This window comes from Acinonyx jubatus, chromosome A1 (genome assembly GCF_027475565.1).
Source record: "Acinonyx jubatus isolate Ajub_Pintada_27869175 chromosome A1, VMU_Ajub_asm_v1.0, whole genome shotgun sequence".
Classification (NCBI taxonomy): domain Eukaryota; kingdom Metazoa; phylum Chordata; class Mammalia; order Carnivora; family Felidae; genus Acinonyx; species Acinonyx jubatus.
Genome location: NC_069380.1, coordinates 120,162,497 through 120,306,675, shown reverse-complemented (window position 1 = coordinate 120,306,675; position 144,179 = coordinate 120,162,497). Strand labels below are relative to the sequence as shown.

General features: G+C 40.4%; 2 protein-coding genes across 5 annotated transcripts; both read right to left on the bottom strand.

Annotated features, from left to right (window-relative positions):
• Positions 1–18,996: 18,996 nt before the first annotated feature.
• POU4F3 (POU class 4 homeobox 3) lies at positions 18,997–21,723 on the bottom strand. Its single transcript, XM_027073139.2, has 2 exons — positions 21,468–21,723; positions 18,997–21,150 (listed from the first exon to the last, which is right to left on the bottom strand). Exons 1-2 carry the CDS (start codon positions 21,585–21,587, stop codon positions 20,254–20,256), a joined length of 1,017 nt encoding a protein of 338 aa, XP_026928940.1. The 5' UTR covers positions 21,588–21,723; the 3' UTR covers positions 18,997–20,253.
• Positions 21,724–68,391: 46,668 nt separating this feature from the next.
• RBM27 (RNA binding motif protein 27) lies at positions 68,392–143,446 on the bottom strand. 4 transcript variants are annotated; one of them, XM_027042327.2, is made up of 21 exons: positions 143,190–143,446; positions 128,559–128,677; positions 124,134–124,258; positions 119,193–119,284; positions 118,332–118,525; positions 117,337–117,600; positions 114,933–115,220; positions 112,229–112,363; positions 104,122–104,286; positions 102,137–102,286; positions 98,566–98,710; positions 97,812–97,965; positions 94,213–94,509; positions 92,742–92,882; positions 87,685–87,804; positions 86,686–86,760; positions 86,381–86,545; positions 84,229–84,333; positions 83,954–84,145; positions 73,080–73,190; positions 68,392–71,653 (listed from the first exon to the last, which is right to left on the bottom strand). In XM_027042327.2, exons 1-21 carry the CDS (start codon positions 143,246–143,248, stop codon positions 71,570–71,572), a joined length of 3,180 nt encoding a protein of 1,059 aa, XP_026898128.1. In that variant the 5' UTR covers positions 143,249–143,446; the 3' UTR covers positions 68,392–71,569. The 4 variants fall into 4 exon arrangements, with proteins under 4 accessions (XP_026898128.1, XP_026898135.1, XP_026898136.1 ...); XM_027042334.2 differs by having other exon boundaries at positions 117,337–117,597; XM_027042335.2 differs by lacking the exon at positions 104,122–104,286.
• Between the last annotated feature and the right edge of the window lie 733 nt (positions 143,447–144,179).

Below are 144,179 nucleotides of genomic sequence, written 5' to 3'. Positions count from 1 at the left end.
TGAGGCTGTGAAGCCCTGAAGTCAGAGGAAGCGAGCATGAGGCACAGATTTCAGGTATCATTTGAGGGTGACTTAACCTGCCTTATTCTAAGCACTTACTATATGCCAGGCATTATACACATCAAGTAGTTTATTCCCTCCTATTGGCTTTAGATATTTTTGGCTCCATTTTACAGATGAGGAAACTGAAGCTCAAGAGGTTAAGTGACTTGCCAGAATCATACAAATAGAGCAGATGGTAGAACCAGGATTCAAAGCCCTGCCCCCATGCCATTCTGGGGGCTTTGTAGCACCACAGTGAGTGGCCAGATCTGGGGGCAACTTGCTGTGAATAGAAAAAGGGAGGCATCTCAAAGGATGGCCACCTTTTGGCATCTCTAAAAGATTTCTGGAGCCCCTGTGGCCAAGGACAACTCAGGAAAAGAACTAGGCATGTATGCTCATCTGTGGGCTGGAAATCAGGGTGATCCTTGAGGGGCAGATGGTCCCAATGTCCTGAGACTGACTCTGGACTTTGAGAGAAGCCCAGACCTCATGAGGACCCACTGAAGCCAGAGGCTCCATGAGACACAACACTCCTGGTGCCCTCCGCGGGGACTCAGCTTAAGGCTCCTGGGGCCAGCTAGGCCAAGATATGCCCATCCCTCTCCAGCAGGAAGTGCTAGGAAGGGGTTCCCCGGGGGGGCCATTTAGCTGGAACAGCCTCCATATTTTCCTCTCCCATCTCCCTGCGGTATCAAGTGTGTGACTATTGATTTCCTCCCTGCATTTGTTTTTGTTATCCATTATTTATGGGATCATTTTTCCATCCTCCGTGCATGAAGGCAAATTTTGTGTAAAAATCAATTGAGTGAGTGCCGCCGATGGCTTGTTGCATTTTCTTGGCTTTCATCTCTGAGGCACCAGTCCTGGGAGATGCAGAGTGAGATATCAGGGAGCACACCAGACTGGGAAAGAGAGCCGGAGGACGGTGCAGGGTTCAGAAACCCACTTTGAGAGACCTAGCCCCTCAGTTGCTTTGGGTCTTTGGAACAATACACTCTGTTGAGCTCACCTGGACGTCTTAGGTAGGGATTAAAGTCTTCCTGACCTGACCTGATCTCTAGTCCCCTTGCCCATTCACTGGGTTGAAGACAAGAAAGGGGTAGAGTCCCAGCTGCAGAACATCTTCCATTTCACATAGATTTATTTCCATGTAGAAACCCACAGGACTCTCCAGGAAGAAGGCTTGGGGGGCCCCCAGCCTCTACTGGCTTAACCTGAAGATTCCAGGAAAGTCACCCTGAAGGACTGAACATGGAGGAGTGGGAGTAAGGGCAGGGCTGACATTTAAAAAGCATCCATTCTATGTCAGGCTGAGCACTTCACATATATTCTTATTTGAGCTTCAGCGTATGTTGTAAGGTGAGTAGGGCATAAAGGAAGGAGCAGGAGATTTGATGTCACAAAGTCCTAAAGTCCCTACTTGGCCCCTTCCTAGCTGTGTGCTTTTAGGGAAGATATTTAACCTCTCTGTGCTACAGTTTTCACACTTGTAAAATGGGGATGACAGATGGCTAACCGACACATGAAAAAATGCTCAACTTCACTCATCATCAGGGAAATACAAATCAAAACCACCATGAGATACCACCTTACACCTGTCAGAATGGCTAAGATTAACAACTCAGGCAACAACAGTTGTTGGCATGGATGCAGAGAAAGAGGATCTCTTTTGCACTGCTGGTGGGAATGCAAACTGGTGCAGCCACTCTGGAAAACAGTATGGAGGTTCCTCAAAAAACTAAAAATAGAACTACCCTACAACCCAGCAATTGCACTACTAGGCATTTATCCAAGGAATACAGGTGTGCTGTTTCGAAGGGACACATGCACCCCCATGTTTATAGCAGCACTATCAACAATGGCCAAAGTATGGAAAGAGCCCATATGTCCATCAATGGATGAATGGATAAAGAAGATGTGGTATAGATATACAATGGAGTATTACTCGGCAATCAAAAAGAAGGAAATTTTGCCATTTGCAACTATGTGGATGGACCTGGAGGGTATTATGCTAGGTGAAATTAGTCAGAGAAAGACAAAAATCGTATGGCTTCACTCATATGAAGACTTTAAGAGACAAACAAATGAACATAAGGGAAGGGAAACAAAAATAATATAAAAACAGGGAGGGGGACAAAACAGAAGAGACTCATAAATATGGAAAACAAACTGAGGGTTACAGGAGGGATTGTGGGAGGGGGGATGGGCTAAAGGGGTAAGGGGCACTAAGGGATCTACTCCTGAAATCATTGTTGCACTATATGCTAACTAATTTGGATGTAAATTTTAAAAAAAAATTTAAATTAAATTAAAATTTTAAAAAATGGGGATGAGAGTGCTTATCTCAAAGCAGATCCTACATTTAAAAGAAGGTGACTGGTTCATGGTAAGAAATCAATCAATAAAAATGTCTTCAGGTTAAGTCTTATTCCCACATTTTACCCCAAGTAACTTGATACATCAAACCGTAGCAGTTACTGTCAGTCATACTCTTCGGTCTCCATGAGGGCAGGCACCTCACCTGTCTTTACCCAGAGCCCGGTAGGGTACCTGGCTGGCACATCGTGGATGCTCAATAAATGTTAGTTGCTAGTACCATCACTCTCGTTTTTCAGACAGGGCTGAAGGGCCAAGTCATGGGACCCGCCCAAGTCAAGTTCAAGTTAATGGTTGGCAAAACAAGAAACTGGCAAGGTGTCTCCTGCAATGCCACTTCCTCTATCCAGCCCACTGCCTGTTGTTGCTTTTTTTTTTTAATATTTATTTACTTTGGTGAGAGCACAAGCAGGGGAGGGGCAAAGAGAGGGTAACAGAGGATCTGAAGTGGGCTGACAGGCTGACAGCAGTGAGCCTGAGGTGGGGCTCGAACTCATGAACCATGAGATCATGACCTGAGCCCAAGTCAGAGGCTCAATCAACTGAGCCACCCAGGTGCCCCTGGCTGCCTGTTTTTATAAACAAAGGTGTCTAAGAACACAGCCTTGCCCATTTGTTTATGTATTATCTAGGGCTGCCACTGCCCTATAATGGCAGAGTTAAATAGGGGCAACAGAGACAGTATGACCACAAAACCTAAATTATTTACTTTCTGACCCATCGAGAAAAACTACACCACATCATTTCCAAACTAGGTTCTAAGGAACACTAGCATCCCTTAAAACATGGAGGTCCATGAGAAAAAAAAAAAAATGGACAGCCGACATTCCCTGGTCAATTATGTGTGAGAAATGCTACATTCTGGATTTCTGTCTTGGAGATTCACGTTCATTCCAACTTATAATAGACTCTGAAAAGTTCTGCAGCTCAGCAGCAATAACAATAACAACAAAACTCTTTGAAAATTTCCCAAACTTATTTAACTTGTCCATGGGATACTTCTGACGGTGACACGATGTGAGTGACCAGTGGTGTGTAGTCCACAATTCAGTAAATACCTATAAATCTCATTGATTGCCAAATTTCAGTCATTTGTATGACCTTTATAACTGCCATATATACTTTGTAAATGCTATTTATTAGATATGTTTACTAAAAATGACTCCTAAACATTTTTCTTAAATTCGCTCCCTTTTTAAACTCCGTCTCAGTCAGGTAACAGTAGCCATGAAATCATGGGCTGAATGTGTGTGTGTGTGTGTGTGTGTGTGTGTGTGTGTGTGTGTGTGTAGGGGGTGGGTGTAGCTACAAAGACATGGTTTTCTGTCTTAATTATTCACATGCAACCCATGAAGGAAGACATAATGCATGGTGGGATATAATGATCCAACTGGCACTGCCCCGTTCAGTAGCCAGGAGTCCTTTTGGATTTAAATTAAATGAAGAATTCACTTCTTCGGTTGCATTAGCCTCATTTCAAGTGCTTAGCAGCCACGTGTGGCTACTGGCTACCGTATTGGACAGTGCAGATATAGAAAACATTTTCATAATTATAAAAAGTTTTATTGGACAGCATTGGACATTTCTAAAATATCTTAAAAGTACTCAGCAGTGTTGCCTACCCAACCCTCATTTCCCCCCAGTTTTGTACAACTTTTTAATCAAACTCTGAGAAGTATAGCTATTGGAGCCTAAGCCAACACTGTCTCTTCATCTTATCTCTTCACCAGAATCTTCCCTTCCTTCCCCATATACTCTGCCTCCCTTTCTCTCTCTCTCTCTCTCTCTCTCTCTCTCTCTCTCTCTCTCTCTCATATGCACTCCAATGCCACCAATTTCCACCCTTTTATACAGGAAGGACTCACAGCCGCCCTGTGAGATCCAAAACCCAATCTCTTGGGCCCTTCTCTTGGGCAACACTGACATGGAAGCATCCTCATTCTGGGCCATGGGCTCCAAGAATGCAGAAGAACACTGGAGCAAATGAGGTATCACAAATTGGTGGTCTGTGAGTTCAATCTGGCCTACATATGTGTGTAGTTTAGCCTACTTGGTTGTTGTTGTTGTTGCTTTAACTTTTATTTTAAGGAAGGAAAGGCAAATAGGTATCACATGGTAGAAATTTAGATTTCCAGGGTCTCTTGAAAAAAAATCACAAGATTTGCTTACCTTGGTTTCATTTCTCCACACAGCAGTCACGGATTGATGCTGGGTAACTTCTGCCTCTTTTAGGGCGGCGACAGACCCTCCGGTTCCCCGCAATTCTGCAACCACTCTGCCACCGACATGTGGCTCACTGTTCTCATCTACTTGCCCTTCTGGCATTTGGATCTGTTGGTCTGCAAGGATCGTCTCAAAGGTTTCATCACTTACTTTCCACCTGTAATTTCAAACACGTGAGTGCTCTCTCCTCAGGCCTGCTGCATGGTTCTTGGGCCCCAGACAAGAAAGATGTGGCACAATGAATAGGAATGAACTGGTCTTCAAGGGCTGTTCAGTCCCAGTGATTGAACCTTCATCTATTAGCAGGGCTGGAAAGTTTGGGCTGTTCTGCTATTTCCCAAATTTGAGGATCTTTAAGCTTATGCCACTTTCTTCACAATGTAACATAAACTTGGCCTCTGGAGAGACAATACTGAGATTTTGAGGACAGATCACTTTGAGAATTTGATAAAACCTATAGACTTAATAATGGTGGGAATATACATAGAAAGACACTTAATTTTGCATAAAGTTTCAGGGGGGTTATACAAAGACGACCTTCAAAGTACATCCATGACTCTTCCAGGAATTCCTCAGGCCTTCGTTCAGAATCCCCGCTCTGGAGACTTCCAGTTAGAGTAGGAGACCGAACACATACATCAGCTCCCTTTCTCCCAGAACCTAATTGTAAAATGATAATCAAAGGATATTTAAAGCCTAAGCCTACAGGAACAAAGAGAATTAAAAAAAAAAAAAGACAATTACCAAAAAATGTTTTTTTGGAAACTGGACAGCAAGTAAGAGGTAAATGATAGTAGACACACGAAAGCTGAATGCTAAGTCAGCAGGGGGGAATGCTGAAAAGCAACCCCAAAGGCATAGCAAATTCCTGAGACTTGCAAAGTGACAGTACCTCCTATCTCTGGAGGTTGGAGTTAAGAGGCGGCTGCAAACAGGTGACTTGGCCGAGAGCGTGTTTACAAAGCGGTTAGACCTTCAGATGAGGACTCAGACCTACCTCAACCACTTGGTGCAGGTGGGCAACTGTCTGACCCAAACTTGGCAAAACGCTGGCAGTTTATTCACTAGAAAAGTGTACGTGGGGTTTTTGGGGACACCGACCACAGTTAAGGGTGGGAAACTACATTGAAAACAGAGGAATTATATACAATTTTACATTCTAAATGTTGAAAATCACATTCCTTTTCTGTCACTCAGAACCATGAACGTGAACTGCCAGACATACATGCTTAAAACAGGAAACAGAGATTTTTCTCTGGGAATTAACCAATCCAAAGAGGAAAAGCAAAAAAAGTAGCATTAGAGAATCTTCAAGGAAGCCGCCCCTTCAATTTAGCCACCTTGCTAAATTATTTGAACTTTGAAATTATGGACACATACAGCTTTTTTTTTTAAGTTTACTTATTTATTTTGAGACACAGTGAGCAAGCAAGGGAGGGGCAGAGAGAGAGAGAGAGGGAGACAGAGAATCCCAACCAGGCTCCACACTGTCAGCGCAGAGCCCAGTGCAGGGCTGGATCCCACGAACCATGACAACAGCACTGCGCCAAAGTCAAGAGTCTGATGCTCAACCAACTGAGCCACACAGGTGCCCCACATACAACTTTCATTTTAAAAAGAAGTTTGAAAGAAAAGGAATCTTGCTCTGATTCCTGGGAGTAACACAAGCATTACCTAATTTCTAACCAACCTAGTTTCTGACTATCCTAGAATGTAATCAGTGTTGCCTTGTTGCCATCAAACCTCTCCTCTCTCAGAAAAAAAAAAAAAAAAAAAAAAAGCAGCTCTTCTTATGCTCCCCCCACCCTGTGTAATCATTTTAACTGGGCTTAAACTGTGAAGAGTCCAGCTGCATAGAAATCGGTAGTTGGTCTGTTCTGGAGAAGATGTGTCCATCTCAGTGCATCACGGACATAGAGGAAGGCTATATGAAATGTGAATCCATGCAATCAGTGGCCCAGAGGGAGACAAAGGAAGCGGCTCCAACAGTGTAGTGGCCAACTGTGATTGCCAGGAACACACACCATCCTCTCCAGCCGATTGTTACTTCCTCTTGTCATTTTTTGAAAAAAAAAAAAAAATCATGGTTGAGTTCCATAACTTGGTGCCAACTGATGTTAAGTCACTAGGCTTTGGGGGTTATTGTTTATCTCTTCGTTTCAATTTCTGTGACTTTTCTCTCCAGACAGGGGTGAGAAAGGAGGAGAACAGTATTCATATATTATATACTATGTGAACAGAGATACTCAGAAAGGTTGGGACCGGCTCCCAAACACTACAGACAGGTAAAGGTCGGGTTAACTTGGTTAATACTTAACAGTTTGGTCCAGAGTCCCAGGAATGAGATATCACTAGTCTCCAATGTGCGTGTAAGCTCCATGAGCACAGGGAGAGAGTCCCAAGTTCCCTGCTCAGTCCCCGGCACCTTAAGCAGGACCTGTCACATAGTGATAACATAACACATATCTGTTCAATGAATCCATTATATTTTTAGACCTCAGCTATTTCTCATGAAGCCAGGCATACACACAGAAATTAGAAGACACTCTACTTTTCTTCAGTTTTTTGGTCAAACTGTGCTAGGGAATGAAAAAAAAAAGTCACAGTTCAGGGTATTCATAATTAGTCTTATAATTGTATTTATTTTATGTTGGGTCAAAGGAAGATCTTGAGAAGCTTTAAACACTTAATGCTTTGCTACCCTTTCCCTGTATGAAGTTAAAATCACTACCTCAGGAAGTCTAACACAATTCTGAACTTGACTGTAAGGATGTTTTTTTAAAATATCAAAAGTTGAAGTCTTCCAAAACATTCTTTCTTATTTTGGTATGTCTTCCCTTCACATGTTCTTTTAAAATTTTTAAATGTTTACTTATTTTTGAGAGAGAGGGAGAGACAGAGACAGAACATGAGAGGTGGAGGGGCAGAGAGAGAAGGAGACACAGAATCCAAAGCAGGCTCCAGGCTCTAAGCTGTCAGCACAGAGCCTGACATAGGGCTCAGACTCACAGAGTGCAAGATCATGAACTGAGCCAAAGTCAGAGGCTTAAGTGACTGAGCCACCCAGGCGCCCCTTCCCTTCATATGTTTAGTCTGCCTTTTGGCAATTGAGCCCTGGCTTGGGGCATATTTAGCCTCGTAGCCTGCTGCCTCTGGAACACTCAAGGGTCCAAATGATAAACTTAAAAACAGTAACCAGTCCTCCCAAGCACTTTGACACTGTGATAGGGAAAAGAAAAGGAGACAGGGAAAGAACTGAAGGAACAAAAGAAGCTTTTTTTTTTTTTTTTTTTTAAGAAGGAAAATACGTAGGGCACCTGGGTGGCTCACTCAGTTAAGCATACAACTCTAGACTTCAGCTCAGGTCATGATCTCATGGTTCATGAGTTCAAGCCCCTCATCAGGCTCCATGCTGGCAGTGTGAAGCCTACTTGGGATTCTCTCTCTTTTTCTCTCTCTCTCTGCCTCTCCCCAGCTTGCTCTCTCTCTGTCTCTCTCTCCTTCTCTCTCTCTGTCTCAAAACAAATTAAAAAAAAAAAGAAGGAAAAGATGAGAGAGAAGATAAAGTGATAGCAGTGGAAAAAGGCACTCAAGGCCCCCAATCTAGTCCCTACTCTACAAAAATATTTTTCAGTGACAGCTCCCATTTTCCTCAAAGACTCTAGTGAGCCTCAATAACCTGAGTTCTTCTTTTTTTTTAAGTTGATTTATTTATTTTGAGAGAGAGAGAGCACACATGAAGAAGGGGCAGAGAGACAGATTACAAAAAGAGAATCCCAAGCCGAGCTTCAACTCACAAACCATGAGATCATGAGATCATGACCTGAGCTGAAATCAAAAGTCGAATGCTTAACCAACTGAGTTACCCAGGCACCCAGACCCTAAGTTCCTCTAATATGGTAAGTTGGTCAAGGAGCCAAATGTAATGTTTTTATTATTATTGGCTTCAAGTATATATTTTAGTATTCTAAAAGGCAAATTCAAGAATAAAAATATTAAGATAATATTTATTTTCCAAGCCTCTTTAAGGAAGTTGTACATTTTTTAGAGGAGATAGTCCTTTATATTTTTCACAGGAGGTATCTAAGACTGAACAAACATCCAGAGCAACAGTAGCTCTCAGCTTGGAAGAGGACATGACCTCATTCAACCGAACAGCTGATGCTGAAACCCACCATCTACACCACTCCCCAGCATTACTCACTAACATCTCTGCTTGAATGCTCCAGAGCAGGGACTCACAGCACAGCCCACTCCTTCGGCCATATTGACTACCAGAGCCCTCTTCTTACAAGAAACTAAATTTTTCTTACTGTGATTTTCATTTCTTATCTAATTACACCCCTTTGGGGCCCATAGAACAAGCTTCTTTCACATAAAAGTCCCTCAGATATCATCTCTAAAAATGTAAGTCCACAGGAGCAAGCATGGCATAGTGGGAAGAGTACAGCCCTAGAGGCAGACAACTCTGGATTGAACTCCTAGGTTCTATGATTTATAGTTGTATGACTTTGGACAAGTTGTTTTACCTTTCAGACACCTCATTTTTAAAATATGCGTTATGATATATGTACTTCACCTAGGTTTGTAGAACATCTTAGAGCAGTACTTTTAAGATAGGAACACTCTGTACCTTTAAATTTCCTGCTTTCCTCCCTTCACCTTTGGGGGAGGGGTATGGTTGGGAGGATAATAATAAAGAATAGCTCATTCATAGACTTAATTTCAAAATGTGTTAAATCTTCCTGTTCTAAAGTGATCATCGAAGCTGTCGCTTGTTTTACTGTTATTTTACTATATATCTACTGCTTTGCTTTTAGGTCTCGTTTTTGCCCTATAATAAAAGACGTTGCACTAGAATTTACTGGCAATCTAAGCTACTTGTTCTTATGAACGACATGTAAGTGTGCAGGGTGTGGTTGTACCACAGGTTCTGGTGCTGCCCCAACTTATTCCTTAAGTAAAGTAACATTGCGATGGTGGGGAGGGCAAAATAGTCACAGATGTGTTGTGAAATGGATGGTAAATTTTATACTGTCTGTAACGAAAAATGTATTGAAAGCAATTTTGTGATTAAGGCTATATACCCAAACTCCAGGGGTGGGGCACCTTGGCAGGGAGAAAAAGGTGTATGAAACATCTTCCTATATCTGTGTAAGTAGGCAGAGGCAGAGTCCCACGGAGAGATTGTGAAAAATATAGATAGAAGAGCCCCTAGAAATACAACACGATGTTCTCCAGCCAGAGGATCTCTATGAACTCTCTTTGCTTCACATTCTAGGATTTCATGTGTCTAACATAGATAATCTAAAGCATGTGAATAGATAATGTTAAAACTCTTCTCGTGATGGAAAAACCCTACTGTGACAGTCAAGAAATACAGACCCTCCCCCTGAATGACCTAATAGCACTAGAAATCATAGGGCCATCCTATCCAAAGCCATGACCAATATTACAATACCATCAGAGAAAAACTCAAGAACTAAAAACTATAGAATGTAGGAATTAGGCGAAGGTTGTCAAAAGTTTCAAAGTTCCAGATATAAAATAAATAAGTGTTGAGAACGTAATGTCCAACTTGATGACTATAGTTAACAAAACTATATTATATATTGAAAGTTGATTAGAGAGTAGACCTTAAAAGTTCTCACCATGAGGGAAAAAAATGGCAACTATGTAAAGTGATGGGTGCTAACTAATCTTACTACAGTGATCATTTTCAGTATCTACATATAACAAATCACTTAGTTGCACACCTTAAGGTTATGCAATGTTATTTGTCAATTATCTCTCAATAAAACTGGGGCAAAACAAACTATAGGACAGGAGACACCTCATGAAGCTGGAGACAGAAGAGTGGAAGGTGGCCAATGCTCTAATCATTTTACCTGAACCATGTTACCAGTAAAACAGACCCTCAAAGGCTGAGTGAGCTCACAGCAGCAAGCATTGACCCAAGTCACGGGGGTGGGGAGAAAAAAATGAAGAGCTGAGAGCTGAGAACAGGAGCTCTAGTCAGCATTCTCTTATCTGTGGATTCCAGCCAGAGCTGGAATGGGCTTGGGGACCAGGTACTACCCTGCCCAGCCCATAACAACCCCTAGTCCTTCTACTATCTCCTGGGCTGGAACTCCCCAGACCTGCTGTTGAACTGGCTTGGCTGAGCCAGGACTCTTTAGTCTAACAAAATGTTTTCATTTCATCCTGCCTCCTACAACCCCCCCAATCTGCCTTTAATTTTTAAACTTACAAACTGTTGGTGTTTTTATTTTTTCATTAGGAGGTGGGGTTGTGTTTCTGCCACACAGTTTTAGAAGCCTCAATGCTGGGAACCCAGCAGCCATCACACTTGGTAGCCTCTCCTTCCAGTTCTACTTTGATTGTACAACTATCATTGTGAAAACAAATTAGAAAATTAAAATAAGCCAAAACAAATGTTAAATGTAAGACACGCCCATGCAAGGGACACCTGGGTGGCTCAGTCAGTTAAGCCTCTGACTTCGACTTCGGCTCAGGTCATGATCTCACAGTTCATGAGTTCGAGCCCCATGTTGGGCTCTGTGCCGACAGCTCAGAGCTTGGAGCCTGCTTCTGACTCTGTCTCTCTCTCTCTGTATCCCTCCCCCGCTCACATTCTCTCTCTCTCTCTCTCTCTCTCTCTCAAAAATAAATAAACATTAAAAAAATTTTTTTAATGTAAGACATGCCAATGTCTACACACATGGAAGCTCATATAACGTCACAACTGGAAGCTTCAGAAATTATCTGGCCAGACTCTCTCATTTCACCCGTAAGAAAAGAGGGGGTCAGAGCAGGGAAGTCCCCAGCTCAAAATCTCAATTCTACGTGCTGGCAAACTGATTTTAAAAAACAACAACACTAGATTTTGACCCCTAATGTGGTGCTTTTTTTTTTCACTCCACTACATTGTCTCTTGGGAGACTGACTATTGATCTGAAAAATAATTTTGCTGAAGCCATTTGGAGTCTTTATTGACAATTGGCTCATACTCTAATTGACACTTTATTTTTACCTTCAGTAAAGTTCTTCCCAGTTTGCTAAGCTGGTTTCAGTGCCTATGGGTATTTGAGCATACACTCAAATGGTCATATGAAGAGGAGTCTTTAGATGACCTCCTCGAGGGGGTCTTAACCTGGAACTCATAAACTCATGGGGTGCTAGCAGATACATGGTTGATCTTCAAGAAGTTAGCAAAAATTTTGAGTGTACAGATGTACCTTTTTCTGACTTAAGGAAATAGACTTCCTCAGATTCTTAAAGGAGTCCATGAATCCTCTCCAGAATTGAACTATTATCTAATTCAATTCTCTACATTAGAGTTGGAGAAACTGAGGCACTGAAAAGTGAATAGAGTAGCCAAGATCACAAAGAACAGAGTAAGGCCTGGAACTCAGACCTTTCTGTGTACATTTCAGGTTCTTTTCCACTGCACCATGTGGCCTGTATGCTGACAGAGGTGACTCTGATTCTCCTAGTTAACTCTTTCAACCCATGCTTTTCACTACAAGAGGAATTTATTGAGAAAGTATGCAGGACTCAGTACAAATCAATCCCGCCCCCAGAACAATGTCTCCTGTATATCATCCATCAATCAGGATCATCCCCTTGAATTTCTGTCAGAGACAGAATTTATGCTTTGAGGTTTGCAATTCCCTCACATACAGGAGCTCAGCTGCAATTTCTCCAGTCTGGTGTTCAATTCCCAACCCTAGGCAGATTATTCAGTGATGTCACCAAGGTCTTTCCCAGTTCCATCACTGCTGTGTCCACCAAAGAAAAATTCTTCTTGATGCAAAAATGAGCTCCGATTCCATAGAAATGCCAAAAATGACTACTGATTCCATTGTAATTACAGATAGGCTGCTTTAAATTCTATTTGGAAGGAGGTGTGGTAGAATGTAAACCAATCTATAAACACTCTTTATGTTTGCGAGTAGACAGTTTTTACACGTGATGGAGTCTGCATCTCCAAATTAATTTTTGGTCAAAAAAAAATCAGAATTTTCAACTGCCCATTCAGTTCATATTTTTTAAATATTGATTTTGTATATTTCCTAGGTTTCTTGGTATGAAAAGATTATTCAAGATTATTATCATTTCTAGTTCTCTGATACCATAGCAAGAAATTAATGCACCATGATCAAAAACGACAAGCCAAAATATGATGGCTAATAAAACGTCTCTAGAGTGTACACAAGAAATTGATAATGTTATTTGACTTCAACAAAGGAAATTGGGTAACTTGTGTCAAGGATGGGAAAAAGACTTTTCACTGCAAATCTTCTAGTTCTTTTGAATTGGAATTGTGTATTCTTTAATCAAAACATGAAGACATAAACTCTGAATTTTAAAAAGAGAAAAATAGTATCAAAATGATACTATTTAGGCACGTAACTGGCTTCCAAAAGAAATCTCTAAACATGGCTGAGGTTGGGGATTGGTCAAATTGTCATACTGTGTTCAATTTTAAACTAAATGCATGAATTACTCTCACAAAATATAAAAATAATTTTAAAAAGAATCACCCCAACCTACTCATTGTACAGGTAAAGAAACTAAGGCCCTGAGGGTGGAAAAGATTAGTTTCTGGGGAGTGGGGGGTGGGGGGGGGGGTACAGAGCATAGATATATACTCAGGTTACTGTGTCTCAGGCCAGACCTTTCCTTAACATGGACAGACTCTTGGAGTGGCTCGTGTCTAAATGCCTTCAATTGTTGTTGTGTTGTTGTTGTTGTTGTTGTTGTTGTTGTTGTTAGATTAAGACATTTTTAGAATATTTCAATAAAATTGACGTCTCCTTATTCTGATCCTCTGTGCTAATAATTGTACCCTTTTTTATTCATTCAATTACAAGCAAATTGACAGGAGACATTTATATGAGGCAGCTTAAACCCCAGCTAATGGAGTGCCTAATGACTAATTGATCAGATCCCAACCCAGAGAGCAGCCCTGAGTGGCCTAAAGGAATTTATGCAATTAGTTTAGGTTTGGTAGAAATTGAGTGCATATGAAAGTAAGCTTTTTATGGTCTTGATTTATGAGGGCTGGACATTAACTATATCTGCCAAGAGGTGAGCTGCCTAGCAAGGCCCCAGGCACTGGGAGGCTCTGCCACAGGAAGAAATGGTGAGGTTTTGGAGCTGGGCTGGTGTGTGTGTGTGTGTGTGTGTGTGTGTGTGTGTGCGCGCGCGCGCGCGCGCGCGCGCGCGCGCACTCAGGATAAGTAGAGGGCCTGTGAGTAGAGGAAAAGGAGATATGGTAATGGAGGTGGGATTCGTCCAGAGACCTCTTGAAACTACCGTGATGCTCCCTCCCTAGATAATTCACAGTAAAAACAGTATCAATCCTAAAAATGTACAAAGAAGTCCAGCAAAATTTGATTATCCCAAAGTGAACACTAGGATTTTGTGTGTGTGTGAAATCCTAAAACTCAAACTCAGAGAAAGACAGTGCTGTTTCGGTACCAGTTTGCTTCCAGTGCCAGGCTGGGCAGTGCTGGGCTGAATGAAGAGGCAGAGAACCGACGTCTCACGGAAACAAGTCCTCCACGCGCTGGAGACAGAAAACAACGGGTGGGGAGGACTCCCCAGGAGGCGCCTGGGCCTGGCCGCCCTCCCGTCTCTTTGCAACGCCCCTCTCGCACGCCGGGGGGCTCCCCAGGCCGGAAAGCCGCGTAGAGGAAGCCCCCTCCGGAGGCGAGGGGAGGAGCGGGGCGAACCCTGACCCCGCCGGGGAGTCCTGGGAGCGGAGCGAGTGCGGAAGCGCCGTCGGGGGGTGGAGGGAAACCTGACCTGCTCGGAAAAGAGCGATCGAAGAGGCGAGGCTAAATCGTCTGCCGGTGTCCTCGCTGGCTCCTTCCGCACGCCGGGACGGGGTTACCGCAGGAGGCTCCCGCAGCTCGGCGGAAGAGACGAAAGAGGGGAAAGGGGCTTTATACGCGCCGAGAGGACGCAGCCAAGTCGCTCCCGCGCTTTGGGGTCAGGCTTTGGCGCCCGCGAGGGTGAAGGGAAGCTAAGAGCGGGTTGCGGGGGAGACGGGCAAACACACGGACACCGATAGTGACCGAGACATGGGAGGCGGCGCAAAATCGCGAGGGAGAGACCCGCAGACGGAGCGCGAGTGGAGGTCTCCAAAACCCGGCGAGGACGGCGGGCTTCGTCGGCTTATGCCACGGCCCCGCCTGCTCCCTCCGCACCTTCGGCCAAACCTGACGCGCCTGCTCCACCTCTAATCCAGGCGGCCGCCCCTTCCCTGCCCCCTGACGCGGCTGAGTCTCACTAGGGGACCAGTGAAGCTAAGAAGCAGGTGTTTGGCCAGATCTCTCCACCGAATTGCCATATAACGACTTTTCCCCGGCAGGTTACATAAACACTCTGTGCCTCCAAGTTCTCATCTGTAAAATGGGGTTTAAAATGGTACCTGCTTGTGTTGTTTAAGGATTAATGCGTTAATGCTCATTACGAGCTTGGAACACTACCTGACATACAGGAAGCCCTTAATACATGTTAGATATTATTATTCACTTTTCCAACAAACGTTAGTGAAGCGCGCACTCTTTGGGTGGCTCTGCGCAGGGTTCCAGGAGGCGGGTTATGGAGGTGGTACTTGCCCCAAAACTCATTTACTGTTAAATAAATAAACAGGGTGCTAACAGGGAATGATAAGGACTAAGAAAGAAATACAACAGGGTAGTAAGATAGGGTGACTGGGGAAAAGAACAAACTAAGGTAGAAGGAGCCTCCTACCCAGTCTGGGCCTCAGTCTCTCCTTCGGTAAAAAAAAAAAAGAGGGCGCCCTAAGGCTGACGCACTCTGACGCCTAACCCAGAGGTGGGAGCTGGGCCCGGGAGAACGAGTCAGAGACCCCACGACCCCCCCCCCCCTCCGACCCCCGCCTCCTCTGCCTACTGGAGCCCGCCCCTTGGGAGGGAGGGCTGTGCTGAGTTTCCCAACAATCAAAAGGTTGATGCATGCCAGGTTTCTGCAAAGGAGTTCAAGGATTCTGCTCGAGTTCAAGCAGCCAAAGTTGGGAGTTCAAGCAGCTGAAATTGGGGTCAAGTTTCTCAGTGGGAACTCGGATTCTCAGGGTGGACTCCAGGAGAGCGAATTACATCGTGCCTTCTGCGCCTGGGACACACCGTTTGCAAAGAGATTACTTCTACCCTTTCTGGTTTACCACAAACAACCACATCGGGAGCTGGTAGTCCCTGTTACTGCTCTCGTTGTATAGATGAACACTGTGGCGCAGCGAGGGAAAACGTTTATCCCGGCTGAGGCCAAGCCCCTATTTTGTCCCTGGAACGCCAACTCTCACTTGTCTAAGTTATGTTTGAAAAAGATTAAATATCCGTTAATGCCTATTATGTGTCGGGCCCTGGCCTTGTGTGATACTCATCACAGCAATCTGAAAGATAGCCTTTTTTCCTATTTTATGTATGAGGGCACTGGGGCTCAGGAAGTTAAAGGGTCTAAGAGATGGAGTAGGTGTCCCACCCCAAGTCCGTCCACCCCAGCGCCACAGTTGTTACCATCTCAGCAGGAAAGTAAAATAAACCAGGCTGAAGGGCCAAGAGAGTGTCAGGCACATTCAGCAGGGCAGAGGTCACCTCCTGATCCTCCTCCCTGAGTCCCCCTCTAGGTTCTGAGGGCCCATGTCACAGAGGACCCCTTCTGTACCCATGATAAACACAGAGTGAGGCAAAGCTTCTTTCTCCTAATTTAAGTAGGAAGGAAACTGGCCACCTTTGAATGGACTCTGGAGATGCAGATCACCACCTTGACCCTGACCTCACTCCCTTGTCTCTACCTGATGGTCTCTGTTTTCCCCTACAGTCCGCAGAATCTAGAAAGGATTGGGCTGGAAAGGATCCTTTCAGTTTACAAAACCAAAGCCTCATTCATTCATTCATTCATCCATTCATTTGACAGATACCTATCGTCTGCCACTCTGGGCCAGATCCTGAGCTGGGCAGTGGGTATAAAACAGTGAATAAAACTGGTAAATATTAGGCACAGAGAAAGGAAGCTCCTGGCCAGAGATCACACAGCCCAGACCCAGGAGCCCAGGATTCCCACATGCATGTTCTGCCCATCAAGGCTTCACCTATGTGGGCCTTTGTATGCATGGTTCATTCAGGGGTCACATCCTAATTCCAGACAGCCACGTGCCTAGAAGCCTTTCCCTAGTCCACAGATGACTCTCAAAATCCCACCTTGAAAGGCCCAGTGCACCTTTCCATACAAACAGTCCTGAACGTTGGCCTTCCTTTCTCTTGGCCCAGTTTAAAGAAACTCCCAGCTGGGCGGGGACAGTGAATGTTGCAAATTGGCAGTATTTTGCAAAGGAAAATCTGCTCCGGAGTGTTTTTCAGTTACTCTTCAAAAATTATGTTTGTGGTTTTGCAGCCATGGAGAGAGGCTTCCAGGGGTGATGTGACTTGCCCAAGGTCACACAGTTAGGAAATGGCACACCAGGATGCAAACCAGGCCTATGTGAACCCCAAACCGGCTGGTACCTACCCACCCTCCACTCTTGAGAGGACTATGCCTCCGCCCCGGAGGAGGGGCAGAGGCGACTGCACAATTCCGGAGAAACCACAGCTCCCGTTGCTTCCTGAGAGAGCCCAAGGAGAGAGGCAGCGGCGCCGACCCGGCGCACTCAGTGGGTGGGAGAGGGTGGGGCGCGTCGTGGACCTGGCCGCAGCTCCCGCCGGTAGGTGCAAATTGGTCGAAATACCGGTACGCTTGGACAGTCCCGGCGCCTGAAGCGGACCAGGCGCAGAGGTGAGCGTGCGACTCACAACCCCGCCCGTCCAGTAATAGCGCAGATCTTATTTTCGGGCTGCTCATTCCGCCCTCTCCAAAAAAAAAAAAAAAAAAAGTCTTCCAAACTTTTGAGGTTATATATATATATATATATATATATATAATCTCAGCAGGGAACTTTTCAGAAAGGAGATGGAGGCGGCGGATATCGGGTTCTTTCCCGGACCAGAAAAGCTGAAGGCTCTTACCTGCAGGAAATCTCGCAGCCCGCAAAGGCGCGTCTGTCTGGAGCGCTTCACTTCGGCGCGGGACGCTCACGGCCGCCTCCTCTGCAGCCCGGCTGGGCTCCGGCCCTGTGTTTTATATCACTATAGGCAATTAATATTGCATCAGCCGTATTTTAAATTTTCAAAACCCACAATATAATGTAATGGCATAAGGGCATTTATTATTAAAGGACACCCGATGGAGAAGGAGGTGGAGGCATCGCTGGGGTTGTTGCGCTCGGTTGGGGCGAGGGATTGAGGCCCAGGGGCTGGGGGCGATCCCTAGGTTTGTTTTTGCCGCAGAGGGAGTGCACCGCGCGGAGGGGAGACCCGCTCTGCTCCGAATTTCGGCCGGGAGTTGATAACCCAGACCTCTTTGAAGACACAGAGGGGAAGTGTGCAGACGACTCCCTGACTTGGAACATTAATTTTTAAATCATGAAGGTGTTCCTGTGGCTCACAAATAAAAAGGTTTCTTCCCCCTTTTAGAGGGAGTGAAAGAAAAGGGAATGGCCATCTTTTGAGCACCTACTGTGCGCAGGGCACTAGGCTAGGATCTTGACAGCAGATGTACCATTTAGCACCCCCTTCCTCATAGAGAAGATGAGATAGACCATGAATTGAGTAAGCTCTTGGGTGACAATTTTAAATGAATTTCTGAAATGACCCCGAAGGGGCCCCAACGGACTCTGTCCCAGGAAAGAGCACTTTCCTCCCTCTTTGCTTCTATCCACCCACTTCCTGCCAGGCCACTTGAATCTTTTAAAATAATGTTTCATCTTGAGCACCAAGCGCTACCAAATGCCTCAAATAAACAATCTTATTTAATCTTGACAATAACTTTGTGAGGTAAATATTAACATCTTAATCCTGCAGGCGAGCAGAGCAATCCGAGCCTTAGAGAAGGTAAGAAACTGGCTTCAGGATCATTCAGCCAATGAGTGCAAGTACTAGCCGCTCCTACTCTCATCAGTCAGGCTTCAAAGTTTGCAGTGGATCTGAGTCTAGTTGACCAAACAGAGGCTGATAGATTCACATGCAGGGAAGTGTGGAGGGAAGTGCCTTGTAACCCCGAGGTCCAGAGAAGAACGGCAAGCTCTCCCTAGAGGAGATCTGAGTGAGAAGGTGCAGCTGCGTGGAAGAGGGGAGAGATGGCCAGACACTGGCCTGCCAGAAGCAAGAACCCAGCCCTTATGGGTCCTCACTTTTAAATCCTTTCCAAGACTAGTACTCCTTAGCCTCTGAGAAAGAAAAGCACTGTGATTCGGGTTGAAAAATAAAGCATTTATTTTAGGAGTTAATTCAAGGGGTAAATAGAGAAGAAAACTTAATATTTTATTTGTATCTATTTGGAGGACAAAACCAAGGTCACACAGCAACACGCGAATTACATGAAGCAACGAAAGATAAAACGTGGTGGGGCCAGAGGAGGGGAGGTGAGAAGGGTCCAGGCCAGCAGTCTGGCTCCTCTTTCCGCTCCAAATCACAAGTGAACCTCCACCAGGAGACACCCATGTAAGGGGGATGGAAAGAAGCAGAGTTAAATAAATAATAGCCAATAACAATGCTAACAACAACAACAATAATAAAATTGCAGTGAGGTTAGATGTGTTAGAAGGACTTGCATATGATTCAGAGAAGTTACAATTACTTTCGAAAAGCCGCCTCTATGCTGCGCTGGAAATCTGGCTGCAGGAGCGAGCTGGGGGCAGAGAGTCCTCAGTCCGACCGGAACACTACCAATCCCACCCCTCCAGCAGGCAGTAATCACCCCCTCAAACACCATCAGATCTTGGAGGATGCGCTAGAGCAGTTGGGGACAGTTGCTTGCAACCAGCTTTGAGGTCCCGGCATTTTCAGTCGCCAAAATTGAGCCCATCTTTTAGGGAGCCCGACTTACCGCAGAGAACAGCTGGGACCTCGCAACTTCACGCACACTTTCCCTGAACCTAGTCCGTGCTACCTTAGAGAACTTACAGCAAACCAAAGGATGAGATGGATAGAATTTAGAAGAGGAAAGGAGTATAAGGCTATCCTTTGGAAACATACATGTATTTTATATACTCTAAATAAATCTCCAGTACATGTTTGTGCCCCAGTTAGACTTTGTATTAGTGTTTATCACTGCCTTCCCATCCCTTCACCTTTGTCTAATCACGCTTAGCAAAGTGGCGCCTTCACCCCGGAGTAGTGTGGTCGGCGCCAGTTCACTGTCCCCTGCATTGGGGCTCCTGCCCTGTGGTTTCGCAGTCCAGCGCGCGAGGGAGATTTTTCAGCACCACGGACAGCGCCTGCCACTCCGGGCCTGCCCTTCAGGAATTTTTTTCTTAGCGCCATAACTTTTCAGGTGGCAATGGAAAGGAAAGAAGAGAAAGAGAAGTCTGGGAGGCAACCAGGTAGGATAAAGGGGAAAGTCTGTGGCATCGGGGGAGACAGCCTGACCTGCCAGGAAACGTCTTGGAGTTCCCCATAACCGTTCCCCCCACACACACACTCTGGGGGGTGGCATACACTCCGCTCTCCCGGCCCCGGCCCCGGACGCCGCGCCCCGCCGCAGTCAGTGGACCGCCGAGTACTTCATTCGTTTCTGTTTCTGTCTCTGGTTGCAAAACCAGACCCTCACCACGTTCTTTTTAAGGTCCAGTTTCTCAGCAATGGCCGCGATCTTCTCGGATGAGGGCCGCGGCTGGATAGCGAAGTAGGCCTCGAGCGAGCGCTTCTCCGGCGCTGCGATGGACGTGCGTTTGCGCTTCCGCTCACTGCCGTTGAAGAGCTCTGGCTTGCTGTTTTTTTCTCGATAGGCGGCCTCGGCTTCCTCCAGCCAGGCCTGGAGCACCGGCTTGAGCGCGATCATGTTGTTGTGGGAGAGAGTGAGAGACTCGAACCTGCAAATGGTGCTCTGGCTGAGCGAGCCTACGCCGGGGATCTTGAGGTTGGCTAGAGCCGCACCCACGTCCGCCTGGGTCACTCCCAGCTTGATGCGCCGTTGCTTGAAGCGCTCGGCGAAGGCCTCGAGCTCTCGCGGGTCCGACTCCACGTCGCTGAGGCACGCGGGCATGGCGGTGTGAGGCGCCACGGCGTGTGGGTGACTCATGCCCATGGCCTGGTGCAGGTGGCCCATGGCGCCCAGGTGATGCGGGTGGATCTGTGCCGGCATCACCGAGTGCTCGGGGGCGCCCAAACCGCTCACGCTCAGCGTGGGAGAGATGTGCTCTAGTAGGTCGCCCTCGAGGCCCTGGTGCACGGCGTGGTGTGGGTGTGAGGTGAGAGCGGCCGGGTGGGATATGGGCACGGTGGACGAAGTGGACGTGCAGGGCACGCTGCTCATGGTATGATAGGTGGCGTCGGGCTTGAACGGATGGTTCTTGCCGTGGGAGACGATATCCACCGCCGCCAGAGCTTCGGCGCGTGCCAGCAGGCTCTCATCAAAGCTTCCAAATATATTACCCTGCAGCTGCAAGCGAGAAGGCGCACAGCACGGTCAGTGGGGAATACTGTCAACTCAGGATTAAAACACATTTTCAAGCAACCGAGATGCCTCTCCTCAAAGCCCAGGTCATAAAAATTAATACGGAGACAGAGGCTTTGCTGGAACAGACGTGTGGATCAGAGAGACATGAATGAGAGAGAGAGCGCGCCGGGAGAGAGCGCGGGGGAGACAAGGAGAGGGGTTCAGACAGCGGCGATTGTTCTGGGCGACATGAAAAAAACATGAAGCTAGTGCCTGTCAAAAAATGTGCCTTAGAGCGGTAATTATGCTCCAGTACGTACCTGCGGGGCTGGGAGACAGACTCGGCGCATGGCCTCGGAACCGGAGTGCAGGCTGGAGAATTTGGGTTCTTGAAGCACCGGATGCATGCCGAAAGGCTGCTTGGCGTTCATGGCCATCATCTTCGCGCGCCTGGCAGGGAGGCAGCGAGGGACATGGATCAGGCTCGTCTCGCTCGCTCGCCGCGCTCCAAGTGAGCGCCGCTCAGCGCCCGCGCTCCCCTCGCCCTCTCGCTCGCTGCCTCCCCTCTCCCCCACCTGCTTCTTCACTCATCTTACAAGCAGCCTGCCAGGAAGGGCCCGGGCGCGCGCAGGCGTGCTCACGCGCCCGGGACTCGCAGGGGCGGCCCGGGAGGCGAGGCCAGGCAGCAGCTCTAGGCGCGCGTCTGTGCGCCCGCCACAGCCGCCCCCGCCACAGCATTTATACCCCGGTCAGGCCTGGCTTCTCCGGGCCTGCCCCGCCCCGCCTGGCTCCAGGCCGGCAGACCTTCCGGATTGTTTCTTCTTGGTGGACTAGTTTCCCCCAAAGTCTCAAACCTCTCCGTCCTGTCCCAACTCGCACTGCCCAGATCGAAGGGCAGCCACGGCCTGAGTGGGTCCAGGAAGCTGACCCTTCTATACACACACACACACACACACACACACACACACACTCCTTGTCGGCCTCGCTGCCGCCAAACTGCCCATTTCCAGGGCGCTCCTGGCCCCACGCCCGAGCCGTCCACCAGAGTCCGGCCCCGCGGCTCAGCGAAGAGGCGCCTCCATGCGCCCAGACGGGCTCCAGGGAGGGTGAGGGGCTGCCAGAATGAGCCCCAGGTGACCCCAATCGCCCGGCGCGGTGGAAATGGGGGAAATAAATGTCTGCCGGGTCCTGGAGACCAGCGGCTTCCTCCCAACGCTGGCAGTTCTGGCCTTCGCTAGAGAAAGACGACTTGGCCCCCTCTCCCTTTCCCCAACCCGTCAGTGGAAGGAAGCTTAATGAGTTCTGTTTAGAATAGTAACAGTTCAGAACTGCCCACCGGCCTTGTGAGTCAGTCAGTGCACTTCCACTCGGCTGCCAAACCTCACAAGCCCCATTCGCCAGAACAATAGCTACCATTTTTGAGCTCCTAATACGTGGTAGGCTATTTAGAGACTTAGTTTATGGTATCCGCACACCCTGCGGAGTAGATACTGTTATTCTGCTTTCCAGGTGAGGAAAACGAGGGGGTTAAGTGACTCCCCGAGACAACAGAGCTAGTTGGGAAGAGAGCCCTTGGCTCACTCGTTCCGTTATCCATTCCACGAATATTTACGGATGGCCTATTGTGTGCCGGGCGCCACATCTGACTTCCCAGCTCTTCATCATTTCGCACTTTTCCTTCCGAAGTTTTGGGACCCGAAGTGCCCCAGGGTTAGTATTGCTCCGCCCCCGCCTCGCTCTGATCCCCTCTCCTTCCCCCTGGTGTCCTCTCCTTTGCCCGCGCTAGTAAACATCGTGAATAATGGATAGGGAATCCTGGGACCGCGCCGCAGCGCCGCCCTCCGGGCTTCGGAGCCGAGACCTGCGCGCCCAGCTGAGCCCACCTCACCTCGGACGCCGCCACCGCCGGGGAGCGACCTTCGAGTTTCAGAAGTCTTCCCAGCCGGAGGGCTGGGCCTTGCGCGCCCGCGCATGGGGGCCGGGTCTCTCAGAATGTGAACACGGCGGTTGGGTGTGGAGAGGTCACCTTTGGCCTAAGAGCAAATCCTGCCTAGATCTGGGCTCCCCACCCTCGGATCCTGCCAATCCCTCTTCTCCTCATTGCAGCCAGCCCCCTTGCATGGGTCCTGTGCGTCCTGTAACCGTCCTGTAACCTGTAACCGGGGAGGAGGACTGAGCTCAGGGGCCTGAGGCCAAGGGCTGCCCTCCCACTAAACCTCTCTTGAGCCTTGGTTTCCTCGTCTGTAAAACGGCAACTGCACTCCTGTTTGCCTTCTTGGGTTCTGGTGAAGGTGTTTTCAAACTAGAATAGAAAGGAAAGCATTGAGCACCATATCTAGTGCTCGGCAAACCTCACAACCTAATGTTTGGGCGCAGCCTTGCCCTCAGATTCAACATGCATCTCTGCCTCTTGCTGACTTAGAGGCCATGAGCCACCTCAAACATTATTGGACTGAACTTTCATCATATATGAAATAGCTTCCCCTCCACTAACTGTTGCGAGCAGTGCACTGAGATAAGCTTTCAGCATGCTGCCTGGCACAGTGAAATCATGAAATAAATGTTTGTTGCTCTCTTCTTCTTCCCTCAACACTTAAAGCTAAAGCATTTGGGAGCCGGGGTGGCTTAAATAATCTCCCTGCAGAATGACTGATCTAAAGGTGCAATCTGGTTCCCTGCTGTCCTTCCTTCGTTCAACACCTGCTTTGTGCCAGACTCCACACAGAGGGCTGGGCCACAGATGTGAATCAGACTCCATCCCTGCCCTCACGGAGTCACCAGTCTAAAATCCACTGCAGGAAATTGACTTAAATGAAACTTGCACTGCAGTGGAGAAGATGTAGACTCACGCACAAGACCCAGAGCAAGGCTGGTGGAATTCTTGAAATACGGAATACACACCAGAACTGTGGGCCTTAGGACGGCTGGCTTTTAGACAGCATTCTAATATTGGGCTTTGTGTGACCCTGGCCAGGCCTCAGTTTACCCACAAGAAGAGGGCTGGACTAGATGGTAGGAACTTCCAGCTCCAGCCAAAGAGTACCATTCTGGTTAACTTAAATGAAACACATTTTAAATGAGTCAAGCGCTTCTTTCCTAGGACCTTAACTTCCCAGAAGCTGAATGCAGCATTATTTCATCACTTCACCAGCGTTTAGAACCACTCATTCTCATTTTCTGCCCAATGCAGGAAGGCAAATGGAAAGCGGGGAAGGAAAAGAAGGGAGGCTGGATCCTCTAGGGAGAAGATTTTGGAACTTGCCTGACCCCATGATGCCCTGAAACCCACAATCACCTAATCATACCCTAATTGTCTAAGAAGCTGAACCCCTAGAAACAGAAGGAAAGGCCCATCCACATCCATCCTTCTCTGCTTTGTCCCCTCGGGGGTTGGGAGACACTTGCCAGGGTCGGTCGAGGTCAGGCAAGGGTCAGAGCCAGAGCAAGAGTAACTGACCTCCTTAGGCCTCCGTGCTGGCCTTCAGTTCACCAGCCCCCGTCCTAGCATCCCCAGGCATTAAGACCACAAATCAAAAGCCACTCTTGCATCAGACAACCTGTGTTCTTTGGATTTTTCTCATCCTTCCCTTCAGTGAAGGTCCACTGACAGGTCTATGCAGCCAGCAGTAAGGTGACACCCATCCTTAGGGAGCAGTCTTTCTGAGAAGGCCCTGGAGAGAGAGGAGATGAGGTAAAGACCACAGAGAAAAGAATGAGAAGAACTATGAACACTGTATACTTTATAGGATTTTCAAGCTTCAGTTCTGTCAGGAGCAAGTCCAGTAAAGCAGATCAGTTGGGTATATAACAGGGAAGACTGGGACTGACGTAAAGTGGAGACCAAATGCCCCATCCTCACCCCTGTGGCATTAAATTACAATTAAAAAGCACATGCACATCCCTCCCCCCTCTCCATGCACACACCCCACATAAAGGCCACACGAAATCTGTCTGAGGGTCCAAGTAGGGACCACATGGGCATTTATGTGAGTGACACTAATGGGGGCACTTTCTTCATTCCACGGTCATTTCAGGATACCTACTGATGGCTGGATCTTGTGATACGTTCTGTAGGCATAGAGCACACTGCTTGGAGAGCTCAGACTCTAGTGGGGACATAAAATTGCCACATGTAACTCTAAATCAGAACACAAAGCACTCTGTCCCTCCGGAAGGACTAGCCCTGTAGGGAAGCTAGGGCAGAGGGGCAGGGGCATTTTCCTGTGGGCCAGTGGTTTTCAACTTTAGCATGAGCAGGAATCATGCAGGAATCTGCAGCCTCTTAAAACACAACATCCTATGATGACGACATGCAGAGATGCTACCCATGGGAGTGAAGTGCCTCTTTTGGGGGGGGGGGAGGGGCAGAGGAAGAAAGAGAGAAGGAAAATCCCAAGCAGGTTCTCTGTACTGTCAGTGCAGAGTCCCTCGGTGGGGGGGGGGCGGGGAGCAGGAGACTGCAGGGGAGAGGGGAGAGCAGTGCGCAGTTTTGAACCCACAAAACATAATATCATGACCTGAGCCAAAATCAAGAGTCAGACACTTAGCTGACTGAGCCACCCAGGTGCCCCTGAGGTGCTTCTTAATAGACATTTATGATTTGCCAGCAGGTGACCTGGGACTCTCAACTTGAAAACCTTGATGTGAAAACTTGTTACTTGACATTATTTTTTTCAGACCCTAAAATAATTAAAGTTTAAGTTTCACTAAGACTCCAAGAGATAAATTTTTCTTCTTTGAGTCTTTTGTGTCCTCCTCTATTATGTCTTGGTAAGAACACAATGTTTCATTGTCTCAGCTCCTTGAAGGACCCTGGGACTTCTTTGAGGATGGGTCTTATTTGTCTCTGTGTCTCCACTGCCTATGTCTACAGGCCAGGTACCACATAGGAGCTTAATATAACAATGTGCATTGAATGAATGAATGCATGAATAATATCTCCCCTACGATTTTGGCAGTAGGATGATGGTAATAACAAGAAAAACCAGTTATGGACTGCCAGCCTCTGGGTTATGTGCTTTAGAAAAGAATTATAACTGAATCTCCACATCAAGACTTTGACATTATATTATTATCTCCATTTCCCAGATGAGAAAACTGAGGCACAGAGAGACTGATTTTTTTTCCCCAAGCCACGCATTGAAGCATGGTAGGGTGGGCATTAGAACCCAGGTTTTTCTAACTTCTGAACCTGCTTTTAATGAAGGTCTTGGGCTGGCACCAGAATCTCCACCCCACCCCACCCCCCAAGCCCAGAGGCTGAGACTGGGAGGAAGAGCAGGCTTTACTTCTCTCCCAGAAGGCGAGGTGGCCTCTATTCCAGAGGCTCAGAGGCTGGCCCTGCTCCAGGCTTGCTTCCGGCAGAGGCCGCTTCCAGAAGCCAGTGGCTACCAGTTCCCACCTCCATCCCTGGCCAAGCTCCACTTCGGAGAGAAGGGGAGGACAGGGAGGAGGGGTGGAATGGGAGATAGCCCGATAGGACTGCCCGAACTCGAGATGCCATCGCGGGCAGGCAGCTGGCGGGGCTGCCCGGCCAGGTGTTCGCAGCCGCCCGCCTTCCTCTCCCTTTCTCTCAGCTCCTCTCACAAACTTCTCACATGTACCTGCCGCCTGCACAGCTGCTGTGGCCGCTCGCCTCACATTGTCTGGGCCACTCGCCTCACATTGTCTGCGCGGGGCTCTGAAGATCCGAGATGCCCAGAGGGACTCAGGAACCCCAGGCCCAGCACCCCTGAGGGGTCATCGCCACGCGCCAGCCCTCCCCTGCCCTGGCGTCCCCTGATGACTGAGTTCTGACACTCTGGCAGTACCGCTGACAGGTCTCTGACTCCTTATGGCCTCAGTTTCCTCATCTGAAAAATGAGGGGACCAAGTGAGGGATGTCCTAGAGCCCTTGTCCATCATGCATTCTTTCACCGAATACATTTATTGAGCATCTACTCTGTGGCCCTCATGATGTTAGCAGATAAGGATTCAGCTACAAACAAGGCAGACCCCACCCTCCCCAGGGCCCCTCCGCCCATGGAGCTGATACTTCAGCAGCAAGTGAGCATCAAACAAGACAGCCTGGAGTCTGGATAACTGCTGCAGAGGAGATAAAGCAGAGAAAATACAGGAATAGAGACTGCCTGGACAGAAAGCAAAAGAGTCACCTTTGAGTGAGGCTTAAAGCATAAAACGGAAGATGAGAAACAGCAAGTGTGAACACCTGATGTGGGAGTAAGAATGGCGTGTTCAGGAACAAGCAGACGTCGAGGGTAGTTGGAGTGTAGTAAGGAGATCGCAAAGGTAGGAAAGGACAGAATCAAAGGCAGGCACCAGATGTTGCAGGGGAATTGGGTTTTGAACCATGGGGGGGGGGCACTGGAGTTTTAAGCAGGGTGGTGATAGGATTGGAGGTCTACTTCCTGCAGCCGTATAGGAATGGGGTTGCAGTGGTCCAGAATGGATGAGAGAGACCCCACATTTTCTGGTTTTAGTCTACTGCTTCAAGGAAAATCAGTCAGTAGTTTGGATTTGACACGCCATTCCCCAGGAGACTCTTCCTAACAACCTCCTATGTCAGTGCGTGACTTTTTCATACTCTACCCCCCACCCGCACTGCCACCAAATAGGTCCTGCTGTGTCATCATCTTTGAGCTCAAGACTTTAGAATATCTGTGCCATCAGTAGCATGGCCATCTCTCTGCTTGTTCTCAAGAATTTGGACTCAATCATCACGTGGTCCTATTCCTGGTCCACGAAGACTTGTTTTGACTTTCTCTTCCCCGGTTCATAGGCATCCTAGAGTTCAAAGTCATAAAGTCAATCCCCATGTCACTCAGTTGGTTGTTAGCTCTTCTGTGGCCAAAGGATTAGGCCATTTCTCTTACCCAGTCAGCTTGATTGTGAAGAAGCGGCAAGGGGAAAGGTCTGGATTCAAACATGGATACATAGCTAACCTGCTGTGTCACCCCGGACAAGTTAGTCATGGGCTCTGGGCCTCTGGTTACTCAAGACTAGATCCACAGGCCCTTTCAATGTGGATATGTCAAGGTTCTAAGCAGGAATCTTGGAAAGAGGGTAGAGGTCAAACCATAGAGGGTAGAGGTCCATCACCATAAATGGAAACCAAGTTCAAAGCAGAAAACGCTGTTGTTTCGTGTAGCCATCACATGCTTGCCAAACGCTTCTTCTGAGCTGGGCACTTGCTAGGTCTAGGGATGCAATGATGAACAAGGTTTATGTGGTCACTGGCTCAAGAAGCTTAGAATCTGGCTTTTGTCTTTTTCATTCCTTATAATAACTCCCTCAAAGTGAATTATCTTTCCACCTTTCTTTATAGATGAGGAAACTGAGGTTCAGAAAGGTGAAGTAACTTGTCTGCCAATGTACAGCTCATTGTCTTCCTGAGCTCCTACTCTGTCCGCCTGGCTGTGTGCATCATGTCAGTTCATCCTAACATTTACCCTGTCGGTGTAGGTGCTATTGTTACCTATGTTTCGCCTACAGGACTGCTGAGGCTCAGAGAAGCTGTGTTCCTGGTAGCACCACCGGGAGCAAGTGGCAGGGATAGGATCTGAACTCAGGTCTGCTGAGCTTTCCCACAGACCCCAGGCAGCCTCCATCCAGGAAAGGGGGTGAAACTTCCCGCAACTTGTTCCCTTCCCCCACCCCCCACCCCACACAGCAAAGAGAAGCAGAGCCACTAACCAACCTCTGTAAATCAAAAGGGAGAAGAAGGGGAAGGAGGAGGAGGAGGAGAAGAAGAAAAGTAGCAAAGAAAAAGAAAAAGGGAAAACAAGCAAAGGCTCTGCTCCCATCAGGGGGGAAATCGGCGTCTTGTCGCCTAGCTCCATGCCCTGATTTATGATAAAAAATTTAGAGGAAATCATTTATATTTTAAAGGATCTAAATAGCTGCATGAAAGTTTTATCTAAAGTGCCACTGTATTTATAGGCAGTTCTTCCAGGCTGGAGGTAATTAATAGATGTATAAATCGCAGGGCTCCGGGCTCCCCTGCCCGCCAGGCTGGATGGCGGCGCGGGCCTGGGCATGTGGGGCGGGCACGGGGAAGGGGGCCGCAGAGAGACCGGCTCCAGACCCTCCCCACCCTCGCGCCCCACCGTCTGTGAAGCTTCTGCTGGGGCCCGAGCTCATTCATGTTGGACTAGGGTACACGCAGCCCCGAAGTCTGCAGACTGCACTTCCCTGCTGCCCCACTTCCAGTCCCCTACAAGAGTTGTCAAAGGGAGCTCAAGAGGCGAGCCTCTTTCCCTTTTCTGGTCCCAGGTCCCCAGGCCAGCGCCAGGGAATTTACTCCAGTGTCCTGGCGGGTTTATAACTCTGGGAAGTCTTGGTCTGTGAAATCCCGGGCTCCCTCCCTCCCTCACCCAGCTCTAGCCAAAGTCCCCTTTCTGTGTCTGCGGCCCCTGTTCAAGATGCCAGGCGGTTGTTTTGTTTTGGAAAAGGAAGCCAGTTGCAAGAGGCTGACAGCTCTCGGCTTACTTTAATTAAGGCTGTGAAATATTGATGGTTTTGGCACTCTCTGTGGCTGCCACACCTTACAAGCTGGGAGAGAAGCCCAGGGATGAACAAGCTAAGGTAGGCCAGATGGTTTCCCTTCAGAAACACCATTCAGACCTACAGAGGTGTCACTGCCTGAGATCATCACGGAGCCCTACATAATTGATGGGTCTCCTGAATTCGAAAAAGAAAAAATCCACCAAACTGGAAATAACAGTGATGACTCGTTCAGAGTTGAGGAGAGGGTGTGTCTACCTCCTGGGCTGAGGGTGGACAGGCTGAAGGACAAAGGGCAACCACCTTGGCCCTTTTCTTTCATTGGGTTCCTTCCTGCAGGGCCATATTTCTGTCGGGATGTGGGACAGACAGAACCTTCCCTACCTGAACACCCTCCTTTTTCTTCCTTGGAGGACTGAGAGCAGGCACTCCTCAGTGAGGAGAAACTATCCATCTCCCTTTTTAAAATCCTGTAGTTCCCTGTGCTGTGATAAAGTACCACCAAAAGTGGGTTTAAAAGAAAAGTACACAAGTCACCTATTTACTCTACCATTAGATTTGAGCTGGATGATAAATGCGTGTCTGTGGTTTTTTGCTGGCCAGTGATTCCAAACGGCTCTACAAGAGAGCTGCCATCTTGAGACATCAAGATATTTTGACCCAGTAGATTCTTTCATTTATGAGTTTTGAAAGGGGAGTGTATTGGTGTTGTTTGTGGTGTGGAGACGCCATCTTCCAAGACCCACGTCTTCTGTGTGAACAGGGGTAAAACATTATTTTTGACATGAGATGACCTTGTCACTGACATATTTCTTTTTAATGTTTATTTATTTATTTTTGAGAGAAAGAGAACAGGAGAGGGGCAGAGACAGACAGAGAGAGAAAGAGAGAGAGAGAGAGAGAGAGAGAGAGAGAGGATCTGAAGCAGGCTGTGAAATGCCAGCACAGAGCCCGACACGGGGCTCGAACTCACCAACCGTGAGATCATGACCTGAGCCGAAGTCGGACGCTTAACCGACTGATCCACCCAGGCGCCCCAGCCATTGACATATTTTAATACGTCAGTCCAGAAAGGTTTTATAGACAGTTGCTTTCTCTTTACTAAAATTCATCACTTTGTAAACAAAACACTATAAATATATGCTATCCCATTCCATTTCTTCCCATGAATATCCATAATTTATTATCTTTCTCAAACAATTCTTTTAGTATAACAAAAAAGACAATGAAAGCCTGGCTCCATCACGGGGTTCAGCATCCAAGTTCTAGTGGGTTAGAAATATAGAGAAGCTGGAAGCTCTTGTCTCCTGTATCCCCAGACATTTTACTTTCTGTGAAAACGGCAGTTCATCCATTTCTTTTGCTCTTGCATTCTCTTCCCTGAACAGGGGATAAATTTTTGCATGCATTTGTAACTGAACCTTTCAGAATTCGAAGGAAATCCGGTCTGGCGGTAAATACAAGGTTGTGGAAGTGAATGTCATATTCCCAAGGGCTGTAAGCATCACAGTATGGTCACTGGTACTCTGTTACATTTCACTTCACATTTATAACCTCCTTTTTCTCCAAAGAACATATTACACACGAAGGGCCAGTTTGGGGGCAGTAGGAAATGACCACATCCTTTGTGAATAAGTGGTAAGCCTTTGATAAATTCTCTCATTGTGAGGAGTGGCTGGTCAGAGGATTAGGACAGTCAGGGAAGCTTTCTCTAAGTTACTAAGACCTGAGTGAGGAGAAGGAACCAGTCATATGACAATCTCTGAGAAGAGGTTGTAGGCAAAGGACAAGGATGTCCCGCATTCCAAACTGGGAAAGGGTTTGCATGTTTATAGACCAGGAAGAAGGATGCTCTGCTGGGGCCAATGAACAAGGGAGAAGAAAGAGAGATGAGTTTGGAGGGGTGAAGGATTAAATAGGACGTTATAAGCCATGGTAAGAAACTCGTGCTTTGTTCCAAGGGCAGTGGAAAGTTTTAAGCAGGAGAGTGATAAGCATTTTGATACAAGTCTCCTAAGAGGGAACGCAGCCCAGGCCAGAGGCAGGCATGCGGAAGGGAGGTTTTCTGGAAAAAAAGTGGTACTCTTGCTGTTCCCTCTGTCTGGAAGGCTCTTCCTGCAGACAGTCACACGGCGCACTTTCACACCACCTTCAAGCATCAGCTCAAATGTCATCTTCTCAGTGAAGCCTTCCCAGATGACTCCATTTACAATTTCAACTATCTCATCCCTCCTACTTTTATGCCCTTCTCTGCTTTGTCTCCATAGCACTCATTATCTTATACACTTTATAGCTGTATTTGACTTTTTTTTATTAGTTTATTGCCTATTTCGCTAATACAGTGTAAGTTTGACAAAGGCAGGAACTTGGCTTTAGTCACTTCTATGTCACAAACACTGCCTAGAGCTCAATACATTTGTGTGGAATCAATGAATTAACCTGAGCTGAGTTTTGACAACATCTGGGTTTTTTTTTTTATTTTTATACAAAGAATGACACTACCTGTACCGTTGGTGAGGCCTATATTTGGGCCCCTTCCTTCAGGCCCCCATGGCTAAGGGGAGGCTACACAGTTTTTTTGTCATCTTGGATGGTATGCAAGGTGAGCTGCCTATGTGGGCATCCACCTTGCCTCATACTGTGCTGCCTGTCAATCTGCTCATCACGCTAAGCGCATTCCCATCTCAGAACTTTTGTCTTCATGTGCCTCTATCTTATCCCCACATTTCTTCACCTGGCCAGCTCCTCCACGTCTGTCATTGAGTTCACATGTCACCTCATCAAAGACAACTTCCCTGGCCGTCCCAGACCACCCAATCAAAATTATCTCCATATACCTCCTCCCCCCTTGGTCACTCTCTGCCCCATTATCCCATTTTTGATTTTCAACCTGGCACTTAGCACGATCTGAAAACTACTTGTCCTCTTCCTTGTTTATGTGCTTATCACCCATGTGTTTTCACTAGAACATAAGCTCCATGAAAGCAGACAAGGCCAACCTTGTTTTTCACAGAATCACCAGTGCCTGGCACACAGGAGGGGCTCCAAACGTGTGTTGAAGGAATGCATAAATGAATACATAAGTCAGACGAGCTAAGGTTGGCCTGGAGCTGCAGAGTGACTGATTGGCATTGCCCAGGAAACCCAATTCTCAGTTCCCTCCTCCCCTTTAGACCACATTGCCTTCCCGATGTATGTGGGAAAAGATAGCTGAAAAGATACACAAGCAGAGCTGAAAACTTTTCTAAGCCCAGACTGAAGGGGAAATGCTGAGCTCTTGTGGAGGAAAGAGGAAGCATGTCCCAGCTTTGGGAGGATCATTGCTTCCATTGTTCATTTGAGCCTTTGGGTCAATAAAGCAGATTTCTGACATCATAAAACCAATTAAGACCAAAAAAAAAAAAAAAAACGCACACACAAAACTCGACACTGGCTATGACATGACTGTTCCATTGTACAATCTGATCGAGGAAATGTATCTAGGATTACCCAGACAGTCAATTATTCATGAGCTAAACGTCCAGGCATCAATTACCTGGCTTGATGCTCTTATTCATTAAGGAGATTGAACAGCCCAACTTAACAAAGCAGGAGAAGGTTGCTAAGTAACAGAAGTTACCTGACCAGCCCGCAACATGGCAACTTACACAACATGAGGCTTTTCATGGCAAGAGAGGCCCAAGGATCACCAGCACCAAAGATCAAGTGGTAAACCCCCATGGGGCTACTTTCAGCCTTGACAAAGGGACGGGGGCTAAGAGGAGATGGGTTTGATTTAGACCTCGGAAGGAATGTACAAGATACAAGCTAAGTTCCCTTTATCAAACGAGGTGGATATTTACCAGGAGAATAAGAATATTTCACAACACATTACTTAACATTTTAGCGGAAAGCCAAAGATGCCTATCTAGCATATAATCGAACAAAAGTAGACTACAAGTATAACCAAAATTCCCCCTGGTGCTGCAGATTCTTAGAATATCTCTCCAGGCATCCATCTGAGAGTGAGTCTAAAAAAATCATCCTAAGGATAAAAATATTTATATATAAGATACAAAAGTTTACATAGAGGACACAGAGCTTTATATACTCAACATAATTAACCTTCTTCTTATAAAAAGTTATTCCACTACAGATAAAACTGTAGTTCCCTTGACTACTACTTCTAGTACTTGTCTGTATTACTTTTATAACCAGAAAGAAACACTCACGTATTTTCAGATTTGAACATACAGATCTTGAGGGAAGAAGCCCCTGTTTGGGGCTTCAGTGCATATAGGAGTCTCTGTTTAGGGCTTCAGGGACAAAGAGGTTTCCAAAAACGGGGGTGCGTACCACATCCAATGTATTGTTATGAGAGATGGTGTGGTGTCGGCAGGACAAATTACATAGTTTGCAGGGCCCAGTGCAAAATGAAAATGTGGATCCCCTTGTTCAAAAACGTATTAAGAATTTCAAGATGGCAACAACACACCATTAAACCAAGCACGGGGCCCTTCTAAGCGTGGATCCCTGTGCCACTGAATCGGCTCCACACCCATGAAACTGGCTCTGGGTTGCAGAGTTAAGAGCCCAGGCTTCCAAGCGAGACAGACTCCAGCATGAACCCTGACTTCACCTTTACTAGCTGTAAGGTCTTTTATATTTTGTTTAAGTTTATTTATTTTGAGAGAGAGACCACAAGTGGGGAAGGGGCAGAGAGAGAGAGGGAGAGGGAGAAAGAGAGAGAGAGAGAGAGAGAGAATCCCAAGCAGGCTCCACACCACCAGTACGAGCCTGAGGTGGAGTGGGGCTCGAACTCACAAACTGTGAGATCACAACCTGAGCCAAAGTCAGACGCTTAACCAACTGAGCCACCCAGGTGCCCCTACCAGCTACAAGGTCTTGATGAGTCTCCATCCTCTGAGAGATAATAATAGGAGCAAAATGAAGACGACGTGAGACCATGCCTGGTGCATGCTGACCTCCCCGTAGGGAATAATTATCTTTAATGCCGTAGAAATATTAATGACAAGTTAGTGACAATGAGTAGGGCTGCTCCTGGCCCTGGTGGTATGTGTCTGCATGGGCTGACTTTACTCAAGCAAGCAAACTCTAAAACAGGGCAAACCCTGACTGACTGATATTCTGTCTGCCCTTGGGTATCACCAGCTCGGGTTCGGTGGAATTCTTTTCTTCCCACAGCTATTAGCACCTGAGGAGGGCCTGATTTGGGTTGACGTGAATATTTCATGCGAGGTGAGGCTGTTGCAAGTTTGATAACTGAAGTTCCTTCTGAGCCAACATAATCTGGCTCATTCATTCATTCATGAAATACTTTGATGGTCATTTGCTGGCACTGGGGAATCAGTTCCTATTCTGGAAAATACTGCCACAGCCTTTTGTGTGACTGACTTGCTTTCCTCTTTTTAGGCCTCAGCTCAAACATCAGCTCCTCAGACAGGCCTTCCTCCCTACCCTCCCTAAAGAAGACTGCCAGTGACTGTCTTGTCACCCCATTTAGTGCCTTCATAGATCCTGTTGACCTAGTTGTAAACAACAGAGACCATATCTTGTCTATTCTGTATTTCTAGAACACAGAGAAATCCTGGTTTGTAGTAGGAACACAGTAAATATTTTTCTTTTTTTAAGCTTTGTTTATTTATTCTGAGACAGAGAGAGGCAAAGAAAGAGAGGGAGAGAGAGAGGGATCCTGACAGTGCAGAGCCCGATGTGGGGCTCGATCCCATGAACCGTGAAATCATGACCCGAGCTGAAATCAAGAGTCAGACGCCTAACTGACTGAGCCCCCAGGTGCCCCAGTAAATATTATTCAATAAATTAACAAATAAAGGAGTAGAGAAATTTGATGGTGCTGTGGAAACACAGAGGAGAAGCCCTGCATTCTGCCTGAAATTGTTGCTGACAGCTTCCCAGAGGAGGTGCCGTTTCAGATGAGTTTTAAGGGATGAAAAGGAGTTTGACAGGCAAACAAAGGTGGGTAGATGTTCTAGACTGACAGGACAGCATGTGCCAAAGCAAGCAGCCCAAGAGAACTCAGGACTGCAAAGGTTTTAGGGGAGAAAAAGTAGGGTGCAGGTCATACAAGGGCAGTTATGAGGCTCAGAAGTTGAGGTGGAAACCAGATCACTAAAAACATCACACAGAATTCTAAGGAAGCTGGGTTTTATACTGGAGGCAGTCAAACAAACTCCATTTATCTGCCTGCTCAATGGCTGGCCCCAAGCTAAGTGTAACAGGCACAGCAGTGAATAAGATATACATAGTCCCTGACCTTAGGGAGCTTACCTTCTGGCAGGGAAGACAGACATGACATAAATACGTAGTATTTATCATTTCATCATTAAACAAAACTACGAGAAGCACTATGATTAAATATTACAGAGAAGAGCAGGGTGTGATGAGAGTCCATAACAAGGATATCTAACCTCAGTTAGGGATTGGAGAAGGCTCTCCTTTTTGACTCTCAAACCAGTCCCGGAAAAATCCATTGCTTGATATTAAAAGTTAACTTAAACTACATGTACTAATAGGAAAAAAAAAAAAAAACCTCACATACATACTGAGGAGTTCAGTAAGTACATTCCCAGAAATAGACATTTGGTTTGATGCCATTTGCATAATATTTCTTAAAAGTTTATTTATTTTGGGGAGGGAGAGAAAAGGGGGAGGGGGAAGGGAAGGCAGGGGGTGGGGTGGGGACAGAGGATCCAAAGCAGGCCCTGTGCTGACAGCAGCAACCCCAGTGCTCAAACTCATGAACCCACAAGATCATGACCTGAGCCAAAGTCAGACACTCAACTGACTGAGCCACCCATGTGACCCTATATAATATTCTGAAGCATGCCAAATATTATTATCTATCACTACAAACAAACAGCATGAAGACAGGCCTGGGAATGAGAGACACCAGAAGCAGTGTAATGTCTCCCTTGGGAGTAGGAGTAAAGGTTGGAGTAAAAAATGTTGCTGGAGAGGTTGAAATGCATTTTTAATGGAGTATATCTCAGCTGGGTTTATTTTATTCTCTTTTCATATTTTTGAATTATTCCACTTAGAAAAAATAAAGTCAGGGGTGCTTAGTTGGCTCAGTCACTTTTGTCCGACTCTTGATTTTGGCTTAGGTCATGATCTCACAGTCTGGTTCGTGGGATCGAGCTCCAGGTCAGGCTCGGTGCTGACTGTGGAGAGACTGCTTGGGATTCTCTGTCTCTCTCCTTCTCTCTCTGCCCTTCCCCCTCAAAATAAATAAATCAACTTAAAAAAATAAAGTCAACTGAAATCTATACTATTTTTTATTAGTCATCATTGCCATAAAAAGGATTGTAACATCCATTCTCTAAGACAGTACAGGAAATGGAAGTGCATAAGGCAGTACCAATTCTACCCCGTATTGCAAAGTAAATAAACAAAGACCACAAAAGTTTTCATTAGGTCAAAAACCTTCCTCAGTCCTGTAATTTCTTCCCAGAGATTCTGTATATAAAACAAGAAGTAAGTAAAGGAAAGAGCTGCCTTTTTTCTTTTTACATCTGTCCTTGTAAAAGCAGCTTTTCTTACAAGCTAAGACTCTTTAGTGACTGGCTGGACTTCTTGCAAATTCAGTTGATCTTTATTTGGGAAAAAGGCAACTAAAATGAAAAGCAATCCAGAGAAGGCAGAAGGATCTGGAACCTCAAATTCTCACCAACGGTGCCAAAGTCCAGGCGCCAGTGGAACAGCATCCTGATCGATGGCTAAGTGCACGGGAATGGCTGGTCGCCTGTCCTACTGCAGATGGTTTTCTGTGATACCCTCTGAAAGGACTCCTGGACTTGCATGCATCTCTGGGCTCTGTGACCAAGGTCAAAGTTGGTATAGGGAGGAAGAGTGGGCTTCCTTGTTTCAGAATATTTTTTTTCATGAGTCCATGGTGGGTCTCTGCTGGCAGTTCTTAAAATAGCCAGTGAGGAGTAATGGGACTGGCAGCCAGTTATTGATCATTCAGCAGAGTGCTAGCAGCTGTCATCAGGCCAGAGTAATAGAGAGACCATGTACCTTCCCTCCCCTGGCAGAACACATTTCCCCAAATCCTTATCACCGACGCAGAACAAAAAGCTCTACCTAATGTGCTACCTCAGCAGCACAGTGATAATATCCTCTGATAAATGGAGATAGATAGTGTTTGGAAGCTGGACAGTGCTTTCTAGATTGATGGCCCACTGCTAGGAGACACGAAGGCGTGAAGTCATCATCCGAAGTGAAAGTCTATAAAACCATTGGTTGCGGAGGCTCTTTTCTACCCTAGACATGTTTCTATGGGCCTATTCAATCGCTAAGTCCATTCATCCATCCATCAAAACGTGGTTCAATGTCTCTCTCTGTCAGGCTCCATTTCAGGTTATGGGATATGAAAATGACCAAGGATCTAGACTGGAGGAGCACGCAATCAATGTTGACCACATACCTGCTGAAAATAGGGCCTGGCAACAGATTTCTAAGGAAAAAATTCTCCCTCCAGCTTTGATATGCCAAGTGAATTAGTTGATGAGATCAGTGGTGAAGGCCGCTGTCCAGGAATGGCCAATATGTTTGTTATATTCTCGTGTCATTTATACTCAACTGGTGATGGCTATCTGGAACACGTGGTAAGAATGGCTCTGAGTCTAAGTTCAGGTGGTGGGAAAGAATACTGTGGTTGATTAGCAATGTCTGTTGCAAGTGATGAATGGGGGAGTGGCTGCACATATTTGCTTTCTCTGGAGCAGTGGAAAGATAATGGGCTAGAAGCCTATACACAGACACCCGGATTTTATTTCTACCAACAGCTGTGTAGCTCAGGCAAGTTCACTGCTTTCTCTCTGTTCCCTTATCTATAGAGCAAGGATGATAATGTATTCTTTGCTCTATTTTCCTCCCAAGTTGGCGAGTAATAAGTGGATGTGATAAAATATGAGAAGGTCTCATCACCATGTAATTATATTATAGGTTAATATTGTACTGAAAGAATTGGGCTTTAATCTGGGTGGGGTGGGTATCGGGTAGAATCAACCAGTTTGTTTCCTTTCTTTATGAATTTGATTTTGTTTTTCTATGTGGTCCATACTTGGGTAAGGTTGGTCTTTTTGATGTTAAAGAACATTCAAGATAGGAGAAGGGTAACATAAGAATTCCATTAAAATGAGGAAAAGAGTTTTCACAAGAACTCAGGATAGTGGGGGCTCACTGGTTCCCAGTTCAAGATAAGGAGGATGGCTTATGACCAAAAGTAGCCCTATGGACTTATCACTGTCCCAGCACCTGCAGTCTGATGCCTCACATCATGCTCACTCCTCTATGTGATGTTGGTGATGAAAATCATGATGAAAAAGATAGTCATTATGGATGCTGTGTCAGGCATTTAACCCAAGGCTTTGCTAAGGTATCCTCATTTAATCCTTTCAACAATCCCGTGAGGTATTCTTATTTTAGAGATGAGATGGATGACCTCTTAAGAGGCTAAGCAACATCAAGGTCACAGAGCTCGCGAAGACCATCTGAAAGCAAAATCTGGGAAGAGTTAAGATGGCAGAGTAGTAGGGGGACCCTAATCTTGCCTTGTCTCCCAGACACAGCTTGATAAGTATGAAAGCAAAAGCTGTTGAGGTCTTACCCACTGCACTCCACTCCCACCCATCCCACAAGTCTCTGACTGAGATGATTTGACCAGCCAACAAAGAGTAATTCATGCCCCACACTGGGAGTTGGATTAGAATCCTGAGTTCCTCAACAGCTTGGAGTTCTGGGATTCTAGCCCCATGAACAGCGGTGGAAAGGACTATTGTTTTAAGTACAAGGGTTATTTTTCAGCAACAGGCAGCCTGATAGAGTCAAAGTGAGCATAATTAACCCAGGGGTGTTGTAGTTCTACTATTCATTTTTTTTTTCAGTACTTTAGATTAAGTTCTAGCAAAGCAGCAAAAATTAGAATTTTCTCCCATTTCACTCCCATCAACTGTTTCTGTTCCCAGAACTCGTAAAATTTCCATTTTCTAATATCACATTTTACAAAGCCCTTGTCCATAATGTAGACCACATCCTTTTAGCATTTACATCCTAGCAGGTAAATAACATTAATTTTAAGAAGTTCCCATCACATGCTTCTTAAGAACTAGCTAAAGTCTATATATAGTGCAAGTACTTGGGCCTGTCTAGACCACCAAAAGGAACTATTCCTCCATAGAACATCGGCTAACGTTTGTTCAGTCAACAGCCCCCTTATATTCACTGGTTTCACAATATCTTGCTGAAACCTCACATCTTACATTGGGTCCATTTTGCCCACGAAGTGATTCCAGGAACTTATGGATGGACAGTGTAGCCAGATGGAGCTTGGCTGTTTAGTCCCAAATTCAGTTCAAGCTTATGGGCCAGAAAGTCCCACGCTTAGGCAGAAGATGTACAAAGAGCAATTTATCTGCATTCAGAGTGTAATATTTGGTATCTAATCATAGGGTTGTTTTAAGAGGAAAAAATAAATTAATGTGTCCAAAGCGTTGAGTGCCTGAAACATTTACACTCTCATTCATGGTAGCTCTAGCCATTGTTGTGGTGATGGCTGTGGTTATAACACTCATCTTGCCACATCCAAACATAAAGCTCTACCTTAGCCTTTTCATGATCACATAGCATTCCATTACGAGGACATTTCATTACTTACTAATTCGTCTGTATTTTCTGAATTTCTTAGAATGATTAAAATGTATCACATAATTAATACAAAATTTTAAAGACTGGTACTTGTAGTCACTTGGTGTTGCGACTAGGTAGATGATCATCAGGTATTGAAAGAGCTCATTAAAGACACACATTTGTGGGTGCATGAGTGGCTCAGTAAGTTAAGTGTCTGACTCTTGGTTTCAGTTCAAGTCATGATCTCACAGTTCATGATTTTTAGCCCCACATCGGGTTCTGCACTGACAGTGTGGAGCCTGCTTGGGATTCTCTTTCTTTCTGCCCCTCCTGTGTACATTCTCTCCCTCTCTCTCTTTCTCTCTCTGTCTCTCTCAAAATAAATAAATAAACTTTAAAAAAAGACACACATTTGGGTGCCTGGGTGGCTCAGTCAGTTGAGTGTCTGACTCTTGATTTTGGCTTAGGTCATGATTCCAGGGTCATGGGATCCAGCCCCATGTCAGGCTCTGCACTAAGTGTGCAGCCTGCTTAAGTTTCTTTTTCTCTCACTCTCCCTTTGCCTCTCTCCCCCACTCATGCTCTCTGTCTCTCTTTAAAATAAAATTTAAACATTTAAAGACACACTTGTGGGACGGTTAGAAAGTCTCCCCTGGCTGATCTTTAAATAACAGAGAATTTCCCTGTATTATTACTAATGAAGCATCCCGCAGAGACCTAGCACAAGTAACAAATCTCTAAACTGAGAAAATTAGATCTCTTCGCTTATTGTTTGCAATGTTAAGTCGTATTCAGACTGCAGACTGTTATGTTTGGCTATTAACCAATGTCATTAACAGCTTGAGTGTGAATTTTAGTTCCAACCCTTGTATAAGAGTGATGCCATCAACAGTCCTTTTACAGTGGAGTGTGCATGTGGGCTGTGTTAAAATCCACACATAGGAAGGATAACTGTGTGCCATCTTGATTTTGGGAGTTGTGGGGGCACTGAAGGGAAGTTCCTTACGAAAAGGCAAACTTTTAAAAAATTTTTTTCAAGTTTATTTATTTTTGAGAGACAGAGTGTGAGTGGGGGAGGGGCAGAGAGAGAGAGGAAGACACAGAATCCAAAGCAGGCTCCAGGCTCTGAGCTGTCAGCACAGAGCCCGACGCAAGGCTCAAACTCACAACCTGTGAGACCATGACCTGAACCAAAGTCGGATGCTTTACTGACTGAGCCACCCAGGAGCCCCTGAAAATACAAACATTTAAAATACCACATAAACTTTTTTAAGGTGTATAAGAATTTCAAACCTATTATAATAGGTCTCTCCTCTCTTTCAAGTATTTATACGTAATAGATAGAATGTCTTGCACAGCTGGTTCTGAAATGAAGCAGAAACCTTTATTTTTCCCTGGAGCATTTAAGGCTTTCTCCAAAATCACTGTAATGGGAGCAAGGATGCCTGTGTTTCCCTTCCAACCGTGTGAATAAGTTACAGCTTTGCCCTACATTTTGTCCTGTCTTCCCCATACTTACGGTGTGGTGTTTGTGTTGTTCTAATGACGTGGTTACCCCGTGGTTACCCCAAGGCTTCTGGAAGGCAGGAGTGCGGGAGAAAGAAGATTTTTCAGGAAGCCTAAGCTACTCTTTGCAAAACACCGTTTCAGTCCGCTGAAGGGACCACGGGACCAGGGGAAGTGCTTGTGCACGGCGTTCCTCAGGGATCCCTCCCACTCTTGCGGATGAAAACCTAAGTGTTGTCCACTTCACCTGTGGCATTCTGACTTGCGAACGTGTGAGCATGTCACGAAGCAGCAGTTACGGGTACTCGCAGCATAACGATGGCCTCCAGTGTGTTCCTTGAAGCAGAACGGCATGAGAGAGGACTGATGTCTCCAACTTCCGGAAAAGGGCTTGTAATATGCTAACAACCTCCAAAAAGGCTTTAAATTCTCAGGTTTGGAACACAGAATGTTTGGATGAAACCCTCTCAGCAGTTACAGAGCTGGTCCCCCAGGGCCCCACCCCTGCTTAGCCCACAGTAGTGGCTGGTGCTGAAAACTGGAGGCGCATAGGAGACGGTGAACCTTCCGTCACACTGGCTAACAGTCTCGCGGCTGGGTGTGTTTGCAACGATCCGAGTGGCAAGTGGGTAACAGGCAACATGCTGTCCTAAACAGGGGCCTGTGGGTATACAGAACCCCACAGAGTCAAGACAAAGCACTGCACCAGCTCCCTGGAGAGAATAACTGAAGAGTGTCCGTTTTAGTATTGGACACATAGGAGTTGGAATCCAAGCTTTGCCTCTTCCCAGCTGTGTGACTTGGGGCAAATTAATTAACCACTCTGAGCTTCAGTTTCCATGTTAAAAAGTTCTATTCGCACCTACCTCCCAGGGTTAGGTGTGGGCATTCATTACGATTGGTACAGACAAAAAAGTGAGTCCTTACACGTGGAGGATCTTCTGTCACTAGTCGTGCTCCCCCAAATCACAGATGATAAAGCCAACAATGGCACTACTAGTAACCAGCATCTACCAAGCATGCACTCTGGACAGGTATCGAACTGAGCGTTTATGGGCACTGCCGACTTTGGTCCCCACGACGGCGGGTGCCAGGTACTATTCGGATCCCTCTGTACCAGCGTGAAAACAAAGTCGTAGATTGTCAAGTAACTACGGTAACGGAGACCAGGAGTGTCACAACGTGGACTTCCACCCGTGTCTGAGTGAGTGACTTCAGAGACATAATGTTGTTATAACAGGAAGAAAAAAAATATGCATAGTTGGTAGGCTCAAATGTGGGCTATGCTTAAGCAATGTGTACTTAAAAGTTCACCTTTGCCCTCCCCCTCAAAAACTATTCCTGTACCTAACACTTTCTCCCTTCCATTTCTTCTTTATTAAGCCATAGTGATCATTCCCTAGGGCAACCTCAGAGAGAATGTGTGCATTTTCAAAGGTTGCAGCACTGGTGAGGGCTGCCGGAGAACTTTGCTGGGCTTCCACAATCCCCAAGTTATAAATGGAAAACACAACTTATCTCTGTAAAAAAATTTTTTTTTATTGTGTGCTTAGTATAAAAACATTAGATGGTATAAAGAAGCACAAAGAAGGCAATAAAATCTCCAACATTTTAGTATATTATCCTCCTACTCTTTCTTTCCCCCAGAGCGCTCAGAGGCATTTATACAACTGTTGATTTATCCCACATTCACCCCAGGTCTCAGTCATCTCATATCACAAAGAATAGCTCCTCTTTCACAATACTTTCTATCTTACATCAGTGGGGACGGGATGTGGTCCCTGCCCCGGTCGCCCTCACTCAGCAAAGAAGACGGACTGAATCTTTACCCCGGGACAGTTGCAAGACCAATGCAGGGAGGAAAGATTAGAGCATATTGGACTGTTCCATGCAGGCTTCTACAAGGAATTGATACATGTCGTTTCTGTGTCCTTTTCATGAACCAAAGCTAGTCAGGTGGCTACACTTAACTCCATGGAGACAAGGGAAGCATGACCAATGATGTGCCCAGACAGAGGGGGACCGCAGTACAGGGCGTCCACAAAGTCTGAAAACATAAGAGAATACATAGTGAATAGTTTGTTGATATTATAATTCATGAAGGAATTATATTTTGTCTCCAGACTTTTGGATACTCTGTATTTGGTCAACAGCACTGATGACTTCCACAGTGCTATGCAGAAAATGTCTTTCTCATCTCTGGGGATCCTGAGAACTTATACTGGGGATCTGACCCCTATTTGTGGAAAGCGATGTTTGCTGAAGGATGAGTTGCTCCCAGGGAGAAGGAAGATCTTGCAGGGAAAGCGAACTTCTTGGGCGATGTGTGTGGTAGGGGGGAATCACTGAAAGACTCAAGGGGGAGAATAGCTCGCGATGGACAAAGAGAGGCTGGCAGGACCAGGACTCTGTGTGCGTTTGTATGAGGGTAAGGGTATGTATGCATGTAGTGTTTTTACAAAATGGGCATCAAACTCATTGTTTCATCGCCTGTTGTTTGTAACTTAACATTATATCATAAACAACTTCCCTTGTCATTTATAAGCATTAATACAGCTTATTTTTAATGACAGCACAGAGCCATTATATAACCAAATCATCATTCATCTAACCAATCTCCTATTCAGTTTTGAAATGGCTTCAATTTTTTCACCACTGTAAACGATGCTACAGAGAAGATCCTTGTAATTTAGACTTTGTCTCTTCCACCATTATTCGCTTTGGATGAATTACGCAAAGCACAATTGCTGGGTAAATGAGCACACGCATTTTTTAAGTTTTTCTTAACAAAATTTTTTAAATGTTTTTATTTTAGTTTTTGAGAGACAGAGGGAGACAAAGCATGAGCAGGAGAGGGGCAGAGAGAGAGGGAGACACAGAACCTGAAGCCAGCTCCAGGCTCCAAGCCGTCAGCACAGAGCCCAACATGGGGCTCGAGCCCACAGACGCGGGATCATGACCTGATCCAAGTTGGATGCTCAACCGACTGAGCCACCCAGGCACCCCTAAGCTTTTCTAAATAAACTGAAAATTCATCCTCTGGACAGCTTCTGCCCCTCTCTACTCACACAAGTGTGACTTTCCTTTAAATGTTAAGACATTTGTAAATTATCTTATTTCACTATTTTCTAGCCCCACAGGTTACACCAGAGCTGAAGGAAGGAGTAGTGAGGAGGGAGATCTCCAAGTGTGCAGAGATACTTCATTGAGACAAAACAGCAAAACTCATACATCAGGCAATAGTTTCCAGTAAGTACCATCATCTCATCCACGGTATAGATCTCTCCGGCAGCAAACATTTAGGGGCCCTATTATTCAGGAGTCGTTGTTGAAACAGATCAATGGGTCCTGCACACGATAACAAGCTTTCACCCGCAATTGAGAGCTGGGGAGTTTGCATCTCTCCTGACAGAGCAACCTGGCCTGTGAATGGCAAATCACCATTCAGCCCTCCCAGGGAGGCAGCCCTTTCCTTTCCAAGCCCAGCCCTGAAGCAGCGGAAAGGGAAGCAGTGTGGCTTTGTGGTTTGATTACAGGGCTGGGCCATTAGAACTTCTCTTTTGGGCTCTGCCACTGACTTCTCCCGTGGCCTCAAAACTGTCTCCTTTTTCCTAGTGGTAAAATAGACAGCAGTGCTCGCCAGCTTCTTCCACATGAAGACTATATCCAAGCGCTTAAGGACTTTTAACACCTCTGCACGTCCATAAAGGAAATTTGGTCGCCCAGGGCAATTAATTTTTTTTTTTTAACCACCATGGTGTCAACAGATTGTGTTGTAGTACTTCAGAAAAATCTAGGTTTCAGGGCACCTGGGTGGCTCAGTGGGTTGAGCGTCTGACTTCGGCTCAGGTCATGATTTCACACTCTGTGAGCTCAAACCCCATGTTGGGCCCTGTGCTGGCAGCTCAGAGCCTGGAGCCTGCTTTGGATTCTCTCTCTCTGCCCACCCCCACACCCTGCTTGCACTCTGTTTCTGTCTCTCTCTCTCTCTCAAAAATAAATAAACATTAAAAAAAGAAAAATCTAGGTTTCATAGTCTCATAAAGAAGGCAAATCAAAATGAAGGCACCAATAAGTAAGAAACGTGGCAAATTGTCTTGTCCTTGTCTGTGCAATGAACCAGTAAGCTAACATGATACTAATATATGAAGCTTGTTGGAAATATGAAAACAATGTAGAGGAAATACTTTTATAATTATGAAAAGGTAGTAACTTATTATTGAATGAAAAAGATCATGAAAGCAATGTAATCAACATGATTCCATGTTTTGAAAATTGTGAGCCTTGAGTGAAAGAAGTCAGTCAGAGGAAGACAGGTATCATGTGTTTTCACTCATATGTGGATCTTGAGAAACTTAACAGAAGACTATGGGGGAAGGGAAGGGGAAAAAATAGTTACAAACACAGAGGGAGGGAGGCAAACCATAAGAGACTTTAAACACAGAGAAAAAAGTGAGAGTTGACGTGGGGTTGGGGAGAGGGGAAAATGGGTGATGGGCATTGAGGAGGGCACTTGTTTGGATGAGCACTGAGTGTTGTATGGAAGCAATGAATCATGGGAAGCTACTCCCCAAACCAAGAGCACACTGTATACACTGTATGTTAGCCAATTTGACAATAAATTATATTAAAAAATAATAATAAAATAAAAGCTTTATAAATTTTTTTGAGCATAAATATATGTAAATACATCATCACAGACAAAAAAGTCTAGGGGTGTACACACAAAAATGTATCTAGTGGTTGTCTGTGGGTTTTCATTTTTCTTCCTTTGGCCAGTCTCTATTTTCTGATTTTTCTACAATGAACATAAATTACTTGAGCGCTAAAAATTACTTTAAAGTAAGTAATGAATATTTTAGAGGACAATGATCTTTGTGAATCTAAATAGAGAATAAACCGGGAAGCTTTCATATCATACATATGGACATGATCCAAAACTGAGTAATATGAAATATTTGTTTTCAGTGGAAAGAAGTAAGTAAATCAAGGGGAGAGAGCATTTTCTGAATTGAAGTAAACATATTTGGGGACCTGATTAGGAATACTTATTGACTTTTGTGTCACCATTTAGAAAATTATGTCTCTGAATGTTGTTACAGATCAGATTCTCCTTCTCTGCACATGATGTAGATTTTAGTTCCATAGAACCTATTATCTCTTCAAATTACACTAACAGTCACCAGCCTAACACCCAGCACCGTGCAGTCTCATGTAAGTCTGGAGGGATCTCATGGCACATCACCCGTGTCCAGATGTACCAAGTAACAGAGCTAAGTGGGGTCTATCCATGACTGTGATGGTAACAAGCCTATCTATATATGGCAGCTCTTCTTAGAGACTCCTTGCTCATATCACCCCACCCTTGGGGAGGGATCAGACGAAATGTTGAAAGTATATAATGTTACTCTGACCATCATCCCTTCCCCCTTCTACTAGTATACACTCCAATTTTGCCTTGGGGAACGAGCCCTTCTTGAATGGCTACCATCTTGGTGGGACTGGCAATCAACAGTCCTACCGTCCTGTGGCTGATGGTTTGGTATATGACTCAGGGTTGGCCAGGCAACCTCATCATGGACACTGTTCATGATGAGTGTTCTCATCATGGACACTGAATGCTGAGTGGGCTGACAAGGGTTGTGGGAGCTCATACAACACCTGAAAGTTGGGTCCTTTCAATTCTGCTGCCTCAGAACTGCCTGGCTCCAGCCATTCCCTGAGCTCTTCAGTCTTTTCTTCAATTCTGTGTGTTACTCTATATTTTCAGTAAGTTTCTTTTTTACATGAGCTAGATTATTTTTTGTTGCTCACAACCAAGGAACTCAAAAAGAGACAAAGACCCTTTATCATGGAAGGGACCTCCACAAAGTCACAGGATGATGCTGGATATTTATACATGTGTGCCTGGAGTCTGGTGACAAGAGGTCAGAAAATCTCTATTATTTCCTGGAAATGAAATGAAATGAAATTAGACACACACACACACACACACATACATATATACATATATGTGTATGTATATGACATAAATATATCATAGAATGTATAATGTTCATGTATATAAATATATAAAAATATATATATTTAGTAATACGAGACTCTGAAAATAGCACACTTTTGAGATTAAATGAATCCCCACCACCACTGCCATAAGAAGAAAAATATTCTGAAGTATAACTAGTGCAAAATAAACTAAACTTCTGGAAAACATAACCCAAAGTGGTGATGATGTAGCGGCAGAAGTTTTAACAGTCTCTGTTTACAGAGTTCTGAGAAGGGAGAGCAGGATAAAAGAAGCAAAGTTGGGACAACATAAGACAGACTGCTGTAGGCTGGGACTCAAAAGGGCTGGTCTTTAGGATGTAATTAGGAAGCTGATGACTCCAGGCATTTCTTTCTTTTTTTTTTTTTTTAATGTGTATTCATTTTTGAGAGAGAAATACAGAGACAGAGCATGAGAGGGGGAGGGGCAGAGAGAGGGAGACACAGAATCTGAAGCAGGCTCCAGGCTCTGAGCTGTCAGCACAGAGCCGAACGTGGGGCTCGACCTCAGGAACCACGAGATCATGACCGGAGCCGAAGTCAGATGCTTAACCCACTGAGCCACCCAGGCACCCAGACTTCAGGCATTTCTAAACAACATCACTCAGATCTAGGAAGGAGACAGCATTATTTCTCGACCCTCTCTTTCTTTGCCCAAATTCCCAGGGGACAGTCTGGCTGATTCTGTCCACCAATGACTGCTTTCCCCTAGGTCAGGTGTCCATCTAGAGTTTAATCTCCTGAGGTCACAGAAGGGCAAGGTCATGTCATAGAAAAAAAGAATGCGGGAGCCCAGCCCTGGGGGAGTTCAGGATAGTTATAAAAGTCAGGCGCAAGAGCTGGCAAAGGCGTGTCTGCTAGAGCAGGACAATTTTAGAATAAGATGAGGATTAGAAAACAGGTCCCCAGTGCCCAGACTGATGTTCCAGCTACCAGACCACATTATTACCTGGAATACAAGCTTTCTGAGAGAGAGGGTCACATTAGATAATTTCCAAAGCCCTGCCAGCAACAGAGCCCTGTGGTAAAGTTTCAGTGGTTTGAGGATGGCTCTGTGAGTAAATAAAGAACATTTCTTTGCGTATTTGTGTCAGTGGGGGTAGGTATATTGCATGGCGATCCAGTGGAAGTTTTGGAGTCAGACTCCCTGGGCTCAATCCTGGCTCTCCAGTGTACCTCCCACTTCACACAAGCTCTCCAAGCCACCTCGTGTGTTTTTTTATGACAGACACACACAACAGCCGACGCAGACAACTCATTGCGATTCCTGGCATTTTCCTTTTATGAGATATACAAATACCACTGTTGTTATAGCAGAAAAGGATGGATGAAGAAAAGCTTTTCTCTCTCCAAGCCTGATGCCAGTTTTTAGTCCGTAACACATTTATAATCTGGTATCAACCTTTTGTGATATCCACCTGATCTCAGAAATAATTCTTTATCAGGATGACCTTTTAGGATACAGTCAGACGAATACAACACAAATCACTATTTCATCCTATGAGCATTGATAATTGATTTTTTTAAGTGGTGAGGGAAAAGGCACTTCTCAGTAAACCCCAGTTCACGCAGCGAATATTAACATAGCCTCCCCCCTCCCCCCTCCTCCCAGCCTTCCCCCACCCCAACTTTCTCCCTTCATCCTTCCTGTGAGCATCTCCCTCACATTGTCCTAGCTCCTGTGATGTACCCTCCCAGGACTATCTTCAATAGCAGGAAAAAATACACTTTTTATTGATTTCATTTCATATCCATTTATGCTGTTGGTTGCCTGCTTTTATGTTACATCCAACCTTCAGAATTCAGGTTGAATACGTCATGCCATGATGTACAGGAGACCTGCAGAGAGAGCGCCCCTGGACTTTAATGGGAGCCGAGTACATTCAAAGGAAGAATTTTGCTTTCAGTGTATTTAACACTGTTTGCCTAGAGTTCTATCTCCACAGGGGCTAACATCTGTGTAAAACAGCAGGGAGGAGAGCTCCTGGCCTAGGCCCTGCTGAGAACAAAGCCAGGACACCTGAGAATTAAAAGGCTCCCATCCTTCAAAGCTTTCCAGAGACTTCTCATCCCCCTGCATATCTTGACACTTTCACTACCTACATGTGCACCGCGAAACAATGAGTACACAGCATCTCTGTGCAAGTTGATAAACTTGAGGTAAATGGCAACCCATCGTATACATCCTATTGCCACTCGCTCTTGTGGACCAGAATTATGTTTCTGAGATTTAACCACCTCGCTCTAGTTCATTCATTTTAATAGCTGTATTGCATTTTATTGTTCAGAATGTTTTATTTCTTAAGCTGAGCGGTGGGTACTCTTGGTGTTTGTCATATTCTTTTCTAAACTTTGCAGGAAGGCTGAAATATTTCACGATTTAAAAAATGAAGTGAGCGCTGCCTTTCGAGTCTCCCCTGACACAGAATGCTTCTTGTGGCAACGTGTGGCTGTCCCACTAGGTTGCAGGCTGCAGCTCCCCATTCATCTGCGTGCCTGGTTCTGTAGACTTGAGCCCAGCATCTAACAGTCTTACAGTGATGCTAGTTGTGTTTCCTGAACATCGATGCTGTGCCCGGCACCATGCCACGTGCTTTGAGAGGGTGATCCCATCGAGTCCTCGTAACAATACTACAGGGTGGGGGTGTCATGATTATCCTGCATTTATAGCTGAGAGAGATGAGGCTCGGAAGTTTGGTGTCATGGCCAAGGCCTGATGGCTGGGAAGGTGAGAGCCAGTGTTTGTAAGCAGGCCTCTCTGACTGCCAGATTCATGTTGATCCATATTCTCACCACCCTACCATATTTCTCCATAGCTGGGGAGGGAGGGATGCCTTTGGCTCGGTCTGGATGCTGTCGGTTTGCCTGTCCCCTCCTCAGAACACGCTCATCCAGATATCCATGGTAGGATGGAAAGACGAAAGCAGCATTAGGATTGGGACGTCCACTCAACTCCTTCTTCACACATTCAGATGGTTTCACCTGCAGGCTAAAATGGTTCAAAGGACTAGAAACTACCCCACACCCACTGCCACACTGCACACAGGCATTTGCCCAGTGGTTGTCTTCCCACACTAAGGCTTGGATTTACCCCACAGGTTGGCCAAGGGGCTCTTTTGGGAAAGGGCTTATTCAGACCTTTGAAATTTTTCTCCAAACGAGGGTAAGCTTGAAGTCTGTAATTTTTCTTCTCTATTTTTTTATCCTTTCTTCCCTTTCCTTCTTCCTCTTCCTTGAATACGAAAAGCATTTACATTATTTAATGTGGAGGATTTTAAACATGCCAATTTCATATTCTCATTTGTTTAAGTACAACAGGAACCTTTAAAACATGGCAGTGGCTGGACTGCCGAGAAGCTCTCTGGGGCTCTGTTGGGGGGGACCGGGGGGGGGTCAGGGTCTTGCAGATCAAACCCCCCACCCCACCCTGTGTGCCGGGAATGCCCTCTGCTACCCTGGAGAACTCTCGGAGTTGCAATAGTCATGCAAAATGAAGCCTCTTATATGGGTCTGCATTCACTCTCAGGAGAAGACCTAAAAAAAAGTAACATGAAAGATATCAGGAGTTGTTTTTTGCTTGTTTTTACCATATTTTCCATCCAAATTGGCACTGGCTGTGGATGAATAACTTTTGAAGATGAGGGGTGGCAGGACCGTGCTGACAGGTGGTAGCTCTCGACCACAAACTTCCCCCCAAGCCTTCTCCAACAGCCCCCCAGCAGCGGTGAATTCTATTCTGCGGCTGTGCCACCAAAATCCAAACCAACAGGTGAAAAACAAGAAATCAACTGCGTGCCTCTGAAAGAATCAGCACTTTATTCATCAATGCTAGCCAGGAAGCCGCTCCACTGTTTTAATAATTCCAACCGCTTCCAAGGGGGACAGCTGCTCCCAGGAAAAGACTGCCATAACTTCAGGCACTTGTGACAAAACCTAGGTGAATTACTAGACAACTTCATGCTGGTTCGCAGAGTGATGAAAACAAGTGGCCTTGAATGATAGCACATGTTATAAAGAAATGGAGCCTTTCAGTTATAAAAGATGTATCAATCGGGGGAAAGCAAATACAAATTAAAGTTTGATGAGCAATTGGATATTAATTGGTACTAACTCTGCTTTTTATGTCACTTTGATGTGGAGTGGATCATAAACATGGTGAGCGATACTAATAATGTACATTCACTTCAATACAACTTTATGGCGCCATTTATAAAAGAAACCAATATTGAGATTGAGTGGTTCGTTCACTGGCGTGCACTTTTCCTACTGTGTACCTTCACCTCACTCTTGTCACGCAGGCTCTCAGCCCCAGGCTGCGGGGGGCACCATGCAGTTGGTTAGACACGGAAGAAGCATTGCCTGGTTTTTGCTTTATGCACCAATTCTAAATTATAGTGGAAACAGATTTAACAGCAACCTAGGGCCTTATCCTTTTTTCCAGAGTTTTTTTGTTTTGTCTTGTTTTACAAGTTGCCTGCTCTTTTCTGAATTTAGACAGCAAGTTCAAGAAAAGGAATGTCATCTTATGTTTATTAAGTAAACACTAAATAGACATCGTAGCCTACTTCTGTAATTAGCCATCATGTTTTACGTCAAGTATAATCCAACATACTTTATTTCAAATATAAAAGAAATTTTTCCAAGTCACAAAATGCAAAAGTGATGCATGATTACTAAGAAAAGAAGAAAATAAAAATTGTCTTCTTAAAAATTAAAATGGGAGGAAAGTGGATAAGTTTCATCATGTCCTTTGTCCCTTTAATAATCAATTTGCACAATGTTTCAATTTTATTTTACCTGGATTCATAGCCCAGTTTTGCCATGTCTTCACTGTATGACCCAGGGCAAGTAACTTAATCTCTCTGTGCTTTCTCATCTGAAAAATGGAAATAATCATATACACCTTAAGCAGTATTGTAAAGGTGCAGGGTGCCTGGGTGGTTCAGTCAGTCAAGTGTCCGACTTCAGCTCAGGTCATGATCTCGCAGTTTGTGAGTTTGAGTCCCGTGTCAGGCTCTGTGCTGACAGCTCGGAGCCTGGAGCCTGCCTCAGATTCTGTGTCTCCCTCTCTCTCTAAAAAAATAAAGATTTTTAAAAAAATAAAAAAAAGTAAAGGTGAATGAGACATTTTTAAACACATCCTTTAAAACTATTATTTAGCACTTAGCACTATGCCTAGCATGTTTCAAAAGTTAGCTATTTTGGGGGCACATGGGTGGCTTGGTTGAGCTTCTGACTTCGGCTCAGGTCATGATCTCGCAGTTTGTGAGTTCGAGCCCCTCATAGGGCTGTCTGCTGTCAGCACAGAGCCTGCTTCGGATCCTCTATCCTCCACTCCCTCCCCCACTCCCCTGCTCACACTCTCCCTCTCAAAAATAAATAAAACATTTTTTAAAAAGTTAGCTATTTTTATTATGGCAATATTGCTTATAACGGATGGGGTCTAATCAGCAGCATTGCCAAATGCAATCAACGGATAATGCTGGTCTTCAGGCTGACACCAACATTTCATTAATACCTGGAATTATTACCTTGGAATAAATATTCAGGAGCCCACATGGCTAAGAAAACAGCTAAGAAATATGGCCTCCCTTTGCTGCAGTGGTTGCCATTACTTAGAATTTTAGCACAGCATATAGGCACAGCATGATATTTTATGATTACTTTTGAAGCACTTCTGTATTACAAAGTTACTCTACTAATTCTGTTGGGTTTATTTATTTATTTATTTATTTTTTTAGTTTATTTATTTATTTTGAGAGGGGTGAGGGGTAGTCCACGTCAGTTTAGAGCCCCATGCGGGGCTTGAACCCATGAACCCTGAGATCATGACCTGAGCCGAAATCAAGAGTCTGACACTGGGGGCGCCTGGGTGGCTCATTTGGTTGAGCATTGACTTCAGCTCAGGTCACGATCTCACGGTTAGTGAGTTCAAGCCCCGCATTGGGCTCTATGCTGACAGCTTGGAGCCTGAAGCCTGCTTCAGATTCTGTGTCTCCCTCTCTCTCTGCTCCTCCCCCTCTCACGCTCTGTCTCACAAAAAATGAGTAAATGTTAAAAAAAAAAAACTGACACTGAACCAACTGAGCCATCCAGGGACCCCTGTTGTTTTGTTTTTAAATCAACCACAATTTCCCTTTGGTTGGGTGAAGGGCAGGCCAGCTTAGAGCTAGGCTGAATAATTGTTTGAGATCTTTAGGAAGTCTAAGAAGTTATTTTGTTGATATTTGGGGTGATAAGCTTTGCCTACTCTGGGGGTCAGAAGCAGGCAAACACTGACGTGCATTTGATTTTTTCATAGGAGGAAATCTAACTTTTAATTAGGCTAACGCTCTGAGGGAAGTGTTTTACTGAGCTATATTTTTATTTTCTGCCTATTAATTTGAACAGATTATTCAAAGGCTGTGTATTAATAGATAGCAAGGGAGGGAATTAAAGCTAATGTGGGGCAAGGCTTCCACCGTGGGTACATGAACTTAGAGAAATCCCCAGCAAGTAGTGAAATGGGCTGTTGTACAAAGAAAAAAAGTAAGGGAGGCAAGGGCAGACATAGAAGGGATCCTTCTGTTTTACATTTGCTTGATTAAAAGGCAGGTTGACTGTCATATTTTGTAAATATGTCAATACAATAATTACCGCTTGCACTAAATGGGGAGAAAAGGCAGGTTTGTGTGAAAACTAGAGAAACAGGTCACAGAACGGGCGCCTTGTAATAGAAGGCTCTCAGCAAACAAAAGACATGTGTTACACCTCATTAAAAGAGGATTTCCTTTCGTTGCCATTGAGAGACTCAGATGCCATATTTTCCCTCAAAAGTAAATGGTCTATTTTCGAAATAGACAGAGAGTCCCTACTCCTTGTATGTGCTCTTAATTCAAGAAATATATCTAACAGTCGTCTAACAAGAGTCAGTTTCAGAAGAAATTAATGAGGAACATCCATTAATTATTTATGCTCTGAAACAGTAGGTCTGCTAATGTTTCTGCTAATCACCAAAGCTAAACAGATGTATCTTCATAAAGACAACCTTGAAGAATAGAATGAGTATAAAGAGGTGCAAATAGGAAAAATATGTCTATGTATAGCGATGACAGGAAACAATAATAGTGATGCATCAGTGCCCCCGAGACAGTATTTGTTTAAACAGCAAGGCACAGTGAAATCATCAGAGCACATTGTTGTCACATTGCCCAATGTGTAAGTATTGTATTAAGCAGGAATAATAGAAGTTGAAGGTATGGGTAGAGGACAAAAAGAATGAGACCACTACTCTTTGAAACAGCCTCGAAAGCTGCCCCCTTTGCATAAGCATTCCAGAAGCAGCTTCTTCCACGGCTGCTAAGGAGTGGTAAGGCTGTGAATTTTGAAATCATCACATAAATCTGAATGATTCAAACCTTCATTTTTGCTTTCTCATGGACCAGGTCAGACTATACCCGGTCAGTTCCTTTCCTGGGTTGTAAAAGTTGTATCAGAAGAGCCCCCCTGCAGAATGGAGAAACAGTTACAGTAGGGCCATATCTGAGGGCTGGGCCATCTGGATGTAAACCCTGGCTTTCCTACTTACCAACTTCATAATTTGGGCAAATTAACCTCTCAGTACTTCACTGAGTTTCCTCAGTTTCCTCACTGGCAACATCCACCTCAAAAAGCTGTAAAATGAGGGGCACCTGGGTGGTTCCATTGGTTTGAGCATTTGACTCTTGGCTTAGACTCAGGTCATGATCTCACATTTTGAGTTCGAACTCTGTGTCAAGCTCTGTGCTGACAGCAGGGAGCCTGCTTGGGATTCTCTCTCCCTCTCTCCCTGCTCGTGTGCTCTCTTTCTCTATCTCTCTCTCTCAGAATAAATAAACATTTTTAAAAAATTGTTGTAAAGTGAGTTCTTAGGACACCCAAATATATGTACTCAGTTTTTGTGAGTTATTATTATTAGATATTATTGCATATTATCATTATCATTATTTTCAACACAGCTTTCTTGAGTTCAGTTTATGAGTATGACAATGGTGGGGATCTTACAGACACCTGACATTCTGTAGAGCTACCGCTTTCATGATGGAATGATAGTGACAGGTTCCCCCTCGCCTCCTAACTCACATTCTCTGTCGTGATGATTTCTCAGGATCCTTTGAGGAGAGCCCAGTTCCCTCCATGTTCCAAGAAAGATGTGCAGGATGGTTGGTATCAACTAAGGGACAAAAATGGCGGCCACAGGAGACTGGTGTTCTAAGCCCATGCTTTCTCCAGTACTCCTCTTACCACCTCCGCTGGAGACTGAGGAGGAAGGAGTTCCCTTCAAAGGCACTGGTAGTCCTCAGAACTTGTATCCAAAGGGTCACAGGGAATGACCCCTCTTTGGGAAGGTCATCTCTGTCCTGCCTGTTGAATCATGTGTCATCAACGTATGGAGTGAGCCTAGGAAGCATTTCTCACACTGCATGCAGAATCACTCGGGAAAGTTTAAAAAACATATATGTAGATTTATGTATGTATTTATTCATATTGAGTGTGTGGTGTGTGACTGCGTGTGTGTACGTTGTGTGAGTGCACATGAGTGTGTGTGTGGTGTGTGCCTGTGGGGCGGTGTGTGGTGAGTGTGTGTGTGTCTGTCTACCATAAAGCCTTTCTCTAGAACTACAGACTTAGAATCTTCACTGCTGGGGCCTAATAACCTGTACTTTCTAAACTATTTTTAAAATTTATTTATTTTGAGAGTTGGGGAGGGGCAGAGAGAGAGGGAGAGAGGGAGAATCCCTAGCAGGCTCCATGCCAAAGGAGGCTCTATCTCACAAACCATGAGACCATGCTATGAGCTGAAATCAAGAGCTGGAGGCCAACCGACTGAGCCACCCAAGCGCCCCAATATGTACTTTCTAAAGCTCACTAGGAACCTTCTGGTGTGCAGTCGGATTTTGGAGTTACTATTCAAAGGCAGGGATACTCTATGTCCAGTGTCACAGTGCATTTGGGTGCCTCATATACCTTGCTGTGATGTAAAGAGTATCAACATTTGGTGCAGTCGGTTCAGCTCATGTCATGATCTCGTGGTTTGTGAGTTCAAACCCTGTGTCGAGCTCTGTGCTGACAGCTTAGAACCTGGAGCCTGCTTCAGATTCTGTGTCTCCCTCTCTCTCTGCCCCTCCTCCGCTCTCACTCTGTCTCTCTTTCTCTCTCTGTCTCTCTGTCAACATTAAAAAAGAATTTTTTTTAAAGCGTATCAACATTTATGAAAGACCCACTGTCATAAATCAGGGTGGATTTGAGCTTAACGCGGTCACTATTCCTCCCTTCTGTGCTCGAACACTTTGTGCACAGAAAGAAGAGGAAGTTAAGCCATGAGTGCAGAAACCAGCTTCCTGTTTCCTCTCTGCAGGAGTCTGTAGTGAGGGAGGGTCACTGATGGGCCGTTAGTACATGCGGTTGAAATAATGCTTTACTTATCAGGAAAAGCTGGGGGGTGAGGGAAGAACTATTTTCAGTAGCTAGCACAATACAGTCCTGGGAGTGCATTGCTCAGGGGATTATGCATTGCCCACCAAACTGCTCTACAACAGACCAACAGTGTGCTCTCACCTGGCAGAAGGACTCTCACCTCTCCAACAAGAACGTGCCCCTGGCATGGGTCCACTCTCCTTCCACAGGCAACCTCTTGTATTGCCTGTGAACATTTTCTGCTCTGTCCCTACTCAGCTGGGATGGCTTCAGCCAAGGACCCACAAGAGACTCTCTAGATGAGAGAGTCATGAACCAAGACAAAAACAATAGATTCCTTTAGTATCCATCCTCCCCCTGCTTCCCACCATCCCCTGTGCATATTCCCTTAGCATCAAGGATCTCTGGACCAGTCATTAGGTTGTGAAATTAAAATAGAAAAGCCACAAAGAGAGGAGAGCCTATTACCTAAAACCAAGCTCTCCGGAAGTGGCACATTAGCTCATTTCCCCAAATGTGGGGGACGTGTGCAGGGGCTGGGCAAAGTGTGCGCGTCATTAGCCGCTCTAACAAAATCAGACCCAACGTGCAGCCAAAGATCTCCATGTCACTTCTGTGTTTTATTAAACAACACAACCTGTCAGGTCATGTAAATGGCACTGCTTCCTATACACAGACCAAATGAATTAGAAGAGGCATTCAGGTGTATGGCAATATATTCCACACTGGTCACATTTCTTCTTCTCTGTTTTTAATGTTTATTTAATCTTTTTTTTTTTTTTTTTACAGATGGCAAGTGAGGGAGGGGCAGAGAGAAAGGGAGAATCCCAAGCAGGCTCCACACTGTCAGTGCAAAGCCCGACGCAGGACTTGAACTCACGAATCATGAGATCATGACCTGAGGCGAAATCAAGGAGTCAAGACGTTTAACCGACTGAGCCACCCAGGCACCCCCACCACTCACATTTCTATTTCCTTCTCCACATATTTCTAACCCGAATGACATGCGTATTTGCTACATGACCTGTAAAAACACATAAACTCTCACAGAGCAGAATGGAATTAATCCGAAATAGAATCACAAACACCTTATAAACCATAAAATGAAAAAAGGTGTGTGTGGCGCGGGGTCGGGAGCGAGGAGGAGTGAAGAGATGAATAGTTTGATTACCAGACTGACAATTCTCACGTGTTTTGTGCCACATTTCAACAAACAAATTTAATTTGCCTACGAAGGTATCGACAATTACAATTTCCAGACCAATCTTTTGTTTAGCTGCCCTACACACACTTCTGCTCAGATATTTTTACTTTAGGACAGGTGCCACTACCTTTAAAAAGAAACACCTGGAATAGTACCCAGTACTAAAATACCTGCAGAGTGCATTGTAATCACAATTAAACCAAAGGAAAGGAAAGGAAGATAATTGGTCATTCCAGAATTTCTCTTCTTCCCAGTGTCACCAGCCTCTTACTGCTCAGGAGGAAATAATCCTTAGAAAGATCTGAGCTAATAAGGCTATACAAAACCAACTTGTATGGGGGGAAAGGGCAAGGATGTTTCCTCTGTGTTTATTATATAATTTAATATACTTCTGAGACAAAAGGGGGGTGACACTCATTTGTTTCCAATGCAATGCAGTAAATGAGTTCTTCAAAAACTCCCCCAGTCGCTTTTCCACATTACTACCAATGCAGAGAGTGACAATAGCAAATGATCTTTTCCTACAGGAAAGCTCAAAACTCTCCTGTAATCTGTGATTCCCACAGTGTAACGTACTATAACATTGTAAAGGTTTGAATAATTACATAATCCTTAAGTTTGCTGCCTGAAAAAAGCGCCTTGTTGGTTATAAGACAGGTTCATTTTTTTCCCTGCAGGTGCTTATTCTTTTGGATTACAGCCTAGCGTTGGGACGGAATCCACAGGTTATATTCATTACTAGTGGAAAAGCCCCTTGCACCTATAATGTTCCAGATCTAGTCCACATAAGGCCGTTATCAAAAATTTTGCACCTGCTGTCTATCCTCTGTTTTGGTTTTAAATTTGAAGTGCAGCTTCGCCTCTGGCTTCTGGGTAGTCACATTAAGTTAATAATCCCAACAATAAGAAGGAATACGGCAGAAAAGAATGAAGGCCAAGGCAAGCATACTACCCCTCGCGATCCCTGAGGGAATTCGGTTGTCAAGACCTCCTTTCTTCCTAAAGTGAAATCCTTTGCTACAGGAAATGGGTTTAAAAAAAAAATCTTGCCATTTTATGAATAAAGAGATGATGTCCTGAGGAAGTATAAAATAGAGATATAAAAGTCTCAAAGAAGACAAAGTCTCCCACTGGTTAATAGTGTGGTTAAGTTAGACATGAGGAGGGGACGCCAGCAAGGGGAAGATTCCATCCTTTCCAGACAAAACGTGTCTGTGTATTTTCAACTTGAGTGTTTAAAACATTTTTTATCTTCCAGAATGTTCAATAAATCAATACATTTGCTTAAATGGTTACAAGAGAACCCACTAAAAACAGAAATGTTCCATAGTTTTAATAACATGATTCCTTTCAGTGTGTACCATCCCAATGATCATTTTATGAAGAGATGAAGAAACTGACAGCTTGCTTTTAAATATCTTTCTGCCTTTTATCAAGAAACACAAAGGGAACAACCGGGAAGTTACCACAAGGTACCTCTTCAAAAGCTGAGTCTTGTGTCCCCAAAGGATTCCATATGCAAAATAATATAAACAATTTTCTATTTTAATTGTTTTCCTTTAGTCACACCCTGAAGCATAATTCACTCACCACCTTGTCACACGTGGGTATGTGCAGTATGCATACATGGGAAAGCAAAGAAAAGTCTCATTTTCCACAATTAAGAAATTCACGCGAAAGGATTTACTGGGGCCCGAGCAAAGTCACGCGGCAAATACCACAGCAGCCAGGGAGCACCCTCGCTGGAGTACGCCTGTTAAATCAATTCCCAGGTCAAAGAACTTGAGACTTTGGGGTGATACTTGTGCTCTTCTGTGACAGATTCTGTAAGCATACAAAAAATACCTAATTTCTACAGGGGAGGCTGCTAGGGGGTCCTCATCTGGAAAGTGAGCCCCTTCAATCTAAAGTAAGTGACTTGCACAAAGCCGAAACCTACCGTATCTGACGCACCTCACAGCTACATGTAATGTGCATTTACAACTGCTCAGACATCAGGAAACGTCCTGACCTCGAGTCTAGTTGTCGCTATCGAGGTGATGAGCGTGGCCTATTAAAGAAATACACAAGTGCCAACTCGGGTATGAAGTTTTCCCTTGTCTCCAACGTGGCAGGACACATTTACTTAGGTGATGCCAGAAGGTTTAATGTCCAAAGTAGGAAATTCCGTTGTAGTTGAAAATAACTCTGTTCAGACAATCTGATGAAGCTCGGAAGATGTGTTAATAATAGCGGCTTACATTTCGCAGAGGCTTTTGGAGATTTTATCCAGTTAATGCTTATTGAAAGCGTGTGAACACTAAATCGGTGCTGATAGTGAAAGGCCCATTCTATAGGAATGAGTTGAGCATTTAAGACTAATTAATCCTAGCCTGCACAGGTAGCAGGCATTGGGACATGAATACCGCATCAAGCGATGTTTGAAAGTCTTACTGTGAAGTCAGTTATAACGTGACTTTAAATCTTAACTTTGCTTTGAGACTCTGGGTGACACAGCCTGTCTGTGGCTCACTTTTCCCTTGCACACACAGAGAAAAATCATAGTATATTTTACCACGTTATTGAAAGGACTAAATAAGAATGTTTGAAAACATGCCACATAGCAAGTCACGTTAGGAGCCTTGAAACGACAGCCAGTATTATTTTGACCTAAGGCTGGGGCTCTCTTGCCCACCCTATGGCGAGGAATGCTCCAGTTGTGGGAGAGGACCTGTGGGTCCTCAGAGCTCTGCTTGTCAGGTCTCTTCACACAGGGAACACTGACATTAAAAGCACTATATGAGGGGCACCTGGCTGGCTCAGTTTATGCGGTGTGCAACTCCTGATCTTGGGGCTGTATGTTTGAGCCCCATATTGGGTGTAGATATAACTTAAAAATAAAATCTTTAAAAATTTAAAAATCTTTTAAAAAATGGTACCATGCTTAAAGAAACCAGTATTTAAATTAAAAAAAAATAATTCACAGGAAATATACTGGGAGGTAACAATAGTCTTCACAATTCCTTTTCCAAGTTTATAATCAGTTAACACCATTAAAATTGTGGTGAAGCGAAATGAAAATGAACCAAATAAAGAGTACAGATAATAGATTGTTATTATCTCTTCTAGTTCTCCTAATTGTTTACTCAACAGTTACTATAGGGCTTCTGTGTGCAGAATATTCACCCTGTCTGATCAAACATGTTTTCTGAATTTCTTATTTACGGCACACACACAAAACTGCATCATGTTTCTGGGCCAGAATGATCAAGGAGCCCCAATTGACATGTTGAAGAGAATCAGGGTGCCAGAGTGGCTGTCTGTAAAGTGCCCAACTGTTGATTTCAGCTCAGGTCACGATATCACTGCTCCTGAGCCCAAGCCCCGTGTCGGGCTCTGCACCAACAGTGCAGAGGCTGCTTGGGATTCTGTCTCTCCCTCCCTCTCTCAAAATAAATAAATAAATAAAACTAAATGTCAACGAGAATCGAACTTGTACATCTCTCCTTTTATTTTAGAGAGAGGGCGTGAGCAAGGTAGGGAGAGAGAGAGAGAGAGAGAGAGAGAGAGTCTTAAGCAGACTCCACACTCAGTGTGGAGCCCGACTCAGGGCTCAATCCCATGACCCTGGGATCATGACCTAAGCTGAAATTAAGAATTGGATGCTCAAGTGGCTGAGCCACCCAGGCACCCCACTCTTCTCCTACTTTAAGTGTGCAAATTTTCTTGGGAGTCTGACTCATGAAGTCCACAAAGAAAGAAGAAAACAAATGAAACCATCTACTGTAACCAGTTCTGCCACCCAAAGTCTATGAAGTAGAAAACCCCTGCCAGTGACGATCACTGAGACCAAAATGAATGAAAACACAATCCTCCTGGGCTGCAAGACAGGAGATGCAAAATATGCTCTGTGCTTTGTTTGCAGACAACGTTCAGAGTCTTCTGAATGTGTCATAATGTACCTGTTAGGGTTTTTTTTCTAGATATGGCCATTTCTGAAAAATTGATAGGTGTCCACAACTCAGGTAGCTTTGAAAAATGTTAAGAGCTCAGCACAGAAGCTTGCCATAAAGAGTCGTTACATACGGGAATGCAAGCTGGTGCAGCCACTCTGGGAAACAGTATGGAGGTTCCTCAAAAAAACTAAAAATAGAACTACCCTACGACCCAGCAATTGCACTACTAGGCATTTATCCATGGGATACAGGTGTGCTGTTTCGAAGGGACACATTCACACCCATGTTTAAAGCAGCACTATCCACAATAGCCAAAGTATGGAAAGAGCCCAAATGTCCATTGATAGATGAATGGATAAAGAAGATGTGGTATATATATATATACAATGGAGTATGACTCGGCAATCAAAAAGAATGAAATCTTGCCATTTGCAACTACATGGATGGAACTGGAGGGTATTATGCTAAGTGAAATTACTCAGAGAAAGACAAAAATCATATGACTTCACTCATATGAGGACTTTAAGAGACAAAACAGATGAACATAAGGGAAGGGAAACAAAAATAATATAAAAACAGGGAGGGGGACAAAACAGAAGAGACTCATAAATATGGAGAACAAACAGGGTTTACTGGAGGGGTTGTGGGAGGGGGGATGGGCTAAATGGGTAAGGGGCACTAAGGAATCTAATTAAAAAGAGTCCTTGCATAAGCAAGTCCTTGCTTCTAGTAGATTTTAATCATATACTTCAATCTTTAAAGCTTTCTCTTTAGCTTTATCTCATTTATCAAGGATAGTCACCAAAAATATAAAACTAAGAGTGGATCAAACTTCTCTGACATATTTGGGGCCTCAGGAGACCACACAGCACCAGTCTATTAAGAGTACTCCAAATAATTCTCACATGAGTGGCTAAAGTGCAGAAATGTATAATTTATTAGGATTTAAATAAATCACAGGGAAAGAAGTGCTTTAAAGTTATTGGTAGAAAATTTTCAATAAGTAAAAAAATCATAGTTCTAAGAAATTAGGTTCTGTGTATAAAATTTTTGCCCATCTTTACATATTTCAAAGCAAAATATGCTGATGATGCTTTAAAAACAGCACATATGCATTGTGTGACCATGGAATATTTGTCAAGAATGAAAAACTTTTTCTGTTATATCTATGAGAACGTGCCTAGTTTTCTCATGGGCTGCCAAAGGGAAAAAAAAATTCCCTTTTCTCCCAACGGTGCTTACATCTGGGGTGTGTGTGTGTGTGTGTGTGTGCGCGCGCGCGCACGCATGTGTTTTCCTGCAGGTGACAATTATCACCATGCCATTAGTAGTCAATAAACATTTCATAGTTGCCAAAAGAGCTAAAATCAGAAATTCCCAAGGATGTAGGAAGACATTACTAAAATAAGAAATCCAAACATGTAAAAAATCAAATAATTCTATGAACAATAGAACAAAGACATGAACATCAGTTTTATTCACTGAGAATATATTCTTTAAAAAAAAAACTATGGCATAAACATAACTGTAAACGAACACTGCTATTCTCAGCACTTTTTGCCTAGAAAATTCAGTATACTATATGAAAACATCATTAAATTAAAGCATGTAAACTTATTTATGTACAACATGATTTTTTTAATGCCAAGGTTAAAAGGAAGAAGGCACCAGAAATATTGAAAAACACAAAGAGGCAAGGTAGAAATACTGCAAGATTATCATAATTCAGTTTGCCATGGGGAAAATATTTAAGATAAAATTGAAAATAAAATAAACATAGGTTATGAAATAGCCAAATTAGTGTGAAATGTATCAAATTGGCTGCCTGTACATCATGGAGGTCACAGAAAATTACTTTAAAATGTTTCCCCACAAATTAGCATATATAAACACTGTTCTCCATGGTTTCCAATATGCTACCTAAAAACACAGTGTTGCTCCCCAAGGGAGCTTGGTTCCAATCCAAGGCAGATGAGCTAGATGGAGCCAGAATGGCAGTGTTTGACAGACACTGATAAAAAAAGGCCAGTGACATTCTACAGACTTGCAATATTCCATTTTATTAGAAGCAGCAGAGCACAGAGGTTAAGGATGTCAGCTCTGGAGGCCGACCCGTGTTCAAATCCTGATCCCACCACTAAAGGCTGTGTGACCTCCAGGAAGCCACTTGACCACTCCAAAACTCAGTTCTCACAGGTGAACAGAGGAGGTTAGAGCACGCTCTTCAAAGGGCAGCCACAAGCACAGAATGCAGGCAAACTTCCCGTTACCCGGTACACACCCTGCATTCAATATTTGCCGGATATTATGTTTAAAAAGTGAACAGTTTGAAATGATCAACCAGTTTAACTGAAAATATTTACTTGGGACTATTGGCATCACAGGAAGCCACACTTTATTGCTTAAGGACTCCCACAAGGGATGTACAGAGAGACGAGAGAATAAGAATACTGAATTGTACCAATAGCTTATACTTGCATGACTAGTACCCTTTTACTTTGCAGACTTAATGGGTTTTCTTCTGGGGCTTTCTGAAAATATGGCAAGTCTCATCCACATGCTTCCAGTCTTTCTCTTTACATTTTAGGAAATGAAAAAGCTCAGGCATGTAAAGATACAAATGACACACTTGCCCAGAATTAAGAAAAGTGGCAAGGATTCGGTAGTAACTTTTTTTACAGGGGTTTATCAACATCTGTTACAAACCTAGAGGGCAATGTGTTTGAAAGGGTAAAATTCAATGGCGCAATGTCAGACTTCATACAGTGTTCTCACAGAGATAGCATACTCGATTGTTTTGAATGCTTAATAGCTAAGGCAAACTCTAAATGCAAAACAAAATTCAAAGTCAAATAATTTTTATTGATTCACAGACACTAAGTAGTTGCAGTTGTATGGACTTCACAGGCAGGGCCTCCCCCACCCCACTTTTTAAAAAATAAATGTCTGCAAAGTGACTTGAATTTTGTAAAAAGTAGCACCAGTATAACAGTATTCCACTCCCTTCCCAGGAGAAATAATAACAAAAATATAAAACACTGCAGGTATGTTTAAAAAGTTGCTCACAGTTGTCTATTTTAAAAAATTGAAAATTATAAAACACCTTCATGTTCAAGAGCATTCACTCATCAAGAAAGATGTTGATGCATACATTCCTTCCACCTTTATTTTTAGGCTAATGGTCAACTTCACATTCCAGACTACTTACTTTTCCAAGCAAAACACAGAAGATAAAATTGATACCATTTAATACTCAAAATAGTGATGATGTGATAGCAAGGGAGAGAGTGGTTTAAAAATGCAATTCCCCCTGCAGTTCAAAAGGCTTGTTTTCCAAACTGCAGTTCTGAAAGCCAAATACTGGGTCCTGACAAGAATTTGTAATAAAAAGTATCAGGTCATGCTGGGTAGTAAAGGTACATTTGTTGGTAACCTTTTTTCTAATATGTGCGTGCGTGTGTGTGTGTGTGTGCGCGCGCATCACAATGTGTCTGGGTCACAATGCAAAATGTGTTTTTCACTGTGAGTTGCTGTGAAAGATTTAGTCACTGCTCTAAGACCAACTAAATTTTGCCTTCTGGAGCCCCCTACAGGCTGTACATGTTTAAAACTTCAACCCTGCAGTAAATAAATCATCTTTCTGTTGCAGGGTGGTTCAGAAACTACAACTCAATAGCTTGCACAGGAACACATAGATAAGCAGTGTTTGATCCAAAAGACGTAAACTGAACACGTGTGCAGCCTCATCCTTGAAGCCAAATCCTCAAGAAACCAAATGAATTTAGCAAGGTCTGTATTAGCTCTTAGCATCTAATTTAAAATTGGAAGGGCACCTAAGTGGCTCAGTCAGTTAGGCGTCTGGCTCTCGATTTCAGCTCAGGTCATGATCTCACGGTTTATGAAATTGAGTCCGGCATCGGGTTACACGCTTGAGAGGGCAGAGCCTGCTTGGGATTCTCTCCCCCACTTCCCGTTTACAGTCTCTCAAAATAAATTTTAAAAAATGAACTTTAAAAAAATATTTAAAATTAGAGGAGACATTATCCATATTGCACAATAACAGCTGTCTGAGGGCAAACTAAGAGATGAAATCACAAGGAATGTTCACCATTCACTTTTATGAAGTTTTTACAAAGCAATGTTAAGAAAATCAACAGGAAGATGGCTAGGGTCCCTGAAAGGCTTTTCACAACTCCATTCCCCAACAAAGGATTGAGTAAAGAACAATTCTGAAATACCAAGTACTAGTAACTCTTAAGAAGAGATCTGTATACCAAAGTAGAACTTTAGAACTTTATGAAGGGGTTAGAAACCTGAGGTGATGTGGGAAACCCCGGCTGATTTTCATTGGAAATTAGCTAATAGGCTATTAGATTAGGGCTTTCTTCCCTTGCTCCTCTATCATAAAAGGAAAGATAACAAAAGTTACAGCAATGTTTTCTCATGCTTAATCACCACCACTACCAAAAAACAAAACAAAACAAAACAAAACAAAAACAAGTTTGCAGAAGCCCAAGGAAAGAGTAGACTCAAACTACAAACACCTTGGCAAACAATCATCCAACACTATTCTGACCTTAATTTCAACTGTATCAAGTTGCCTGTATCAGAATGCTGGGATGGTTTAGTTAACCTAAGGTCGAATGCAGAACCAGGTTAAGAGGCCAAATGGTAGATGATCTGGTAGAAATGAGATCACCTGGCAATAAGATCAATTTATAAAGCATAAATGGTGATTCGAAATACAAGCAATAGCAGTGTAGTCTTTTTTTTTTTTAACTCTTTGTTAGTCCCTCAAATAGATCTTTGAGACAATTGAAAAAAAGTGCCCTGCCAAGCGTTGGCTCACGTGTCTACGGCAATCCTGACTCATCTAAAGTGATCCCACATGCTGACATACACACTCACAACTTGTGTTTACAGTAACACTATTAGATCCAGACTAGATAGTACACTGGACTCATGATGCAAAAATGTATCCTTGGCTTTAGGAAATTAACATCAAAATCAGTAAAAACATCACATGAAACCAGTAATTTCTGTTGAGAGTTCCACTTGAGCACAAGATTTGATTTGCCACCATTAAGCAGAATTATGTTTACAAGTATGCTGGCTATTCCAAACGTCCCAGAACTAATGTTTAATATAAACATAATGTAGGTTAAATGAAACAAATGGTCACACAGACCTCACTTTACCTAATTCATAAAATACAGATAAAGTGTATTTGAAGAGAATGAAAACAAAATGTTCCCCATTCTTTAGTATTTTCCTGTACAAGTTGAGAACTAAAGAATGACTCTTCTTAGACAATGCCTAATCATTTGAAGGGGAATTCAGAAGAAAAGCGATTTTTAAAATGAGAAAATAAGCCCAAGTGGTACACCTCTCTTTCTCATCACCATCCAGGACGTGGTGTGTAATGTCACTTCCCTCTCCTGTTATTCCTTACAAGCATTCATCACAGTTAGAGCTGACCGATCTTTAGGTCACCTCTTCAAGGTGTTCTTTCCCTTCTCTGTACTCCACTTAAAGAAAATGTCCTTCCTCATCACTGGCAGGCATACTCAATCATCTCAAGCTAACATTAAAATAATTGTTTTCATAACATTGTTTGTGCTTTGTTATCTGAAATACCAAGACCCATCCATGAACAAAGGAATAGGGCTTTCCAAGGTTATTTACGACTAACACTTCAATACCCTTCTCATTCATTTTTAAGACCACCCTGTTCATGAAATATTCTCCTGAATATTTAATACCCAGTGACTTCAGTACCCAAATTCATATTGAGTGCATTCTCTCATGTACATGAACCCAACATGAAACACATGCATATCCACTGCCCACTCATTCTCACATACAAGCAAGCATACATACACATTTTCTTTCTTTCCAGAACAAGCCAGAATTACAGCTCTTTTGGTGATTGTTAGAATTTTTGGAATGGTTCATAAATTTTCCAAATTATTTTGAATTTGTAATACTTTTATCTTTTTTCTTTTTTTTTCCAATTGTGAACCATTCCATATTGCATCTTTATTGCAAAAGTCAACATGCTTCTTAGAAATTCAGATTGTAATTGATAAAACAAACATTACATATATGAATTTAAATGTATAAACAGTTAGAAATTCAACAATATCTCCTATTATACTATTACACAAGTTCACAATTTTGTAAAAACTATAATACAGGCATACTATACATCAAGAGGAACCACTATTCCTTTTCACATGATTTTTTTCTTTTTCAAATAATGATCCATCACCATGGACCTACCTATAGCAAGACTGTTGCCCAAGTTATCATCTTAGCTGCTGACAGTGTTTTCCCAATGTTACAACATGAAGAAATTGAGGGAAATTCTGCCTTCCCTAGGGTCACCTTTTTAAGCCTGGGCAGCAATCCACTAGTAAACCAGGCTAACCCAGCCAGACTGGTGGCTGTTACCGCTCTTCAGCTACTTAGATGGCATCCACATTAAACAGGACAAAATTTGCCTCAGATGCTGTATGTTGTTTCTGTAAGTGAAGATGCCAAGAAAACAAGTCATGGTAGTAACTTACTTTTTAGGGCAATTCTAATGCTTGGGGATTTGAAGGTGGAGGTAAAAACTCCTAAAGGAAAAAAATACACTCAACTATTTTATGCTGACCTTAACTAAATTTCCCAATATTATATTTTACCCATATTTTGAATTCATTTTGGAGAGTCAGACATGTTTTAGAATTCGTAGGACATTTAAAAAGTATATCAGTCCTATTTTAAGGTGTATCTGAAAACTACCTTTTATAGAAGGGCCTCCAATCTCCCTGGAACAAGAGTGTGCCTATTCTTTACTTGAATGCCCTTCTCTTTCATCCCCTCTCCCCCAGTAACTAAAAAAAGTCAAATCAATCTCCAACTCTCTCTACACCGACAGTATTATAATACGATGTCAATTCTGAAGTTAAAAAATCATATGAAAAGGAATCTCATTCTGCTGAACTGTCAGTCTACTGAAAATTTTCTTACAGCTCCATTAATTTACTGTAATTTTCAGTTTCCAAATACAAAAATACAACAATTCTTATTGAAATCTATACGCTGGTAGTTTTAGTACACAAAAAAACCAAACAAATTATTTACAAAATTATACAGTTTAAGAAAAAACTTTGTACAAAAAATATATAAATCCTTTGTTCCCTCTATCACGTTTAAACTGTCAGGACTCAAAATATTCACCACAATGAATCTTTCAAAATATATACCGACTGAGCCACAGACATCAAAATTTCATTAGAGATGATGGAGGAGGAAGGAGCAAGATTGCTTATTCTAGGTACCCCATTGCAAGGTTTTCCTTCTTTTATAAGCTTATTTTTTAGCTTCAGTGTTATCAGAAAATATAATAACAACCTAGAAAAAGGAGGTCCTTATTATAGTGAAGGGAAAATTACATGAACTTAAAAATGATCCTGGTTTGATCATTTGATCATTCCAGGAAAATACGGAGAAGAGAAAAGGTAATCAGAACGTGGGATTTAACTTCTTAGAGCTACGTAAATCTAGAATCCTGATGGTTTTAGGTTTCTTAGTGAATAGTTTCTATTTTGAGAAACAGACTTTACCTCAGGATACAATATCCTTGATATAGTGATCACCAAGAACCTTCTGAAGCCAACAGGAAGTTTCAAATTTTCACACCACACATATATAAAAACATAGATGTGCATATCCTTGAAAAAGTGACATCCTATGTACATTAATCACTTTATTTTCCCAGGGGTCAATACAGTGTAGTGTTGCTCCTCTGCTTTTCCATCTAACATTCAGAACACAAGGACATAAATTTACATATATATTTTACTTAACAGATACTCTACTCTATACAGTGTACAGTAAAAATGCACACAGTGAAGGAAACTGTCTATTGAAGGATGCATATGTTCATGGATAGCAACAAGCTACAAAATTATGAAAATATAAAGTCATCTGATCAAAGTCAAGTTATGACTCCCATTTATTACTAGCATACCCATCACCCTACCCCACCCCACCCCCACCCTATCCCCAGTCACCTCACCATCATAGTTTAAATTTAGGAAAAGAATTTCAGACACTTTGTAACCCTCTTTTGTAACTACTAACTAAACTGAAGCTTCAAAAACTAAAAAGGAAAAGCTGGTGACTCTCCCCCCACCCCCCCCACCCCCCGCAAATCCTTCCATTATTCTCATCAAAACATCACTTATTTATCAAGGTGCTGGTTTAAACTTTTTATTGGGGACTGACTTTTTGGTGGCCCAAAAGAATCACTTATCTCAACAGTGGGTAAGTCAGGCCTATTAATAAGAAGCCAAGAAAAAGAAAATGGGGACAAGAAATGGGCAACAGATTAAAGACTTTTACACTCTGGGAATATTTTTTAAAAGGACCAACTGAACCCATTCTCACTAATTTCAAAGCAAACTAAGGATCAGTAGCACGAGTCCAGGAGAATTAATGACGACAGAATGAAAATACCATGAAACTAGCTACCGTTGCCTTACAGCATTTAAGAATACAGAGTTTGTTAGGATTTACGCTAAAATAGTACTTGTACTGAACATCAACACCCCCCACCCCCCAAATTTAGAATGAATAAACTGGGCTCCTCCATAGTAAAAAAATTAAAATAAATCTACTTTTCTTCCAAGACAACTCTTGAAAGCAAAAGGGTATTTTCATTACAAATATCTCCTTCTGTCTGACGACCCATCCATAATAGCTGAGAGTTAAGAGATTCCAGGCGATTTTGACATTTAATGAAATTTTATCAGCAGATTATAATCCAAAATAAAATTTCTGAACACCCTGTCATTTACATCATAATCCAACACCAATAGCAACAAAACAGGTGGTGTGGAAAATAAGGCTCTAGAGATTATCCGTATCATCCCTGTGGATCTTCACAACTGTGTAAAAGTCACTAGGCCTTTGGTGCTTTAATATCATGAACAGTTATGAGATGTGTTTAAATAGCAAACTTGCTGTCCTTAAACCTACTGTGTTGAAAAGAAAAATAAAAAAAATTTTTGGCTCATTGACTTCTTTAAATAATTTTAAAAAGTTGTTCTTTTCTAAACAATATTCCTAAAAATTATACAGCTCGAATCAGATTTCATCTTCGCCACGAACGAGACTCATATTCATCTTCATCCTCATCATCATCATCATGCAAAAACAAATCTGAGGTTTCCGTTTCCTGAGGAAAGAGAGAGTAAAATCTGCTTAGTGGTATAAGAAAGTTAAGTAAAATACTTAAAAAAAATTTTTTTCAATGTTTTATTTATTTTTAAGACAGAGAGACAGAGCACGAGTGAGGAGGGGCAGAAAGCGAGGGAGACACAGAATCTGAAGCAGGCTCCAGGCTCTGAGCTGTCAGCACAGAGCCCGACACGGGGCTTGAACTCACAAACCATGAGATCAGGACTTGAGCCGAAGTTGGACCCTTAACCAACTGGGCCACCCAGGCGCCCCTAAGTAAAATACTTTTTAAGCCAAAGGACACAAAGACTAGTATACAAAACCTAAGACAGATTTACAAGTGACACACTCAGAGAGTAGCTAGCAGGGCAAAAACACCCACAACAGTCTTTCAATGTATACATATTTTCCTCCCCTGCTAATTTTGCCAGTTTTAACAGACTTCCATTCTAATATCATCAGGAAAATAAAATGTGACTGCTGAGTAGGAGGAGTAAAAGAAAAAATATCTATAAAATGTTCTGATAAAATTAATCTATTCATAAAAATAAATAATTAAGTTTTATTTTATGCCATTAACTTAAAATGAAAATATATGACCAAACTCCTAAACCTTTCTTTTAGTATCAAATAATCTGTGATGGAGAGTATACTAACTTCCCCATGACACCAACATTCCCAACCTTATACAAAAATCTAAAATCTTACGTAAAATACAGATTTCTACAAACATTCCCAAAATATCAAGATTTTTCTTTTCTTTTTTTTTTAACATGGGAAATGTTTCTGCTTTTGTTTTATAAAATTATCCACATGATCACAAAACTGTTGATCAATCATGAATGCTAACATCTATAAAACCAAAATTATGATGAATCAGGAATAACTTGCAATGTTGGCTAAAGGTCCCTTTTAATAAACAAATTAGAAATAGGAGCTAAAGAGTGAAATTATTTTTCATATTTTAAGAGTTTCCTTGGTTTAAATCTTTGGTTTCCTGTTTCTTCCCTTTTACGTCCCACTTCCGTAACTCTCATTTTAACCAACTGTACACAGAAGGAAAATAAGAAACTTAAATCTATTACCTATGGAACGTGAATAAATGAAAAGCTACAACAACCAGCTAAAATGTATTTTGTCCATGTAATCCATGTCCTCACTTACCAGAATAAAAATTTCTAGAGCCCAAAGAAAGCCAAAATAAATGCAAAGAAAAAAAAAGTGTCTCCTCTACCAGAAAATACCCCCCAAAGAGCTTTTTTTGTGTCTGCACTTGTTCTCATTCTTTAATAAACTTCTAGTCTTTGATTACTGTGTGCATGAAAGAATCGTATTTATTTTAAAATTTATTTACTTTAATGTCAAGAAAAATACTACTTGAGAAACAATCTAATTCAGTGCTTATTTTCAATCGTTAAATTTACCTCCTCCTTGACATCTTCTTCCTCAGTCTCAGTGGATACAGAAGGCACCTTGGCCTTGTGCCATGATATTTGTAGCCGACGGTCTTTGAATTTTGACCCTTGGTTTGCAGTCTAAAATAAATTTCAGAAAAACAGAAAAGTTTATATTCAATTTGTATGCTATTTAAAAGTGTAATGACTTGGGGGGGGGGGGATGTTAAAATGGATCTAAACACAATCTCTAGTAAGAGCTAGAAAAAGTGAAGTCCCTTTTAATTAAAGAACCATATGTACTGTTTTGCCCAGATAGTCCCATGACTTGTATCTATGTCATGTTAACTTTAGGATTTGTTTTGGTTTAGATGATAAATTAATTATATAGTCACCCTACTTACAAAAGTCATGATGAAAACAACAAATGCTATCTTAATACAATTACTGGCCTTCAGGGACACCTGCGATGGCTCAGTCAGTTAAGCATCCAACTCTTGATTTTGGCTCCAGTCAATCCTGATCTCATAGTTCATGAGATCGAGCCCTGTTTAGGACTCTGTGCTGACTCGGCAGAGTCTACTTGCGATTCTCTCTCCCCCTCTCTTGCTCCCCCACCCTCAAAATAAATAAAGATTTAAAAAAACAATTATTAACCTTTAGCTTTGATAATCTACATACTTAGACTGAAAACTTAAGAGTGATTTTTTTAATGCCTAATGATCTCACAGCATCTCTCACAGCCCCAGTGATAAAGCTATTTGCACTTCATCTTCTGAAATGCCAAACAACAATGACAAGTACCCACCCATTCTATATATTCAATAAATGTTAATCAAACACCTCCTATCCTAACTCAAAATAAAGCTGTTCAGTTTCAAATGTATTTCTTGGTACTACTATCCAGTTTCTTCCTCCCCAACAAATTTCATTAAGAGAAAACAAAAATTTTAAAGGCAAAACAACAGAGACAAAAGAATATAGACCCAAAGTTTCATTAAAGTGAAATTCAGTCTTTCCTATTAATGGTGCCAGATTGTAGAACATCCCCAATTCTGGGTTCAATCCTGAAAAATGTAATAGAAGGCATTCTTTTAAATATGGGGCTTCACTCTAGTTTTTCTAAGAAAAATGTTGATAAATATCAGTAAGCATTTGCCAAATGTTTCTATAGAACACTCAGATGACTGCATGTTAAGACTGTACCAGATCCAGAACCAGTATGACCAGAAATCAGCATGTGATCTAAGGAAAAATTCTTATTATCCTTGTGGAGGTTGAATGTTTATAACGTGATACCAAACATTTTAACTCATGGGACATATTACACTATGTATCAAAATGGCCCCATCTTGTAAAACTCAGGTAGTTGCTAATAGAACAGATCTCATCACAAGGAAAAAAAGAATTCTAACTATGTGAGGTGATGGGGGTTAACTAAATTTATTTTAGTAATCATTTCACTATATGTATATGTATTCAACCATTATGTTGTATATCTTAAACTAATAGGATGCTGTATGTCAAGTAGATCTCAATAAACCTGGGGGAAAAATCTGGTAATGTGTGTAGGAGACCTCCTATGCCCTTACTCTTTTAACATACACAGCCCAATTAAAGAGTGCCTTTTTCAGTATTTTGTTCACCTCTGTATTACTTGAATTCTTCTTTCTAGCATTACTGAGATGTAACTGACAAACTGTTAAGACATTTATAAGTGTAAAACATGATGATCTAATATACATATGCAATGTGAAAAGATTCTATCAAGTTCATTAACCCATTCATCGCCTCACATATTTACCCGTTTCTTGGGGTAGAAATATTTAAGTTCTACTCTCTTGGCAAATTTCAATTATACAGTACAGTGCTATCAACTATAGTCACGATGTAACACATTAGATCCTTAGGCTTTATTTGTTACTCGAACTTGTAAAAAAAGATCTGTTACTTTTATAATCACAGAAGGCAATATAGATTTTTTTTAGTCTATATTTACTGGGTCACCCTCCAAAGAGGACAGCAGTTCTGTCCTCCAAAGGGAATTTTAGGCCGTTAAATGTAGTGCATATAAAATACTGAAAGAAAATGAGAAATGTAATTTGTATGCAGTCAGGAACTAATAATATGTAATTCTCACAGTCTAACCTACAACAATAAGATTAGTGATTAGAATAAAGATGTATTTTAATAATACCAAGTCAAGAATTCCAACACACTACTGGTGTGTATCTAAACTAGTAAAACTGATGTAGTCTGCTCAACAATTCCATGTATATCAAATATATATGTGTATACACATATACTGAAAGATCTATGAGAATACTATCAATGGTGTTCATAAAAATCATGTGAAAATAACCCAAATACCTATCAACAAGAGAACAGAAAACTAAACTGTGGTATATTTATACAACTGAAAATAATAGAGCAATAAAAATGGTGAATTACTGATACATGTAACAACATGAATGAATCTTACAAACAGAGCGTTAAGGGAAAAAACAGACACATGAGAATATAGACTGTGTGGTTCCATTTATATAAATTTTTTAAATAGGCAGACTAATACTGTAATATTAAGGAATGCACATTTAGGTGATAAAACTACAGCTGATTCTCATTATTTGCACTAGTTGTATGAAGTTCACTGCAAGTACTGAATTAGCAAATACTGAACCACTGCTCCTAGGGCAAACAGAGTAAGGCCAGGTTCCTATGAGCTTCTGGTCAAAACATTTTCTTCAACTAATCAATACATAACCTTGTTTTATGCTTTAAAGACTCTTTATTTAAAATATACTGTTGGGGCACCTGGGTGGCTCAGTTGGTTAAGCATCCGACTTCGTGAGTTCAAGCCCCGCGTCGGGCTCTGTGCTGACAGCTCAGAGCCTGGAGCCTGCTTCACATTCTGTGTCTCCCTCTCTCTCTGCCCCTTCCCTGCTCATGCTGTGTCTCTCTCTGTCTCAAAAATAAATAAACATTAAAAAATTTAAACATAAAATATACTGTTGGGGTGCCTGGGTGGCTCAGTCAATTAAGCGTCCGACTTCGGCTCAGGTCATGATCTTGCAGTCCTTGAGTTCGAGCCCCATGTAGGGCTCTGTTAACAGCTCAGAGCCTGGAGTCTGTTTTGGATTCTGTGTCTCCCTCTCACTCTGCCCCTCCCCTGCTCACATTCTGTCTCTGTCTCTCAAAATAATAAACGTTAAAAAATATATATTGTTGAAATCACTGACACTGAACTCATGGCCAAAAGCACTCATGCCTGAATAAAGCTTACCTAACACATGTGTCTTCACCATAAGGTATATCACAGCCTCCCTGAACTTTCGACATAGCACTTGAGAACTATACTTGGCGGGGGGGGGGGCATATCAAATAGGAAAATCAACAATGAAAACCACAAAAATGAGAAAAACGTGGTACTAAATCAACTGCAAAAAGAACACTTGTTTACAGTTTGAGATCTGAAACACTAAGACAGAGTGTCACCTTGTTTGAACTTAGCTGGGAATGTGTGCATCAGGTAACTCTGCCAATGTCTGCAAATGACCACAAGAGCACCTTGAGTACTGATTTTTGATCTTACAAATAATTTTACTAGGCAGGTTAATGTGCAAGTCCAAAATCCATGAATAATAAGGATTAACTATAGAACAAAAGCAGGGAGGTGATTATCAGAAAGTGAGGGTATGGAGTCACTTTTCTGAGGAGGAGAGAAAACAGTAACTGGAAGGGGGCAAGGAGGAGGCTGGGAATATACTTTTTCCTTACCTGAGGAGTAGGTATACGGAAGTTTACCTTCTGATAAATCACTGAACTATATATATACGTTTCTAGTTGGTATAGTTTGTTTCAGAGTATTTTAAATTGAATATTATCCTTATAATTAAAAAAAAATATATGAAACAGCTAAGATATTTATGTTTAAAAAGCAAGGTATGGAATGCAGCTCTATATTTATACTCTGGTAAATTTTTTCAAGTGAGAGACTGTGTATGTATTCTTATATACAGAATTTTTTTCTATAAAGATATCTAAGAATAGTGACTACCTTTTAAGAGTAGGCAGAGATGAAGGAAAAGTGAAGATTTTTTACTTTTTATTAACCATATTTTTAACCATTTGTGTGTATTCTTTTTTTATTAAAGAATACTTTAATAACTTTAAGACTGGCCTCTAAAATGTGACATATCTATTAAAATACGTAATTTTTCAATATGCACATATATTTTACCTAACACATATATCCATAATATAGTGAAATACTAGGGAAAAGTTAGATGTCCATCACTACAGGATTCTTTAAAGTTTACTTATTAATTTGGAGAGAGACGGAGAAAAAGAATCCCAAGCAGGCTCCACACCCAGTGCGAAGCCCAACTCGGGCTTATCTCATGATAGTGAGATCAGGACTTGAGCTGATATCAAAAGTCAGATGCTTAACCAGCTGAGTCACCCAGGAGGCCCACTAGAGGACTGTTTAAATCCAGTGTGGTACATCTATGCAATGATATACCACGCAGCCATTAAAAAGAAGACAGCAACACATGCACTAGTATAGAATAATCTCCAATAACAATTTAATACATACCAAATACAAAGTGTATATGCAAAAGAGTATTGTATAGCACACCACCATTTTTGTTAAAGAGAGATAAAATAATGCATAAATACAGAAAAATATCTTCAAGAAGATATGTGAGAAACAGATAACAGTAATTGCCTACAGAGAGTGAAACAGTGACTGGACATAGAAGGAAACCTTCTGCACACTGCATATACTTTTGTTTCTTTATATTTTTTTAAGTTAATTTATTTAGAGAGAAAGAGAGAGAGAAACATAGGGGCGGGCCAGAGAGAGAGAGAGAGAGAGAGAGAGAGAGAGAGAGAGAGAGAGAGATCCCAAGCAGGCTTTGCACTGTCAGCACAGAGCCCAATGCAGGGTTTGAAATATGAGATCATGACCTGAGCTGAAATCAAGAGTTGCATACTCAACCGACTAAGCCATCCAGGCACCCCTACACTTTTATTTCTTTTACACTTTGTACATGTGTGCTGCCCCTCAAAATATAAGGTAATTCAAATAAAGTAACATTCTTATATATGAATATAAGAAAATCAATTATATACCATCAATGAAAAGTTATATGCAGTAACTTAGAGGTACTTGGAACCTTAGAGGCAGAAGTTACTACAAACTCATCTAACTTGACCATTTTCCAAGATCAGAAACTGATGCCAATTCTGTCAGTCATCACTTATCAATTACCTGACCAGCAAATATGATCAAACAAAACTGAAGTGCTACTGAGGACATAGGCAAATAGGTACTCTTATCTAATGTCACTATAAGTAAAACTTAGTACAACATTCCTGGAGGGTTATTTGGCAAGCTGTCCTAAAATTTTAAATATGCATGCCTTTTGGGGCACCTGGGTGGCTCAGTCAGTTGGGCCTCTGACTTCGGCTCAGGTCATGATCTTGCACCCTGTGAGTTCAAGCCCCACATCGGGCTCTGTGCTGACAGCTCAGAGCCTGGAGTCTGCTTTGGATTCTGTGTCTCCCTCTCTTTGCCCCTCCCCTGCTCACTCTCTCTGTCTCTCTCTCAAAAATAAATAAACATTAAAAAACTTAAAAAAAAATATGCATGCCTTTCATCTAGTCCTCTCACTCCTATGAACTAATGTAAAATAGGGTTCACAACTGAGACAACATTACTCTGGGGGGCATTTTGGGTGTCACACTGACTGAAAAGCACTTACTGGCATTTGTAGGCGGGAGCCAGGAGTGCTAAAGGTCTTAACATGTACATGACTGTCCTATATAACAAACTGTTCCACTCACAAATGCAAAATCCAGTAAGATGTCTGTAACATTGTTCACAGCAAAATGGGAAATACTCTAGCCATCAAAGGCAGTATCAGTAGTTCATGAAAGATCTACCATTACTAAGAGATTTTTTACAAGGTCTGAAGAATGGCAATATTGAAGTGCTATTCAGAAAACTTTCCCTGAATACTAAATCCAGAGAAAGGGGAACTTTTGTTCTAGTAAACACAAAAGAAAATTATCTTTCAAATGATAAGGTATCAATCACTTCCATATACAATAAAACTCTCAAATATATTTCCACACACTTGAAAGATGGGAAAGGGTAAAATCCCTACCTAGAGAGGCTACAGGGAAAAGTTAACCATACATGATAAGTCTTTAGTAAGCAGCAGAAGTATTCCATTGTCTTACTTGAAGGTCCAGGAATGAAGGAGTGATCAATTAGAGGCTCTTGCCAATAAGAACACAAAAAGTTGAATGAATTACACAAATATTTTGGAGGGGTACAGAAACTTAGACTTCTAAACCTGTTACTTTCTTAAGATTTAAAATACTCTCTGGCTACAGATGGAAGATGAACACGATAGTATGCAATGATACTAAAATGATTTATTTTTAGAGGCATAAATCCATTTAGAAAAAAAAACAGAGAGAATACAACAAAGCTAAAAAAAAAAAAAAACACGGGGAGCTTAGAAGCAGAAGGATTAAATATATAATGCCTACAATTTTAAAATCAGGAAATAGCAGCAAAAACGTTTCAGGAATGAAAAAAATACCCAAAAAATCAGCTAAAAGATTTAAAAGTAGACATCCTTTAAGAATAGAAATTGGGGAGAAATAGAGCAATAAAATGATTAACAACCTTGTGGCTGTTAAGTTCATCTGACTCTTCAAATGATGTACACATATAACTTTTAAGAAAATAAAAACTAAAAAATTCCTATCAAACGCACCTAAGGTTTTTGAAGTTGTTTTCTTTCCCCCCTCTCTCTTTTTTTATGCTTATTTTGTTTTTGAGAGAAAGAGACACAGAATCCGAAGCAGGCTCTAGGCTTTGAGCTGTCAGCACAGAGCATGACGCAGGACTCAAACCCACGAACCGTGAGATCATGACCGAAGTTGGATATTTAACTAACTGAGCCACCCAGGCGCCCATTTTCTTTTTTCTATAACCGAGTGCTTTCCAAGTTTTCTTCAATGAACATCATGGAAGACACTGTCTTGCAAAAGAGTGAAACTGGACCATTCTCTTTCACCATACATAAAAATACACTCAAAATGGACTAAAGACCTAAATGTGAGACCAGAAACCATAAAAGTCCTTGAAGAAAACACAGGCAGTAATTTCTCTGTTATTGCTTATACCAATATTTTTCTAAATGGGTCTCCTGAAGCAAGGGAAACAAAAACAAAAATAAACTATTGGGACAACATCAAAATAAAAAGCTTCTGCACAGCAAATGAAACAATCAACAAAACCAAAAAGCCACCTATGGAAAAGGAGAAGATATTTGTAAAGGACATATCTGATAAAGGGTTAGTATCCAAAATATATAAAGTACTTATAAAACTCACCCCACCAACCAAACAATCCAATTAAAATGGGCATAAAACACGAACAGACATTTTTCCAAAGACATCCAGATGGCAAACAGACACACTGAAACGATGCTCAACATCACTCAGCAGCAGGGAAATATAAATCAAAACTACAATGAGATGTTACCTCACACCTGTCAGAATGGCTAAAATCAACAAAAGAAGAAAGAACAAGTCTTGGCAAGGATGTGATAAAGGGGGAACATCTTGCACTGCTGGTGGGAATGCAAACTGGAGCAGTCACTGTGGAAAACAGTATGGAGGTTCCTCAAAAAGTTAAAAATAAAACTACCAGCCCTCCCCCCAAAATACAACTACCCTACGATCCAGCAATCACACCACTGGGTATTTACACAAAGAATACAAAAATACTAATTCAAAGGGATACATGTATTCCAAAATTTATAGCAGTATTACAATAGCCAAATTATGGAAACAGCCCAAGTGTCCATCGGCTGATGAATGGATAAAGAACATTCCAATGGAATATTAATGGATTATTATTCAGTTATAATAAAGAATGAAACCTTGCCATCTGAAACAACATGGATAGAGCCAGAGTTGTGCGGCTCAGCTGTGCTGAGCAAAGGAAGGCAGCAAAAAGACAAATGCCATATGACTTCACTCATAAGTGGAATTTAAGAAACAAAACAAGAGAGCAAAGGAAGAGAGAGAGAGAGAGAGAGAGAGAGAGAGAGGGGCACACTGAGAGACAGACTCTTAACTGTAGAGAACGGATGGTTACCAGAGGGGAATGGTTTAACTCAGTGATGTGGATTAAGGAGCGCACTTGGTGTGACAAGCACTTGGTGATACACGGGAAGTGCTGAATCCCTATACTATACACCAAAAACTATACTACACTGTATGTTAACTGAAATTTAAATAAAAACTTTAAAAAAGACATTGTCTTAGTTGTTTAAACCAACAACTACTTGATCTCCTTCCATTCTACTGGACCCTGATTTTCATCACTGGTCAAGTGGCATATGGAACCATGACAGGTTTAATTCAATAATGGTAACCGTTTTCCTCAACAAGGATTAGTTTACAAACGGGTAAGGGACAATTCTGGCTAAGACACATGAGGCACATCTGCTAAGTAAGAGTGGTATATGTCAGGGGTAGGGTGAGGGTGGAGAAGGGTGAGGGTTGAAACAGGGACACTTTCTGGGAAGGTTATCTCTCATGATTTTTTTTTTTAATTTTTTTTTTTTTAACGTTTATTTATTTTGAGACAGAGAGAGACAGAGCATGAACGGGAGCGGGGCAGAGAGGGAGGGAGACACAGAACCGGAAGCAGGCTCCAGGCTCTGAGCCATCAGCCCAGAGCCCGACGCGGGGCTCGAACTCACAGAACGTGAGATCGTGACCTGAGCTGAAGTCGGACGCTTAACTGACTGAGCCACCCAGGCACCCCTCTCATGATTTTTTAAAATGTCATGAGAAAGGTACTGTTACCTTAAGCCTTTGGACATTCTTTTTACAGGCCATGATGTTTGTGGTTGCTATCACACCATGAAGAAAAATGCCTAAGAACAAAGCCAACATACTAGGCAGAGGAGACCTATGAAAAGAACCTGTGTGGCTCAGTTTCTGAATTAATTAAACCTAAAACCTCCCTAACTCTAAATTTCATGAAAGGACAGAAAATAAATCTTCCTATTTCCCAAGTTATCTTTTACTTGAAGCCAAACACATCCTGAGATGTGTGTATTACCTCCATAATCAGAAAGAAGAAAAAAAAAAAAATCAAGTTCCACCCTGTATCATGGAGTACAACGGCTAAACCATACACCACAGTTCAAAAATCTTACAGTTAACTGATGCATGCTACTTGAAAATGTCTAAGCGCAGCTCAAGTATTCTAAACATTTAGTATAAGTAACTCTTCCTGTTTTGGATCCTGTCTCCCTTTCTCTCCATCCCTCCCCACTCATGTGGATGCACGTTTTCTCTCTCTCTCTCTCTCAAAAATAAACATTTAAAATAAATAAATACATAAAGCTGGTCTCCCACTTTACAAAAAGTGTGTGTGTGTGTGTGTGTGTGTGTGTGTGTGTGTGTGTAGGTCAAACTGGTGAATGAAACTGCCTCAACAGTGAACAGAGTACTGCCAGCACAGTTCTCAAATCTGGACACTATATAACAACCCACCATTCTCTAAAGTCAGGGAGAAAAAGAACTAAGGGGTGTCAAACTCAGAGTGAAGTCTTGCTCTTTAAGATTTCCTTCACCATCGGGGCTCCTGGGTGGCTCAGGTGGTTAAGCATCTGACTTTGGCTCAGGTCATGATATTGGTGGCTCATGAGTTTGAGCCCCGTGTCGGTCTCTATGCTGATAGCTCAGAGCCTAGAGCCTGCTTTAGATTCTGTCTCCCTCTCTCTGCCCCTCCCTCGCTCACACACAGTCTCTCTCTCAAATATAAATAAACAGTAAAAAACAAGTAAAAATATTTCCTTCATCATCTTTAATACTTAATAGGGCTGAAAATGTTTTCTCTCAAAGAAGTTGAGTCAGGGCGCCTGGGTGGCTCAGTCGGTTTAGTGTCCGACTTCAGCTCAGGCCATGATCTCACGGTTCACGGGTTCAAACCCAGCGTTGGGCTCTGAGCCTAGAGCCTGCTTCAAATTCTGTGTCTCTCTCTCTCTCTGCCCCTTCTCCACTTGCACTCTGTCTCTTTCTCTCTCTCCAAAATAAAATAAAAACATTAAAATAAAAATTTAAATAAATAAGTAAAATAAAAATTTAAAACAAAAGTTGTTTGAGGAATAGGGATCCCAGATATTAACAGTAAACTGTATTTTTATCTTGGTTCTGACACTTACTTAACGATCTTTTTATATGTATGACTCACTTTTAAGTTTTAAACATGAGTTTTCCCTGTATGTACACATGGGATTTCACATGCACTTTATACAGTTATTTAAGATTAAATGAGATCATGTATGAAAATGCTCTATCACAAGTAACACTCAATATTTAATTGGATGAATGAGTGACTGGAGAGAAGATATACTCTGTTTATGAAGCAAATTAAAGACAGTTACCTGTAGCAAATCTCTACTTGCATGTTTATCTAAAAGTGGTTGCCCTTGTATACAGAACATAACTATACATGTCTCTTATCCTAATAAATTCTTGCTTTGAATTCTGCCTTCGTCCCAGATCATTTTCACTTATTGACTATGAACACCTGGTAAACCATGTAATAACCCTAAAACAAAAATCAAATATTTGCTTTAGAACAACTTGTCACTACAAATGCATTTATGTGGGCTATTATGGAATTATAAAGTATGACCTGCTTCTTGACCTTCAAATATATTAATAAGAGTTTGCTAATACCCATTTTTTACAACTTGATTTTCTAATCTATAAAACATTTGACACTTATACAGCATGCAAGAAAATGCTGAATACAGTGCTTTTAGAGTGGATATCTGCCAACTTTAAAAACTTACTGAGAAATGTTGAAGCAATTCATCTTTTTCTTCCTCAATGAATCCCCCTACTGTTAGTGCTTTGGGGCGGTGGTCCACCACCATGTGATTCAGCGAGCCCCTTCCTCTTCCTCCACGGCCTCGGCCTCTTCCTCGACCTTGAGAGGACATAGTCTTTCCTCGACCCACAGGTAAAATGCCTAATCGTGCAGCCTGAATAACAACAAAAGGCAGAATATAATATACATTCTAGGAAGAACCGTGGAAGAACCTCTTAAGAACCTCTTAAATCTCACCTCAACCTGTAACTGACTGAGTTTTTTCCGTAACTCTGTTGTGTCTTCTCCTGAGGATAGCCTCTTATGAAGGTCCAGTTCAGTATCTAATAGTTCTTTCTGAGCCTTTGGAAAATTAAGAGTAAAAATGTATTTGTTAGATAACTTCCAAGATCTTATTCAGAATATCATACTTAAAGAATGACATAACATCTCTTTTGGCAAAAGGAGAATGAGAGGATGCAATAAACTGGAGTGTTTAAAGGAAGGTTCACTGTATGAAAACATACAGAGAATATACTGAAATCAGTAAAAAGAAGAAGCAGTATTACTGCTTAAGATGGCTTAAAAATCAGACTCTGGAAACAGTCAAATGAGAAAAGGGAGCTGAGAATAATTTTCTAATAATAAAGAGCCATAAATCAAACTCAATGGAAGCAAAATATATACACAGGAAAAATTAATAATAAAAACATAAATAACATCTACATAACTGCTTTCAGATTTGAACTCTACAATACTGCACTCTTTTTGTGTGTGTGAGGGGCAAACTATCTGTCTTTAGATGGTGTGACTGTGAGACTAATTTTTACTCCCATATTGTCTTAAAATTTTTTTAATTTATTTATTTTGTGAGTGGGGGGGGGGGGGGGGGAGAGAATATCCCAAGCAAGCCCCACGCTGCCAGTGCAGAACCCGACAAAGGGCTCCGTCTCACTAAGTGAGCCATGAGATCATGACCTGAGCCAAAATCGACAGTCAGACATCCAGCCAACTGGGCCACCCAGGCGTCCCTCTCTTCAATTTTTAAAATGTTCGTTATGTTCCTTCTATAATTGGGGGAAATTTCACTAAAAATATTTTTTATTAAACTTTTTCAATACAATCTTGAAGAAATACTTTATATCCCTCTAGTAATACAGAACCACAACTTCAAATGTATTATAATATTGGATATAAAAATGTGCACTCTATATATCTGACAAATTTATTATTTTGAGTTCTCGAAGGACTAGAAATTAAAATTCCACTACAGAGGGGTGCCTGGCTGACTCAGTCAAGAAGGGCATGTGACTCTTGATCTCGGGGTGTGAGTTTGAGCCCCATGTTGGATGTCAAGATTACTTAAAAATAAAATCTTTAAAAAAAATTTTTTTTAATTCCATGACAGAGCTGTGGTATAATGTAATCACTGTATAAAGTAACTATTCTCCTAGGTAAGGAAACAAATGACAATTAATAAAATGAGACGTAGGGCACCTGGGTGGCTCAGTCGGTTGAGTGTCCAACTTTGGCTCGGGTAGTGATCTCGCAGTTCGTGGGTTTGAGCCCCGCACTGGGCTCTGTGCTGACATCTCAGAGACTGGAGCCTCCTGGAGATTCTGAGTCTCCCTCTCTCTACCCCTTGCCCGCTCACACTCTTGTCTTTCTCTCTCTCTCTCTCAAAAATAAACATTAAGGGGCGCCTGGGTGGCGCAGTCGGTTAAGCGCCCGACTTCAGCCAGGTCACCATCTCACGGTCCGTGAGTTCGAGCCCCGCGTCAGGCTCTGGGCTGATGGCTCGGAGCCTGGAGCCTGTTTCCGATTCTGTGTCTCCCTCTCTCTCTGCCCCTCCCCTGTTCATGCTATGTCTCTCTCTGTCCCAAAAATAAATAAAAACGTGGAAAAAAAAATTAAATAAATAAATAAATAAATAAACAAACAAACAAACAAACAAACATTAAAAAAAGTATTTTTAAAAAAAGAGACTTAAGTGGATTTGGAACTTTAAGTGGATTTTTACCCATATTATTTAAGGCATTTTTACCTGTATTAAAGCCAATGATACCTTTTGAATATTAAAAGGAATGGTTTCACTGTATTACAGAATTAGAAAAACAATTGCTGAAATAGGAAATATCACTTTTTTTGCCATCACTCTAACAATTTCATATTTAGGAAAGGAAACCATAAATTCAGTTAATAAACATAATAATAATAAACATATCTTTGTTCAAACAAGGTATTAGCACCTCTTTCAAAGACAAGACACAGCATCTATAGGAACATTTAAAATTTTTACTGTCTCCCTGTTATACTATTAGTTACCTAAGGGTTCCACTGTACTTCAAAGCACCAAACATATAACAGATGTTCAACAACCCTATGCTGAATGGAAAATGCAAATACATACCTCTGTTTTTGTCTTAACTTTAGATGGTGTGGAGACTGCGGAAGATGTTTTTAATTCATCTTTCAGTTGCGAGATCTTTTCTCCAAGCTCTTTCAAAGTCTTCATTATATTTGCTCTTTCTTCTGGTTTCATGTTTTTGTTCTTTTCTAGCTTAGATATTAGCATCTATAAAATAAACAGAAAAAAGTAAAAACTATGCCTAGTAACTTTTACTATAACTAACCCTTATCAACTTTACTAAGAGGAATAGCTATAAAATCCATTGCAGAAAACAATTCCAGCAGGCAAATGAGCTCTTGTCTTACCTTTTGGCATTCTATTTGTTTTTCTAGCACTTCTTGCCTCTTTTTCCTCATATCTTGCTGTAGCTTCATTGCTTCCTATATGAATACATTTAAAAAATTAGTAAGAGATAACAATATTTGCCAATGATATACTTGCAAACATTTGATACATGAACAACTCATTTTCTTCTGGATCATCCCTATGCTATACAAGACAAATTTCACTCCTAATCAAAAAACAGATGAAACCAGAAATGAAACCTTTAATTACATTTTCTATGGAAGAGTTAAAATTTCTAAGTGTACTTTTAAAAATATTTAAAAGGCTAACTCCTAATTAGCTGTATCTATGACATTTATTCTTGAGTGACCTGAATGTACGTATGAGGAAAAACAAGGGCTGTTTCTACTTGCCAATGTAATAAGCCATCCCTGATTTTTCAAGTTTAAAGTTTAATAAATGTGAGATGCAGGCTGGAGGACAGAAATGATGGCAAATTCTACGGATTTTTGCCAGGAAAATATTGCCTCCCACCCCTCTGCTAATCAAATCTCCAATTATATGGAAATAATACCTATAAATATCTATTTGATTTAAAATCGTCTATATGAGTTTATATCTAAGATAACAATGAAACTCAGAAGTCATATGAATACCAATTACATAAACATTATACTTTATACAAAACACTAACCTACAAAAGCAAAAGAGGAATTAAAAGAAGAAATAATGAAATAAAACTGGTTCTTCACCTTGGAGAAAAAAAAAAACAGGACAACTCAGTGCTATTTATTTTTACATAGAAAAAAATCCTTCCTTGTTCTTGATGTAGCCTCTGCAAGGCAACTGCAAAATACTTTTTTGTCTGTTCACCTTTTTTTTTCAAATGTACACTCCATCGAGAAGCAGCTAAACATAATGTAGTTCTAGAACATGAACTATTCAAATGTGTTAATAAAATCGCTTAAGAATTCAATGGGTCCTTCCCTCTTTAAGGAAATTAGAATCAAGGCTGTTACCTGTTTCTTTTTAAGAACTTCTTGAACATCATGAGATTTAGACCCTGAACAAAGTTTTGAAGGCGTCTTTAAGTTTGAGGAGCTGTAAATCATTTTTGGATGGCCTGGAGCTGAAAATATCTATGAAACACAAGTATAATTAAATTAAATATTAGAAACGCTTTAAGGTAATTTTTTAGAAAGACTGCATGTATTTCTTTTGGTTCAGGAGTTAAAGTTTACTTTAAAAACTTCATTTATATAACTGGTTTTTATATATACATAAATTCAACTGTAATTCAAATACAAAAACAAAATTTTAGCAATAATGTTTCTGAACGCAATCACATCCTTCTTCTTCCATTTTCTTAATTGAGAAAAAGGAACCACAGCCACTTTTATCTAGGAGCAGGCCTGTACTCATAGCGAAGCCTTACTGTCCTCTCATTCAACAATTTCACAGATTAAGAACTTCCAACAAACCAACTCTTGTGACCGCGATGAATCAAGACAAAAACAAAAACAAATCCACAATTCAGAATCATGACTGAACACAGAAAAAAACAGGAACACTATTCAAACAGTTAAAAATACAAGTCCCTTTCTAACCTGGCTAACAGCAATGACTGCAGCCTCTTTACCAATTACATCTTTAGTCTCATTCTACTTTTCCCTCCTTCTAAGTTAAGACTAATTAAGACATCTGGTCATAGAATTATTCCTATTTCTTTAAACCCTGATCCAAATCACCTAACACAGGATTAAAGTACTTCCTCATCAGAATCTATTTAAATCAAATGCTATATGAGTTTATAATCAAACATAAAACAAGTAGTTAGCTCACAGGTCTGACTTTGCAAGCAAAGTGGTGGCCATTTTTGCTCTGGTTGTTTTGGTATTTAGATTCCTTTCCTGTTCTGAACAGACCACTCTCCAGTTAATCTTCCCTTTTTTAAGGCATAGCAGAGCTACATGGCACAGTATAATCTCTCTGGTTCAAGTCTTTCCTAACACAAATGGCAACACCTACAATTTACTGAGCACTTAGTATGTACTTAACACTCCCCTTCCATGCTTTACTAACATGAAATTTTTTTAATCCCCAGAGCAACTTATTGAAAAGGAAACCAATGCTCCCAAGTTATCTAATACAGCTAGTAAGAGGCAGGTCAAGTCAAATAGGGCTGTCTGACTTCCAAATCTGTAACTATCTTTGTTTTGCTATCTTTTCATAATAGAATTTTTGAAACAACAGTTATACTACAAAGGTGATGTACCCATCACTAAGCACCAACAATTATCAGGACATAAAATAGAGTAGTTCCCCCTTATCCAGTTTGGCTTTCCACGGTTTGTTACCCAAGCTCAACTGTGGCCCAGAAACAGATGACCCTCCTTCTGACTCATCAGGAGGTCATTAGAAGCCTAACAATACATCACACTGCCTATATTATTCACCTCACTTCACCTTATCTGGAGGCATTTATTTTATCATCTCACATCATCACAAGAAGGATGAATATGGTACAGTATTTTCAGTGACTTCTCCTTTATTAAAGTATATTGTTATAACTATTCCATTTTAATATTATCATTGTGCATCTCTTATTGTGCCTAATTTATAAGTTAAACTTTATTATGGGTATGTACCCATATTACGGGTATGCACAAGAAAAAACATAATATATACGGGATTTGGTACTATCTATGGTGTCACGCATCTAATGGGAGTCTTAGAAAGTATCCTCACAGATAAGGGGAGACTACTATACTTTTGTTTTACCTAAATCCCTAACTCCACATTCATATCAAACACTGTGTTTCTATGTTTTACATGTAAATATTCAGTTGTATCTCTAAAAAAATAAGGACTCCATTCTTTTTAAAACATAACCACAATACCATCATCACACTTATAACAACTCCTTACTATCATTAGACAATCACATCTCATGATTGTATTATAATTTTTTTTAGTGTTTATTTTTGAGACAGAGAGACAGAGGGTGAATGGGGGAGGGGCAGAGAGAGAGGGGGACAGAGAATTCAAAGCAGGCTCCAGGCTCCGAGCTGTCAGCACAGAGCCAGGTGCGGGGCTCAAACCCACGAACTGTGAGATCATGACCTGAGCTGAAGTCAGACACTTAACGACTGAGCCACCCAGGGTGCCCCAAGATTGTATTATAATTTTCTAAACATTTTCTGCCATTTGAATTGGGCTCTATGAAGGTTCTTCTACAGGAACTGGTTATATCTCTTTAAAGTCTCTTTTGATACCATTTCCTTTCTCATCTCTTTCTTTTCCTTGCAAACTGCTTTTTGAAGAAATCAGGTCATTTATCCTGTGAATTTGTGTTCACCACAAAATTCTATGATACCCCATAACATGTTTCTGTGTCCTCTGAATTTCCTTCAAATTAGTAGATCTAGAGCCTTTATAACATCTTCTCAATCTTTTGACAGGATTCCAGAAATTGTTGACAACTTTGTTTTCTGGTTGAACAAAGTAATTCTAGGGCCATCTGGAATACTGCCAGCCCCAGATCTGCAGACAGCCATTTCTTCAAAAAACCCTTGGTTCCTCTGAGTGCCTGGGAGGGGGCAGGGGGTAATTACCCTTGGACTGATTATTATTTCTCAACCTTTTCAGTGAATAGAATTAAGAAATGTTTTGGAGCTTTTTACTGCTTATTATTTTTTATGATAAAACAGTATGTGAATGTGTATCAATACAGCTGATCCTTGAATAACTCAGGGGTTAAGGGGCACGGACCCCAAGAATCAAAAATCCACATATTTAACTTCTGACTTCCCCAAAACTTAATTGCCTACTGCTAACCAAAAGCCTTACCGATAACATAAACAGTCAATTAACACGTACTTTTTATGTTACATGTTTTATATACTGTATTCTTCTAAGACGCTACAGAAAAGAAAATGTTAAGCAAATCCTAAGAGAAAATACATTTACAGTCCTGTGCTGTATTTATTTTAAAAATCCATGTTTAGGTGATCTGCACAATTCAAACCCATGTTGTTCAAGGATCTACCATACTTTCAATTCAAACATAGGACTACAGTGTTTTCACTTAACCTACCATACACATCTTTTCCACCACATTGAAAATCGCACTTGTCAGTGACACCAATATAACTTTTCATTTGATTTATCCTACAATGCTCACAAACTGTTTCAGAATAACATTATTGCTGAAAAATACTTTTTAAAATTGTTTTTTTGAACTCAGGGTTCATCTCATTAGGAATATATATTCAAATAGCTGTATTTTAAAGTACTCTCTAGGGGCACCTGGGTGGCACAGTCAGTTAAGTATCTGACTCTTCATTTTGGCTCAGGTCATGATCTCGTGGTTCATGAGGTCAAGTCAGGGTCTGCGCAATCAGTGTGGGATTCATTCTCTCCCTCTCTGCCTCTCCCCTGCTCACAATGTCTCTCTCAAATAAATAAACTGTAAAAAATGTAAAAGGTACTCTCTATGCAAACATATTACTTCATTTGTTTCACTTTTCAATTCTTAGACATTACTCTTTTCATTTTATGACTGAACACAGCATTTACATGGTTCTAAGACAAATCTACAAAATAAGACATAGTCAAAGTTGTCTAGTTTTTTCCATCCTTGCTGTAACCACCAAGATTTAAATTTTAGGAACTAAAAGAAATTTTTTTTAATTAATTTTAGGATTTTTTGTTTCTGCTATTAATCAAATACTTAGGTGTTCAATGGCCCTACTTACTTACATTAACAGTGGCTGCCTATATATGTTTTGTACCATTGTACTTTTTTTTTTTTTTTTTTACCTAATACAGCCTCATGATCACCTCATAGTACATATGAAGATATTCCTCATTCTGTTGTAAAGTTGCACTTTTGCTACTGTACTGCATTTTAAATTAACTAGTCCCCTAATGATGGACATCTGGATTGTTTCCAGTCTTTTGCTATTATAGTCTACACTTACTAGCCTGGTACGTATATTTTTTCGTAGTTTGACAAATGTACTTTTGGCATACATTCTGAAAAGGAGGGTTACTGATTTAGAATAAATGCATATATAATTTTGCCAGACACTGCCAAATTTGCTTTCATGGGGGTTGTAACATTTAGCATTTCCATCAGCATCTAAATTCTCAGATCTTTTTGGAAATTATCCTAGTTTATTATGTAATTTGAAAAATGGATCTAGTTTTATCTTTTCTACACGGCTATTCAGTTATCCAAATACATTTATCAAAAAGTCCATATTCTCCCCACTGACCTGAGATACTCTTTGACATCTAATAAACTCCTATTTGCAAATGAGTCTATTTCTCATCTTTTACTCTATTTCACTGGTCTATCTCTTCATGTGCCAGTACTAACTGACTTAGTTACATAGACTTCATAATACTCTTATTATGGCTAGTAGGGTTAAGCACTCCCCCCACCGGCCTTGATCGTTTTCAGAATTTTCCAAGCCCTCTTTGAAATAATCACCATTGTGCAAAGTCACTGTACAGATATATTCCTAAAAGCAAAACAAACTACTTAAGATACATTTCAAAGTTTTGATTAGGATAGAATCTTCTTCACTATATTCTTCTAAAATTCTCAAACTCCTACTTAGCTTTGAATAGAAAAAAAAATTTAGCCAATTTCTGGCCGTATCATGGAAATTAGGCAAGTATACCTTCCACATTCAGGTTAGCTGTCACATTTACCTCAAGTGAAGAAACAAGACATTACAAATCTGGATGAAAGTTAAGTTGTTAATTTCTCTGTGTCACTAAACAATTTTAAATATATTTGAGGATCGCGGCACCTGGGTGGCTCAGCTGGTTAAGCATCCAGCTTTGGCTCAGGTCATGATCTCACTGTGAGTTGGAGCCCTGTGTTGGGCTCTGCGCTGACAGCTCAGAGCCCAGAGCCTACTTCAGATTCAGGGTCTCCCTCTCTCTCTCTGCCCCTCCCCTGCTCACTTCGTCTCTCTCTGTTTCTCGAAAATAAACATTAAAAATTATAAATAGGTAGACAGACTGAGTAATTAATGAATCAGAGGGTCACAGAAATACATACCTGGCAATCCTCTCCAGCACCACCTGACTGATTCAACACGTGTGATGCATCACTCTGGTTACCACTTGCGTGTCCAAGGCGATGTTTAACAGGAACTTTGTTAAGAACATATGCGCCGGATGTCTGTGGTTTACTCATCATCTGCATACACAAAATAAACACATAAGTGGTAAAAGTTTTAAAAATGCCCAGGAATGATACAAATTCAGGCTAGTGATTACCCTGGGGAAGAAAATAAAGAAATGAGAAGGGAGAGTGCTTCTATCACCTCTAAGTTTTTAAGTGGTAGATATTCAAATGATTGCATATTATCTATTCTATGGATGTCTGAAATATGTCATAACAAAATGCATGCATATGGATATAAACTCATACAGAAAACAAGTTCTACTAATTTTTAAAATGTTCCCTTTAATATGTAATGCTTTGAAGGATCTGGGGCTTCTAAATGATAGTAGCTTAATATCAATAACAGTGTGATATGGACACCCCAAGAACACAGTGCAATCTTGGGCTGCATTAACAGAACACAGTCTAATGGATCACAAACATGACCGTATCACTCTTGTACACCATTCAGCCTACATCCAGGGGAAGCACCTGCCTCTGGGCTCTAACATGAAGTGGGACCTAGACAAAAAAAATGGAGGCTGAAGTGCACATAAAAAGGATAATGATTGGACTTAAGATTACATATGGTAATACTTTAAAAAAAAAACCTGAATGCATTTAATTCAAACAAGAGAACACCTAGGAAAAGATTAGCATTACCATCAATATGGGAATGGCACTAATGCATAGTGGTTTTTTCTTTACTTCCTTAATCTGTTCATTCAAGTATAGTTTGAGCAACATGTGCCAAGCCTTGTTTTAGACACAAGAGACAGAAGGTATAAAACAGGCAAAATCCTATTTTCTCGGAGCTTACATTTCAATTTTTAAAGCTTTTAAAGAGTTTTCTACATGGAAAAAAGTCAGACAAAAGAGTGGGTACAAGGATGACTGAGTCTAACACAAAACAAAGAAGAAGTTCTAGATTCAGAGTTGTCTGGTAGTGGACAGTTATTATACTTTAGTGTTGAGAAGAATCACTAAGAGTATTCCTTTAAACATGTAGATTTATGGGCCACATTTCTACAGACTGACTGTAACTTGTGGGTGCTAAGATCCAAGAATTTGTATTCAGGCAAGTAATTCTGGTAGAAGCAGAATTGCACTTGTCAAACTTTACAGTAAGAATCAAGTGGAGAGCTTGTTAAAACACAGATGCTTAAGCCCCAACCCTAGTGATTCTAAGTTGAGGTGAGGTCCAAAAAACTGCATGTCTAATAGGTTCTCAGGAGGTAAGATGGTGCTGGTCTGCAGATCAAACTGAGAAGTTTTAAAGTAGAAGACTTAATGACTGCAAATTGACAATGATCTAGAGGGTGGGACCAGAGGACTTTTCCTTGTCTATGAACCAGCAGATTACCTTCTGGATACCCCCATGTACCGTTGAGGGAGGGGACTGGGCCACCAGCACTTGTTGCTGATGAAGGTGCTGTGGCAAATGGTGGTGCTGCTGCGACAGGTGACTAAGTGTTTGCTGTTGCTGCAGGAGTAGCTGTGTTGGAGACTGCAATGCAGGCTGCTCATTATTTTCCCTATGCCACAGAACTCGAATGAACCGGTTATTTAGAACTGCTTCAGTGCTGGAAATGGCTTTCCTGGCCTCCTCATTGGTAAGATACTGGATGAGGGCTGCTTCTGGATCTCCCTTAAAAGCAACCTGTAAGAAAAAAAAAACAAAAGCAACAAAAAAAAGCAAACAAATTAATAAGCAGTTAAATGCAAATAAATTATTGATAAAGACTTCAGAATAGAAAAGAACCTGCTGAAATCCATTCCGAAAGCTTTGTAAGTACAGTTCTCCGTCACCCTAAAAGATAATATGCATATTTTTCAAATTATATACAAAAAAGACTATTCAATAAAGAATCCTGGTAATGTTACATAACCAGTGAGGGAAAAGTTGTTAGATCCCTCCCTGATATCCTACATCCAAATAAACTCCAGAGAAAGAAAATATTTTACCATAACAACAACAACAAAAAAAAAACAATAAAAACACAGAAGAAGAAAAGGTGAATATCTGTACAATCTGAGTGTTTGGAAAATCTTTTTATGCATACCTATAAAAACAGGATCCATAAAGACAAACAGTAGTAAATTCTACCACATAAAAATTTAAAATCTGTCAGTCCAAATATACCCTAAACTAAATGATGAATAGAAGAACTGTTTTTGATATACATGACAAGCAATGGCTTGGAAAAGCACTATTATAAATGGCTTCATAAAAAATGGGCGAAGACAATCAATAGGCATATCCAAAAAAACCTGCAAATGATCTATATAAATCAGAATCTACGTAGTAATTTAAAAAAGCAAATGGGGCGCCTGGGTGGCTCAGCGGGTTAAGTGCCTGACTCTTGATTTTGACTCATGTCATAATCTCATAGTTTTGTGAGTATGAGCCCAATGTCCGGCTCTGTGCTGACTGCAAAGCCTGCTTGGGATTTCCCCCGCCCCACCCCCTCTGCCCCTCCCCAGCTCACACTCTAAATAAATAAATAAATAAATAAATAAATAAATAAATAAATAAATAAAATTTATTTTAAAAAAAGAAAAGCAAAGTAAAACAAGTATAATTTTTCACTTACGAAACTGGTTCAAAACATTTTGATGGATCCACATTACAATGTTGACAGGCTTTAACACAGTGCATGTGGGAGTATCAACTGGCACAACCCTTTTGGCAAACAATTTGGCAGAGCACAAATAAAAAGTCTTAAAATTCCCTTTAATTCAGCAACGAATCATAAAAAGATAACGAAAGGTTTACCAACAAGGAGGCTCACCACAGCACCGTTTTTATAGAAGACAAGAGAAACAATAGAAATCCTCAACCACAAAGAACAGTAAGTAAATTATGGCCTATTGCTACAGACTGATTTATGCCCCACTCCCAAATTCTTATGTTGAAACTCTAACTCACTGTGTGACTACATTTGGAGACAGGGCTTTTAGGAGGTAATTAAAGTTAAATGAGGTCATAAGTGTGGGGCCCTAATCAGATGGTACTGGAGGTCTTATAGGAATAGGAAGAGCTCTTTCTCCCCTTTCAAAATTTGAGGACACAGCAAGAAAGTGGCCATCATAAAGAGAATCCTCACCAGGAACCAAAAAGGCCATCACTCTGATTTCGGACTTCCCCCAAAATAAATGTTGTTTAAGCCACCTAGTCTCTGATACGTATTTGTTATGGCAATCCAACAAGACTAATATACCAAATTACATTAAGCCATCTAATTTTCCTAAATGCCATAAACCATAATGACCTAGAAAACACGTAAGAGAAAAAAGGCAGAGACATCTGATATGATTTTGTATTCCTGAAGTGTGTAAAGTATTTTTAAAAAGAAAACATGTCTATGTGTGTGTATAGATGTGTTCTTCCATATAAATACAGTATGTTCATCAAAAGATTAATAATTATTGTTGCAACATGGTGAGATTCAGGTGATTTGTTTTTTCACTTTTGTTTAATGGATTTCCAATTATCTATAAAATTAAACACGTACTATACTCAGGAAAAAACACTGCTTAAAAATCTTTCAAAAAGAGTACCTTGGTTCAATTCTTTGAAATATCAAATTTCCTCATACTACTTTTTTTTTAAGTTTATTTTTTAGAGAGAGAGAATGAGTGAGCACAAGTGGGAGAAGGGCGGAGAGGGAGAGGGAGAGACAGAGAATCCCAAGCAGGCTCTGCAAAGTCAATATGGAGCCTGATGCCGGGTTCAAACTCAGGAACCGTGAGATCACCCAGGCACCCCCTCATACTACTTTCTTCAGGTCTCAGCTTAAATGTCACCTCTCAGAGTGCTTTTTCTTGAGTTCCCTTCCCCCTCTATCACTTAATTACCTTACTATATTTATCTTTATAGCACTTAACCTGTTTTACTTGTTTATTCTCTCTCTGCTCTCTGAGAAGGTCAGCTGCATGAAGGCCAGGACCCTGATCATCATGCTCATTTTTAGCCAGTGTTTTCAACAGTGCTGGTCCAGTATAGCACACCTCCACATTTTGGATGAGTACAGAGATTGAAGGGTGAAGGGCACAGGGATTTATTGCAGTGACCTAAGGGTGGTGCCTTTTTTCATGTAATTTTTTTAAAATTTTTAATGTTATATTTATTTTTGAGAGAAAGAGACAGAGCACGAGCAGGGGAGGAGCAGAGAGAGAGGGAGACACAGAATCTGAAGCAGGCTCCTGGCTCTGAGCTGTCAGCACAGAGCTTGACAAGGGGCTCAAACCCACGAACCGTGAGATTATGACCTGAGCCTAAGTCAGATACTTAACCAACTAAGCCACCCAGGTACCCCCTCATAATACTTTCTTAAATTGTTACATAAATCATATTTTGGTTTCATAACCAACATTAACCATCAGGGGTAACTGAGTGAAATGGCAAATTAATAAGGACTTCAAGTACTCTCAATTACACCGGAACACCCAACCACAAATGCATAAATTGGAATATGTGTCAAGTAGTCAGCAAAATACAGAAACTACAAATCACATGATGTTAGATAACATGTTACACTGCCTAAATTCTCAAGATTACAACCATCCTTAACCAATTACTTTTTCACTACAATATCAAAGTCACTCAGTAGACAAAATTACCTTAGAAATTACCAAAAATCTTACCTATCTAGTTAGAATACTAAAGCAGATTAAAAGTCTTTTGTCCAGAGATAGCACCATGAATAAAAATATACTAACCATCCTCAATGTCTTTCAGGAAGAGGTTGCAGATAAGAAATTAAAAAAAAAAAAAAAAAAAGGCAAAAAACAAATTCAGCTTAATTTCATCATAAAGTTGGGTATAGAGCTATACAGTGGAGCTTAAAACACTTAGCAGAGATTATAAGATTAATTACTGGCTCATTTAAGCAAAGTGAACTGCTATGTTCAAAGATGCATAAAAGCACATTCATCTGTCAGCAACTTAGTCACATTTACCTGGATGTTCACAATAGTTCCAAACTTGCTGAAGTGTTCATTGAGTTTAGTAATGTTGTTTAATTCCTGAGGGATCTTCTTGACTTCTAATTTGGTGTTTGTATACTGATTCTTTCTCAAAAATCCTGGTTTACTCTGACTGTTATTCCCTTGCCTGAAAGGAATATTAATAGATCTTGATTAATTCCCCCACCTTATGCCTAGCCATCAGACAGGTCAACAAAAACTTTAAGTTTATATGTATTAAAGTGTCATTTGTAAGACATTCTTACATTCTTCAGAAATTACTAAGTAATTTTCACATCGTCCTTGTTACATGGGAACAGAACAGGTATAGAAAAAGAAGACTGAAGAGCAAAAGATCACAAAAAGAGAGGCCCAAATGAGATTAAAACTAATAGGCTAAAAAGATCCGCCACAATTACCAAGGAGTCTAACTTTAAAGCAAGGAAAGAACATCATTTTTTTCAATGGTGGGTTTTTCAACTTCTGTAAAAGTACAGAATACAAGTTACTAATACCTATTATATTAGTTACTAATACAAGTTACTAATACAAATTACTAATATCTATTATATTCTGCTCGCTCTTCCCATTTTTAAGATGTTCTAATGATGCCTTGGGGAACCCTAATTTTGAGACACAAAGTTTTAAAATCACTGATTAATGACAACTGTGAATTTTACAAATTTACTAATGCAAACAAAAACAACAAATACACCAATTAGAACTACTAAGTAGCAAATTGTCTTACTTTCCCAGCCAAGGTTTCTTTGTGAGCGGCCCTTCCAAACCACTTATAGCTCTTTTTCGGCTATCTGGTTCAAGAACTACTCTGGTTATGTTGCTATTAATTGAAACAGGAACTGGTGGTTCAGTCTGGATGACAATGTTAGCAGCTGTTGGAAACAAAAATTAACATTACTAACAATGCATGGTACCTGAGGAATTTCAAATGATTACAATATATAGCCTAAAAGCTAAAAAGCACAGTGAATAGCACCCAGCTACCATTTCCTTTTCAGAAATGCTTATTTACTAACTGCCTCCTCCTTTTTCTCCTTTGTTAAAAATACAATATTGAAGTTTAAAAAGTCACAGGCAGCTCCTATGTAAAAATTGATTCAGACAAGGATCATCAATGGTTGGAAAACAATATTCATCAGTGAAACGGTGTTAGAGAACAAGATATTTATCTGGTGCCAAAGTACACCCCACAAATGATGACTTTACAATGGAGAGATCTACCAATTATCATCTCAGACAAGCAATCAAACTTAGCACCATAAACAGAGTGAAATTATTTGTACTGTTTGATGTGATTTAAAAAAAGTTCACCTGGACAGGATATTAAGGAATTATGATTTTCTTATGTGTAGCAATGATATTGTGCTTATAAAGGACGTCATATTCTTGGAAGTAAAATAAAGTATCTACAGGGCACAATCTCTGCAATATACTTTCAAGTAACTCAGGGAAAAAAAACCTGAAGGGAGAAGGAAAGAAGGGATAAAGAAGAATGTGCATTGCGCATACAAAAGCAAGCACTTAGGCCCAAAGGTGACAAAACTTTAATAAAGGTGAATCTAAGTAAAGGTATTCAGATGTTTATTGTATTTCTTTTGAATTCCTGTGCGTTTAAAATTTTTCAAACTCAAAAGTTGGGAGGAAAACCCAAAGCCCGTATTATAAATTGCTATATTTCATTCACAACAATTAAAACTAAAATACTTAAAGAAACTGACATTACAATGGCTTATCTGTGAATGGGAAGAGGTGTGAATAAAAAAGTAAATAACAACACAAAACGATGCCTGATACACTGTGAATATTCTCCTTAACTTTAAGTGACTCTACCAAAAGTAAAGTCAGCAGCCAAAAACGACATGTAGGGCTAGATGCTGGGGTGGGGATGAGAGTGGGGGGTAATATGTGTGACAATCGGGGAAATAATGATGCAGATTTAACATGTATTTCTTTAGCAGCTGCTATAGCTCAACAATTATATTAGACATACGTGTAAGTCAGTGAAAAAAATAACTTTGATCTCTGCTCTATTAGGGCCTTTATTTTCAGAAGGCAAATGGAGGAGATAGCAATTGTGATGGTATAATGCATTCTAGAAGCTGAGATGCCATCAGATCTTCCCTAAAATAGCTTGATTACCTTCTAACATTGCCTACTGCTTTCCTTTACTGAAGTGCTTTATAAAAAAAGAAAGAGATACAGAGCTAGAGGCTGGATGACTTTGCCAAGGTGACAAACCAAGTCTGCTGTACAAAAACCACATTTCTTTTTTTTTTTAATTAAAAAAAAATTTTTTTTAAATGTTTATTTCAGAGACAGAGACAGTGTGAGTGGAGAAGGGACAGAAAGAGAGAGGGAGACAGAGAATCATAGCAGGCTCAAGGCTCTAAGCCGTCAGCACAGAGCCCGACACGGGGCTCGAACCCATGAACTTTGAGATCATGACCTGAGCTGAAGTCAGACACTTAACCAACTGTGCCACCCAGGGTCCCCCAAAGACCTCATTTCTATCTGAGTGAGATTATCCACGAATTACTGTATATGAATGCAGAGAAAGACCAGACTAGCGACAAAGGAAAAACTTGAATTTTTAAGACTCTGATCTTTCCACTAATTTCAAGTAATTTGGTAATAATATATGCATTATAGCATAGAAGGTAATAGTATACTCTTCAGAATTGGAATGACCTGGGTTCAAATTCTAGTTCGGCCACTAAAAGCTGTGTGACTTTGGGCAAATTTCTTTAACCTCTCTAATCCTCAGTGTCTTTATCTGTAAAAAGAGAATTAAAATAGTACCTCTTTTAAGGAGTTGTAGGAAAGGAAAATAAGAGATAGTAATACATATACAAAAGCATTTGGTTTCATCTTGACACAAAACTGTTAGCTTGCAGCAGTAACAATGATATTAATGGCAGTAAATAAAAGTTAATAAAATCAAGACAGGAAAGAAGGTAAGAACACGAAAATAGTCACCATATAACTAAATCAGAAAAACACTGTCGGGGGGGTGCCCGGGTGGCTCAGTTAAACATCCAACTATTGATCAGCTCATGACCTTGCTGTTTGTGGGATCAAGCTATGAGCCCAGCTCCATGCAGAGCCTGCTTGGGAATCTCTTTCTCTGCCCCTCCCTGACTCGTGCACATGCACACACTCCCTCAAAATAAATAAATAACCTTTTAAAAAATGTTTAAAAAAAAGATAAATACTGTCAGGATGTCCCATGGACAGTCATTCAAATTAAAATTAAATATCAAAAAACCAACTATAGTAAGAAAAACTGGAACCTCATCAAACTTTTTAACCCAACTTTTTTGTTTTCAGATTTTTTTTATATTTATTTTTGAGAGAGAGAGAGAGAGCACGAGCCACCAGAGTACACGGGGAAGGGACAGAGAAAGAGGGAGACACAGGCTCCAGGCTCTGAGCTGTCAGCACAAACCCCAATGTGGGGCTCAAACCCACAAACCATGAGATCACAACCTGGGCCAAAGTCGAATGCTCAACCGACTGAGCCACCTGGTGCCCCTAAACCAACTTTTTTAAGGGAGGAGAAAGGAGGAGATCAACCCATATTAAAGGTAAATGCTTGCATTTAATTTTTAAAGGTTTATGACTATGCTCTGTAAAGATCCTGACATATGGTTGTAATCATAAATATTAAAAAGGGTCAAATAATCATCTTATTGCAGTATTTTAGATTCTCAGTTATTAGTGTGCAACACAGCTCTTACGATACAAAGTAGGCCCTGAAGTGATCAAATTCTTTGAAGGCAAGGGACCATGTCATTTCATCTTTTTTCACCTAATATCTAGTGCAGTGCCCAGTAAATAGCTAAAACAGGCTAAAGGTATACAAAAAAAGCAATTAAAAAAAAGTATTTTTATTTTAAAATAAATATATTACAATTATAGCTTTATTTATTTATTTTTTTAATTTATTTTGAGAGAGACAGCCCAAGTTGGGGAGAGGCAGACAGAGGGGGAGAGAGAATCCTAAGCAGACTCCACACTGCCAGTGCAGAGCTTGACACAAGGCTCAAATTCATGAAACTGTGAGATCATGACCTAACCAAGGGTTGGAGCCTTAACCGACTGAGCCACCCAGGTGCTCCTCTAATTATAGTTTTAAAATAAAATGTGGAGACAAAGTTATTCAAAAACATTTATTTGAGATGATTATAGAGCACTCTTCAAAAGGACAGTGTGTAAATAATTTTGGACCCTAGTGAGGTCTGAAATGCCATACTGAACTCCTGTAAAACAGCAACAAACAAAGGCTGAGGCATTCTCACCTCTTGGATTTGCATCCATATCTCCAGATGTTAGGCCAATCAGGTTTGGGCGCTGTGTCTGTGTTCTGGAAAAGAATTGTCTGTACTGAGATCTACCAGAACTGGTAATACTAGGAGCTTCTGGATTATAACCATCTGGTTCATATGTATCTGGGGGAAAACAAAACAACAAAACATGTAACAAATAAGAGAGTAGTTATTTTTCATTACTATAAACAACTGCAAAAAATGAATTTTTCTTTGATAAATATATCAACCTATACATACATACAAATACACACACACACACACACACACACACACAATCTGAATTACAATAATACCCCTGTTAGAAGTGAAAGAAATAAAAACGCTCCTGTCTCAAAACACAGACACACGTATCTGTTCTTGATTACGGAGATATTTCCAAATTCATTTACCTTAGCTAGCCATTTTTATCCTATATATTAATCACTTAATCCAAACATCTCTTAAATATTTTTAAAAGAAATATGCACATATATGAATACTATATATAAAGGACTGGTTGAGTTTCCTCTGTTATCATGTTTCACCAATTTCTAGGTACTCTTTTTTTTTTAATTTACATCCAAGTTAGTTAGTATATAGTGCAATAATGACTTTACGAGTACATTCATCCCCTGGGTAGAACACCCAGTGCTCATCCCAACAAGTGTCTTCCTTAATGCCCCTTGCCCATTTAGCCATCCCCCCCACTCTAGGTACTCTTTTAAGTAGGGAAAAAAATAAAGAAAAAAATCAATCTACTAATTTGATTACCTACATTTTAAAATGGAGATATAATAGCTGCTTTCATACATAAAACATTTCAAATGTTTTATTTCAAACAGCTAAAAAAATTTTACATTTACAAATATAATCATTATGTTACTACCAACCAATCCCTTCAATGCCACTTTTATCACATTCCCTTTGTTTTCTCTACAACTAAATATTTAATTCTTAAAATTATAATGCTAAATGGCTATTTTGTTAGTATTAAAAAAATTCTGAATATGTTCATCTCTAAGTGGTATATATCCTCTTCATCCTACATAAAATGAAACAAGGGTTAAGATTAAGTGAAGACACTGGTTTTCACAACTGTGATTTAGAAGTCCTTGCGTCTCTTTTTCTTCCTTGATGGAAAAATGCTCTATGGCATTCATATTAAGTTTCAGCTACAAAGTAAAAGACATTCAGATCCTTACTAATGGCCGATCAATATGATTCAAAGTATAAGATCAGTAAATTATGATAAAAAAGTTTTCAGGTACCACTTGGTAGTCTTGAAAGAAAATCTCCTATAGCTGTAGGTTTTAAAGCAGTTACATAATCAAATGACCTTGTTCTATAATTCCTGAGAATACACAGAACCCCTAGAAACTCAAAAGTCCTTTAGACAGTTATGATGGACTCAGATCTAAAGGGAAAGCAAGAAATGTTAAAAACCTCATGAAACACCCACAAAGCACTCCACAGGCCTTCCAAAGGTACACATAAGTAGGAGGGAAGAGTTTTCCAGAAATTACTACATTATACACAGCCAGGTCATACATGGATCAGAGAGGGAAAAAAAGATATGCTCATCCGTGATCAGCAAGAAAAACAGATGTTTTTGGTTTGCTTTTTAAAAAATTATCCTAGTTTTTCTTGTAATGTGTAACTGATTAGAAAATATTCAAGTAGATATTCTCTTCCTATTTACTGTATTAGAAATCAGTTCAAGGAACTACCATGACTTTTGTTACTGAGGCACTAAAAGTCAACATAGAGGACACCAGAGATGACAGACACACAGGAGGCCTAATCTAGCAACCACTAGGGACAAATCAAAGAGGCAGAGGAACAGAAGAGAAAACTACCTAAGAGGTTCAGTGGGAATTTGTGATGGCAGATCAGGATGCCAGTCACCACGCAGGCTGGCAAGCTATGGTACACAAAGATCAGAGGGTGGATGGCCAGCCATCTGTAGCAAAGCTTACCTGGGACCAGAGGGGTGGGGCTGGAGACTGAGGTATGGTACCCAATGGAGGATCCCATGAGGTTTCGAGGTGGCACCAAACGAGCTGCCAACAGAGGAGGCGGTGTCCCCAACTGAAGTCGCTCAGATGCAGCAGCACCATGTTCACGAGAGTACATGGGCTGTCCTACAGAGGAAAGAATAGGAGGGCAGCTGGGAATGAGAGTCACAAGCTTCTCAGGGAATGATGTACTTCCTGAGACTTTAGCCAAGAACAGAAAGAGTACACCAAAATGCCAGTCGAGAAAGGTATTACTGATATTCTTCCTAACTCAAGAAACAGGCACATAACCAGTTAGGATGCACTGAGGTATAAAGAAAGAGTGAGAATTAGGCAGTATGATTGCATAATCTCCATTTTTCACAATCTTAAGTGGAACAACTATATGCTAATTATACCCAAAACTGAACAGTCAACCATATCACACTACCAGGTAAAGGTGCCCTGAGCTATTACTTGTGTACAGTTTTGTATCCAGCAAGACATGTAGTTTTTTGAAGACTATCACATCCATTAAAAACAAAAACTCTTCTCCTCAAAACCACATAGTTTAAGGTTGACACAAAACATACTCCCATATCTGGGAGCAGAAAAAACAATAAAAAAATTCAAAAAAAAAACACCACAAGCATATCCTCACAGAAAATGAGAAACGTTCAAAAGGAAAACACTAAACAAGACAGTGAAAACTTGTTATCCCATGAACAGGTAGATAACAAGTACAAAGAAAAAAAGGACAAAACCCTAGATAAACAGACCAACTACTGTACGTATGAAATTACCTCAGATACTAAGAATGACTTTTGAAAAAAAGCACATTTAGAGCTTACATATATTAACACAAGAATCTCTGACACAATGAAGTCAAATTTGGTAGAAAAAGATTTAAAAAGAAGTACCAAGGAGTAGGCTTTTTTCTTTCATTGGACGCTTAATAGTATGTTTTACTGACTACCCCCATGAGACCTATTTATAATGTTTACTCAACACTTTATATTTAAAGTCAGATGTTCACTATGTGGCACAAGATAAGTGAATTTAGAATTTCTTTTACACCTGATAAATTTCCTTAACGGTTATAAAATTCCAAAGATTTTTTTTTTAACTTTTTTTTTTAACGTTTATTATTGAGAGACAGAGAGACACAGAGCATGAGCATGGGAGGGGCAGAGAGACACAGAATCCGAAGCAGGCTCCAGGCTCTGAGCTGCCGGCACAGAGCGCGACGCAGGACTCGAACTCACAGACCGCAAGATCATGGCCTGAGCCGAAGTCAGGCGCTTAACTGACTGAGCCACCCATGTGCCTCTCCAAAAGATTTTTAATACACTTTTAACAAACCACAATACAGCCACTTGATTTTATAGTAAACGTACAAGACAAACAGATGTACTAAATTTTACTACCCTTCTCTTCCTACGTATGAAGCGAAGGAGGTGACAAATCATACTGTACAGCAGACCACAAAACTGTGTGCTTAGCACCAATTCTTTCAAAATTTGCATTAAAAAAGAATCTTTTGATCACTACATTGCAAAAACAACCTAACATATCATCAACAAAATCTGAAAATAGTTGTAAGAATGACCTACTGGGCAGAATTTACTGCAGAATGAAGGGGTGTGCTAAAGAGAAAAATGGGGAAGTACATTCTCAGGCCATACAACTAGTTTAAATTTTGGACACAGCACTCAATGTACCAAGTATACTTAACTAATAACTGTCTTAAAGTGAAATGAAAAGTTAAAGGCTAATCCGCACAATGTCTTCTTGTCAACATGAATGACAAAGAACATGCATTTAATTTTAGAAAGATGGTTGTTTATTCAAATGCAGTCTGATGTTCTTCAACAACCCTTAATGAAACAACAGGTCTAAGCAGTGATTACAAATGGCTGCTGAAACCATGAACAACTTTCAAAATGGATCAATCAGGATGAAAACACCTGTACACATTGATCAGCATTTACAATACAGAAAAGAAATATTATGTACATCATAAAATACTGTAGTAGGAAGTACATCAATAAAATATTCATAACAAAAACAAAAAACAAACAAATGTGAATCCAATGCCTCCAAATTTAGCCCCCAATTTATAGAAAACCCAGAAGATAGAAGAATGTGTTAAATGACACAAGGGGGTGTAATGTGCCAAGTCCAGAACGTGAAAACATTCTTCAAGACAAATGATCAGTTTCTTTAACAAATAAAGGTCAAGAAAAAACAAAACAGAGGTACGAGAAACTGTTATAGGTGTAAAGACTTAAGAAATACATCTTCTAAGTATAATATGTAACCTTGTTTGGATCCAGCTTCAAATGAACCAGCTGTAAAAGGACACCTACGATACAATTTGGAAATATGAACACTGATGGCATATTTGACAACAGTAAACTTACAAATATTTTGGGAGTGTAATAAAGTACTGTGATTGTGTGTTCAATCCTTATCTTTCAAAGATATACAATGAAGTTTTTACAGATGAAATGTTACGTTTGGGGCTTGTTCTAAAATAATCAAGTCAGGGATGAGCTATACATGAAGCAAGATTAACTCCATATGTTGAGAAGCATTGAGGGCCATGAGTACCTGAAGATTCCTGCAGTATTTGCTTTCCTTCTTTGTGTATTTGAAATTTTCCATAAGTTTTCTTAAATGAAGTATGTTACAATAACTGTGAAGGTGAGCTGATCACAACTTACATTCATTAATTTTAGTTCTGATCAGCACAGAATGGACAATTTCAAAGTGCAAACACTCCAAGTTCATGCTCCTAAGTTTTTCATATATCTTATATGCCTGACAGCAAAATTTTCAGTTTTTAAAAATGAAGTTTAGTTAGTTATTTTTAGAGAGAAAGAGTGAACAGGGGAGGAGCAGAGAGAAAGAAAAAGAATCCCAAGTAGGTTCTGTGCTATCAGTGCAGAGCCCAAAACAGGGCTTGAACCCACGAACCATGAGATCATGATCTGAGCCGAAATCAAGAATCAGACACAACCAACTGAACTCCCCAGGCACCCCCCAAATTTTCACCTTCTTAATGTTAACTCTAGTCAGCTGAAGATAGTCTTTATTCAAATAGAATTTTTAGCTACTCTTTGTAATTTCCTGATTTTGTCTTTAAGAGTATTCCAAGGGAAAAAAAATCTTAAGCTTTAAACTAAAAGCTCAATTAGAAAACGAAAAAGCTACACCTTCCAATTATTGGCCATATTGATCATGTATCTTCAGTATTAGAATCCAAGGTCCCTGGCACACCATCTAAAGTTCCAGGGTCTAAATGATGTCTGGTACACAGTAGGAACTCAATAAAGAGTGACTTAAAGAAGCGATGAAAGTTTATTTATTAAAAGTATCCCAATGACAAGTATTTTGGATGAAAATCTGTATGCTGAAATGGACAATAAGATAATGAATGCAAGACAAAACAAAGTAAAACACAAGGGGAGAGATGCCCCAGACAACATTCAATGACTCTATCGGATACGAATAAATTTTCTAGACCTCAAAACCCAAGATTCTGCACAAAGAAACATTATTTATGCATTCCACAGAATTAAGTGCAGAATCTCAAGTTTAGTAGGTGTACAGGGCTTTAAATAATTTTACACAGACGGTAACAGGAAATGTATTTTAAGAAAGATAATTTACATAAATTCATTTAGAGACTGACAACTGCCTTCAACCCAAAACATCAGTCTGTAGAATACAGGATGTTATATTCTACTATTACTCTTGCACACACTCGTTACACTGAGCTTAGCGATGAGAAAATGTATCTACCACATCTTCTTCAGAGAAACATAAAAAAGAGACCAAACTTAAAGGAGAAAGGGGAATATACTTAAAACTGGTCCTGAAAACCAAAAAACTATACACTGAATTGGTTATTTCAAATTTGGATAAAATGTCTTGAGTACCACAGAGGACAGAGGTGATTTTAATGTGTGTTATGATATTGCTCTCTTTCCATACAATTCCATCTATATTCCTTAAGTCATTTTCAGAGTATCTGTGACATTTTTAATGCAACAAAACAACATTTCAGAATTTCTTCTAAACTGTATCTATTTGACAACACCTTTTAAATAGCATTACCAGAGGCCATATATACCCTACCCAGTTATACAGTGAAGATAATTCCTTTTCTTTGAATATTCAATTGTCCTATTCCAAAACAAGTAATAACCACAGGCTGGATGTTTTATTTTTGACAGAATTAGTTCCTTTGTCACCTGTATTTCTGAGCCACTCTGTTCATCTAGTTACAATGGCAAAATATGCTATATTTTAAAAAACACACTTCTTTTCCACTATTAGATTAACTTGTTACAAGAATCATTTCTTACTCATCTGTATATTCCCAGTACCTAGCATTAGGGAAACTCCTCTATTTTTCCTTCCAAAACCCCAGATTTCATTTTTCTCTGTATGTCCTGGGTTTCTACAGACATAATTTTCACAAGTAAATACCATTTGATATGCTGTATTCCACTTATAAACATCTTCTGTGTTGTGAATTTTAACAACAAAATATCCGTAATTTATACCTTCCCAACTTGTTAAACTTTGAGAGCTCAAGTTCTCTAATACATTTTTTTACTTTGTTTGAAGTGAAGTTCTAATTTTTTGGGAAATTACTCATTACACTATTAAGAAAAATATACCTGAACAATTTGAAGGATTCAACTTATATCTAAAAGGAAATTAAAAAAAAAAAAGCTATTTTTAAAACAACTAAATACAAAGATATAAAAAATTTATGCCTAACAAACTACACCAAAAAAATGTTTAACTGTTTACATTGTAATCAGAAACTTTTTCCTATGTTTTCAAATTTCCCTATGAATTTTAGAATCAAATTTTAACTTTTAAAAAAGGAAGAGAGTAGTTTGCATAGAGTTTTAAATTGTCTGATATGAATAATTCTGTAACTTTCAAGACATTTGTCTGCCAACCAAATCTCTTCAAGACACTGGTGCGTATATGGGACTATCCTCTAAAGCAGTAATTCACAAACGCCAAAAGGAAGCTATCACCTTTTACTGGTCTGAGACAAAATGAAGGGAAAAATTAATATTTCATAAAATGAAATATAAAAGGATTGTCCTTTATTCTGGTACTGTCTTTTTTTATAAATAAAAATGTAGTTTTTAAACAGAAATATTAAATTTTTTCACATATAGTTTCTTAATGGGGGTAAACAAGAAGTTGCTAACTATACTGCTCCTCCAAATTTTCTTAAAAATGTTACCAGCTTCTGAAAAGCAGTTACCAACATATTAACAAAATATTCTTGCTTTTAAAGACAGAAAAATGGGGGCATCTGGGTGGCTCAATTGGTTAAGCATCCAACCTCAGCTCAGGTCATGATCTCACAGTTCGTGGGTTCGAGCCCCACATCGGGCTCTGTGCTAACAGCTCGGAACCTGGAACCTGGAACCTGGAGCCTGTTTCAGATTCTGTGTCTCCTCTCTCTCTCTGCCCCTCCCCTGCTCACTCTGTCTCTCAAAAATAAATAAATATTAAAAAAAATTTTTTTAATAGAAAAATGGGGGTGTCTGGGTGGCTTAGTTGGTTAAGTATCCAACTCTTGATTTTGGCTCTGGTCATGATCTCATGGTTACGAGATCAAGCCCTGCATCAGGCTCTGTGTTGACCCTGAAGCCTGCTAAACATTATCTCCTTCTCTCTGTCCTTCTCTCCCCTTCACACTGTCTCTCAAAAAAAACAAAACAAAAAAAAACACACAAAAACTTAAAAATAAAAAATGGTGTTCAAGTAAAATGAGGTTGGATACCTTGTTCAACTTTGCTCTCAAGCATGTAGCACAATACCTGGCACATAGCAGGCATTCACCAACTACTTGCTCAATTAACAAACATCTAAGTCACTAAAATAAATGGTAACAGTCAGATTTTTATAAATTAAAATCAAAGTGGAATTTTTACAGTCACTATGTTAAATTTAACAATATTAAATGGTAATTGCCAGACTTAGAAAAAAAATCAAAAACAAAGAATTTTTATTGTGAGTCACAACACTAAATTTAACACTAGGAAAACGTGCCATCTGCAATACACTCTCAAATAAATAATCTGTTTTTTGTACTTGTAAGTCCAAAAGCATTAACTAATAATGTTAAGAACTCAATTGGGGGAAATAAATGATACAGGACTGATAAATGCTAAAGCCAGGTAACAGATGTATATGGCAGTACATTATACTATCTTCTTTATTTTTACATTTAAAATTTGTCTAATTGAAAAATAAGAGAAGCAGTAAAACAAAGATGCACTAATTAGAAGACTATGAGAGGCTAAGATGTTCTGTTCTGAAAAAGCTCAGCTGAACATAAACTTAATATACATGAAAAGAAATCTAACAGGAGGCCTATGGACAATTATACGTCATTATGTAAGAAATGCTTTTTGGTCCTGTCAGAGTTTACAACAGACCAATAATGTTCCCCATGTACTTAGAAGATGTGGGGTTTGAAAGAAGAGAAGAGAGAGAGCACATTACTAGGAATGAAGACAGGAAAAGAAAGTTGAGTCAAGACAGGGACACAAGACAAGATATTAATGGCCTAACCAGAAGATGTATGTGAGAGCACAGTGAGATTACCTATTATATAAAAGAGAAGCTACAGGGAAGGGTTCATCTACAGTTTGGGAGAAAACTGTGGCCACTAAAGAGTTCTCATGTCGTGAATGGCTTTCTTAGGAAAACTAGCAGCACTATGTGGTGTGACTTAGGGGGAGTGAAACATAATGGGAGTCAAAAGAAGTACAGCAATAATCCAAATGTGAGGTGATTCAAGTGTGGATGAGGGCAAAAGCCACAGGAGGAATAGAGAGAAACGGATACTTCAAAGAAAAAGAGAAAGGATTTTTTTACTAACTAGATATAAAAAAGCAAAGCAATGAGTCAATCATGTCAAGGTTTCAATTCTAGAGGACTAGATGGCTGTTATTTCAATTTATAAAGACAGGGATAGTGGAGGTAGAGACTTAAAGAGAAGATAATTATGTTTGATTTCAGAAAAGTTAAAATTTAAGCAGACAATAATAACTACAGTATAAAAACTAACCACCACATCTAGCTTACTAGATGCCAGGTACTATTTTAGATACTTTACATACATATATTCCTTTATTCCTCAAACACTCTTAATGAGGTGAGTAATATTATTATTCCCATTTGACAGAAGAGAAAATTAAGATACAAAGAAGTTAAGTAACTTGTCCAAGGTCACAATGACAGAAAGTAATGGAACCAGGATTTAAACCTGGGCTTATTAATTACTTTGAACTGTCTCACCATGGTATGATAAAGACGAAAAAATGCCTGACAAACAGAACTGCATAAAAGATGAATTTATCGATAAAGTGACATAGCTCTGTAAACATTAAAAACTCACAACCTGACATTTTTAACAACTAATTATGTCACTTTTATGCTATTAGGGAAATTTTTTTAAAAACTTTAAATCAACTATAAATCAACTATAAACAACAAAGTCACCTAAGAAAAAAGAAAGAATTAGGACTGAAGAACAACATATTATAAACATAAATGTTATAAATATCCTAGCCATTAAATATTACAGTTTAAATGATGTTCGCTATCTTCACTCCAGCATACACGTTAAATAATTATTAGGCATATTTTATCTGACCTTTTGTATATTCTTAGAAGATAAGCCTTGTGCTTTGGAAATTCAATCAGAGGTACAATTTTTTAACAGAAGCTTCAAATAAATTTCCTTTAGAAGAGAATAAAGCTTCAAAAGAAATGTCCTTTAAGAGATATAAATGTTGCTACCTCCTCTACAGGAAACTTCTCCAGTACAGAAGGCCTTGCTCTTCTCCTCCATGAACACACAAGTTAATACACAACTAAAGAGCATAACCACATAGTAAACTTCCTTGTGAATACAAATATAATTTTTATATGGCACAGTCCGTAAGTAGAGAAACAAACTGTATTTTTTAAAAGGGTAACACTGAAACTTAAGCTTTTCTAGACCCTAGCAGTTTTAAGTCAAGCAGTATTTACTTACGTTCTGATACTGTATAAAGGAGGTTCTGGGGTAAAGGAGGAGGTAGTCTTGCTCCCACTGGCGCAAGATTGGGCACTGCACTTGTCCCAGGCTGGTCACGGTTGTTTATCAAGCTTGACTGTGTTATGGGTGGTCCTAAGAATTAAAGAAAAGAAAAGAGAAGAGAGGAGAAAAGAAAAGAAAAGGGAAAGAAAAGGAAAGAAAAAGTTAGAACACTAATGTTTCCTAACTAATAAAAATACTAATTTGGGTAGTCATTATTAAACTACCTACTTTAGCTTAGAACAGAATAAAGGAATTCGATAAACACATGCTTCAACACTCTGAGTTGCAGTATTAATTAAGATGATTTTTCAGTTCTAAAACAGACAAAACAACTCCAGGGTACAAAAAAACAGAATAGTTACCTCTGGAGAATGGGAGTGAAAAATGGCTGACAAGTAACTTGAACAAACTTTCTGGGATGATGATAAAGTTCTACAGAACTCAAGTTCTACAACATCATGAACATGTTTAAATATACTGATTGTCTGCAACACAACAGGAAATGCATCAAAAATAATAATGGGCTGGGGCGCCTGGGTGGCTCACTCAGGCGTCCCAACTCTTGATTTCAGCTCAGGTAATGATCCCATGGTTTGTGAGATCAAGCCATGCTTGGGATTCTCTCTCCTTTTCTTTCTGCCCCTTCCCCAAGTGTGCACATGCATGCTCTAAGGAACATATAAAAATAATAATGGAAAAGATAGAAAGATACATGACGAGAGAAATATAGTAAAATATTCATCAGGAACCTAGATGGTGAGTATATAGGTATTCAGTGTATAATTCTTTCAACTTTTCAGTTTGCATGAAATTTTTCATAGCAACATGGAAAAAATGACATTCTTGGATTTCACTATTAAACAGAAATGTTCCCACATATCACATCTTTTATTGTGAGAATTTCTATGTATTAAGATGTCTTTATATCTGGGGAATAAAATCTCAACTTGAGCTTCACAATTATGCCATATAATTGACAATACTAAATCTGTGTATTAAATGTCTCCAAATCTTTATCAACATTAATGAAATGTGTTCTTTTTTAATTCCTTTTTTTTTTTTTAATGTTTATTTTTGAAAGAGAGAGTGCAAGTGGGTGAGAAGCAGAGAGAGAGGGAGACAAAGGATCCAAAGCAGGCTCTGCATTGACAGCAGTCAGCCCAATGTCAGGTCAAACTCACAAACTGTGAGATTATGACCTGAGTTGAAGATGGACACTCAACTTACAGAGCCACCCAGGTGCCCCATGAAATGTGTTCTATAAAGAATACTACTGCAGGAAAGCTAGGTGATTGGTACATGGGTTCATGCTAAACTATTTTTGTCACTTCCTTGTGAGTCTACAATATTTTCAAAAATAAAGAGTTTAAAAAAAGAAAGTTGAAAAAGTACTGTTTAATAAACTGAATGGCAATCATTTTTTAAAATAACAATTTGCGGGGCACCTGGGTGGCTCAGTCGGGCATCTGACTTCGGTCCAGGTCATGATCTCGTAGTATGTGGGTTCAAGCCCTGCATTGGGCTCTGTGCTGTCAGTTCAGAGCCTGGAGCTTGCTTTGGATTGTGTCTCCCTCTCTCTCTGCCCCTCCCCCACTCACTCTCTGTCTCTCAAAAAATGAATAAACATTAAAAAAATTTTTTTAAATAACAATTTGCCATCTCTTAACAATTGTTAATGTCTCCACATATTTTGTTCTATCTTTGCACACATGTAAACTATTCACCAGTTTTTTCTAATTACCAAAAAAAAAAAAACCAAAAAAAACAAAAAGGACTTTAGTCTTGCTTCTCTTTTTGCTAAACTATCAACTGTTAAGAATTTTTAAATGATCATTTAAAAAAATTTTGTGCTTGGGGTGCCTGGGTGGCTCAGTCAGTTAAGTATCCCACTTCAGCTCATTTCATGATCTCACAGTTCTCAGGTTCGAGCCCCACATCGGCCTCTGCGCTGACAGCTCAGAGCCCAGAGCCTGCTTCGTATTTTGTGTCTCCCTCTCTCTACCCCTCTCCGCTTGTGCTTGCTCTCTCTTTCTCAAATAAACGTTAACATAAATAAAAACATTTCGTACTCCATTTTGGTGGATGTGATAAGAGCATACAGTTCACTAAAAAATAAAGTAAAATAAACAATAAACAATCCTTATCAGTAAAGAGACTCATACTAAAGTACATGCTAGTGAAATGATAAGACTTTTGGAATTTTACTCCAGCAAAAATGAGCCAAAAAGCACACACACTAGGGTGGGGCAGCGGCGGGGGAGTGGGAGCAAGGTGGAGGAAATAAGACAAAAACAGGTGAATACTGATAATCACTGAAGTTGGATGACTGTGCATGTGGTACACATATTATTATTCTACCATATTTGAAAATTTCCATAAAAGACTTTAAAAATTATTTTAATATTCTAGAACAGATTTTAAGACTAGGAAATTTCATTAACCAAGTGGCATGTTCTTTTTTCTGACATCTTCAAAACACTGGGATTTCTCAAGATGTTGTCAACTAAGCAAGATTTTGACTCCTAAGATTTTTTGAAGGTATCTATTCTTAATCTATCTTTCAAAAACTTTAAATCTAGTGTCAAGTTAGCTAAGAGATGGGTTCTTCTAAATACAATTCTTTGCTAAAGAAAGAAATATTCAATGAACATATACTTACTTGGTATGGGAAGCACAACAGATGGTGGAGGCTGGCCATGTCCCTGGGGAACAGGAAGTCTCATGCTATGTCCAGGACCTGGACCTGGACCCGGGCCGGGGCCGGGGCCTGGTCCTGGGCCTGGTCCTGGCATTGGAGGCATTAACATTCCAGGAGGTGGTGGAGGAGGAAGCCCAGGGGGAGGTGGAGGGAAAGGAATCATGCTTGGCAGAGCGACTTCATCAACAACCAGGGGATCATTTCCATGATCAAACTGACAAAGGTCACCAAGTACACAAAATCCTCTTTCTGTAAGAACAGAAGAACAATCTTATTACAATCTATTTAGAGTTCAGAAAACAAATAAAACAAGACCCTGAAAAGCCTACCTATCTGATTTACAAAGTATTTTTTCTCCAAGGAATTTAAAGTCTTCTTAGTGTTACTCTGTTAATCATCACATATCACTGAGGTAGGGCCAGATGTACTCTCTACTTTCTGAGACTACGCTTTGTTGAGATAGCAAGTAACAGGGTCCAAAACAGGCTACTAGCCACTATCAGATTAACCTAATCGCCATTAAGTTTTTGTAATAAAAATTAAGACTCAGGGTGCCTGGCTGGCTCAGTCCATAGAGCATGCTACTCTTGATCTTGGGGTCATGAGTTTGAGTCTCACACTGGTTGTAGAGATTACTTTAAGGAAATAAAAAAAAAAAAAAAAATTCAGATTCAAAACAGCAAAGGCAGGGTACAGCAGGTAAAGGACTTAACTAGACAATCTAATTTCAACTATCTATTTTCACGGTATTATTCTAAATTCTACATTCTTGCTATATGTACAGTTTGAAACTTTAGTTTAAAATATTAAAGTGGAAGGGGTGCCTGGCTGACTCAGTTGGTGGAGCATGTGACTCTTGATCTCAGGGTTGTAAATACAATCCCCATGTTGGGTGGAGAAATTACTTTAAAATAAATGTAAAAAAAAAAAAAAAAAAAAAAAAGGAAGAAAAAAACCATTCAATTTACTAGGTTATTCACTGCAGCATTGTTCATAATAACAAAATGTTAGAAACACCCCAAAAGCACATTAACATCAAATTAAGTTAAACGTGTTTTTCTACATATAGAATACTAAAACACCTCAAAAAAGCATTAAGCTCTAATATAGGACAACTGCCAGCAAATACTACTCTGTGAAAAAAAATACATGCAGAAGAGTGTGAATAGTATACTAGCATTTATGTAAAACAGAAAACGGGAGAACGTACATATTTATGTACACATATTCAGACTATGTTTGGAAAGATACATAAGAAATTAATAGCACTGGGGTGCCTGGGTGGCTTGGTCGGTTAAGCACCTGACTCTGGATTTCAGCGCAGGTCATGATTTCACAGTTCATGAATTCAAGCCCTTCATCGGGCTCTGCACCAACTGCTTGGGATTCTCTTCTTCTATCTCTGTCCTCCCCTGCCTACTGTCTCTCTCTCTCAAAATAAACAAACTTAAAAAATAAATATATAAGTAAATAAATAAATAAATAACATTAAATTGGCCTTAAGAGAACTCTGTGGCTGGGAGACCAGGGTGAGAATGAGATAATGCCTGAATTATTATTTGATTCTATTTCCCACTTAAAAATAAATAAAATGTTGGGGCGCCTGGGTGGCTCAGTCGGTTGAGCCTCCGACTTTGGCTCAGGTCATGATCTCACAGTTCGTGAGTTCGAGCCCTGTGCTGGGCTCTGTGCTGACAGCTCAGAGACTGGAGCCTGCTTCGGATTCTGTATCTCGCTCTCTCTCTGACCCTCCCCCGTTTGTGCTCTCTGTCTCAAAAATAAATAAACATTAAAAACAATAATAATAAAATAAACAAAATGTGATGTGCTTCAAGTAATACAGGTCCAGAAGAAGCAGTAGAAAAGCACAGATGAAAACAAAATTGCCCAGGAGCTACTAACTGCTGATGCGAGATCACGGATACACTAGGGTTAATTACATTGTTCTGTCAACATTAATATTTAAATATTTCCATAATAAAAAATTAAAATACATACACACCTAAATACATACATACATTCAAATGGAAAGTCAGCATATTAAAATTTTAACTAAGTTATAATGCTTAACAAATTGCCACCACCAAACACTACACAAATAAATTACAATTCCTAGTGCCTACCAAATTTTGTGGTATACTGTCTGAAGTAATAACAACAACAAAGAAACGAATGGATGACACGTGAACACCCTCTTAACCAGAACCAAACTATTAAATCAAAAAAGCAAATAAGCATATACGAAAAGAGATTTTCCTCCTCATCCATCCCTTTTAACAAAAATCTGGATTAAAATGAAAAGGTCTGTAATATTCACATTTGCTTTACTAGCACTTTAGGGTACAATCTAAAGGACAATTTTTACCATCATAATCTCTGCATCGCCTCTTTGGTGGTGGGTTTCGACCAAAAGAATTGGAAGAGCTATGATTGTTATAGTAATTAGACCAACTCTCCGTTGTGTTTTCAGAGTGGTGCGCAGGTGCAATCACAGTAACAGTGCTGGGAATAGACTGTGCCCCAGAGGAGTACTGCTCAGAAGAGCTCGGAGGTGGTGCAGACACAGGCACATAGGAACTCTCCAAGTCATTCCTTTCACTCTTGAACTTTGATCTTTCCCTGTGCTCTGCTTTAGAAACAAAGTAAAAACAAGAAACAACCGAGATTAGACATTTATGTTCTCAACCTATGATTCCTTTTTTCACAGAACAGGGAAAAAGAGAACACTGCAGTAAACTTACTGAGCTATCCGTATTTCAAAGTGTTCTCATTATTAATATATCCTAAAAGCAGGAGCATCAACAACGTGATGTATCTTGACAAGAGCTTATGTAAAATCATCTTTTATAACATCAACATCAGTACATAATGAAGAAAGACCAGCTTCACCGCTGAGAGTTAATAAGAAAGCTACCTAAGAAGTGACTTCCAAGAACTGACTTCATCCTGGTAATGAGTGGTTGGGATCCCAGTTAGTTATCTACCTACATTTTTTATTTTTAAGTTTAGAAACTCTAGGCAATCTTAAAGCAAATCAATTATTTTTAGTCAGAGGGTGGGGGAAGGAGCAATCCTCTTCCTCCAATGATAGCCTTGTTGATGAAATGACATTAGTTTCAATTATACAAAATGACTTTAAGCCTAGACATGTACCATGATATACTCATCAACAGCTTCTTTTTAGTCAAACTCAGCCCTGTCTCTGTAACAAAATCAGTATTAGATTTTTTGAGACATTTCTAGATTTTATATCGCTCAGACACGTTAAAGGTAATGTGCCTTGAAGGGAAGTTCTGGTACAGTTATGATAAAGGAAAATAAGCAATATAGAGTTTTTAGGGGGAAGCCTCATCTACTCACCAACATTCCTACTTGGATCCCGGTCTTTGCTGCGCCCTCTACTTCGGCTTCGGCTTCGACTCAGGCCTCGGCTCTTACTCCGGCTCTTACTCCTGCCTCTTCTCCAGTCATATTTCTCACGGTACAATTCATTCCGCTCATAGTACCGGTCATAGTCTCTCCACTTGCCATCTTCCCTTTTTTTCTCACGTGTCCTGTAATGCACAGATATAAAAGCCATATATACACTAGAGAAACCAAGTAAGCAAACGAATCAGGAGTATGAAATACCCTCCCTGATTCATCAAAACTTGTAACGTCTTGCTTTTTTAGAAAGCCATAAAGCCACAGCACAACTCCTCTGATCCATTATATAATAAGAAAAAACATTCCCTCAAGTATACTGGGTGGGGAGAAATGAAAGAGGTGAATCCAAAGTATGGGGAGGGGTAGGGGAAAAAAAGAAATTTACAAGTAGGAAAGAAAAAAAGGCTGCAATAAAGTTTTCCTAAACAAAAAACTAATTTCTGGATGGCAGGCTGATGATTCAACATATAAACTGAACTATCTGTAATATAAAATACTATGGATGATTTTAATAGTGAGCACCCCTAACCAAATGGAACATTTCATTAATATCCTCTAAGGAGACTACTCCCACCCCTGTGCTCTTGGGGAAAGCACATAATGATGACTGTTTATAAAAGGAAGAGAAAATATGACAAAGACAAAAAACAGAATGGAAGGAAGGTAACATTCACTTTCTTTAATCAGTTTAGAGAGAGAGGGATCAGTACATATGTTAAAAATCCCATTAATGCCCCTACAAAGTAACTGAAAAGTGAATTATGAGTGTCTTCCTAACTAAATACAAATACAAACCTTCGTTCACTAGATTCTGAACGAGTCTTCTGGGGACTAGGATACTTCTTTTTTCTGCCATCTCGTTCTTCCTCTGCCGGCTCCTGAAATACCTACATGAAAGCATTCATTAGAAAGATCAGTCCTTCTACTAATTACGAAACACATCCACCTGATAATCTTTCTAACGAAAGAGAGGGCACAAATACACTGAAATACTGAAGTCAAGAGGCTCCTGGGCGGCTCAGTCAGTTGAGTGTCCAACTCTTGATTTCAGCTCAGGTCATGGTCTCAAGGTTTGTGGGTTCAAGCCATGCATCAGCGTGGAGACTTGTTGGGATTCTCTCCCTCTCTCCCTCTTCACCTCCCCTGCTCGCTGTCTCATGCTCTCTCTCAAAATAAATAAACTTATTTTAAAAAGACGAAAGAAAGAAATATTGGAGGCAAATCACATCTAAAAAAGTTAGGCAATGGGGGGAGTAAAAAAGATGCTGAAATTATTTTAACAGTAATACACTAATTTTTAAATGTTAGTTTAAGGTAGAGAATGGAAGTGCAGGAGGGAAACAGCAATTAGTCCCTCACAATTAAACCGCAGAAACAGCAATTCTGCATTTCTAAGTATCATATGCAAAATGGTTCCTGTTTTCCTAATTATAAAATATACTCATAATTTGAGGGCTGTAGATTTATTTCATAGAAAATGTTTCAAGAAAAAATGGTAAAGTAAATAAGTGCCATAAACTACACATTTCATGAGATTTACAGGAAAATGATATTGGAATTAATGGAAATATTGTCTTATTTTTTTATTTTTATTTTTTAATGTTTATTTTTGAGACAGAGACAGAGAGAGAGAGAGTGAGTGAGCAGGGGAGGGGCAGAGAGAGAGGGAGACAAAGAATGTGAAGGAGGGTCTAGGACGTGAGCTGTCAGCAGAGAGTCCATTGTGGGGCTCGAACCCATGAGCTATGAGATCATGACCTGAGCCAATATCAGGCATTTAAATGACCGAGCCACCAGGGGCCCCAAGAAATACTGTCTTCTTTTTAAAGCCTAACAGTTAAGACTGACCAGAAATAACTTGTGATTTTATTTTTTTTTTAAGATTAATCTCAAAACAAATATATAGCCTTTACTAGAGAAAGGTGAAATAAAGTCATTTGCCTTAGAGCTAAAACAAAGGTCCATCTAATGGAGAAGCTCACTTAACAAATAAGAGGTCAGTGAATGGAACAGATGAGAACAATAAAACTCAGGCAACATAAAATGGTAGCCACACTATGGCAACCATATGGCGCTGGCTAAAATACCACACATTTGTTAAGACTATATTTAAAAATCATTCTCTTTACCTATTTACAGGAAATACAGACTATATATGTTACTCCCCTGGGATGCAATCAGCAAATCCAGATGGCAAAAACTCTACAGAGCAAAAGACTGAGTTCCTTCAACAACATAAAATTTAGGGAGAAAAAAGTGGGGAGGAAAAGAAGAATGAGAGAGACAGGTAGGTATAAAGGGGGGATTTAAAGATTAAAATAAACTTAAAAGACATCAACTTGGAAGATCTTTTTCCTTTTCTGTATTTTGCAACAATTTTCTTGATGAACATGTATTAATTCCTAATGGAAAAAACTATTATTAAAGAGTTGAAAGAGCCAAGAGAAATAAAAACATAAGGCCACCCAAAAACTTGGGACATGAATGTTCAGAGCAACATTATTCAGAACAACAAAAAAGCATTAACAACTTGTCTATCAACCCAAATATCCATCAACTCATAAGTGGATAAAGAAAATGTGGTACATTCCCAAAATGGAATATTATTCAGCCATAAAAAATGAATACATGATAAAACCTACATGAACCCTGAAAGCATCCTGCTAAATGAATGTTAGTCACAACAGACTACAAATTATATAATTCTATTTATATGAAATATTCAGAACAGCCAAATCCATAGAGAAGTAAGTAGATTAGTGGCTGCCTAAAAGAGGGGTGGGGATTGGGAAAGAAGGGCTGGCGGGTGATAGATTAATAAGTACAGGGTTTCATTTTTGGATAATGAAAATGATTTAAAATGGAGCATACTAGTGATGGCTGCACAATTCTGAATACTATAAAAACATCACAGATGGCTGCACAATTCTGAATACTATAAAAACCATCACATTTGTACACTGTGAGTAGGGGAATTGTATGGTAGGGGAGTTGTATTTCAATAAAGCTATTTTAAAAAAGTCAGAGGGTGGGGTGCCTAGGTGGCTCAGTCGGTTAAGCGTCCAACTTTGGCTCAGGTCATGATCTCATGGTCTGTGAGTTCAACCCCTGCATCAGGCTCTGTGCTGACAGTTCAGAGCCTGGAGCCTGCTTCAGATTCTGTGTCTCCCTCTCTCTCTGCCCCTCCCCTGCTCATGCTCTGTCTCTCTCTGTCTCAAAAATAAATAAAACATTAAAAAAAAATTTTTTTAATAAATAAATAAGTCAGAGGGCATACACAATGCCCTTTTCCTTTAAAGAAAAAAGTTAAAATGGCCAGTCCTTAGATGGATCTGCAACTCTCTACACTGCTCAGAGAAAGTGCATCAACCTAGCACAGACCAGAAGTATGTGCTACCTTAAACCCCTTCCTTTCCACATCGTGTAGAAGAGTTAGGATAAGCTACTTTACTTATACACTAGCTCAATAAGCTGTTATTTATGTCAGTGATGACAATTAAGTTGTGTACAAAATCTTAGAATACAAGAGAAATACCACATGATGTTATCTGTGGAGTTGTTACATGCAGAAGCTGATACCCATTTTTCACAATTTTCGAAATTAGAACTTAGTATGATACAAAATGAAACAGTGCAACAATTTGTTTTTTTTTAAACTGTTCTTTAATAACTCAAAATAATGCAATTTTTCACTTATGTTCAAACCTGCTATCTTTCAGATACTTCTAGTCCACTGAACTTCAAAGACTGTAGAAAAGGACAAATGGTGCAAAAATTGTAACTTATTTTAAAAGATTTAACCTGTACACATAGACCAAAATTTATACACAATCAAGTACAGCAGAAAAGTTTCTTACTATTTCCATTACTTGAAGTAACATACTGAGAGTGTCTCCTATTTTAAAAAGATTTTATGAAACAATTACAGTGCATGAGCCAAAAACGAAAATGCGACAGTGGTTTCAACTGATTGTAAGTATAGCCACATTTTGCTGTTGTTTTGTTTTTTAAGTTTGTTTATTTATTTATTTATTTATTTATTTTGAGAGAGAGAGAGCGCGCACGTGCACACGAGCAGGGGAGGGGGACAGGCAAGGGGAGAGAGAGAGAATTCAAGCAGGCTCCACACTGTCAGCATTGAGCCTGATGCGGGGCTCAAACCCACAAACCGTGAGATCATGACCTGAGCCAGTCAAGAGCTGGATGGACGTCCAACCAACTAAGCCACCCAGGAGCCCCTTGTTTTCTTTTAATGATGGATTGATTCAATCAGCCTAGCATTTAAAAGTGGAGCAGAGAGGACAACTAAATGCAATACTTGCTTCTTAGATTGAATCATGTACTGAAAGAGAAAAAAACTGTTAAAAAAGGCGGGGGAGGACATTGAAAAAAAAGGGGGGTGGTGGTACATTGTTGGGACAATGCATAAAATTGAAATACAAACAGGATTAAAGTATTTTGTCAAAATTAAATTTACTGAAAATGAGAATAACGAACATCGTTATTCTTATGAAGTACACAGAATGCCATGAGATCATAAGGTATCTAACTTACTCCTAGATTCAGAGCATGATAGTTCTGGGTGTGGATATATAAAGAGAGCATATGGGACAAATCTTCAATAGGTGAATAAAGATAGATGGTATACAGATGTTTTAGGTACTATTCTTATAATTTTTATGTAAACTTAAAATTATTCCCAAATAAAAAGTTTATTAAACAATTACAATAAAAACAAAAGTTGATAAATATTTCTGGATCATAACCAACGTTCATGTGCCAGGTAGCTAAGATGTGTGTATATATAAAAATCTCATTTAATCCTCAATGAGATAAGTATTACTATGATCATTATCCTGATGTGAAAATGAAGCAAGTAATTTATTTTAGAGCTATCATTTTAACTCATGCAGCCTGATTCTAGAACCCATAATCTTATAATACTGTGTTATCTGTACATAAAAAGAATCACAAATGGGGGCGCCTGACAGGTTCATTCGATAGAAGACATGACTCTTAATCTCAGGGTTGTGAGTTCAAGCCCCACACTGGGTTTTTGAAAGAAAAGGAAAGGAAAGGAAAGGAAAGGAAACGAAAGGAAAGGAAAGGAAAGGAAAGGAAAGGAAAGGAAAGGAAAGGAAAGGAAAGGAAAGGAAAGGAAAGGAAAGGAAAGGAAAGGAAGGAAGAAAAAATGGAAAAGAAAGGAGGAATTACAAATCAACTCTGTAAAGTTTCCCCTTAGTTCAAACAAGAACATTACCTTATATAATCATGCTTTTAAACTCCAACCTTTGTAAAAACGTTTTTTTCTTTCATATGTTAACATTATAACTATTTATTTGTAACTACCTTAACCATAAAAAATATTCTGTGGTTAAAAAAGAGAAAATGGTTGGTCTATAATATGAACATGTGTCACTTAATCATTTTTCTTGAGCTTTCATCTCACTTTTAGTCAAACCTCTACATGTAACCAAGTTTTGTCTTTCTAAAATCACTAAGATTTCTCTGAATTTCTCAATATTCCTAAAATATTTCTTGGAACACTAAATAACATTTCCAGTCCAAAAAACTAAGAAGTTAACTAAGAAGCCCTGATAAAGAATCTGTAACATGCCAAACACAGAAAAGTCAATCAAGAGATAATTATTTTTAAAGAGGTCAACTTCCAACTAAGAATGATACTAGGAATAGGATCTAAAAAGCCCCCAAAAGCAAAAGAAAACTTTACATTACCTCTTCTTTAATTTCTTCTTTTTCTTGGACTGGTGGTTTTGGCTCAGGCTTAACTGGTTCCAAAGGTGGAAGGTAGTTCTTGGTGTAGAGACTTTCAAACAGTTTATCCACAAAACCTGAAGTTTCTAAGGAGAAGAAACAGTATTTAAATATTGCACAAACAATAACTGAAGACTGACAACACGCTCCTCGGCAAAGCTGAGGAAAACAGAACACCTTCCACACTGGCAGTGGAATCAAAACTAAGTCTGTCTATACTTTATGAGGGAGATTCCCATGTCTGGGTTTTTAAATCCTTTGTACGTTCTTGCTTATGTACAAAATGATGTATATGCAACACTGAGTACAAAATAGTAAAATGCTGGAAAAAGAACAATTTTCATGAATAAGAGACTAGTTAAATAAAGTATGTCACAACCATACAACAGAATACACAGAGCTCTAAAGAGAATGAATATGGATAACATCACATCTCAAAGACACAAACTAAATATTTGTATCTGTTTATATGTGCATAAAAAAACTCTGAAAGGACACAGACAAAAAATGACAAGGTTGTCTACTGGAAGCGGGAAGGGTACAAACGAAAAACAAGCAAGACAGACTTTTCATATTTTTCAAGATACATACCTTTAATTGTTGGATTAAATGTACTGTCTATTCAAAAATTTCATTATAAACATTTTAAAATCACTTGGAAAAATAAAGTTTGGTACGAGAATGATATGAAAATATCTTGTTGTGTTTTACTTAAAAGCTACTGTATTTTGTAACTTTTTCAGATTAACTGAATGGGGGAACCAGATGAATTTATTAAAAACTACAGGGTGTATTAAAAATATAGCACAGAATCTACTTACACTGTAATTATACATTTTATATAAATAGCTATTTCTAAAATGTAATATGAGTTTTTCTTCAGAAAAGTATGTTTTCAAAAAACTTTATGGTATTAATTTGTATAGTAAGCATTTTCTGTGATTATAGAACTGTTAGGCCTTGTTAACTGTTACACCTAACTTTAAAACAATAAATTGATCAGACCCTTCAAAACTCTTTATGATCAAGACTCTCTTCATATGCTTCTGTTCTTCTTAAAACATTTTTTAAAACATGTATCACTTTTGTAATTTAAAAGACCTATAATACAAGGTGCATAGGTGGCTCAGTCAGTTAAGTGTCCAACTCTTGATTTTGGTTCAGGTCATGATCCCATGGTCCTGGGATCAAGACCCATGTCAAGCTCTGCAATGAGCGTGGAGTCTGCTTGAGTGTCTCTGTGTCTCTGTCTCTCTCTGTCTCTCTCTCTCTCTCCCCCTCTGCTCCTTCCCCATTTGCATCTTCTCTCTCACTCTCTCTCTCTCTCTCTCAAAAAATTGAAAAAATAAAAGACCTATAACCCAATGAAGAACTGTGGGGTGCCTGACTGACTGGCTGTGTCAGAAGAATATGTAGCTCTTGATCTCAAGGTCATGAGTTCCAGCCCCACATTGGGTACAGAGATTTCTTACATAAACAAACTTACAAAGAAAAAGAGGGTCACCTGGGTGGCTCAGTCAGTTAAGTGCCAACTCTTGAATTCGGCTCAAGTCATGAACTCACAGTTTGTGAGACAGAGATATAGAACCCCGCATCAGGCTCTGTGTCAAGTGCACAGGGTCTGCTTGTGATTCTCTCTCTACCACACTCTCTGCCCCTACCCCGCCCATGCATACACACATGCCTCGCTCTCTGTCTCAAAAAACAAACATCTAAAACATAATTATAGGGGTGCCTGGGTGGCTCAGTTGGTTGGGCGTCCAACTTCAGCTCAGGTCATGATCTCGCAGTCCATGAGTTCGAGTCCCATGTCAGGCTCTATGCTGACAGCTCTGAGCCTGGAGCCTGCTTTGGATTCTGTGTCTCACTCTCTCTGCCCCTCTCCCACTAGCACTGTCTCTCTCTCTCTAAAATAAACTTAAAAAAAAATTTTTTTTAATATTTATAAAAAAGAAACAAAAGCATAGCTAAATACCTAACATAATATTCAAGATAAACTATTGTTTTTTTTAAGATTACAAGGGCATATATTCATTTAAAACTACTTTGACATGTAATACAAATATATATATATATAAGTTCAGAGCCATGCAGTCCAATACAGAAGCCACGAAACACATGTAGCTGCTTAAATTAATTTAAATCAAAAAATCAGTTCCTAGGGCGCAGAGGTAGCTCAGTACATTAAGCAGCTGACTTCGGCTCAGATCATGTTCTCCCAGTTCGTGGGTTCGAGCTCTCCGTCAGGCTCTGTGCTGACAGCTCAGAGCCTAGAGCCTGCTTTAGATTCTGTGTCTCCCTCCCTCTGCCCCTTACCTGCTCACACTCTGTCTCTCTGTCTCAAAAGTAAACATACATACATACATAAATAAAAATTAAAAACATAAAAATCAGTTCCTAAGTCACATTAGCCCCATTTCAAGCGCTCAAAAGCTGCTAGGAGCTACTGAATTAGAAAAGGAAGATATAGACTATACTCATCAGTGTACAAAGTTCTACTAGACCATGCTAGTCTACAAAGACATATACGAAGGTAACTGATTTTATCTCTGGTGGCAAATTTATGGCTATTAATTTTCTTCTCTTTTAAAGAATGTTTTATAAGGGCTCCTGGGTGGCTCAGTTGGTTGGGCATCTAACTCCTGATTTCAGCCCAGGTCATTATCTGACAGTTTGTGGCCTCAAGCCTCTCCTCAGCTCTGCACTGATAGAATGGAGCTTGCTTAAGATTCTCTCTCTCCCTCTCCCTGTCCCTCTCCAGCTCACATGCATGTTCTCTGTCTCTCTCTCTCCCTCTTTCAAGATAAATAAACTTAAAAAAAAAAAGTTTTTAGGGGCACCTGAGTGGCTCAGGTGGTTAAGGGTCTGACTTCAGCTGAGGTCATGATCTCACAGTTCGTGGGTTCAAGCCTGTTTCCGATTCTGTCTCCCTCTCTCTGCTCTTTCCCCATTTGTGCACATGCACTAGCGCTCTCTCTCTCAAAAATAAATATTAAAAAAAAAGTTTTTATGATTCTTCTTGTGTACTGTTTTTTTAAAAAGTTACTAAAAATCTTTAAAGCTTTTACAACAAATTCTTAAATGTATATTTAAATATATATTTCCCTCTTACCCCAATGTCTTCACTACATTTATTTTTTTTTACTATTCTCATGGCTCTGTGTGTCACATGACTCTTCTAGTTTCATCACATGTAAACTAAGTAAAACGAATACATTTAGAAAATTCTCCTTTACAAAAAAAGAAAACAAATACTCACCTGTACTGGGGAGGAATTCTAGAAGTATTATGTTTTTTGTGTATTAAAAAAAAAAAAAGCCTTAAAATCCACCAAAAAAATACGTAATCCTGTTTTCCAAGTGAGAAGCCATATTTACTATCTTTTATTTCTCTGTAGACATTTCAGTTGAAGGTTATCTTCTCACAGCAATAGCTAGATCAACCAATGTGTGCATTATCCAAATTCCTTTCATCCATTCAACAACATTTACTGAATGCCTTCTATGTGCCAAGCATTATAGGTTCCAAGTCACCACTCTCAACAAAGGGAAAGACAAAAAGTAGGGGGAGGGGAAAAGACACACACACATATAAACATGCAAATAAACATATAAGATGACAAAAAGTGACAAGTACGAGGAGAAACAAAATGAAGCAAGGCTGGGAAAAGGAAAGGGTGATTAGGGGCGTGAGGTAGAATATACTGTACATAGAACACTCAGGGGAAACATTTGAGGTAACATTTGAGGAGAAACCAGAAACCATAGAGAAGAAACCATTTCAAGCAAGGGTAAAACAAGTTCAAAATCCCTGATGTGGGAACATGTTTGCCATACTGAAAAAAAAAGGCAAGGGGGTCAAGGTGGCTAGACTGGAACAAGTGAGAGAGAGGGGTAGGAGATGAGGTCAGAGAATAAGCAGGGGAGCACTCCAGGACGCTATGCAGGCCATGGAAAGGACTTTGGTAAGATAGGAAGTTGGAGGCACAAAGTAAAGAGGATCATGCCCATCTCTTCGTGGACAGCAAAAAGCTCCAGCCAAGAGGGAAAAAAACATAGCTTCATAGTCCTAATAAACAGTAAGCATAAATAGTTTCATCATCCTTAAACTGTTATCCCCAACCATCAACTAGATTCTGTCACAAGCCAAAGAGGATCCATTCACCTAAAAAGCAAATGCTCCAATACAAGAAAGAAGCAGAGAAAGAAAGGGGGTAAAAACAGTTCTTCCAAAATACATGATAAATAATTAACAGGGATCGGTATATTCAAATGTTTAAAGGGCAATGACTGATGTCTTTCCTTCCAAGTTTTTATCTCCAAGATTTTATCAGAAAGTTTTAAATTTAAATTCTTAAATATGTGGCTGAAAGGCCACAATAATTACCTTTTTGTAAAAACACGTCAAGTTGATCAGCACAAAAGGCTTTCAATTCTTTCTCAGGTTTGTCCTTCTTGACCAGGGCTACAACATAGTTGGCTAAGGCTGAAGGGTCAGCATCACATCTAGATAGACAAAGAGAAAACAAAAAAGTTTTAACTTTTTTTTTAAACAGCAATGTCATTAATGAAGTCACCCCTATTTTGGAAAGCTAAAGGTCAACAACTTTATTTCAAATAAAGTGACTGCGAATAAGTTAAATAAATAAATAAATAAATAAATAAATAAATAAATAAATACTGACTGCAAACAAAGACGATTTTTATAACAAACAGCATACACACAGTGCAAGCAAGATTTTCCTTTTATGCTTATTTTTATAAAATTGTCTATTTTCAATGTTCTAATTATACCCAGAATTTTGGACCAAATCTACATTGATTTGCATCTCTCAATGGAAACAAGGAAAGGATGGCAACCAACCCGAGTTGCAGGGCTGTAGAAGCACTGTTCATATCTTCAGGAACTATCTGTTCCATGTGACCGTGAGGAAAAACCAGGGGAAGTGATGGGACACCTTTCCTCATTCCCTATAACCCCAGGCACCAGCATCCAAAAATAGCAATCAATTCCACTGATAATCTTCTCGGTCTCTTGAAGATCTATTTTTTTTTTAATGTTTTCTAACATTTATTCATTTTTGAGATACAGAGAGAACAGAGCGTGAGCTGGAGAGGTGCAGAGAGAGAGGGAGACAGAATCCAAAGCAGGCTCCAGGCTACCAGCTGTCAGCACAGAGCCCAACATGGGGCTGGAACCCACTGACCGCGAGATCATGACCTCAGCGGAAGTCAGATGCTGAACCGACTGAGCCACCCAGGCACCCCAAAAGATCTCTTTAAAAAACGAGAACACAAGAAGGTTGACACCATAAATATTACTGGCAAACACTCTAGCAGCTCTAAGCAAGAAAGAAAAGATCTGGGAGCTAAAACGGAAAGGATAAGAGAAGTAGTAGAAGGGCAGCAGAAAGGATCTTTAGCTACTTCCCTTTTTTGTTTTGTCCTACCAACACCAACACCCCCCCCCCCCCCTCCGCCGTCAGTAGTAACTTGTCTTTTGACATTCAAAACCATCTCGTCTGCCAGGGCAGTACATGTTCCCTGAGTTGCCAACATGTAGTACTCTCCAGACCTAACATTTTATCTACACTATAGGAAATGAAAGTTTTTGTGTTGTAAATATATACATATATGGGAAAAATATATTTTTTAAGTAAATAAAAAAAATTTTACAAAAAGAAAAGCCAAGCACTTCCTTCTATATTTTTAAAGTTCATAATTCAATAAAATAGAATTTTTTTCACTGCCAATACTGCTGTGGGAAAGGCTATTTCTTTAAACACCCGCACATTTATGCACCAAATCTAAGAGAGCAAGTTTCAATGTCAATTTTACGAAACTCAGAGCTAATAAAATAATAATTATGGATAAGGGTCAAAGTGCACTGGGAAAGAATATAAGTGTCCACGATGATGAGCTATATATTAATAAAAATATGCAATTTAAAAGAAAGCCAGGATTTTTCTTAAGTAAAAAATGTAAATTACATTTTAGAGAATTATTAATAGACTACCTGGATAAATCCAATTGCTAAATTCTAAAATGGATATACAGATCAAAATCAGAAAAAAAAAGTCTGGGGGCACCTGGGTGTCTCAGTCGGGTTAAGCGCCCAACTTCAGTTCAGGTCATGATCTAACAGTCTGTGGGTTCGAGCCCCGTGTTGGGCTCTGTGCTGACAGCTGGGAGCCTGGAGCCTGCTTCGTATTCTATGTCTCCCTCTCTCTGTGCCCCTCCCCTGCTCATGCTCTGTCTTTCTCTCAAAAATAAATAAACATTAAAAAAAATTAATTAAAAAAAAAGAAAATGAAAACACTAATTTGGAAAGTCATATGCACCCCTATGTTCATCATGGCATAATTTACAACAGCTAAGAAGATATAGAAGCAACCTAAATGTCCATTGTCAGAAGAATGGATAAAGAAGATAAAGATGACGTCGTATACATACAATGTATTATCACTCAGCCATAAAAAAAAAGAATGAAATCTTGCCATTTGCCAACAACACGGATGGGCCTAGAAAGTGTATGCTGAGGGCAGTAAGTCAGAGGAAGACAAACACAGTAAGATTTCACTTACATGTGGAATCTAAAACATAAAACAAAGCAGAAACAGACTCACAGATACAGGAAACAAACTGATGGTTGTCAGAGAGAAGGGCAGTTGGAGGGGACGGGTGAAATAAGTGAAGGGGATTAAGAGTTGTAATCTTTCAGTTTTAAATAAATAAGACATAGGGGATATAATGTATAGCATAAGGAATATAGTCAATAACATTTTAATAACTTTGTATGGTGACAGATTGTAACTCGACTGATTGTGGTGAGCACTTCATAATGTATAAATCAGATCACTATATTGTATACCTAGAAGTAATATAACATTGTATGTCAATTACCCAACCTAAAAAACAGCAATAATAAATAAATAATAAAATGAATATATAGCATTTGCACCTTCAAAAATGTTACACAGACCATGCTCACCTTGGCTAATCCATAAACACTTCACTCCTGAGAATAGTAAGGTAAGGTATTTGATCAATCAGTTCTAAACAACATTCAAATGGAGGGGAGAGGATTAAAAAAAATATCACATCTCTACCTTGACTTAGAAAGTTCAGATCGTGGATAAGGAAGATATTCTAAACATAGAAAAGACAAGAATTTTTAAAAATACGTACAAATGGTAGAAAGAGGCAATGTTGTTTTTTCTCCTGTTACAAGAAGCTTTAAGGAGTTTCATGACCTAACAGGTAGAAAGTTGGTAAGGATATGCCATTTCTAGTGAGAAGCAGGCAAAACATTCACATTACTGAAGAGGAGTTAAACAAACCCGTATTTCTTTTTAGGTTTACTTATTTTGAGAGAGAGTGAGATGGGAGGAGGGGTGGAAAGAGAGGGAGAGAGAATCAACCCCAAGCAAGCTCTGCACCGTCAGCGCCAAGCCCCATTCAGGGCTCCAACTCGCAAATGGTTGAGATCATGACATGAGCCAAAATCAGGAGGTGGACACTTAACCAACTAAGCCACCCAGGTTCCCCAATCCCACATATCTTATACATGTATTTAGTATACAGACTCTGAAAAAACAACTGCGGAGTTAGGTTGCTTCTGATAAAACACATGATGAGAGGATGATGTGAAAACACAAGATGAATAATTACAAGAAGGTAAAAGATCAGGAAAAAACTAGACACCAAGAGAGTGATCACAGATTTTAAGTATTTGTGCAACATGAGTAAACAACTGATTGTTAAGAACTGAGAGTTAGAATTCTGTACCCAATTCAAAAGCATGTTTACAACCAAAGGAATGGGACCATTTAAATTGAACAGCTCCTAATATGTACCCATCAAGTACTATGACGGAAATTACCAGTCTGAAATAATCAAGTCACACCAAGTGAATGGTGAAACTTAAATACACCGGAGAGTTTTATGCTGTAATTTTCTGTACCTTTATGACTGTTCTTATTTAGTCTTTTATCACTTCTTACTATATAATCTTTAGAAGTTAACAAATACAATACTGTAGTAGCTTTGACACCAACAAGACTTCCAAAACCGTGTCCCAAAAATCGGGGCATGACTAAGATTCTTGGTAATTTATGAGACAAATGCAGGACCACTTCTTATTCTCTTATTCCAGACTATTTTAAATCTTTTAGCTATTTATTTGTAACCAAAGCTTATGGAAACCAATTTCTCCTTAACTATAGGGACAAGCATGTTTCAGAATAAAAAAGATTTTAAAATCTTGGATCCATGGCTGTGTTAAGTACACACATTTCTAGACACAAAGAGGCTTCTATTGTAAGAAAGATTAGAAAACATAATGATACCCATCTGAATTACTATTCTACTATAGTCTTTAAAAGGCCTTAACAGCACAATGAATTAGTATTCATTTTATAGATATCTAAATTTGTAAATATGTAAAGACAAATTAAGGAATCCACCTAAGATCAGGCAGAAAGCATACTTGTGGAAGTAAAACTCAGTTGCAATTCCAGGGAGTAAAATTATTTTATAGCATATTTTATAGCATATGCTTTCCTACTGTAAATCTGCATGACAAATTAATGTATCTGAAGTCTCGACCAATAGTTACCTTCCAGTTAAAATCAAGAACAAAATAAATTTCCTTAAGTTTAATGGAAATTAGAAACATGAGGACTCCTTAAAATTTACATCTTGCATAATAATATTCTAAGAACATGTTTCAATTATCTTTTATTTTAAAAAATCAACTATAATGAATTTTCATCAGGTGAAGTTAACAGAAATACTGCCCTAAAAATATCTGTAAAATCCTCAAATTTGTCCTTTCCTCCTTAATGAATAAATTAATAAATTAATTAATAAATAATTAATAATTAATAAATAAATTAATAAAATGAATAATGAATAAACCTCCACTACAGGTTTATGACCCATCTGCTTTGGTGGCATATCAGCTTTACAGATCTCAGACATATGTCCAATCCCAAGACCAAAGAATAAAGGTCTTTGCTTGCCTTAGGCCCTAGCCAAGAAACACTACTTAAAAGTTAGAGAAGTCTAATTTTTTTTTTTTTAAGGAAAAAACCAACACTATTTAAACCTCTTCCACTTTCAGAAAAATCTACATGTTCCTGAATAAGAAGGGCCCAAGTTTAAGTTATACCTTAGTGTGATATTTGTTTCAGAAGTGAGACAATGAATAAGTTACTGAGCCATAGGGGAAAGAACCTCCTGATCTTAATGTGTATCAACAGCCATTAAAAATATTCATATTCTCTGACTAGTAGTTGTAGTTATGAGAAATTAGCCTCAGGAAACAAAGCCAAACATAGAGAACACTATACCTAATTAATGCTAAATATATATATATATCTAAATATATACATGATATAAAAACAGCATTATTTTTAACAAAAAGTCAAGATATCCATTCTTATTGTTGTTTATTTTTATTTATTATGTATGTTTATATAAATAATATACATTTTTTATTGTTTATTTCTCAGAGAAAGAGAGCGAGCGAGTGCGCTTGCGAGAGCACAGGAGGGGCAGAGAGGGGTACAGAGAATCCAAAGTAGCCTCCTTGCTGACAGCAGAAAGTCTGATGAGGGACTCAAAATCAAGAACGGTGAGATCATGACCTGAGCCAAAGTTGGATATTCAATGGACTAAGCCACCCAGGTACCCACCCATTCTTACTGTAAATGTTTATGAAACATAAGGGATCCAAAGTGATAGTTATAAAAATACACAGATGAAAAACATTTCTGATGTAAGGTAAAATGGAGAAATCAAGGTAAGAAATTTTACATTTGGGGGCACCTGGGTGGCCCAGTTGGTTCAGCACCCAACTCTTGGTTTTGGCTCAGGTAACAGAGCCTGCTTGGGGTTCCGTCTCCCTCTCTCTCACTGCCCTCCCCCTGCTCGCTCTCTATCTCAAAAATAAATAAGTAAACATTGATGTTTATGTTTACTTTTGAGAGAGAGAGCACAAACGGGGGAGGGCAGAGACTGAAGGAGACAGAAGCAGGCTCCAGGCTCTAAGTTGTCAGCACAGAGCCCAATGTGGGGCTCAAATCCACAAACTGTGAGATCGTGACCTGAGCTGAAGTTGCACCCTTAACCAAATGAGCCACCCAGGTCCTCCAATAAGTAAACATTAGGTTTTTTTTTTAATTTTACATTTGATTCTTATTATAGCTACATGAAGTTCAAACACACAAGAGAAACTAGAAATTAATACACACAATTTTATTATTTTTTCTTTCTATATTTTCTATAATAATGCTTTTATTTTTACTTAGCAAGAAAAAAAAACATAAATAAAACACCAAAATGTCTGATCCTGAGATCTGTGATCAGATTATTCCGTTGATAAAACAACACTGGAAAAACAAGTAAAGGGGGCACCCGGTTGGCTCAGTTGGTGAAGCATGCGACTCTCGATCTCAGGGTTGTCAAATTCGAGCCTCATGTTGGGTGTAGAGATTACTTAAAAATATAATGTTAGGGGTGCCTGGGTGGCTCCATCAGTTGAGTGTCCCAACTCTTGTTTTTGGCTCAGGTCATAATCTCACACTATGGTCATAAGATCGAGCCCAAGTGGGGCTCTGCACTGGTCATGGAGCCTACTTGGGATTCCCTCTCACTCTCCCTCTGCTCTGCCCTTCCCCAGCTTGTACACACACTCTTCTCTCTCTCTCCAAATAAATGAATATTTAAAAATAAAATAAAATAAAACCTGAGGCACCTGGCTGGCTCAGTTAGTTAAGCATCCAACTCTTGATTTCAGCTCAGGTCATCATCTCTCAGTCATGAGTTCAGGCCCTGCCTCTGAGTCCAGGCTAGGCAAGGAGACTGAGCTTGCTTGGGATTCTCTCTCTCTCTCTCTGCCCCCTCCCTTATCTCTTTTTATTAAAAAAAAAAAGAAGAAGAAGAAGAAGAAGAAGAAGAAGAAGAAGAAAAGGAAGTAAAACTTGAACTGACTTTATTAAAAAAGTTAATGTGGGGCGCCTGGGTGGCTCAGTTGGTTAAGCATCCAACTTCAGCTCAGGTCATGATCTCATGGTTTGTGAGTTTAAGTCCCACGTCGGGCTCTGTGCTGACAGCTCAGAGCCTACAGCCTGCTCCGAAATCCGTGTGTCGCTCCCTCTCTCTCTGCCCTTCCCCTGCTCCTGCTCTGTCTCCCTCTCTCTCAAAAATAAACATTAAAAAAAATTTTTTTTAAAGAGTTAGTATGAATAACATTAAGTTCTAAGAACCTGTTAACACATATTAAAAAGAAATAATGGCACTTCTACTTCTTTTCGAATGAAAGCTTTCATCTTCCCCTTAATTAATTACAGGCTTTCATGAATGGAAGAAAATACCTAGATTTACCTTGGAGAAAAAATATATATATATACCTGTCAGCTGCAAACACTGTTTTGATATTCAGACTATGGCTTACAAATCAATAGTCACCAGCTAAGTATACCCTAAAAATTAGGCTATTAAAAAAATATGGGGCACCTGGGTGGCTCAGTCAGTCAAGCGTCTGACTTTGGCTGAGGTCATGATCTTGCAGTCCCTGAGTTCCAGTCCCGCATTGGGCTCTGTGCTGACAGATTGGAGCCTGGAGCCTGCTTCAGATTTTGTCTCTCTCTCTCCTTGCCCCTCCCCTCCACACGCACATTCTCTCTCTCTCTCTCTCTCTCTCTCTCTCAAAAAATAATAAACATTTAAAAAAAATTTTTTTAAATAGTACTTTTCAAAATTGTCAACCAATGTGAACATATACATATAAGGACACTGATTCATTTAAACATTTACTGAATGTTTACTAAGTACCAAGCATCTTGCTTGGTAATGGAATTAGTCTAATCTAAGGAAGACAGACCTTGCCTTGCAGTCTAGTGGCCAAGGGCTGAAAATGAAAACAAATAATTACAGTACAAAATAACAAATGGTTAAAAAACAGATTCACAACAAAGTAAGCAATAACCCTATCAGAGGATGAGACAAGACAGTGATAGGCAACAGAGGGCTATAAGAGCAACTTCTGGCTTCTAGCCTATAGCAATTGGGCCAAGAAAAAAGTCAGACATATTTAGGAGGCAAATCAAAGGACATAAGAACAAGTATGTCCTTAAACTTAGTGTATTTGCCAAGGGGTGCCTGGGTGGCTCAGTTGGTTAAGCGTCTAGCTTCAGCTCAGGTCATGATGTTGTGGGTCGTAGGTTCGAGCCCCATGTCGGGCTCTGTACTGACAGCTCAGAGCCTGGAGCCTGCTTCACAGTCTGTGTCTTTCCCTCTATCTCTGTCCCTCCCCTACTCGTGCTCTCGTTCTCTCTCAAAAATAAAAAAACACTCAAAAAATTTTTGTAGGGTGCCTGGGTGGCTCAGTTGGTTAAGTGTCCAGCTTTGTTCAGGTCATGGTCTCATGGTCCATGAGTTCAAGCCTCACGTCAGGTTCTGTGATGACAGCTTGGAGCCTAGAGCCTGTTTCAGAATCTGTATCACCCTCTCTCTCTCTGCCCCTCCCCTGCTCATGCTCTGTCTCTCTCTCAAAAATAAATAAAAACATTAAAAAAAAATGGGGGGGGGGGGCGGAAACTTGCCAAGAAGTCTTCTGGTCAAAATAAGTCCTTTTCTGTGAAATAGTTAAGGGTCAGTCTCCTTAAACGAGTCCAATGACAGCACTTTAGAGGCAGAATAATTCCTTGAGGCCACTAAGCACATTATCAGAACTTCTCAATCTTTTTTTTTTATTTCATTTTATTTTTTAATTTTTTTTTTCAACATTTATTTATTTTTGGGACAGAGAGAGACAGAGCATGAACTGGGGAGGGGCAGAGAGAGAGGGAGACACAGAATCGGAAACAGGCTCCAGGCTCTGAGCCATCAGCCCAGAGCCTGACGCAGGGCTCGAACTCCCGGACTGCGACATCGTGACCTGGCTGAAGTCGGACGCTTAACCGACTGCGCCACCCAGGCGCCCCAAAACTTCTCAATCTTTTAAGAACATACCTTCAAAATACTCATTTCACCCTAGTAGTTTATTTATGTAAAAGGTCAGGTGTCATAGCTACTAGGTGATGATTTTTCCTCCTATTTGAGCAGCTGAAGACATTACTAATCAGAACTTAATGTGATAAGGATTGCAAATCTAAGGTGGCATGTAAAACTCTGTAGAGTTCAAAGTATACTCCCTCCTTGAACACTGAACCAATACAGGGATCTGTCCATGAAGCTTACTGCTGCCTTTTCCATCATACTCCAAGATGACAACATATTCAATCTCCTAGTGCACTAAAAAAGATGTTGCTATGGGCTGAAGTCACAGAAGCTACACATCAAAGTCACGGCTTTCACCAATTCCCGGTCCTACCTACAGGCCTGCAGTGAGACTCTAGCTGCTGTCTAGTAAGTAGCAGTAATGCTTAACAATATTAAGTAAAATATTTTTGCAAAAAGAGTTTAACATATTTTAACATTTCAAAAACCACAAAATTACATTTATATTTAATGATTCTAAGGTACACAGGCACTTTTTATAGTCTACACATTAATATTCATACCATATTTGAAAGATAGGTAGATGGCTAATATTATTGACTGTTTAGAGAAAATTTAAAGAATTTCTCCAAAGTCACACAGTAAATCAGAGATAGATACAGAACTAGAAACTAAATGCCCTGATTCACATAATGGTGTTTACTACAATAGATAGATGCAACTGTACAAAAAAGTATTACAAACCCCATCACTCATTTTAAAACATATACCAAGGAGGGCGCCTGGATGGCTCAGTCAGTTAAGCGTCCAACTTCGGCTCAGGTCATGATCTCACAGTTCATGAGTTCGAGCACCATTGTTAGGCTCTGTGCTAACAGCTCAAAGCCTGGAGGCTGCTTCAGATTCTGTCTCTCCCTCTCTCTCTGCCCCTCCCCTGCTCTCACTGTCTCTCTTTCTCAAAACAGACATTGGGAAAAAAAGTTTTAAACATATACCAAGGGGACTCCTGGGTGGCTCAGATGGTTAAGCATCTGACTCTTGGTTTTGGCTCAGGTGATGATCTCACAGGTTTGTGAGTTCGAGCCCCACATCAGGCTCCACACTGAGCCTGCTTGGGATATTCTCTCTCACAATAAGTAAGTAAACTTTAAAAAATAAAAATAAAGAAAAAAATAAAACACATACCAAGACAGATTTTTATAGTAAGCTAAACAAACAGCTTTGAATTATGTTTATATATATATATATATTATATATAATGTAAATAACTTAAAACACTTAAAGACTTTTAGGGGAGGTGTCTGGGCGGCTAAGTCAGTTGAGTGTCCAACTCTTGATTTCCGCTCAGGTCTTGATCCCAGGGTTGTGGGATGGAGCCCTACATTTGGCTCCCTACTGAGCATGGAGCCTGCTTAATATTCTCTCTCTCCCTGGCTTGTACTCTTTCTCTCAAATAAAAATAAATACATAAAGACATTTTCAGGTAGAAATGCATGTTTGTTATTAAAAAATGCTTGCCTGGGGGTACCCAGATGGCTCGGTGGATTGAGTGTCTGACTCGATTTGAGTTCATGAGTTCAAGCCCTGAGTGGGGGCTCTGCGCTGGCAACGTGGAGATTGCTTGGGATTTTCTCTCTTCCCCTCTCTCTGCCCCTCCCCCACTTGCTCTCTACCTATCTCTCAAAATAAATAAATATATTTTTTAATTTTTTTAATGTTTATTTATTCTTTAGCGACATAGAGACAGAGTACTAGCAGGACAGAGACAGAGACAAAGGGAGACACAATCCGAAGCAGGCTCCAGGCTCTGAGCATGGGACTTGTACACACAAGATCATGACCCGAGCCCAGGTAGAACACTTAACTGACTGAAACACCCAGGCACCCCAAAAAATAAATATTTTCTTAAAAAGAAAAATGCTTGCCTGAACTTTTTTTTTTAATGTATTTATTTTTGAGAGAGCACTAGCACAAGCAGGGGAAAGGCAGAGACAGAGAGAGGGAGAGAGAGAATCCCAAGCAAAGCTCTACTGCCTGAACTTTTTCTAAACTTGTAACTTCATCAGTTTTTAATTTATCCCTTGGATTTTAGTTAGACTTTACTCTTAAAGGGCCCACCTACTGAAAATGAGACGTTATTTCTAATAGAAACCATGACATCTCCCAATTGTACATAATCCCTACACAGTCTCTCTGACTGACATCTAGGATATTTTGAAAGTGAGCAAAGATAAAGACCTTAAACAAGGGGCGCCTGGGTGTCTCAATCAGTTGAATGTTCAACTCTTGATTTTAGCTCAGTTAAGGAGTTTCTGCTATTGAGCCCCACGTCCAGCTCTGTGCTGACAGCAAGGAGCCTGCTTGAGATTCTCTCTCTCCCCACCCCCACCTCCAGATCGTGCTCTCTCTCAAAATAAATAAATAAACTTAGAAAAAAAAAAAAGACCTCAAACAAGACTTGTGAATTCAGTCTGTTCATGTAGCAGTAGGAAAAGAGATATAAATTTCTTGACTGAGATGGTTTCACTCCCTTGACTGCACTGCCAGTGAAAATGGTACTGGGTTTTCCAAGCCAGTTAAGGAGTCATTTCTTCCAGGCACTGTCCTTTTGTCTTTCCTCTAGTAAAAGTAATTGACATGGGGCACCTGGGTGGCTCAGTCGGTTAAGCGTCCAACTTCGGCTCACGTCATGATCTGGGCTAACAGCTCACAGCCTGGAGCCTGGTTCAGATTCTGTGTCTCCCCCTCTCTCTGCCCCTCCCATGCTCATGCTCTGTCTCTGTCTCTCAATAATAAGTAAACGTTAAAAAATAATTTTTTAAAGTAAAAGATAGGTCCCCAATCTACAAAAGAAGCGGAAGGTAACAGATAAGCTCTAGTATATGATATTTCTAATTTGTCTATAAGAAATAATTAAATGTAAAATGCCTTGGTTTAGAAATACCCCATTATATGCAACACAACATACTTAAAAGCCCCTAAAAATTAAAATCTTTTATAAATTTACTTAACCATAAACTAAGCTAAGAAAACACAATAGAAGATCATGTGCATGGACACAGTATGATTCCAACATATCCACTTCAACTCCATTATCTGAAACCCTAACAACTGCTCTGAAACACTAGGTCATAACAACATGCCAATCTGCCATGAAAATTTTCTACAATCTGTAATACGCAAAAGTAAATTACCAAATACAACCCATTTTAGCATATCATTTATTATATTTTAGGATGTCTAAAAAAAAATCCCATGACAACTAATGAAAATACATATATCTGCATTTATTCCTCTCCTTTTTGCATTTGCTGTCTCTTATTAACGCTTCCATCTGAAACCATACTTCTATGAGTTAAAAATTAGTATTTTTTAATTTGTACTTCTAGGAAAGCCTGAGTAGTGATTTTGGCTCTTTTTAGCCCCCAAAAAGTAACAATATTTTAATAATTAAAAAAGCATTTTGGGTGTTTTCAGTTGAACATGTAAGTAAAAACAAATGGGGAAACTAAAATAATCACTTTCAAAGATAATTTTTACCCATAAAAATTACAGAATACCTATAAAGTTATTAGTATAAAAAGCCAAGGGAAAAAACACGATTAGGTTTAAGTTTGTACCCAAACTAAATTTTCACATTAAAGAAGAAACAAAAACAAAAACAGGGGTGCCTGGGTGCCTCAGCTGGTTAAGCAACCGACTTCAGCCCAAGTCATGATCTGTACTCACAGTCTGTGAGTTCGAGCCCAGCGTCAACTCTGTACTGTCAGTTCACAGCCTAGAGCCTGCTTCAGATTCTGTGTCTCCCTCTCTCTCTGCCCCTCCCCCGCTCACTCTCTGTCTCTCAAAAAATGAATAACGTTAAAAAAAAATTGTTTAAAACAAAAACAAAAACCACTACCCAGAATAAAACATTTTAGGGAGGACTAAAAAAAAAGGCAATTAACGTTAAAGTAACATTAAAACTAGTCACCTTCTACCAAAGACATATACATGTAATTCTTATAGAATCTCTACCTACAAACAAAATCAGAGCCTATATGAGCCAAAACTGTCACACACGCACACAAAGTTTTTTTTGATGTCAAATAACATGAAGGTAAACAATTTTTTAAACATGATCTTTTTTTCAGCCTTTTCCATATATGGTCAATTTCACTAAATCTATTTCATTTATGTTCTACCTTCATCACAATACATCTCCATCTCTGTGCTCCCAAACTTTACTGCAGAAAAAGACAGCAGACTCAAGACACCCATACTCTTCTACAAAACTTTCAAGTAGACCAACACTAATATAAAACCCAGAAGCCCTCAGTGTACTTTCATTCACACCTGTACTCTCACATACTCCTCATCCTCAGAATGTAAAAAACATGTGAGACACCAAAATTCTAATGCTGCCTCCTTCACCCATCCTACCTTCATAAGGCTGACACAGTGGACTAAAGATGACTCTCTTCTTAGGTGTTCACATCCAAGAAATCAAAGTAGCAAAACAACAACAAAGTTATTTAACAAGATTTCTCAGGAGGACCAGGACATAAACTGGGAAGTAGCTGTCTCCCAACAGCCCCAGCTTTACCACACCTCCACGCCTCCCAAACTACCTCTTATTTACACTTCAGAAAAACTCAATGTTTCCACTAAAATGGTCTAATCTAATGAATCCTATAGCCTGCCCATCTCTTCCTCTAACCCTTTTCTTTCACCAGCAAGTCCTCACCTCTAACAGGAGAATAAGCACTAGAAATTAGGAGGGGGCAGGAAATGATCCCTTCCCTTCTCTTTCCAAGCCTTCTTTCCCAAGAGAGTTCGATATCATCTCTCTCCAACTCTCCCTTCAGCATTCCTTCTCTTCCCTCTCTGGGATGTTTCAGAAACTACCTATATCCCATTATCTCAAATAAACTCACCACAATCCTAAGCTCTTAAAATGGTTACAAAACAAAACAAAAAGCTGGTACCTCTGCTCTCTCTCTCAAGTGTCCCAGTAATTCCATAACTAATACTACCCAAATATTTTTCAAAAACAAGCCCTTCTGATTCTTCAGCCCGTCAGCAATAATCCTACACCCCAATATCCTCAGTTGCCCTCACAATCCTTCAACAATATTTACAAAACTCGTAGTCTTTCTTCTACCCCTTTTATTGCTCCTATGGCTGTACCTAAAAATCCCTACATGTTGCAGATATACCCCCTTTCAACTACTCCTCCAACAATATTAAATACCACAGTAGCCCTTTCAACCCTCAAACTTTAAAATCTCAGTATTTTCTAACCCTTAATGGTATTTAAAAGTTATTAGTTCTCCTAGTACTAACAACTCCCAGATAATATTTTAAAATCCCTTCATATCCTTGTTATCCTATTTAACAGCTTTCCAGTAATTCCCAAAAACACTTGAATGCTCACATATCCCTTTCAACTACCTCATGTTTCTCAAATCCTTCAAAATTCTTGAACCCTTAGAGCTCATCAATAATCGCTATAAAACCCTCAGTATCCCTACTATTCCTTTCTGTCTTCATGTTTTTAAAAGGCCCTCGATACTCTGCTTCTGGATCTTTTAGCCTCGTACTAATATTGTTAATAAAGCCCTCGACATGCTGCTACACCCTTAATATTCACATTCAAAAATCCCTCGATAGCCTTGCGATCTACCGCTGTTCTCAAAGAGTAAAATTTTAAATTCCCTCACTATTCCTGCTACCCCTTCCAACACCCCAATATTTATATTTAAAAAGCCCTCGCTGTCCTTGCCGCCCCCCACCCCCACCCTCCGGTCGCACAGCCACACCGCCTCTACGCCCCTGCCTCTCGCCGCCCCCCCCCCGCCACCGCCCCCCCCCCCCCCACAATGGTGATAGTACTACAGAGAAGACGTCGCCGGGACCTCCGGACCGCGGCCCCTCCGCTCCGCCCTCCCCCACGCCGCCTCCCCTCCCCCCACGCCCCCGCGGGCCCCCAACGCCCACGTTCGCCGGTCCTGGCCCAGCCTGGCTCACTCACATCGGCTCCAGTAACTTGGCCAGCCAGGACTTGAGGGCATCCACATCCTCTATGAGCATGGTGCAGGGAAGGCGGGCTCGGCCGCCGGTCTTGTTCAGGCCTGCCGCGGGTCTCCCTTCGCCGCTTCCTCACCCTCTCTTCACAGCTCCCGGTGCCCCAGCCCACCGGGCATCTTAGGAGACTTCAACCTACTCCCCCGGCCGGGGCCTAACAGGAACTAACCCAAGAGCCCTCGCTCAACCTACCTTGACGGCTCAGGAGGGCAGGAGATAGCGTCAAGTGGCGGGCGCAAGAACCAATAGAAATAAGAGGGCCGTGCGCGCAGAGCCAATGAAAAAGCTCGCTCGCCCCGCCGGCAGGCCGTACCCAGCTAAGGAGGAGGGATATAGCAAGGTAGGTGGAGAGCTTACGTGAACTCCTGGTGCAAGATGGTATCTTGGAGAAGGTGCTGTGAGTCTTAAAGGGGCCGCGGCGCCTTTTTGACCACGCCGTCGCCCGCCGCGCAATACCGGTGTCTGCTACTGGGAGTGCCTGGGGGAACCCGGCAAGCCCCTCAGCCTGGTTCCTTCCTCTCGTTTTTTCCTGGAAACACACTTGTGTCCCGAAATGACTCAGCTGTAGTAAATCTGCAACACAACGTGCAATACGTTCACGTTCGACACATTGCACAGAATGCAAAATTTTACTTTTTTTTTTCCTTGCACAATTATTTTGCTCAGCACACATGCTTGTATTTTTCGCCGCTATGCTTAAGTTACGCAGAATGTTTCTGACAACCATTCCTTGGACTCCAGTAATCGTCATTTTTAAAACGTGGCGCACAGTTGTAAAAGGCTGAGGCCATTTCAGTTTTACCAGTATTTTTAATACATGCTTTATTTAGGAAAAAAAAGATTCTAATCTTTTTTTAAATTCTCTGTTCACTGGATATCTAAAATTCAGTAGGGGTTTTTTTATTTTTTATTTTTTTGCAGGGAGAATTTTGGTAAG

Coding starts and splice junctions, on each gene's coding strand:
- POU4F3 (XM_027073139.2), bottom strand. CDS start 21,587: ATGATGGCCATGAACGCCAAGCAGCCTTTCGGCATGCATCCGGTGCTT. Junction 21,151..21,467: donor TCTGTCTCCCAGCCCCGCAG/GTACGTACTGGA, acceptor TCTCGCTTGCAG/CTGCAGGGTAATATATTTGG.
- RBM27 (XM_027042327.2), bottom strand. CDS start 143,248: ATGCTCATAGAGGATGTGGATGCCCTCAAGTCCTGGCTGGCCAAGTTA. Junction 124,259..128,558: donor TGACGTGTTTTTACAAAAAG/GTAATTATTGTG, acceptor TCTTCTCCTTAG/AAACTTCAGGTTTTGTGGAT. Junction 92,883..94,212: donor TACATGGGGGTATCCAGAAG/GTAATCTGCTGG, acceptor TTGTGTATGCAG/ATGATGAGTAAACCACAGAC.